General features: G+C 42.4%; 1 non-coding gene across 1 annotated transcript; it reads left to right on the top strand.

The window, feature by feature from the left end:
* The first annotated feature begins 27,698 nt into the window (after positions 1-27,698).
* On the top strand, positions 27,699-27,836 carry LOC114808396. Its single transcript, XR_003756244.1, has one exon. It is a non-coding gene; the product is annotated as a small nucleolar RNA SNORA7 (small nucleolar RNA).
* Positions 27,837-144,179: the final 116,343 nt, after the last annotated feature.

Raw genomic sequence — 144,179 nt, 5'->3', positions numbered from 1 at the left:
CACAGCAGGCAAGTGGCAGAGTCAGGAATAGAACCCAGGTCTCCTAACTCCCAGTGTCATAATAATAATGATGATGGTATTTGTTAAGCACTTACTATGTGAGAATCAGTGTGGCTTACTAGCTTACTAGAGAAGCAGTGTGGCTCAGTGCAAAGAGCCCAGGCTTGAGAGTCAGAGGTCATGGGTTCTGATCCCAACTCTGCCACTTGTCGGCTGTGTGACTTTGGGCAAGTCACTTCACTTCTCTGTGCCTCAGTTACCTTATCTGTAAAATAGGGATTAAGACTGTGAACCCCACATGGGACAACCTGATCACCTTGTATCCTCCCAGAGCTTAGAACAGCACTTAACAAATACCATCATTATTATTATGTGCCAAGCACTGTTTTAAGTGCTGGGGTAGATACAGGGTAATCAGGTTGTCCCACTTTGGACTCACAGTCATAGTTCCCATTTTACAGATGAGGTAACTGAGGCACGGAGAAGTTAAGTGGCTTTCCCAAGGTCACACAGCAGATAGGTGGTGGAGCCGGGATTAGAACCCATGTCCTCTGAGTTCCAAGCCCATGCACTTTCCACTAAGCCATGCTGCTTCTCACACTAGGCCTTGCATCCTCCTAAGTAGCCCTTTTATTTCACGATAGAAGTTACCAATGACAGCATGAATATTTGACCAACAGCACTTAAAATAAATCTGGAAAGAAGCATCTAGGCCTAAACTGGTACCTCTGTAAAAAAGGGTAGATTTTCCCTTACCCCAGTAGTTCTTACTTCCTTTCAAGGGTACTGACTAAACCCTCCTTTCCTCTTCTCCCACTCCCTCTGCATCTCCCTGAGGTTGCTCCTTTTATTCATCCCCTCCATCCAGCCTCATGGCACTTATGTATATATCTGCAATTTATTTAATTATATCAATGTCTGTCTCCCCCTCTAGACTGTAAACTCATTGTAGGCAACTTAGTACAATGCTCTGCACAAAGTAAGCACTGAATAAATATGACTGCCTGACTGACTGACTGACTGACTGACTGGAGTTTTTCTTTGGTCTGTTTCCCCTGAATGATCAAAGCCCCAATTGACGAAGCCCTAGTATTGCTGATGTTTGGCATTTGTTAGGGGCTTACTATGTTTCAAGCATTTTTCTAAGCGCTGGGATAGAAGATACAAGCTAATCAGGTTGGACAGAGTCCCTGTCCCCCATGGGGGCACAATCTTACTCTCTGTTTTACAGATGAGGTAACTGAGGCACAGAGAAGTTAAGTGACTTGTCCAAGATCACACACAGCAGACAAGTGATGAAGCCAGGATTAGAACCCAGGTACTTCTGAATCCCAGGCCTGTGTTCTATCTAGTAGGCCATACTGCTTCCCAGTATTTCATCTTTTTCATCTTGGTGCACCTGGATCCTTACCTTAGAATTTCTGGAAGAAGAGTGAGCTCTGTTGTCCATCGTTCTGATCTCTTGATCCCAACTGTCTGTGAGATGGCTGTGCTTCTCCAAGTAATTAGTCCTCTCCTCCTTTTCTTTAATCCCTCAAATGGAGGGGGCTTTGTTCTAAAAGAATATTTTATGGTAAATTGTTTTCCCCTTGGAAGGGACAGCATGGAGTAAATGGTAGACTTCCTGTGCCCCATTTATGGGCTATTTTATATTGACTGTCACACAGAAGCACAAGAACAAAAAACAAAGAGCAGTAAAATCTCCACCAATACCACCAACCATCACTAGTAATGCAAATAATAATTATAAAAACATCATGAAAAATCTCTGCATCTCTGACTGAAAATAGCAAAAAGGGTGAAGGTGTGAACAAAATAAAACTGATTGTTTTGGTTTTGTTTAGTCCCAATAGACAGTGTCTATGACCTTTACACTAGGAAGAAACTTGGATGTTTCCTTCATGGACAAGAGATGAATACCTCAAAGTACAGCTGCATATGCATCAAACTCTCTACCACAACCCACCTCCCTAACATAACCTGACTGAAGTGAATAAAACATAGTTGTCACGCATCTTGATACTGTTATTAACACTCTAAAACTGAAAACACAATAATTACGAAAGGTATTCAATGATCTTCTAAACAAGTCTTGATTAACAGCTATACAGGGTACAGGGATATTTGGTCAATGAATTAAAACCTCAGTTGACTCACATTGCATGCCAACTGTTCTGAAATCTGTAACATCCCCTTTAATAATGTTCATTCACCATAATCTGGAAATGCTTTTCCTGAAGCACTGACATATTTATTGAAGCAGGTTGAATAAATAATAGCAGCTCTTGAGTATATTTAGAAGCAAATTATCACATAGATTAAAATGGGCCAAATCTCCAAAATACCTCATTTCAGTAAAGCTCAGTGCTTGTCTGTCTACTAAACTATGTAACAGCTCACTGGCTCACATCATTTAGTTATTATTATGAAAGAGAAGCTGCAGTGGCAGATATCTAAAAAAAAATTTTCCAGCCAACAAATCTTTTAAAGTCATGCTTTTCTCTGGAGAAATACCATGAGTCCTCTCAATATGTTAAATATGTGATTTTTTGTTAAAAATCAGCAGCTATTGTAAATCATCACAATTATAGACTTTATTTCTATAAGATTGAGGTCTCTGAAAACACTTTATTTAGAGAAAGTTTGGATGGCAAAGATTACATTAATTCAAAAAGGGAATGGTATAGGAAAGCAGAGGGAAAGAAATATCAGCAGATAGTCACATTAAAAGTAAAACTTGAATTGGCAGTGAACAAAATGCAACCAACCCCAGGTCATAATGACAGAGAAAAAGATGAAAGAATTTGGGCATAAATTGGAAGCAATTTCTTGTCCGACTCAGATATATAAAAGTCCCTCCAAGAAACAATCAAAAAGTACAGACATCTTGAGGATATCAAGAGGTATCTTAACAGAAAACTAGTCAGAGGGTTGGCAGTTGAAATCCTCTTGTAGGCTTGATGGTATCAGTGAAGTTTTTATCTATCTCAAATAGAACTTTGGAAAGCTCACAAAACTTCCTCGTTTTTCTTCATTTCAAACAAGTGGTGTTCATTTGATTTGATTGCTCCATTCCCAGTCCATTCAACCACAGCCATGAAATCCACTATGGATCTTTAGCACATTTTAAATCATTTCATTAAATGTTATCTCAAGCTCTTCCTTCCATTTCAATTTTCCCAGGTGGGAAATTTTTTTGCCCCACTGAAGCCAAGACCTCCTGTTGCTAGCTTTGTTGAAATATTTTTTCATTATTTCCTCGGAACGATTAAATGGGAAAAAACTTGTTCAGAAGGAAAGGTCATGCAAAACTTTCTTCAAGGACTGAAGCTTTTCCTTGTGAATATAGAACAAGAACTGCCTCTTTTTTCCATTTTATTTAGCTATGCAAAGGCTATCTTTCCCCAGTGACCTGACAGACCCAGCCAACACCATCCATAATGAAAATCAATGGTACCAAGTCACTAAACAATTACTCCATCTTCTTTAAAAATGCACAAGTCTTCAAAAAACAAGGATTCAGAGACTGATTAATTTGCCATTTGTCTAGGAGATTGCACAAGTTGCATTATTTAAGAAGTTGCCTTGTCTTTGTGCCCTCAAAAGGTGGGCCAGAGAAAACCTTGAGAGTCACTGGTTCTACTGAAGGACATTTGGGGAAAGCAAGTGAAGTAGCACATGGCCGTAACCTGTCCGTCTACAGTCATCCTAACCTTCATACCTGAGCAAGAGCCTGAGGAAACGACAGTGTAACTGAACCAATAAAATGCCAAACACCTTATGGGGAAACAACAAGTGATTACAGCAAATGCACATGGGCTTCAGTTTCTCACGGAATGTAGTAAGGCCAATCTCAGCAATATTTCAGTTAAACGTCTGCTTCTAATCCATTTGTTCTGCCATAATAAGGGGCATTTCCAAGTAGGACATTTCATGGGGAACCAAGCAAAACTAGGTACATTGAAAATGAATTAATCGGCAGGTAGAAAGCAGAAGTATTAAACCAAGCCTCACCACCCCTCCTTTGTACCCAGTTCTAAAAGTAGGGTTTTTTTTTTTCCTTAAGGATTTCAAAGCATGCACATCAAGATGAAATAAGATACAAGTGATCTGGACTTTGGGACATTCCCCTTGCCCCAGTTATTTCTTTAGCCTTCTTTTCACCATTAACATGATCTTGTTGCATGCTGCAAAGACAGATAATGTAGAAGGAGATGAATTTAATATATATCTTTTGACCAAATATTAACTCACATAATTGTCATCTAGAGTTTCCAGGGCTCAAAGTAGGGACATGAAGTTACCTTTGGAGGTAGTAGCCACTTTTTATTTGTAGGATATTCCTTATCTGTGTTCATTTGATGCATGCAGGAAAGGCATTTTATGGCTAGTGGTAAAGAATACAGGATCCCCACTTAGACTATAAACTCATTGTGGGCAGGGAATGTATTCCAACTTTGTTAAATTGTACTCTCCCAAGAGCTTAGTACAGTGCGCTGCACAGAGTAGGTGCTCAATAAATACAATTGATTGATTGACTGATGGACTGGAGTGGAGAGAGACAGGTGGCAGGGAGGATTGATTGATGGAGGAGGAATGGTGTTTGCTCTCTCCAATGCCAGAAGGAAAAAATCCAGGTAAATTAAAATAAAGTTAAAAGTTTAAAGAACTAAGTTATCTTTCTGTTAACTTCAGAATTTAGACTGGAATATTATAACTGAAGGGAATTTGTAATTTTTAGCAGTGAGCACATAGAAATGTTTCAATGAAACATTTAAAATAAACAGCTGACCACATTCACACCACCATTACAAAAACAAAGCTGTGAAGCAAACCATAAGGGTAGTCCATGATTTTGTATTTTCTTTACTTGAAATAAATGTTGGCGGACTTTATGTGGACTATGGAATAAGGCAAGAGGAAACCTGAGTAACTACTCACAAAATTCAAACAAACAAAAGACATGTGTCAGTTAACCTGGAACTTTTCACAAACATTGACTGAGGGGCTGAAGTGATTGCAGTTGTCATCCAAATTCTTCACTTTGACTTTCAAATCTACACCATTCTCGATCCAGCAAGAAAAGGTATTTGAGAGCCTTATAGTCTCTAGGTTTCTATGGTGATTCCACTGCCAGCTTACTTTGTGAACTCAGAAAGTAGTAATAGTTTTCTGCCTATGGAATGGGAGAGGGAATGATTATGCCTTTAGATGCCCCCAGTACTTAGATTAAGTGAGGAACTCAGAGGCTGATCTTAAAGGTCAATGAGAGGAATTCCATTTTTAATTCTACTTCCCCTCTAATTGTTTAAATTGCTCTAAACGAGATCCTGCTGATATTGCTTATGTCTGCCCATATAGCCTAGCTAGGTATAAAATATTTTAATAATTTCACTATGTGGCTTTTTCAGGTTTTCATGACAAAGTGTCTGTACATAGTACCATCTCAGAATGTTAGAGAAAAAGCCATAAATTGTTATCTGATTGACAAAATATTCCTAATCAATAGTAATCTAATTGAAATGTATTTGTTAAGCCTAGGTGTTGAGTTTCTGTGATGTGCTGGATATTATATCAAGAGGGGAGAAATTGTAGAAAAGGTATAAAATGTAATCACTGGCCACAAGGAGCTTACAATTTAAACTGTAAGACAAGACAACTAGAAAGGTGGAAGAGTTGGGAACAACAATATTTTCACATGATCAGAGTATTAGAGAATTCAACAAGGAGAGTTCTGCCTTAGAGGGTCCTTTCTGGTCACTCTTTCCCTGCTGGCTACCTCAAAATAGCTTACACCATTCTCTAGAGTTTTTCCTTTCAAGTCTAACTACCCTTTAAACTAGAATGTAGAAGAAGCTTCTCTCTTTGCCTGGAGAAAAACTCTCTAGTAGCCAATTATCTCTTTCCTCCCACCCTCTGAAGAAGCAGAAAGCAGGTCCTATATAGTGGGAGAAAGGGAGGATGTGTTTTATTGTGATCAGTGTTTAACTCCTTCAGAAAAGATCAAACTATTATTGTTTTAACATTGTTGTTGTTATTATATGACTATAGACAGGAGATGACAAAAGAAAATAGGCCAGCTAGTACTACAGAATTTGGCAATGGAAATGGTTAGTCTCTCAGAACAGAGAATTGGAAAAGCTTACTATACCAGTAGGGAGAAACAAAAATTGTTTCAGAAATGATTTCTGACCTGAATATCTTGTGTCTTCCCCAGTACTTTGTACAGTGCTTGGCACATAGTGAGTGCTTTAAAAAATACCATAATTGGTATTATTATCATTATTACTTTGAGTAGCAAAAGAGATAGTAGAGCACATGCTGTTGAAGGTTTGGTGTTTGCATCAGCCAAATTTTCATACACTAATAAAATCTAAAGTTACGTCATATAGGATTACCCATAATGGAAAAGTCTAAGCCAAAGCATCAGACAAAGTCAAATTACCTGTGCTGTGCAGCAGCGGCATGGGAAAGAATCAAAGGCAGATGATCAAGTGTTCAAAACGTTGATCAATGACAACGGCAGAGACTCGAGTTTTTTTACTGTGCAGAAGAAGGCAATGGTAAACCACTTCCGAATCTTTACCAAGAAAACTCTATGGATACACATACCAGAATGACTATATTACAGAAGATGGGACGTTCTGGAGAGGGTGTGTCCATGGAGTCACTATGGCTTGGAAACAATTCGACAACATTTGAAGAAAAAGAATCAAATCTCACCATTGGGAGAAGCATCTTCAAATCCCTGACAGAAATATATTCTTGTGAAATGATTTATAAATATATAAAAATGAATATTTAACCCACCTTTCCAGCTTACGTAGAATAGGCTAGAGATAAGCGTACAGTAAAGAAGCATAGTTTATAGTTTAGCAACCTCTCCCCCATTTGCACCCATCCATGAAAAGCAGGTGTCTTCTGGACCACACTGCTACTGGAGGGCAAAGTCATGGTATTCATTGGGATCTTTATCCTCTCCATTATTATATTTAAGAGCATTTTTTAGAAGGCCAATCTGAACTTTCATCCCTCTCACTGACACCCAAGAATCTCAAGTGCTAAAAATTACATTTGGTCAAGCTGAAGAAAATATCTGAAATTAGTGGTATTACTTTTGCTCCACTGGCAGTTTAGTGGGCCAAAACACTGTTTGCCAACATGATGAGAATTAGACTATTGCTATTCAACAAGTGCAGCCTACAGCCTCCATTTGATCATATGCACCCACAGATGCTCCAGCTCTACGCAGATGGAAATCACCTAATAACATTCAATTTTAGTAGCATTGCCACAGGCACTTAAATGTAGTGCTGTCTGTATATCAAAAGGATGATTTCTTTACAATATATATGTTGGAAATTTTAAAATAAGAGCTATCTGTGATCACACATTCCACAAGTAATTCATTTGATTTTCTTTAGGTGCCTGGATAAGAACATAAGAAATGGTATTCCTTGGTCAGGACCAATGATCGATCAAGTCCCTTTGCTTCACAGCCATGTATCTGCAACCATGATGAGAATGTGACCAGATGCTTGTTTTCAAGTTTTTCATCGAAGTACTTTTGTGTATTTCCTGCAAAATAAAACAAATTCATTCTATTTATATTATGATGTCCTATTAGAAGGATATGCAATAGTCCCTTATGGTCTTGTGATTTTTTTCTACATATTTTTTCAATATTTAGTCATACAGTCATCATGGAAAGGTTATAGGGTTTAAAAATTATTAAGCACATGCAATTTTTTTATTTGTTTAGACATTTATAATAACATATTAATTACTTACATTTAGGCGGTGGTTACCAGTGTATAATTTGTAATAAAAGAGGTGCTGGGCCTCTAGCAATTACATAATTTTCCACTTGAAGGTTGTAATGACTTTCAATGTGTAACTGTATTATTGCCATTAGTAGCAAAGACTTCTGCATATATAGTTTTAAGTTCATTTGAAAAAAAAAAAACCTTTGTGTATGTATGACCTTGATGATTAGTTCCTATCCATGAATGTGAGTGTTGCTGAAAAAGCAATGTGTGGCATTCATTCATTCATTCAGTCACATTTATTAAGCATTTACCATATGCAGAACACTGTACTAAGTGCTTGGGAAAGTACAACACAACAATAAACAGTGACATTCCCTGCCCACAATTAGATTATAGTCTGTGGGGGGTCGAGGGGGAGAGACAGACATCAATACAAATAAATAAAATTATAGATATGTACATAAGTGCTGTGGGGCTGGAAGAGGGGAAGAGCAAAGGGAGCAAGTCTGTGAAGCAGAAGGGAGTGGGAGATGAGGAAAAGTGGGGCTTAGTCTGGGAAGGCCTCTTTGAGAAGACTTGCCTTCAATAGGGCTTTGAAGGTGGGGGAGAGTAATTGACTGTCGGATTTGAGGAAGGAGGGCATTCCAGGCCAGAGGCAGGATGTGAGCTAGGGGTCAGTGGTGAGACAGGTGAGATTAAGGTACAGTGAGGTGGTAAGCGCCAGAGGAGTAAAGTGTGCAGGCTGGGTTGTAGAAGGAAAGAAGTGAGGTGAGCTAGGAGGGGGCAAGTGGATAGAGTGTTTCAAAGCCAATGGTGAGGATTTTTTGTTTGATATGGAGGTGGATGGGCATTCACTGGAGTTTTCTGAGGAGGGAGGGTGACGCCGCTCAAGGACTCCGCTACCAAGGATCTCCCCCCTGCCCCCCTGCCCCCACAGACACCCAGCCACCAGCTCCCATTGTGCTCCTGGGGACACTGCGCTCCCCTGCTCGGGCCCGGGGACATTGTGCTCCCCTGCTCGGGCCTGGGGACATTGGGCTCCCCCGCTCGGGCTCAGGGACATTGTGCTCCCCTGCTCGGGCCTGGGGACATTGGGCTCCCCCGGGGACATTGTGCTCCCCTGCTCGGCCCTGGGGACATTGTGCCCCCCGCTCGGGCCCGGGGACATTGCGCTCCCTATCCGCCCTCCCCCCACTCCGCCTGAAGCGGCCATTTTGGGAAGCCCTCACTCCCTCTTCCCCCGTGAGGTGCTTGATCTCCACCTCCCCGGGCGACGATGTCCTTGTTCTCACTGTGTTACCTTACCTTAGCCGCCGCCTACGCCCGCAATCCACCCTGGACATCCTCAGGGCTCCCGCCGCCGCTGCAGAGACATCTGGACGTGAGCCCCGGGACTCTCCTTGCCGCTAGCCTTTTGACTTTGATTTTGATCAGGTCGACCCTTAGTCAAGTCAACCCATGGCTCAGTGGAAAGAGCCTGGGCTTCGGAGTCAGAGGTCATGGGTTTGACTCCCGGATCTGCCACTTGTCAGCTGTGTGACTGTGGGCAAGTCACTTAACTTCTCTGGGCAAGTCACTTAACTTCTCTGGGCTTCAGTTACCTCATCTGTAAAAGGGGATTAAAACTGTGAGCCCCACATGGGACAATCTGATCACCCTGTATCCCCCCAACGCTTAGAACAGTGCTTTGCATATAGTATGTGCTTAACAAATACCATTATTAACCCCCGACCCTGATCATCACCCACTTATTAATACTATTTCATTGTATCATATTGCATCATGTTACTATATTACCGCTTTCGCATGTTATCGTTAATTGTTGTCAGTGCTGTGACTGACCTCTCTGGCTTCACCATGTCCTTCCACCCCCCCCCATCCCATCTGCCCCTCCCAATCCTCTCCTTCCCCTTCCCCTCTCTCACCCAGCCGTTTCCCGCTCTCTCCTCTGCCCCCTCCCCCTCTCCTCTCCCCCACCCTAGAACCCCACTTTACCAGCGCCACCCCTCTTCCCCCTCCCCCTATGCTCCTCTCCACCTAACCCTCTTCCCCACCCATGCTCCATCCCAGTCCTCCTGTCCCACCATCACCCCTCTTTCCCCTCTCCCCGTCCAGGGCCCCACCACCTCGTTCCCATCCAAACCCTCCCCTCTCCTGGCTCTCCCCCCCTCCCCTCCTTGCACCCACAGCTACTTTCAAGTGTGGCCTCTGGAACCCCTGCTCCATTACAGGTAAACTACCTTGCACCCTTGACCTTTTCCTTTCCCGTTCTCTCCTCCTTCTCGCCCTTACAGAAACTTGGCTCACTTCTGAAGACACGGTCTCCGCTGCTGCTCTCTCCAGCGGAGGCCTCTCCTTCTCCCACTCCCCCAGACTCACCGGAAAGGGAGGAGGCGTCGGCTTCCTCCTCTCACCCCGTTGCCACTTCTGCACTATCCCTCCTCCCCCTTCCCTCTCCTTCCCCTCCTTTGAAGCCCATATCATTTGCCTCTATCACCCCCTCCAGATACTTGTAGCCGTCATCTACTGCCCTCCTGGTCCCACAACTGACTTCTTCAACCACCTTGACCCCTTTCTTACCTTCCTTCTCTCTGCCCACTCTGATCCTCGGAGACTTCAACATCCACATGGATGTACCCGGTGACTCCTCTGCTGCCCGCCTGCTATTGCTCCTCGACTCTGCCGACCTCCTGCTCCACCATACCTTGCCCACTCACCGACTCGGTCACACCCTCGATCTCGTCATCGCCTACAGCTGCACTACCTCCTCCCTCACCAACTCTGAAATCCCTCTCTCTGACCATAACCTTCTCACCTGCCTCATCTCGCACACTCCCTCCCCCTGCAAATTTTTGCTACTCCCCCACAGAGACCTCCGCTCTCTTGATCCCATCCATCTCTCCAAAAGCATCTCTCCCTACCTTGCCCGCCTGATCTCTCTTCCCACTCTCGATGATCAGGTCACCGCTCTCAACTCATCTCAACTCTCTCGCCCCCCTCTCCCTCCACTGCTCTTGCTCCACTAACCCACAGCCCTGGGTCATTGCCTCTGTCCACCTCCTACGCTCCTATGCTCGAGCTGCTGAGCGCTGCTGGTGAAGGTCCAAGCACCAAGCCGACGTTATCCATTGCAGATTTATCCTTTCCTGCCTTAACTCTGCCCTCTCCTCTGCCAGGCAAAACTTCTTTTCTTCCCTCATTGACACCTATGCCCGTCATCCCCGCCAGTTGTTCCGGACCTTTATTTCTCTCCTCAGGCCCCCTGTTCCTCCCCCTCTCCCATCGCTCACCCCCAATGATCTGGCCACCTACTTCATCACGAAAATTAACACAATGAGGTCTGAGCTCTCCAAAGTCACCCCTCCCCCTCCTGCCTCCCCTCCCCACCCAACCCTCTCTCCTACTTTCCCATCCTTCCCTGCAGTATCCTCAGAGGAGATCTCCTCCCTCCTCGCAAGTGCTACTCCCTCCACCTGCACCTCGGACCCCATTCCCGCTCACCTTATGAAAACCATTGCCCCTTCCCTCCTCCCCTCCTTAACTTCTATCTTTAACTGCTCACTCTCCACTGGCTTCTTCCCCTCTGCCTTCAAACACGCCCATGTCTCCCCCATCCTAAAAAAACCCTCTCTAGACCCCACTTCCCCTTCCAGTTATCACCCTATCTCCCTACTATCCTTCCCTTCCAAGCTCCTAGAACGAGTCGTCTACACTCGCTGCCTAGAATTCCTTAACTCCCATTCTCTCCTGGACCCCCTCCAATCTGGCTTCTGTCTCTTCCACTCTACTGAGACTGCTCTCTCTAAGGTTACCCATGACCTCCTTCTTGCCAAATCCAATGGCTCCTACTCTATCTTAATCCTCCTTGACCGTTCAGCTGCCTTTGACACTGTCGACCATCCCCTTCTCCTCCACACCTTATTTCACTTTGGCTTCATGGAATCCATCCTCTCCTGGTTCTCCTCTTATCTTTCTGGCCATTCATTCTCGGTCTCCTTCGCAGGCTCCTCCTCCCCCTCTAACTGTTGGGGTTCCTCAAGGGTCAGTTCTTGGCCCTCTTCTGTTCTCCATCTACACTCACTCCCTTGGTGAACTCATTCGCTCTCATGGCTTCAACTATCATCTCTATGCAAATGACACACAAATCTACATCTCTGCCCCTGTCCTCTCCCCTTCCCTTCAGGCTCGTATCTCCTCCTGCCTCCAAGACATCTCTACCTGGATGTCTGCCCGCCACCTAAAACTCAACATGGCCAAAACTGAGCTCCTCATCTTCCCTTCCAAGCCCTGTCCTCTTCCTGACTTCCCTATCACAGTGGATGGCACGACCAACCTTCCCGTCTCTCAAGCCCGCAACCTCGGTGTCATCTTTGACTCGGCTCTTTCATTCACCTCACACATCCAGTCCATCACCAAAACCTGCCAGTCTTACCTTTATAATATCACTAAGATCCACCCTTTCCTCTCCACCCAAACGGCTATCTTACTGGTACAGGCTCTCATAATATCCCGGCTGGACTATTGTGTCAGCCTTCTCTCTGATCTCCCTTCCTCCTCTCTCTCCCTGCTGCAGTCTATTCTTCATTCCATTGCCTGGCTCATCTTCCTGCAGAAACGCTCTGGGCATGTCACTCCCCTTCTTAAAAACCTCCAGTGGTTGCCTATCAACCTCTGCTCAAAACAAAAACTCCTCACTCTAGGCTTCAAGGCTCTCCATCACCTTGCCCCTTCCTACCTCTCCTCCCTTCTCTCTTTTTACTGCCCCCCCCCCCCACGCTCCACTCCTCTGCTGCCCACCTCCTCACCATCCCTCGGTCTCGCCTATCCCACCATCGACCCCTGGGCCATGTCCTCCCGCGGTCCTGGAATGCCCTCCCTCCTCACCTCTGCCAAACTAATTCTCTTCCCCTCTTCAAAACCCTACTTAAAGCTCACCTCCTCCAAGAGGCCTTCCCAGACTGAGCTTCCCCTTTTCCCTCCACTCCCTCTGCTCCCCCTCTAGCCCGCTTCACCTCCCCTCAGCTAAGCCCTCTTTTCCCCCCTTTCCCTCTGCTCCTCCCCCTCTCCCTCCCCCCGCCCCCAGCACCGTGCTCATTCGCTCAATTGTATATATTTTCATTACCCTATTTTGTTAATGAGATGTACATCACCTTGATTTTATTTATTGCTATTGTTTTAATTAGATGTTCATCCCCTTGCTTCTATTTATTGCTATTGTTTTTGTCTGTCTCCCCCGATTACACTGTAAACCCGTCAATGGGCAAGGACTGTCTCTAACTGTTGCTGATTTGTACATTCCAAGCGCTTAGTACAGTGCTCTGCACATAGTAAGCGCTCAATAAATACTATTGAATGAATGAATGAATGAATGAATGAACATGTCCTGAATGTTTTTGTAGAAAAATGATCCAGCAACAGAATGAAGAATGGACTGGAGTGGGGAGAGACAGGAGGCTGGGAGGTCAGCAAAGAGCCTGATGCAGTACTTCAGGTGGGATTTTTGATTGTATTAAAATGGTAGCAGTTTGGATGGAGAGGAAAGGGCAGATTTTAGCAATGTTGTGAAGGTGGGGCTGACAGAATTCAGTGATGGGTTGAATACGTCGGTTGAATGACAGAGAGGAGTCAAAGAGTCTAGGATAAAGCCAAGGTTATGGGCTCGTGAGACAGGAAGGATGGTGCCATCTACAGTGATGGAAAAGTGAGGGGGAGGACAGGGTTTGGGTGGAAAGATAAGAAGCTCTATTTTGGACATGTTAAGTTTGAGGTGATGGGAAGACATCCAAGTAGAGATGTCTTGAGGCAGAAGGAGAAGCAAGGCTGAAGAGAGTGAGCGAGATCTGGGCTGGAGATGTAGATTTGGGTATCATCTGTTTGGAGGTGGTAGTTGAAGTCATGGAAGCGAATGAATTCTCCAAGGGAGTGGGTATAAATGGAGAATAGAAGGGGACTTGGAATTGAACCTTGAGAGACTCCCACAGTTAGGGGGTGGGAGGCAGATGAGAAGCCTATGAAGGAGACTGAAAATGAATGCCAGAGAGGTAAGAGTAGCACCAGGAGAGGACAGGGTCAGTGAAACCAAGGTGGGATAACGTTGCCAGGAGAAGGGGCTAGTCGAAGACAACTGAGAAGTCGAGAAGGATTAGGATGGAGTAGAGGTCACTGGATTTGGCAAGAAGGAGATCATTAGTGACCTTTGAGAGCATGATTTCGGTGGCATGAAGGGGACGGGAGCCTGATTGGAGGGGGTCAAGAAGAGAAATGGAGGAGCAGAATTTGAGACAGCAGGTGTAGACAACTCCCTCAAGAGAGGAATGGTTGGAGGGAGATGGGGAAATAAATGGAGGGAGCCGTGGGGTCAAGGGAGGGTTTTTTTAGCATAGGGGAGACATGGGCTTGTTTAAAGCAGTGGGGAAGAAACCACTGGAGAGCAAACAATTGAAAATGGCTGTTGGGAAGGGAGGAAGGAGGGGGCGAACAAATATTCATTCAATTCATTCAATAGTATTTATTGAGCGCTTACTATGTGCAGAGCACTGTACTAAGCGCTTGGGATGAACAAGTCGGCAACAGATAGAGACAGTCCCTGCCGTTTGACGGGCTTACAGTCTAATCGGGGGAGACGGACAAACAAGAACAATGGCAATAAACAGCGTCAAGGGGAAGAACATCTCGTAAAAACAATGGCAACTAAATAGAATCAAGGCGATGTACAATTCATTAACAAAATAAATAGGGTAACGAAAATATATACAGTTGAGCGGACGAGTACAGTGCTGTGGGGATGGGAAGGGAGAGGTGGAGGAGCAGAGGGAAAAGGGGAAAATGAGGCTTTAGCTGCGAAGAGGTAAAGGGGGGATGGCAGAGGGAGTAGAGGGAGAAGAGGAGCTCAGTCTGGGAACGCCTCTTGGAGGAGGTGATTTTTAAGTAGGGTTTTGAAGAGGGAAAGAGAATCAGTTTGGCGGAGGTGAGGAGGGAGGGCGTTCCAGGACCGCGGAAGGACGTGACCCAGGGGTCGACGGCGGGATAGGCGAGACCGAGGGACGGTGAGGAGGTGGGCGGCAGAGGAGCGGAGCGTGCGGGGTGGGCGGTAGAAAGAGAGAGAAATACAGCCCAACACACTGTCAGCAAATAAGTAGACCCTGGCTGTGCTAATGGCTCTGTTCTACTCAGAGCCTAGAAGCTGAATGTTCCCACCTTGATTACTGCAGCAGCTTCTTTGCTAACTTCCCTGCCTCCTGTCTCTCCTGGTTCCAGTCCAACAATCAATGGTATTTACCGAGCACTTACTGTGTGCAGAGCACTGTACTAAGCACTTGGGAGAGTACACTATAAGAGTTGGTAGACACATTCCCTGCCCACAAGTGCTCACAGTCTAGAGGGAAGGCCAGCACATTCTATGGGTAGATGAACTCACAATGTGGCTGCTTCACTGTACTAAGCGCCAGACCAAATGAAAAGTCTACATACTTGCAGTGTTGTCCACAAATGTGGTGGGAAAATATGCAAAAATATTTGGTTATATTGTTTTAAAAATAAAATCATAATATTGAATAAAGGATTTATGATTCAATAGAATAGGCAATAATAAGCTTAAGGGAATAAAGAAAACACATATATTATAGTGAAAAATATGGGCTTTTTAGTTGATGATATGTAGTAAATATCCTTTGGTTAAAACATCCTAGTGTTTTAGCAAAACATAAAGTAAAAGGGATAATAATAATGATAATAATAATAATAATATTTTTTGCCACTTACTATATGCAAAACATTGCACTAAGCCCTGGAGTAGATACAAGAGAGGTGGGTTGGATACAGGAGCACAGTCTAATGGGGAGGGAGAAAAGGTATCGATACAGACTCAACGCAATAAGAACATGCTGGAAAACTAATCGGGTCTCTCGGTTATCTTTTGGAGGAAGGGAAGGAGACCACTGTTTTTCCTTCTGGAGACCTTCCCTTCTCCCTCTCTCTCCAAAAGCAAAACAACCACAGCTTTATTCTTATACTCTACAATTTGTTGAGATCCTTCACTTGCTAATTATCAAAAGGTTGTTTTTTAAAATGTGAATCTAATTTCTTGTAACCAATATTTACTGTAACTATTGCTTCTTCCTGATCAGACACACATGAATGGGATGTTTCTCAAGAAGAGCAACATGGAGTAAAGAAGCTGCATGGAGTAATGAATAGAGCACAGGCCTCAGAGTCAGAGGGTCATGGGTTCTAATCCCAGTTCTGCTACTTGTCTGCTGTTTGACCTTGGGCAAGTCACTTTACTTCTGTGGGCCTCAGCTACCTCATCTATAAAATGGGGGTTGATACTGGGAGCCCCATGCAGGGCAGGGACTGTGTCCTACCCGATTTGCTTGTATCCACCCCAGCATTAAGTACAGTGCCTGGCACACAGTAAGCGCCTAACAAATACTACAATTATTATTATTATTGTCAATTATAGATTAATTCCCAATTATTGCTATATTACTGGAAAGAGGGCTTTGATTATTAAAGATGGGATTTGATCCCTTTTTTCTACACATCTCTAATTTACCTCTGTCCCACAGATTCCCATTTTTTCACCTCACATCAAAACATCTTTATATCTTTGACAAGCCTCCTAGTCTCCACCCTGTTCTGTTGATCTTCTTACCTTCTGTCAATGATCTGCTGTTTCCTCAAGACTGAGACTTCTTTTTGGTTCTCTCAGGCATTTGGCTCTTCACCCTAATACCACATCTCTTTCCAGCTTTGAGCAAACTATGGATCATGCTGCAGCATACCCAGTGGAGTTTTGAGGTCTCACCAATAATGAGTTGACATTTGCTTTTACCTTCTTCCATACTTCAGGCAAACAGTCTACAACAGCGTCTCTCTTCACTCTCACTTGGTCTAGGGCCATTTTGTCTGTTGCACAGGAAGTCACACCACCTCTTTCTTTCATATTACCTGCATCACCACTTGCATATTCTATATTACCTGCATCTCCTTTCATTTGTTCAGATAATTAAGGGATGGTCACTGAACCTCTATATCATCCAGGATAAGTTCAAATATACTACTGCCAAACACTAAGCTATTTTTTTAGAAGAAAATGATATAATCCTTTCTTTGGTAACTTTTACCAGCTTCAACTAATCTGCCATTGTTTCCATTCAAAGCCTAACAGTTTGAAATATTCAAAATGTTGCTCTTTCTTTAAGTCGATGTTTAATAATTCAGGGACAAAAAAGGGCCTTATTTTTCCTGACTAGAATGAAAAAATGTCCACAGAGATTACTCTGGGTTTGTATCTAGATAATGCTTTAGGATTACAATCTAAATCATACCAGAGTAAGTGCATTAGAATTACTATGATACATCATTCTAATGTGCAGGCCTACTGTATAATGCTACTGTAGGAATAATCCAATAAAATCAGTAGGTCCCAGAACTAAAGCTGATATAACAAGGCCTTGAAGTCTGTAAGAATATTTATCATAAACCTAGATGACTACAATGTGCAGTTTGCTTGCCATGGAAATACATGGCCATTCCAGTGGGGATATGTGGGTAGAGTTTATAGCTGAAAAAGAAAAAACAAATTGCAGTTATATAGTGTTGTGCCTATTGAATATACTGTAAATACACAGGCCAGATGATGTAAAACACTTGTTCTGAAAAAGCAACTAATCTTGACTCAACCAGATTGAACCTCATTAGCTTAATTGGAAATTTGAAACATATGAATCAACATGGCTCAAATCAAATAATACTTGTTTTTCAGACCTTGCTAACAGGTGTGGTGGACTTTGATGTTAATGAGAATGAGGCTAATAACAATGGACGTGGAGGCAAATGTCAAAGGCAGGTGCCAGCATGGACAGAATCAATGCTCCTTGTTTCTCAGTGCTAAGAAATTGCTCAGCAAGGTCATTCAGTAAGGTGTTTTTTTATATTAAGTGCTTACTATGTGCCAAGCACCCTGAGTTGTAGTGTCTAATGATACAATCTAAAGTATATGAGGGAAGCACCAGAAAATCTATCTTAGTAATGGCCACTCAGATGCAAACCCCACATATATGGGGCTCCAGATTAAAAAAAAAATGACACCACTTAAAGAGCTATCATATGCCCAAGTGTGTATGTTAAAATAGGCCTGGGTCTCCCTATTGCATTTACCACTGTTTTTACATCAGTCTCTGGTATCCTTCTTTTGCCTAAGCCTTTGATCAAGCAGAACAAGTCCTTTCTTGATTGGAGCATGGCAGGCTTGTGCATCTGCTACTCTTGTCCCCTAATAGTCCTTGGGTCTGCCATACTGTTTGGGACTATGTTGAAATGAAATAGTAAAAGCTGAAATATTAAAAGCCCCATGAGGGGCTGAGCTGGTACTATGTTGGATGAACTGGAAAGCAATATTAATACAAGAATGCCTTATATCTGCTTAATCATTTTGAAGCTCATTATACAATTTGATTTGCTTGCAAAATATTGTATAGCTTAAAGTCTTAAACGGTTATATGCCTCATATTCTTACGTGTAAGAATTATGAAAACAGAATAAAGGTCATGGTATTGCTCCCTACATGTCTCTCATGATTAAGGTGCCTCTAGCCCGAAGACTCACTACAAGTAGACCTGGCCTCTGGTGGCTAATATATGTGTGAGTTTGATTGCTGTTCTCTGTTTTCATAGATGTTGAGACTAGCAGCATTATCCAATGTCATGGGTGCTAGTATGGCTGAAGTGACCAATATGTGATTGATCTTCATTTGTATTGTTTCATTGAGGTGTTTTCCCCAAACAGGACCTGTATCCATTTTGAGACTTCCTCTTAGTATCCCCATATTCTTAAAAACTGCTGCTCAAGGAAACCTAAAACCTCTTCTCAATACTGCTGGTCATCTGGTTTGTCTGCTGCAATGAGGTCCCAAAAGTCCACATTAATTGAGACACTGCATCACCAAAATTTTAACCCATTTATTCACCTCTCCCTATTTATGAGCCACTATCCAAGCAAGGGCCACTTGCATTTTCTTCTACAGTCTATTCTCCAACTGTTCTCCCCTGCACCTTAAAATGTGAGCCCCATGTGGGACAGGAACTATCTGACTGGATTATTTTGTATCTATCCCAATGCTTGGTACAGTGCTCAGCACATAGTAAGTACTTAAACAACTTCATTATTACTAAAATCTTCATTATTTAGGTCCAGTTCTAACAGCACTTCAGAAGGTAGTAGTATTGGTATTTATTGAATGCAATGTGCCCCATTAAGCAGTTGGAAAGTACAACAGAAGCACAAAAAAGTTCCCAGCCAAAATCAAGCTTACACTATAATGAGGAGCCAAATATAGAAATATTCCCAAATAATAGAAATACATAAATTGGAATGTTCAAATACATACATACATAGGTGAGAAGCAGCGTGGCTTAGTGGAAAGAGCACGGGCTTGGGAGTCAGAGGACATGGGTTCTAATTCCAGCTCTGCCACTTATCTGCTGTGACCTTGGGCAAGTCACTTCATGTCTCTGTGCCTCAGTTCCATCATCTGTAAAATGGGGATGAAGACTGTGAGCCCTAAGTGGGACAACCTGATTACCTTGTATCTACCCCAGTGCTTAGAACAGTGCTCAGCACATAGCACTTAAATGCCATCATTATTATTATTATACATAAACACAGACATACACAACTACAAGAGTCAGATGAAGCATTGATAAGATTTGGGGTGTGGATAATTAATTGTAGATAGCTTGTTGGGAGAGATGGGATTTTAGGAAGGCTTTGAAGGTGAGGAGCACTGAGGCCCGATGAATTTGATGGGGTAGGGTGAGAGTTCCAGGCCTTGGAGAAGACATAAGCAAGGTGTCAGAAGTGGGCAATACAACAGCAAAGTACTGCCAGGAGCAGGGTTTTAGAAGAGCAAATGATCTGAGCAATGAGGCAACAGCTAAGGAGAAGCATAAATAAGGTGGTAGGAGCTGGGGCCAAGCTTTGAAGCCAATGGTTAGCAGCCTTTCTTGATGCAGTGGCAGATGGGCAAAATGTACAGATCATCAGGAGGATGATCCTGGTTGCAGTATGGAGTGTGCACTGATGCAGGGGGAGAGGCTGGAGTCAGAGAGACCAGCATGGTTTAGTGGAAAGAGCACGGGCTTGGGAGCCAGAGGTCGTGGGTTTGAATCCCGGCTCTGCCACTTATCAGCTGTATGACTTTGGGCAAGTCACTTAACTTCTCTGGGCCTCTACCTCATCTGTAAAATGAGGATTAAAACTGTGAGCCCCACGTGGGATAACCTGATAACCTTGTATCTATCCCAGCGCTAAGAACAGTGCTTGGCACATAGTAAGTGCTTAAAAAATACCATCATTATTATTATTAAATGAGGCCCATACAGTAGTACAATCATAAGATGACTATTCCTTGAAACAGAAGATTGGCCACCACTACAGTTCTGCAACTTGGTATGAAGCCAAACTCCAAATGTCAAGCTGTTAGGTCTTTTGTCATTCTGATTCCTAATTTTTCTATTCATATTTTGAGTAATATACTGCCTAGTTAGCCAATTTTGATGACAGCATTTGGTTCTATGTTGCTGATTTTTTTAATGGTATTTGTTAAACACTTACTATGTGCCAAACACTGCACTAAGCACTGTGGTAGATACAAGATAATTTGGTCAGATATAGTCCTTGTCCCACACTGAGGCTCACAGTTTAAGTGGGAGGGAAGATAGGTATTTAATCCCCATTTTACGCAGAAACTGAGACACAAAGAAGGCAAGTTATTTGCCCTAGGTCATACAGCAGGCAAGTGGCAGAACCAAGATTAGAACCCAAGTCACTTGACTCCCAGGCCCCTGCTCTACCCATTAGACATCACTGCTACTTCAGGAGAGAAGCAGAATGGCCTAGGAAATTGAGGACATGCCTGGGACTCAGAAGGACCTGGGTTCTGATCCCGGCTCCTCCACTTGTCGTTTGTGTGACCTTGGGCAAGTCACTTAACTTCTCTATGTTTCAGTTACTGCATCTGTAAAATGGGAATTAAGACTTTGAGATCTATGTGGGACAACCTGATTACCTTGCATCTACCCCAGCGCTTAGAACAGTGCACGGCACATAGAAAGCACTTAATAAAAACCATCATTATTATTATTAGTAGTAGTAAGCACTTAACAAATACCATTAAAAAATAAATAAATAAAGGACAGTCATGTGACTACTTGAGCAGTTTCACCAGCAATGAAGATCTTTAGTTTTGTGTAGGTTTCCAAGGCTGGTCTATAACCTCTACTTTCTTCCATATTTTTGAGAATCCACAGAATTGTACTGAAAGAAAAGGTATTCATCGACAATTGCTTGTCTTATTATGTTTGTGCCTCCAAAGCAGAATTATCAACATCCAAAAGTGCCTGGATGACTGCCTGAAAAACTTGAGTATGCTGATAGTCTATTGAATTTGAAGCATTTCTCTGACTCCAGCTTCCAGATTCCTCATTTCCTCATCATGTATTGTGTCCTAGAAACTATTGAGTAGATCTATATCCAAAGCCTATTCAACTATTTTGAAGATCTCTTGTTCCATCTTCCAGTAGGTGATGTTAGAATAGGTCAAAAATGAAAGGGCCTACCATAGTGGCTTCACTCTTACAATGGTGGGCAAATAGAGCTTTTTAAACTTGACTGACATTGAGGGATAGCATTAAGATCTTGGTTAATGTTTCAAGACAATTCAATCTGCTTACCAATTTCCAGAGCCTATGATGGCTGATGGTGACAAATACATTTATAAGTTAATTGAACACTCAATCAAGATCTTGATGTTCCTCTCTACAATATCCCCATATGAAGGCCCTTAGTCGTGTGGCTAAGATTGTATCTGTTGTTAGTGGTAGCTTTTCCTATAGGCTTCATACCAGAGTGGAAATTTACGCTGGGGAAATATGAGGGCAATTTCAGGAAAAAAATGTAAACTTTCATGTTGATTTTTAGAAACATCCTGTACAAATTTGCATCTAATGAAATTGACATTCTCCAAAATATACAATCTCATTAGAGCACAGTAACTGATGCCTTCACAACATCTTTAGAATCTACCCTTTCCTCTCCACCCCAACACTACTCTACTGATCCAAATACTTATCTTATGTCCCTTTGATTACTGCATCCACCATCTTGCTGACCACCATGCTGTCTCTCCCCTCTAGAGTTCATACTACACTCTGCTGTCTGGATTATTTTTCTGAAAAAAATACTCAGTCCACATCTCCCCTCTCCTCAAAAAAACTCTATCCATCTCTGCATCGAACAGAGAGTCCTCACCATAGATTTTAATCAATCAGTGACATTTATTGAGTGCTTAATGTGGGCAGAGTACCATACTAAGTGCCTGGAAGAGTACACAATACAATAGACTGAGCATGCGAAGTCCCTGCCCACAATGTAAGTTCCTTTTGGGCAGAGATGGTGTCTACCTACTCTATTGTATTGTATTCTCCCAAGTGCTTAATACAGCTCTTTGCATATGGCAAGCACTCAGTAAATATCATTGACTGAGCAACTGAGTGCATTGAAAAGTGACAGCCAAATCATCGAGGCAGCTAAATATCAAGTCTTGAAAAATAAAGAAATGCAAAAGGTGCTCTGTGACAACATGACTGCAGCCCTTTTGGAAAAAGGAATTTCACAAAAAACTAACATTATGAATACCACCACCTTAGACTGTGAGTCCCATATCAGACAGGGATTGTGTCTAATCTATCTTGTATCCACCTGAGGCCTTAGTACGATGCTTAATACATAGTAAGTGCTTAAGAAATTATTATAAATTATGTTATATATTATTAATGATAGTAACTACAAATAGGCACTTCCAGGCAGCCACTAAATGGATAAATATGGCAAGGAGAAACTATCATATTCGATGAATATAACTCAGTTTAAAAAATTACTTACTACAAAGCAAGAAATGGTTAATCAACGCCTTAACAATCCTCACAATTAATTTGAAAAGAAGGTAACCAAAAACCTGCAATGGGACAACCTGATCAAGCTGCAGAATAGGCATGACTGATGGTGGGACACTAAATTTAAAGAAATACAGGGATATGCCAACTGGTGCCAAATTAAAGACTTTTACTCACCATTAAAAAGCATCATGACTCCTTATCATGCTACAAACAAATACAGCTCCATCCACCTCTAAATAAATGTAGGTGGTAAGAATATTATAATTATCCTCTGAACACTCCTACTATCATTGAGGAGACTGTCCTTCAAAGGATCTAAAACCAGGCCAGGCAATAACTGACTCACAATGGAGATTGAGACCAAAGCAGAGCTACGGATATACGATATTTGTAGCATGACAGTTATGGAAAAAGTATAGAGAGAAATGGCATGACCTAATGGAAAGGAGCACATGCTTGGAGTCAGAGGACATGGGTTCCAATCCCAGCTCTGCCACTTGCCTGGTGTGTGACCTTCTTCTCTGGGCCCCAGGTTCCTCATTTGTAAAATGGGGATTAAATACCTGTTATCAATCAATCGATGGCATTTATAGAGTGCTTACTCTGCACAGAGGACTGTACATGGCATTTATAGAGTGCTTACTCTGCACGGAGTACTGTACTAACTGCTTGGGAGAGTATATTACAACAGAGTTGGTTGGGACAATCCACCTACAAAGTCCTACTAAAATTACATCTCATCCAAGAGGCTTTCCCCATTCCTTACTCACCTCTCTTCTGTATCACCTATGCATTTAGATCTGTACACTTTGAGCCTTTGATATCCATCCTACTCTTAGCCCCTCAATGCTTATGTACATATCCTTATACACTCCCCTATCTACAATTTATTTTAATGTCACTTGGTCAAATCATATTTATCAAGCACTTACTGTATACAGAAAACTGTGCTAAGTACTTGGGAGAGTATAATATAACTGTAAACGGACACATTTTCTGCCCACAATGAGCTCTGCCCCTTTCATTCATTCATTCAATAGTATTTATTGAGCGCTTACTATGTGCAGAGCACTGTACTAAGCGCTTGGGATGAACAAGTCGGCAACAGATAGAGACAGTCCCTGCCGTTTGACGGGCTTACAGTCTAATCGGGGGAGACGGACAGACAAGAACAATGGCACTAAACAGCGTCAAGGGGAAGAACATCTCGTAAAAACAATGGCAACTAAATAGAATCAAGGCGATGTACAATTCATTAACAAAATAAATAGGGTAACGAAAATATATACAGTGCCCCTGTAGACTGTAAGCTCCTTGTGGACAGAGAAAGTGTCTACCAACTCTATTGTATTATATTCTCACATGTGTTTAGTACAGTACTCTGCACACAATAAATGTTCCATGAATACAATTAATTAATTGATGTGCAAAGCACTAAAAGAAGGACTGGGGTACATGTAAGAAAATCAGGTCAAACAGTTGTTCTCCTCAGTGAGGTAGAGAGAAGGTAAACAAGTATTGAATCCCCATTGTACAGATGAGAAAACTAAGGCACAAAGTAGTTAAATAACTTTCTCAAGGTCACACACCAGCCCAGTGGCAGAGTTGGGATTAGAAGCCACCTCCTCTGACTTGCACCCTGCATTTACAACCAGGATAAAGGCTAAAACAAATTATATCAAGCCCTAACTTTCAAGCACCTAGGAGAGTGCCTACTTTATTGAGTGTGTCTTCCTTCCTAAGAAATGTCTCTGTTCTTATTCTAAAGGTTTTTTTCCCATCAAACTGGCACATATTTGCATTTACAATTAATGCACACATGCTGCAAATATCGAGTTGAATTAGTTGGTATACCTGCAGGTAATCACAGAAGGCTCTGCTCCCCACCCGACCCCCATTCATCTGCCCTTTCATCGCTCATTACTTAATGGTAAAAACAGATTTATCTGTTGTCTGTCAATTTGTCATCCTGTGCAGCCTGTTGGTGTCAATCAGGGCAAGGGGACAGCTGCTTCATCGGAACAATTTAGCATCTTTCATTAAAAATAGTCATGTGCCCCTTCAAAGTGCTTTTCTTCCACAAAAGGGGTCCTGCAGCTATTGACATCCGGTCTGAGAACGGGCATGAGTCCAGAAAAGAGGAGGGATTCTGTAATGAAACTAGTCCTGGAGTGTGTAGCTAAGTGGCTCTGGAAAGCAGCACTATGGGGCCCTGCACAGCTGTTTGGGGGTGAAATAAGTAAGATATACATGTACAAAAGCACACATACACACAACCGTGCCCCCCCACCCTTTTTTCGTAGTATGGGTGTTTGTTCTCATGCTGTCATTTGTTGAAAACCAATTGTATAGGTTTCAGCTTTTCTTGTATCATTAATTGGAGTGGCTGTAGTCCATTTTAGTGGGGTCCTATGGGGGGAAATTTCCTGCTTCTTATAGAGGTGAGCTGAAATTCAAGCACTCCAAGAATAGAAAATGTTAAAAACAATATCAAAAAAAGTAGTCATTGGTTGTTATAGGTGGATTCTAATATGGCTTTTTTTACTCCTTGCGTAATTAAGAAGCTCCATTTGGAGGGAGAAAACATGAATGTGAGAATGTTTTAATGTGGGGAAAAAATGTGAATGCCAAGAGAAAATATATCCTGGGAGAAAATGAGATGGATAACTTCAGAAATGCCACATTAGGAAATGGGGGCAAAAAAATTCCAAAATATACTAAGGGTTAGAAAGGGTTAGGCACAAGTACAAATTTGAGTAACATTCAGAATTCAAATCAACTCCACACCTAGATCTGATGGCATTCCTGCAGATATTTGAAGTAAGAAAAGGACCTATTCTTCAGGCAAATGTGAATTTTTCCTGAACATATAGACTATGGAGGAAGTACCACTAGATTTCAAAGATGCCATTGTAATCATCACCATCACTTTGTTTTTTTGGATTTTTTATTTTGTTCTGTTCTTTTATGGTATTTGTTAAGTGCTTAATATTTTCCAGGCACTGTTGGAATTGCTGAGATAGATACAGGGTAATCGGGTTGGACATGGAGAAAGAAACAGATTGATTTTTAGAATCAAAATCACCAGCATGGCTTTTGACAAACTGCAGAACAGTGTGGCAACAATGGGACATCAAGCTCCATACTAAGTTGAAAGTCTATCAAGCTAAGAAGCAGCGTGGCTTAGTGGAAAGAGCATGGGCTTGTGATCCAGAGGTCATGGGTTCTAATCTCGACTCTGCCACTTGTCAGCTGTGTGACTTTGGGCAAGTCACTTAACTTCTCTATGCCTCAGTTACCTCATTTGTAAAATGGGAATTAAGATTGTGAGACCCACATGGGACATCCTGATTACCTTGTATCTATCCCAGCACTTAGAACAGTGCTTGGCATATAGTAAGCACTTAACAAATACCATCATCATCATCAATACCCTAAAGGACTATCATATCTGGACATACTTCAGAAGAAGACACATTTAGATTTGGTTTTTTGATGGTATTTATTAAACACTTTATGTGCTAAGAGCTGGGGCAGATATAATGCCAATAATAATAATTATGGAATTTGTTAAGTGCACAGTGTCTGTCCCATGAGGGGCTCACAGTTTCAATCCCCATTTTACAGATGAGGTAATTGAAAGCACAGAGAAGTAAAGTGACTTCTCCAAGGTCACACAGCGGACAAGTGGCAGAGCTGGGATTAGAACCCATGACCTTCTGACTCCTAGACCCGTGGTCTATCCACTAAGCCATGCTGCTTCTCAATGAGAGTAAGATTGGACACAGTGTTTGTCCCACCCTAGGGCTCACAATGTTAGAAAGAGGGAGATCAACTATTTTATTCCCATTTTACAAATGCGGAAATTGAGGCACAGAGCGTTGCAGTTATTTGCCCAAGTTTAAACAGTAGTCAAGTAGTGGCAAAGAAATTAGAACCTATCTTTCCACATTCCATCAGAACCACCTATGAACCATATGAAACATCAAATGGTAGGGCAAGATTACCAGTAATTCAGCCATCCATGATATTAACTGAAAACCTACTGAGTACAGAGCACTGGGAGAGTTACAGAAGTATCAATCAATCAATCAATCGTCTTTTTTGAGTGCTTACTATGTACTAAGCACTTGGGATAGTGCAGTATAACAGACATATTCCCTGTCCACAGTGAACTTACAGTCTAGAGGGGGAGACAGATATTAATGTAAATAAATGAATTAAGGATATGTACATAAATGCTGTGGGGTTGGGTGAAACAGCATGGAGTGGGAAAAGAGGAAATGAGGGGACGACCTCTTGGAGGAAATGTACCTTCAATAAGGCTTTAAAGGTGGGGATAGTTATCATCCGTTAAAGACATGGTCCTTGCCAGTAATCAGTTTGCAGTCTAATTGGGAATTAATAGAAGACATTCAGTTCATCAGCATTAAAACCATGGTCATAGCAACACAGACCTACTGAGTGAGACATGTAAGGAGAATGTACAGCCATAGGATACCAAGCAGCTGTTGTGAGGTAAACTGAAAGGAGCCAAATAGAAGCCAGGAGGGCAGAATAAATGTAAATGTACCCTATGAGAGCACTGTGATGTGTTTCTCAAAAATGGGCAAGTATGAATGGCTTTCTCATGGGGTAGGCTTAATAGCCACACCCACCACAACCACCCATCTTGCTCCAAATGACCATGAACTGTGAACATATAGAAAAGCCCAGCAAAATGATCTTCCCTGGCCTGGGGCTGCATGGGGAGGGGGAGGCCAAAAATGGAATCTGAGGGTTGGTGCCATGTGGAAAGCGATTACAGAGAAAGAGGACCTGAGCTAGGTACAGTACCTAATGTGGGACTGTGGGGAAGCATACACTTACTTGTCCACCCATGATATATGCACATAACACTAGATAGTCACCCTGCTAATTCATCTATCTCATATGGAGCCTTTTTTCTCTTTGTTATTGTACTGCAACATTGCCCCTCTCAGGGTTGCACCTGGAGAGTTTCCAGTGCTCTACCAGTCTTGACTCCAGGAGGGAGAGTCAAGCAGAGGCCTATCCATTCCATTCCTATCTTGGGCAGGAGCTAGTGAGTGGAAGGCAATCTGCTACAAATCAACGCTCACCCGTGCTGGGCAGCAGCAGCATGGGAGAGAGTTGAGGGTGGAGACTCAAGTTGACTGTGAGGAAGGAGGTAATGGTAAAACACTTCCGTATTTTTACCAATAAAACTCTATGGATACACTACCCGAACGATTGCAGATGGAGGTGGGGCATTTTGGGAGAGATGTGTCCAGGGCGTCGCTTTGGGTGACTCGACAACATAAGACAAGTCTGCAACATTGAAGTTCACCAGGAATGGTCCTCTAGTGAGCCAGTGCTGAATTTGGTGCAGCAGTCAATGTTCGGAGCACGTTTTCTACTGCCTTCCTCATTTGGATAAAGCCCTGTGTTTCTAAACTAGGCCTCTCAAAAAACCAGGATGTTACTACCATTACTGACTCATCAGCAGTCAAATGACCAATATCTTATCCTGCCATATCATTGGAGGAGGAGGATTAACAGTAGTAGGAGGAGTAATAGTATGAGGAGGAGGAGGAGTAATTGTCACAGTGGTGGTAGGAGTAGTAGCAAAAGTAGTGTTGGTAGATATCAAGTACTTACTGAGTGTGATGCATTGTATTAAGAACTTGGAAAGGTACAGCCCAAACACAAGACATGTTCCCTGCCCACAAGAAGCTCACAGGTAATCCTCTGTCAGCAGTATAAGTGCTTGAGTTGATATTTTCAATAATGGAGATGCAATACTCCCCTCTCAGGGTTGCACCTTGGGGAGTTTCCAGTACTTTACCAGTCTCGGCTAAGGGTGGGAGAGTCAAGCAGAGACCTATCCATTCCATTCCTAGCTTGGGCAGTGGCTAGCCAGTGGAAGGCAATCTGCTACAAGTCAAAACTCACCCATGCTGGGCAGCAGCAGCACGGGAGAGAGTCGAGGGCGGAGACTCGGGTTTACTGCAAGGAAGGAGGCAGTGGTAAACCACTTCCGGATCTTTACCAAGAGAACTCTATGGATACACTATCGGAATGATTGCAGATGGAAAGCGAGGCGTTCTGAGAGAGATGTGTCCGTGGTGTCACTATGGGTCGGGAACGACTCGATGGCATAAGACAAGACAAGATGCAATACTCTTGTCTGATCCCCCAGTAACAAGCAGCAGTCATTGCGAGACAGCTGGTTGGGTTTAGGGTTTAGGAACTAAAGTGTCTTCTTGTTGGATTATGGGCATCTCTGAGCACCCTTATCTGATAGTCCTCTGCCCAGTTAAAGGAGTTGAAGTTCAGCATGTTCAGGAGCTGTGTCCTCTGATTGGTTCCTGCAAACAGGATATGATTGATTGGAAGATCTTCCAATCTTCTGATACAGTGAAATCACAGTGGAACACAGAGACTGAGGGAGAGAAAATGTTTCTAACACATCAAAATCAGTATCCTTCCCTGTCAGTCAGTCAGTCAGTTGGTCGATTGTATTTATTGATCACTTACTGTGTGCAGAGCACTGTACTAGGCACTTGGGAGAATATAATACACCACTATAACTGATGCATTCCCTGCCCACAACAAAATTACAATCTATAGGGGGAGACAGATGTTAATATCAATAAATAAATTACAGATATGTACATAAGTGCTATGGGGTTGGGAGGGGGGCAAGGAATAAAGCAAGCAAGTCAGGAAGTTTGTGCTAAATAAGAGGGTTCATAGTGATGTAATCCTTCAGGGATCCATTTGTATAATATGCTGAAACCAGTGTTTTGGATCTCCTATGGTCAAAGGAGTGAGCTTCCCAAATCCCTTTAATTATGACATATTTGTATTATCCTGCTATATCCTTCCTTTGGCTTTCACTATTTCACATTTTCATCCATCTCTCCCATTGGAGTGTGTGTTCCCTGAGGGTGGGGAAAATGTGTCATTCTACTGTTGTACTCTCCCAAGAATTTATGACAGTGTTTAGCACTCAGTTCAGCACTCAGCACTCACTGATTGATTGTGTGGCCATCTTAGAAACATGCATTATCAAAATACGTGTTTGTTATTAAGGAATTACTGTTTTAAGGGTAACTTCAGAGAAGGGGGAAATTATCTTTTTCCAATTAAGCCTGAAAATCCTTTGCAAATTGATGAGAAAATGTCACCAAAGAGACCAATGTGTTGCAGACTCTCTGGTGGTGGGATTTTACTTCTTTGTGTCTCTGGCCCAGTTCAAATTAGTAGGTAAACTGTTCTGCAAGATGAATCTAAAGGAAGAAGCCTTCTGGCCAAGCTGTTAATTGCTTTGCTAAATCTGGTCTCAGCAGGAAGCCTCCACATGGTATGGCTGATTGTCTTCCTGTCAACAGTTCAGAAAACCTGACTTTGTGTCTACACTCTCATTTCAATATAACGATGTTTGTAATGTGTTCTTGAAATTGCTGGAGTGAATGTAAGAATGGAGGAAAGATGGCTAAGATACACAACTTTGGGCCACGAAAGTGTAGATGGTTCAAGATTCACAATTCTTGCTTTCTAATTTGAACAACACAGCTGCAGCCTTGTGATTCCCAGGCTTGGTCTTTTATTTCTTGTGCAGCAAGACTTCACTCTTTTCTCCGGGAATGAGGTTAGTCAAAGTGCATTGGGAAAGCCCCTGGGAACCCCAGGAAGGGTAATGCTGCAACATACAATTTTCAGGATAAAGGATAAAAATGATAAAGTATGGGGTTATTTAAGATGCTACAAAATCTGTTGATCATACCTTAGGGGTATGGCAGGGCAAGTTAAATTGACTTATCAATGTTCCAGTTATATTCGAGCATATATTTAGGCAGTAGGGTCTAGTGCTTGAGCACAGGCCTGCTATGTAGGAGCCCTAGAATCTAGTTCTAGCCCTGCCACTGGCCTACCTACTGTGCACCCTTCAGTTAGTTCTTTAACCTCTGTCAAATGGGGATATACTATCTTCCTCTCCTTACCTCAGAGAGCTGCTGAGAGGATAAAGTGGGGAAAATTGCTGTGAATGTGCTTTGGAAAAATTAAATTGTCACAGAAGTTGAGTTATTATCTTTGTTATTATTATCATGATGATTATTATTGTTGTCATTTTCGCAGTTAAGGAGGTCTGAAGGGCAGGAATATTTTTTCACTATTGAGCACCAGAATTATAACTGTAATTTCCTATTAATTACCACTTAATTTGATCATTGCTGAGCTCTAAGATAAGTATATAAATAAACAGGGCATTTTGAATATAAATTCAAATATTAGATGAATAGAAAAGATAGTATTTGGGACAACAAGAGAAATAGGTTCTTGTTAGCTAGGATGTCAGCCTGAAAATTTCCTCTTACACCTTCTGGTCCAGTTTTTCTAATCTAACATATTGGATATCTGGGAGCAAAAAACAAATCCAAAATGTCTTTTGAATGACAATCTGTCTGGCCCCTGACTGTGGAGCTCTGAATTCATGCAGAGTGTCTCATTAAAAGGCTCTAAATTTCAGTTGGCTCTCAGCCCAACATTTGCATGCAAAGGGTTAGAACTGCCCTGCAGAACACGTTCAGAAAAATGAAAGTATCTGAAACAACAACAAAAGGTGATGCCATACTAAGGGTAATGGGCAAACTTAGTATATTCATAGTTCTTTAACAATGTCAATATAGCTGCTTTTGAGTCACATTTCATGCTTTAGAGTTGGAAGGTTTTATTAAAAGATATGCCAGCAAGAAACTTTCGTGACTTCGTCTGTAAACCCCATGTGGGACAGGAACTCTGACTGACCTGATTAACTTGTATCTGCCCCAGCGCATAGAGAAGTGCTTGACACACAGTAAGTGCTTAATAAATACCATAACAAACACCATAATAATAGCAAGAATGCTTCATCATCGTTATTATCATTAGTATTAATTGATAATCTACTGTGTTGCAGAACCTTGTACTCAGTGCTTGGACACATACTATAAAAATAAAAAGCATGATCCCTGCCCTTGAGGGCAGGAGAAGACAAGTTGACACAAATTACAATCATACAGCAGTTACATGAATAAGTCAAAGAGTAAAAGAGCGTAGGCAATTAAATAAACATCTGCTTTCTAAGGGCAGCTTTTAAGGAGGGCTTTGAAGGTAGAGAAGGATGTAATTTGATGGATTCAAGAGATGAAGTAGCTCCATTAAGAAGATAAAATATGTGGAATGGACCCAAAATGGGATGATTGAGAGTGAGATAGAGTAAGATGGTTAGCTTGGGAAGAATGAAAAGTGTGAGCTGGGATGTAGCAGAAGAAGAGAGTGGAGATGGCTGGTAGTGAGCTTTAACAGGAAGGTATCTGAGAAGCAGAAATGATCTGAGCAGCTGTGTGAGGGGTAGACCGAAGAGAGAAGAGGCTTGAAGCAGAGCCATATGGTAGCCAAGGCAGGAGGTGATGACAGCTTAAATCAAGAGTGAAGTAAGTGTGGAGAGGAAGGAGCAGATCGAGGATATTTTTTTGAGAAAACACAGGTAGGATTTAGAGATAGAAAGGAGTCAAAGTGTACTAATGTACAGTTTGAGCATTTCTGGGCTATAGGGAGGAAGGTGGTGATGTCAACAAGTGATGAGGAAAGGTAGGAGGAAGAGGTTTAAAAGGGAAGATGAGGAAATTGAGAAAACTTAGGTGTTGATAGGGTATCCATAGGGAATGGTCAAGGAGGATTAGGACAGGGTCCACGTCATTAGCATTAGTTGGGAGGTCACTGACAACCACGGTGAACCCCATCTCAGAAAAGCCAAGTGGGAAGAAACCAGATTGCAGGGGTTTGAGAGAAGAGTTTGTAAACAAGAAGTGAAGGCAAGGGATTTAATTCAGCCTGCTCTAGGAATTTGGATAGGAATGACAGGAAATGTGTCTACCAACTCTGTACTTGGATTTGCATGCTTTATTCACCCCTCCTATAGCCCCCAAGCACTTTTGTTCATATCCATAATGAATGTATTGATATTGTTTGTCTCCCCCTCTAGACTGTAAGCTCATTGTGGACAGTGAACATGTCTACCAAATCTGTTATACAGTACTCTCCCAATTGCTTAGTACAGTAGTCTGCACACAATAAGTGCTCAATAAATACAATTGATTGATTATATTGTATTCTACCAAAATATCAGTTGAGTGCTTTGCAAATAAATAATCATAATCATAATTATCACAGTTAAGTGCTTACTATGTGCCAGGCACTGTTCTAAGAGCTGGGGTAGATAAAGGATAAGTGGATTGGACACAATCCCTGCCCCAGATAGGGCTCAGAGTATTAAGCCCCACTTTACAGATGAGGGAACTGAGGCACAGAGAATTATAAATATGACCAATTGATTGACTGAACAGGAGCAGAGAGATGCGGAAAAACCCAAAGTTGTGATGAGATCAAGAGATTGCCATGTTTACTTGCATGAATATCTCCACTGTATAATTGTCCCACCCTAATTTTTGATGATGAAGTAAATTTTTATGGTTTGTACCATATGATGATAAAGAGAACTCACAAGGCAGGTGAGGGTAATTAAATAATTAAGAGGCCAGGTTAGGAGCAACAAAAGAGTGTTCTGTGAATACAAATAATACAGGAGTGTGGGGAGTTAATTTACCAAGTGCCTACTGTAGACAACACTTGGGAGATTTCAACAGAAGTAAGAGAAGCAGTCTCAAGTGCCCTCTTAACACCCTCTTCTCTTCCTCCCCTCCTTTATTTTCTTCTTCTCCTTTTTTCTCCTGCTCCACATATTGCTAGACATAATTCCCCATGTAATAATGTAGCAAAAAGTGGGGGATTTATGTTAGTACATACAGTATTTACTTATTATGAGGAGATGAATTTATCTTCAGGGGAGGAGTCAGAGGAGAGTAAGTGGGTGAAGATAGTGATGAGAGAAAAGGAGAGTTTGAGCAAGTATTTTTAAGAGAGGAGAGGGGGTCCCTGACATAGATAGAGATGTTAGTCAGTGGACAACCTCTTTTTACCGAGATAGAAAGAAAGAGAATGAACTGATAGGAGCAGGAGAGTGCTGAGGAGACAATGGAACCTTTGGTGAAATTTTGCATTTGATGGCCTCTATCTTGCCCACAAAGTAGATAGATTGGAAATGGAGGAGGAACTTCAGGAGTATGATCTGGATCCAAAATAGCAGGACTATGGACAAAGGAACCAAAGAGGGAAGCACATTTATGTTACTGAGCAAATCAGTCAGCCAGTCAATCTGCATTTATTGTGTGCAGAGAACTGTACCAAGTGCTTGGGAAAGTAAATGTAAAAATAAACAGACTCATTCCCTGCCCACAACAAGCTTACAGTATGGAGTGGGAAAGAAAGAAAACAAATGAAAGGACAGCAGTTACCTTGGACTGCTAAAGCAAGAAGCCTAATTCCTAGCTTCACCACTCTATGGGTTGGTTATCTTAGGATAGTCAACCATATAAACTAATGTGTCTGGGGCTTAAAAGAAATTAGAATCCATTAGATTAGATTCTATGGATTGGATTAGAATGGATTATATTAAGATGGTAGATTGCAAATTCTTTGAGGACATGGATCATGTCTTTTACCAGTTAACACTGCATAAATACCGTTGATTTTACCTCTACTGTCTCTCTCCCGTGCATTTAGCACAGTGCTCTGTTCACAATAGGAGTCCAAAGACTACAACTCATTAATAGAATGAAAAATGGTTTTGTAAACTATGATTCTCATTTCCTTCATCTTTTTGATTAAAATTTTATGGAAATTTGGCTGGTGAGTGAAGGGGCTTTACCACCCTGTCTATAAAGACAAAGCAATGTAGAGTTTAATAATCCTTTCTGCTGTGCAATAATCAAGCCACTAACCATGTTATTAAAGAGAATACAGACATAATCTAGGTATGTATAAAGGACTACCTTTTCTCTTGTTTTGGTCCCACAGCACTTCCTGTCTCTTTGAAACAAAAAAATTTGGCCCATGCAAGTGGCAAATCTGAATTACAGTACACATTTTTTTCTAAAATGGCATGTTTTGAGGATTTTTTTTGCTCCCATTATTCAAAATAACTGTTTCAACTCTCCACTTCCTTTTCCCACCCAAACAAAGCCAATTTGAATTGCCTTTCATTAATATTTAGGATCAGTAGGAGGAAAAGATGTGTTTGGAAAGAGGTGTCGGGGGGGTAACTATAAAAGAAGCAAAAGTAAATGAGATAAGGAGATTAAGAAACAGTGTGGCCTAGGGGATAGAGCATGGTAGACAGGTTCTCTGCCCTCAATCAGCTTAAATCTGCATTTAGAATGAAGTGCAAAGTCTTTTTAGTTGGAAGAGTTTCCCAGAGAGGTGGAAGCATATTCTACCTGTAGCCAGGGCTCTTGTTGTATCTTTCATCGCAGCTGTATAGAATAAATTGAGCAGGACTGGGCCCATTACACTTCCCTGTTTACTCCATTAGCAGTGGAGAATGGATCAAATAGGGCATCCTCACCTCTGACGCGATGAGGCATGGCATTGTGAAATAGTCTTGGGACCGTGATGAACATTTCAGGGCAACCAAATTTCTAGAGTAATTTCCAAAGTCCAGATCTATCAACAGTAAAAAATTGATTTTGTGAGGTGTATGTCAACTGTGTAGAGGTTTTGATATTGTTCCCTGCACTTTTCCCATACCTGCTGCACAACAAAGGTCATGCTCACTGTGCTATGTTATGGTCTGAAGTTACAGTGTGATTTCAGGAGGGTTTGATCAATGATTTTCTTTAGTTATACTCTGATATATAGTTATATATAATACTCTGATATATATATACTCTGATATATAGTTATATATAATCCAGTTATACTCTGATTAGGATCTCACCAGCAATTGAAAGTAAAGAGAAGTAGCATGGCCTAGCAGAAAGTCAGAAGATATGGGTTCTAATCCTGGCTCTGCCACCTGCCTATGTAACCTTAGGCAAGTCACTTAACTTCTCTGTGCCTCATTTTTCCCATCTGTAAAATGGTGATTCAATCCCCAATCTCCCTCTTACTTACACTGTGAGCCCCAAGTGGGATGGGGACTGTGTCCAACCTGATTATCTTGTATGTACCTCAGCAGTGCTTGGAACATAGCAAGGGTTTAACAAATACCATCATTATTATATATCAACAGCTTTGGCAATCTGAACTTTTGTCTTTATTCTTGAAGATTGTGGCACCTTTGAGATCCTGTGGCATTTCCTCCATATGTTGAAAAAGAGTTGTGAAATTGCTTAAGCAGGATGTCCTGCCACTTTTTTAGATCTCAAAAGTATTACACTGTGTCCAGGTACTTTTCACTCAATAGTATTTATTTAGTGTTTATTCTGTGCAAAGCCATTTCTCATGGCCCTGAATGCTGCAGTGACTTCCCAATAATTAGTACAGGTGTCATGTCAAAATATTGGGAGGTTTCGTATGATTCACCTAGCCATTCTTCAATAGTTGAAAGTGTATTGAAGAAAACCTTGAAATGTTCTTGCCATCTTTCTTAAGACTCCTTCCTCCCCCACTAGACTGTGAGCTCACTATGGGCAGGGAATATGTTTACCAATTCTGTTGTATTGCACTGCCAAGCGCTCAGAATAGTGCTCTCACACAGTAAGTGCTCAATAAATACGATCGAACGAACGAATGAATAAATACGATTGATTGGTTGTGTGTGATGAAACTAGAGCCATCTTCACTCCTCAGAAGTACCAAATTGCAATCAATAATCAATCAATGATCTCTATTAAGTACTTATGGTGTGCACAACACTGGACTCACTCCCTTTACCTCCCCTCCCCGCCCCACAGCACTTGTGTATATATGTACATATCTATAATTCTATTTATTTACATTAAGACCTGTTTACTTGTTCTGATGTGTATATAGATATATATATAATTCTATTTATTTATATTGATGCTATTGATGCCTGTTTACTTGTTTTGATGTCTATCACCCCCTTTCTAGAAGGCGAGCCCATTGTTGGGGAGGGATTGTCTCTGTTGCCAAATTGTACTTTCCAAGCACTTAGTACAGTGCTCTGCACACAGTAAGTGCTCAATAAATATGAATGAATGAATAAGCATTTGGGAGAGCACATTACAATACATTTGGTAGACACATTCCCTGCCCATAAGGAGCTTATGGTCTAGAGGAAATGAACCATATAGCATAAAGAGAGCCATTTAATATCTTTAATAATAATAATAATAATAATGATAATGGTGGTATTTGTTAAGTGTTTACTATGTGCCAAGCACTTTTCTAAGCACTGGGAGAGATACAAGGTAATCAGGTTGTCCCACATGGGGCTCACAGGTCTTAGCATCATGTAGAAGCTTTTGGTTTGATGGTGGTCTGCATATCCCTGGATCTCTTCTGCTTTATAATTCTACAACCTGTTGTACATATTCCTCAATTTGGCTTGCAAGTTGTAACCAAGGTTTCAGAAGCTTCACGGTTGTCTGAGTTCTCTGGTGCCACAAGATGTGCCAAATGAGGTATTAGAGTAAATAGGCCTTTGATCGCTCATCTTTGAAATAAAAGGTCTGTGTATATACAGTCATCCTTAGGATTTATGATCATTTAAATCCACACAAACATTGTATTTATTCATATTTCTGTACTCTTATTACCAGCTGTTTCTTTGATCTTTCTCCTACCATCAATATTTATAAGCCAAATATGTTTGCCCATCTCTTCCTTCAGATTGTACAGTTCTAGTGGGCAGGTACCATGTCCTTTACTTCTATTGGTCTCTACCAATTATTTAGAACAGTGCACACAGAAGACACCCAATAACACTGTCTATTGATTGATATTTGGTTTGATGGCACATTACTGATAAATCCATAGAAATCCCTACTTATTCCTAGATCCTAAATCCCCTTCATCTCTAACTAGAAGCAATCAATAAATCAATCAATGGTATTTATTGAGTACTTACTGTTTGCAGATCACTGTACTAAGTGCTTGGGGGAGTACAGAGTTAGTAGACATGTTCCCTTCCCATAACAAGCTTGCAGCCTATAGGAAGAGGTGATCTTTCTTGTTGGCATAAAGTTTGCTGCTAAAAATCACCATAATTCTAACCAGGATCAATAATGCACTTCTAAGAGTAGCTTACTGGTATAATGGGTACATTGCCTTTGTGAAAGAGTAGGTGGGAAAAAATTCTTAAACTACCAAATGTTTTCTTCAGCTGCACTGCTTAGTCTTTAGTGTCCCTAAATTGTTAAGTGAAAATGAAATATTCACAACTGTGTACAAAATATTATGATTCCACTGAGTGTGAATAAAGTCATTTTAACAATTTAGAAGTTGTAGTTTATAAGCAATTTTAGAATATAACTGTGATTCAAAGAAAGAACAACAAACTATTTATGAGGGAATATTCTATTCATATATTATATTCTCAACTGCCTCTGCCACAAAGTACATAGTATTACATATGACTTAAAATAGTAATATTGAACATTTAAGTTTGAAAAATGTCTTTCTTTTCATATAGATTGGCCTTTTAATTGATTTTTTTCCTTTTCTATGTCAATTTTCCCTGTTAAATTTTCATAAAACAAAATCTCTCTTTTGGTGACTGCTAAATTGAGTCTTTCCAACCCATTTGTATCATATAAAGGGGTGATTTTAAGACTTGTATGTACTTTACAATGTAAACTCTAAATCTGATTTATGGTGAATAGTTAATTTAATGCCTTTTATTGTACCACACAGCTGCCACTAATTTGATAATAAATCTGTAGATTAAAAAAACAGACAATACTTCTAACCACAGCATATTGGGATGTTAAAATTATTTCAAGGAAGATTAATAACATCCACACAATACTTATTCCCTCACTTTGCAGGAAAACACATTATCCATTCCATAATAATTGATTGCTTTTTGTAGGAATGCCCTTGATTTTTGCAGTACTGTATTGGCTTTTGCTGCTAATTTGTAAGATGCTGTTAAGAAAGAATCTCACCTCATCAGATATTCTGTAAGAAACAAAGAATTCCTTACCTGATAAATCATCCATATTCTCAAAGTGACAATTCTCACTTTGAGAACTGAGCTTCACAGCAGCTCAATCAATTTTAGAAACCCCAAAACAAGGACACCATCTGGAATTCAAAATCTAAGGTATTCTTACTTAAACAATGAAGAAAGATTTAACATATCCTGCTTTCTCCTTTCTAGTCATTCTTCCCTTCTTCTGGGCCTCCTCTGGCATATTAGTAATGGAATTCATATAGTTGTTTTTCATACTTGAAGAGGATATCACTGTCAGTGAAATTAATACATAGGTGCATGTGTAACCCACAGTCCCTGTCACGTCACACACACAAAGGCTGAGTGATGATTCATATTATGCACTTACTACTCTTCTAAGCACTGGGATAAACCAATTATATAGAATATGCCTTCCTACTCTGATGTACTGTACTTTCCCAAGCACTTAGCCGGGTGCTCTGAACACATTTTTCGCTGTAGCCCATTATTCGGGTGAAATCTTTCAAGATGATATATCAGGTGGGATTTTAAAATGTCTTCAGCCCAATCTCTCTCTCAATTTGAATTACTAGACCACCCGACCTGGTGAGCAGGAGGAGGAGCCAGGGAAAAGGGAGGTGGGACTTTCTGTGAAATCGCCATCATTATTCTATCATCACAATTCATAACTTATTCTAACTCACTGCTTTAATGATTAAAGTAGTGCACACCCGTATTTATGCTTGTTGCATGTTTTCCTTGTCTTCCCTATTAGACTATAAGCACCTTGAGTTCAAGGACCAAATCTATTATTTAGCTGGAACCCCATGCACCTATTACAATTATTTGACTCCATGGTCACTCACTGAACACTAAACATTAGCACAGACCTTGTTCTTTTAATTTTCTTACTTTGCTGGTTTCTTTGTCTTTGCCATATGGAAGACCAGCAGAACTTTATGCTGTCTGTAGCAGTGTCTCAAACTGTTTTCTTGTGAGGGTCACCTAGGATCACATTGATCTTTAATTTTCCTCAAGACCCTTGGAAGCTGGTCTGGTCTATCCATCTTGCTATCTACCATCTCTAGGGTGCAGAGGAAGAAAGGAGAAAATGCAGAAAAAAGAACTGTGCAGGGGAGGAGGGAGGCAGGGAAGGAATGAGAAAGGCAAAAAGCAGAGAGAGAAACAGAGAGAGAGACAGAAGTCATGGCAGAGGGAAAGGCAATCATTACATAGAAACAAAGAAGCATAGTTAAAATGGGGAGACTGAGAGGAAGCAAATAAAAGGTAGGAGCCAGATAAGAGGGATAGTGTCCTCCTGACCATAAGCCACCCCCTCATTCAATTCTCTCCTACTGTTGTCCTAACTCAGCCCCAAATTCTCACACAGACTTTATCCATTAACTTCTTCCAATCACTGATATTACCAGAACACTTAGTGCAGAGGACTCTATTTAGTGGTTTCTGAGTACAGAGCACTAAACTACTTCTACTACAAGCAAGTATGTTCTATACCTTGGCTTACTAAACTGACTGTTCATGGGTGGGAGGGTGATTCTGAGAAGGGACTGACTACTGCATCACCTTTAGTGCACCCACATCCAGCGTTGGACCATCCACCTCCTCATCGAACAGAAACTCCTTACCTTCAGCTTTAAAGCACTCAAATCACCTTGCCTGGTCCAAAGTTACCTCACTGCTTTCCTAATACAACCTATCCCACACACTTCATTCCTCAAGCACCAACCTACTCATAGTACCTCCATCTCATCTATCTCTCTGAGGACCACTCCTCCATATCATTCCTTGGCCTGAAACTCCTTCCTCCTTCATAGCCAAAAGGCACCACTCTCCCTACATTCAAAGCCTTATTAAAATCACATCTCCTCCAACAGGCCTTCCCCAACTAACCCCTCATTTCCCCTATTCACATTCCTTATGTGTCACTTATGTACTTGGACCTGTAGCCTTTTAAGCACTTGATATTCACCTCAATCTCACCCCGTAGCACTTATGTACATATCCACAGTTTATTCTGATGCCTGTCTTCCCTTCTAGACTATGAGCTCCTATTGGGCAGGGGATGTATCTACCAACTTTTTTATAATGTACTCTCCCAAGTACTGTGTACAGTGCTCTGCACACAGTAAGTGCTCAATAAATACTGTTGACTGATTGATTGATTGCCTTCCCCCACCACCCAGCACTGTACACCCCCAAGCGCTTAGTACCCAGTGCACACAGTAAGCTCTCAGTAAAATACCATTCATGGATTGAAGAGCTTACATTTGGTCAAGATCCTCAAAATTCTGGGAGTTTTCAAGCACTGAACCTGCGTTTCTGATTTAAAACTAAAAGAAGTCTTTCTTTTGAAGAGTGGGTGGGAGTGTAATTGCAAATTTACCATTGCCAGCAGATTCTTTGGCCTGTGGCTGCTCCTAAGGTAAATTAGTCTGGAGTTGAACAGGGTGGTCCCTGTCGTTTCTGATTCCTCAAAAGCCAAAACCCCTTTCTCATGCGATTAGGAAGCTTCTTGTAAATCGTGTGGGCCTCAGGCTGAGATTAATGCTTGTCACTGGCATCCTAAAGCAAACAGGATTACTTGTTGCTTTCCAGTGAGTTTGGCCAGCATGCAGGGAATGCATGGAAGTTTCTCTTCACCAATTAGTCCATCAGCTGATGTCTGGTTGGAAGAAGAGCTGGGCGTGTCCCTCAGTCCAAGGAGGAGTGATTGGCTCCAGATTCTTAAGGAAGGGTTATTGCTTGCTGCTGGGATGCTGCAGCAAACAGGGTTAAGAACCTGTAGCCGAAAATACATAATAGTATAATCAGGACATTTTTCAGTGGGGATTATGTGGAAGATTTGTTTATATGCCCAGTCTTGCTTTGGCTATTGTGTGCAAAATGAGGATATTGTGAGTGTTTGTAACTACTGATGATAAGCATGTGGGAACCCTGGTAACATCTTTTACTACAACGGAGTGAGTTATTTATTTCTTCAGTTTTTTTTATCAACCAATCATATTTATTGAGTACTTACTATGTGCAGGACACTGTACTAAGCTCTTGGGAGAGTACAATGTAAGAGAGTTGGTAGACATGTTCCCTGCTCACAACAAACTTAGTCTACAGCGGGAGACAGAAGCTAGTATAAATAAGTGAATTATGGATACGTACTCAAGTGTTGAAGGGAGGTTTGATTTTTGAGGTTTGTTTGCTGCTAACACACCAAAATACTGTGTTGAATTTGTTCTTTTTAAATTATTAGGGCATTTTGAGTGGTCTTTTCTTTTTGCTCTGTAGGAACACACAAGCATTCAAGTACCTCTGTTAATGGGGGTGGGGGGTTAATCAAATACACACTGGAGGTACTCAATAAAATAATCAAAAACAGGAGAACAAACACCCAAGGTAGGAAAGGATACGCGAAGAGAACAGGGTTTTTGTTAAGTGTCTTTCTACATTTTAGAGTCTTTCCAGTTCCAGTCTTTGGGACCAGCATTGCTAAGGATTATTGACTACCGTCCCATCCGGAGGACAAAGCTTGCATTATGAAGTCATTAACTACAAGTAAACAATCAGTCAATTGTATTTATTGAGCACTTATTGTGTGCAGAGCACTGCAGTATGTGCTGGTGAGACTACAACAGACTGGTCCTTTCCACTGGGAGAGCATAGTTGCAGCTGAGAGGCTAGTCGGGCACATGGTGATTAATAATACTCTCTTATTTGAGAAGATTGTGTCACTAATCAGAAATGGCACCAGACATCATGGGTAGCAAATGCAACAGTGCAGCAAGGGACAATCCTTGCATTTAGATGATTTGGAAGGGATTGTTGATAATAATACTAATACTAATACTAATACTAATATTGATGGCATTTAGGTGCTTACTATGTGCAAAGCACTGTTCTAAGCACTAGGGAGGATACAAGGTGATCAGATTGTCCCACATGGGGCTCACAGTCTTAATGCCCATTTTACCAATGAGGTAACTGAGGCACAGAGAAGTTAAGTGACGTGCCCAGTCACACAGCTGACAAGCAGCGGAGCCAGAATTTGAACCCATGACCTCTAACTCCCCAGCCCGTGTTCTTTCCACTGAGCCATGCTGCTTCATCTCCACTTGCCTGCCAAATTCACACAACACAAACAATTTCACAGATATTAAGATCAATTTTGAAACCCAAGTTAAGGATTTAGCACTAAAGAAGCTCTCTCTGGCCACATGCACACTATCACAGAACTTTTGGAGAAAACATATCAATCAGTCATATTTATTGAGCACTTACTTGTGCAGTGTACTGTATTAAGCTCTTGAAAGAGTACAATATAGTGTTGTTAGACATGTTCCCTACCCAGGAGGAGCTTACAGTCTAGAGGGGGAGATGGACATTAATGTAAATAAATACATTATGGATATGTACATAAGTGCTCTGCTGTGCAATGAGAATATATTGGAGAGAAAACACAATAGTTCTTTTCTTAGTTGAACACTATCGAAGCAGTAGTAGTAGTAGTAGAGAATTCTTCACTCAACTAAGTGCTTGGAAAAGAACAGAAGCATAAGAATTATTTTCTTCCCACAAAGGCCTTACTCTCTTATTGGAATAAACTGAATGTCTACTTGAATATACATAACATATGTGCAGGTGAATAGAATGAGTAGAAATAAATACATAAGTCCTAGAGGCAGCTGATGGGTAGCTAAGATTTGGGGTTCTGAAAATAGGGCAGATAAAGCTTGCTCGAAAAATGCGGATTTTAGGAAGACTTTGAAGGTGAATCTGAGGTTTGGCAGATTTGTGGGAGAAGGGGAGCTGGGGGGACAGAATGAGCAAGAAGTTGGAGGTGGGTGAGGTAGGACTGGGGTACAGATAGGAGGTAGACTTTGACTTCAAGGCTCTCCACCAGCCCTCTCTGCTTAATTCATCAGTTCTCCTCTCCTAATATCCCCTTCATTCTTCTCTCTTCCAAAGAAGTGCGACAGTTTAAGGAGAGCTACATATGTGCAGCTCCTTTGGAAATCAATAATGGTAAGATGTACAGAAGAAGCAGCAAGGACTAAGATCTGGGAGTAAAAGGCCGTGGGTTCTAATCCCAGCTCTGCCATCTGCCTGCTGTGTGACTCTTATCAAGTTCCTTAACTTCTCTGTGCTTCAGTTACATCATCTGGGGATTAAATCCTCTTCCTTCCAATTTAGGTTGTGAGCCCTATGTGGCACAGGGACTGTGTCCAACCTGATTATCTTGCTTGACACCATGCAAGTGCTTAACATATATTAGAAAAAAAATTACAGGTAAGGGTATGGTCATTACATTATTATATAAAGTGAATCTCATGATGGTTTTGTTAGTCATTTATTACCCTACATCAATGATGGGCCAGTTAGGGCCTGTGGGCTGCATTGAATACTATAGAACATTGATTCTGGCCCTCAAAGGTGAGTGAATGAAGTATGTAGCTCAAACACCCTGCTGCAAGAGTCCAGGTCCTAGCTACCCAAACTTAACATGTCCTAAACAGAACTCCATATCTTCTCACTCAAATGCCATCCTCCCCTTGACTTTCCCATTCCTGTAGACAACACCACTATCCTCCTCCCTATCTCTCAAGCCTATACTCTTAGCATTATTCTCAGTTCCACTCAACTATCATCTCTATGTAGATGACACACAGATCTACATCTCTGCCCCTGTCCTCTCCCCCTCCCTTCAGGCTCGTATCTCCTCCTGCCTCCAGGACGTCTCTACCTGGATGTCTGCCCGCCACCTAAAACTCAATATGACCAAAACTGAGCTCCTCATCTTCCCTCCCAAGCCCGGTCCTCTCCCTGATTTCCCTATCACCGTGGATGGTACGACCATCCTTCCCGTCTCTCAGGCCCGCAACCTCGGTGTCATCTTTGACTCGGCTCTCTCGTTCACCCCACACATCCAATCAGTCACCAAAACCTGCCGTTCTCACCTTTATAATATCGCCAAGATCTGCCCTGTCCTCTCCACCCAAATGGTTACCTTACTGCTACAGGCTCTCGTAATATCCCGGCTAAACTACTGTGTCAGCCTTCTCTTTGATCTCCCTTCCTCCTCTCTCTCCCTGCTCCAGTCTATTCTTCACTCCACTGCCTGGCTCATCTTCCTGCAGAAACACTCTGGGCATGTTACTCCCCTTCTTAAAAACCTCCATTGGTTGCCTATCAACCTCCGCACAAAACAAAAACTTCTCACTCTCACTCTAGGCTTCAAGGCTCTCCATCACCTTGCCTCTTCCTACCTCTCCTCCCTTCTCTCTTTCTACTGTCCACCCCACACGCTCCGCTCCTCTGCCGCCCACCTCCTCACCGTCCCCCGTTCTCGCCTATCCCGTCGATGACCCCTGGGCCACGTCCCCCCACGGTCCTGGAATGCCCTCCCTCCTCACCTCCGCCAAACTAATTCTCTTCCCCTCTTCAAAACCCTACTTAAAGCTCACCTCCACCAAGAGGCCTTCCCAGACTGAACTCCCCTTTTCCCTCTGCTCCCTCTACCCCCACCCCCCGCCTCACCTCTCCGCAGTTAAACCCTCTTCTCCCCCCTTTCCCGCTGCTACTCCCCCCTCTCCCGTCCCATCCCCTCAGCACTGTACTCGTCCACTCAACTGTATATATCTTCATTACCCTATTTATTTTGTTAATGAGATGTACATCACCCTGATTCTACTTATTTGCTATTGTTTAATGAGATGTTCTTCCTCTTGATTCTATTTATTGCCATTGTTCTTGTCTGCCTGTCTCCCCCGATTAACTGTAAGCCCGTCAAAGGGCAGGGACTATCTCTATCTGTTATGATTTGTACATTCCAAGCACTTAGTACAGTGCTCTGCACATAGTAAGCGCTTAATAAATATTATTGAATGAATGAATGTCACCAAATCCTGTTGGTTCTACCTTCACAATATCTCTAGAAACCACCCTTTCCTCTACATCCAAACTGCTACTATGCTGCTCTAAGCACTTATATCCCATCTTGACTTCTGCATCATCACCCTCACTGTCCTCCCTGCCTAATGTTTCTCCCCAACTCCCATTCATACTTCACTGTGCAATGTGGATCATTTTTTCTAAATAAACATTAAGTCCATGTCTTCCCACTCCTCAGGAACCCTTAGTGGTTGTCCACCCACATCTACATCAAACAGAAACTCCTTACCATTGGCTTTAAAGCACTCTTAATCAGCCCACCACACTCATATCTTACCTAGGTAATTTCCTACTGGTGCCCAGCTCACACACTTTGCTCCTCTAACACCATCCTACTCACTGTACCACGATATCATCTATCTCACCACTGACCACTTGCCCACATCCTCCCTCTTGCCTGGAATTCCCTCCCATTTCATATTTGACAGGCCACAACTCTCCCCACTTTCAAAACCTTATTAAAATTACATCTCCTCCAAGAGGCCTTCCCTGACTAAACCCTCATTTCCCCTACTCCCTCTCCCTTCTGCATTGCCTATGCACTGGATCTGAACCCTTTAAGCACTTGATATTCACCCCACTCTCAGCCCCTTAGCACTTATGAACATATCTAAAATTTATTTTTATGTTCATCTGCCCCTCTAAACTGTGAGCTCCTTATAGGCAGGGGTTGTGTCTACCAACTCTGTTATAATGCACCCTCCCAAGTGCTTTGTACAGTGCTCTGCACACAGTAAGTGCTCAATAAATAATGTTGATTAACTGATTGAATTCCTTCTCCCCCAACCATCCTGTCACTAACTATTATGGCTTGAAAGTTCTGCTCCATAGAGTTTGAAATCAGGGCAACAGCAAACATTTCCGTTTTCTTTCATAAACAAGTTCTGCTGCAAAAAAAGTGAACGACTGTCCAGTTTTCCACAAAACATAGCGAATTTTCCAGAAGAGGATCATGTAAGTCAAAGAATAGGATCCAGTCACCATTTTACAATGAAACACCCTAAATAAATGAGAAGCAGTGTTATCTAGTGGATAGAGCATAGGACTAGGAGTCAGGAGGTCTGGGGCTCCCACTGGTCTGCTGTGTGACCTTGAGCAAGTCACTTAACTTCTCTATGCCTCAGATACCTCATCTATAAAATGGGTCATGGACTGTGTTCAACCTGATTATTTTGTATCTTCCTCAGCATTTAGTGCAGTTGGATGCATAGTAAGCGCCAAATAAGTACCATTAAAAAATATATGGTGGCCACTTAAAATATGGGTGCTTACTCAACAGGTGAGCCCCACATGGGACAGAAACTGTGTCCAACCTGATCAACTTTTATCTACCACTGTGCTTAGTATAGTGCTTGAAATATTTAAAGTGTTTAACAAATAATATTATTATTATTACTATTAATAATAATGCCAATAATGATAATAATAGCAAAAATCTGTGTTGACTTACAACAATTCTCACTGTATAGCCCAGGTAACTGACTAGCATCATCTTAGTATTATGAATTTCTGTAAGAATGACCCTTGACTTTTTTTATGTTTTTTGTTAAGCACTTAGTATGTGTCCAACAGTGTTCCAAGTGCTGGAGTAGATACAAGTTAATTAGGTTGGACACAGTCCCTGTCCCGCATGGAACTCACAGTCTGAGTAGGAGGGAGAGCAGGAGAACTGAGGCACTTAGAAGTTAAGTGACTTGCCCCACATCATGCACTAAGAATTGGCAGAGGTGGGATTAGAACCCAGCTCCCCTGACTCTCAGGCTTGCGTTTTTTCTTTGCTGTGAGTATAAGAAAGATTTTCCAGTTGCATTCAAGAGAGCAAGAAAGTTAGTTTAGTTAATTATTACAATATATAAGAATGATATATTTGTAATAGTAAGATTTTATGATTTTCCTCTGAAATGTAATTTTCTAACAGCACAGTAGTCCATGGCGTTATTTTAATAATGTTGATTTTTAAGTGAAATTGTGCTGTCCCTGTTTGAGCATGAATTATTAATTTGTGAGCATTTCATGTAATGCTCAATTTCCATAACCAGATGTTGCCCTCAGGCCAAAATATTTGCCTACCCCTGTTTTATAAGATAATACTATACAATAAAGGAATATCCTAAAACTTTTGTGTACACATTTTCAAGGACATTATCTTCAGTTTTTTAGCTTTGAAATAGAATTCTCCTTATAGGCTTTTAACAACAGTCCAGGTGAAAAACGAATAAAAACAAAGTTGAGCCTTTAATGAGAACCTCATTTCAGTAAGAAAAGACATGAACATTAGCAGATTGACAATGTAATGCAAATAGAAAAAAGCATTATTAAAGCAAGAGCTATTTTGTTTACAATCACCTTGGAGGAGGAGATAGGGCTTTTTAAGGCCCTTTTAAGTCATGTGTCTATGTGGACTAAGAGTTCCTGTTGACCAACACAGTAGGAGCTAAATAATCCTTCTACAGGAAAGAGAAATTGGCAGCAGAAGCTGAAAATCCTACTACAAAGGAAGAGAAATTGTCCCTAGAGGAAAAAATAAAAAGCAGTGGTTTGAAAACAAAACAAGGCTTCATGGGGTTTCCCTCCACTTCCCCCTGCCAAGGCTAGCCTAAAGTAGCTTCTGAGAATTTGTGTTGAAATTTAATATCCTAGGCTGATATACCCAATTTCAGGTGCTCTTTCATTTAGCTCTTTGTAATAAACCTTTCACAGAATTTTCTGCCCTGTTGCTATTTTGAGGTTCCATCTTTACCTTTTAACCCTCCAATGTATTTCTTCTAAAAAAAGAAGAAAAAGGAAAAGGGACAGGCAACTGTAAAGTGAGAGCTGAAGCCATCCTAAACAGTCATCAGATTTATACCACATATACATGGTCTTACTTCTGCATTGTCTACCAATCTTTTTGAGATTTATAACTGATATTAATAGCACATAAAAATATCAGAAGCATACATTTCTGTTTTCCATTACCCACTAACCTACCAAGTGCTGACCACTGAGCAACACTTGAAAATTACCCAGATGGCCTCCAGGCTTTAATGTAGATAAATAACACCCCTCATCCCTGGTTATCTTTTAAGACTAGATGGGTTTCCTTGTCTTAGCATGTCATATTTCTGAAAATGCATATAACTACTATTTTAATTTTTATTCTAATAACAGTGTCACATCACTAACTTAAATGTCCACTGACTAGCCCCCTGTTTGAAATTCTTCGCTCTCTGCCTAACATACAATATCACATATAACATGGGTCAGGTTGAGATCATCTAGGTTATTCCTGCAATATGTTAAACTCCCATCAAGTTCTAAATATTTTTCCCCACAGATCTTTACAACTGGCTCTTTAAAGTCTAAGTTGGCTGGCCTTCTGGGCATTTTGTGTGCCATCTGTTCAATCAGAGTGATGCGTGATTGATATGAGGGTGATCAACATATTTGAGGAACATGTGACATATTTGTTTGCTTTACACCCAAAGGCAGAGTGCATTCAATGCGTTGCATAAGTACATAAATCAGTGCATGCTACCAAGAATAAAGATGGTGAGATGGAACAACAGTAGCCCTTTAAATTAGTCTGCAGGCAAACTATTGCATCTGGACAAAAATAATCTAAAACACATATGTTCAAGAAACAGGAGAAGGTGGTTGTTCCCAAGCTGCTCTGAATGGTAATAGTACTCAGAAAATTAGATGAGGATTCAGAAGCAATGAGACTACCCTGGACTATTTGAAGCTGAATAAAACCCAGCAAGATGTTTTGGAAAGTAGAGGTGATAATCTCTCTCATATATCATATATTCTGGTGAAATGCAAAGAAAATACTGTCCTTGCTTTTGCATCAATAAAAACTAGAAAAGATGTACACCAACTAGAGAAAGTGAAATGTACCATTAAAATCAATGAAGAAGTGAAAGAAATACTATTTCTTTAGGACCCAGGATGTGCTCTGGAATGGGAAGAAATGCTGTTAAATGTATCTGGAGGTTTAAAAATGAATTGAATTAAATTGATATGCATTGATTCATTGAGCCCCAACTTTTTCCCTTTTTTAGTTTTATTTGGCTTTAATCGGAGAAATATCCAGAGCCCAAATTTGAATTTAATATGAAGAGACAAGAGGTAAACCAAAGGAGAGGCACAGAATCGATTAGAAATAAATAATTCAATAAATTTAAACAAAATTATAACTAAAATAGTATGCAAATGTGTGTGCTTCCCATGGAGAGACAGAAGTGGTGGATGAAGTGCCATTGATTACCTTTGTCTGGACCTGGTCCTGCCCTTTGTCTTAATAATGAAGCAACGTGGCCTAGTGGAAGGAGCATGGGCCTGGGAGTCAGAGGACCTGGGTTCCAATGGCAGCTCTGCCACTTGCCTGCTGTGTGACCTTGGACAAGTCACTTAACTTCTCTGTGCCCCAGTTTCTTCAATTGTAAAATGGGGATTCAATCCTATGCCCTCCTACTTAGACTGTGAGTATAGTCTGATTAACTTGTATCTAGCCCAGCACTTGGAATAGTACTTGCCACATTGTAAGCACTCAACAAATACCATAATGATGAGGATGATGATGGTCTTGGTTACATGCTTACCGTATGCCAAGCAATGTGATAAGTGCTAGGGTAGATATAACATGATCAGGTCATATACTGTCTCTCTCTGCCCCACTCAGAGCTCACTAAGAGGACCTAAAGAGAAAAAGTGAAAGGAACTCAACCTAAGGCCATGTGGTGGAGAAAATGACAATTAAGGATGAATAATACTATTCATAGGAGCGGCAAGAGGGCCCTGCTGTCTGACCTACATAAAGAATGATGACAGATTGAACCTCTTACCTCACAAGTTGGTATTTTCTGGGGTGACGTAAAGCCAATTCACTGATCAGCACTTTCTAAAGTCCAGGAGTCATCACCACAGATTTTACTGCCTTGTTAAAAACAAAGTTGAATTTAGTGAACCTCACTGTAGTTCTTTGATCAAGAAGCCAGAATTTTCAATAGCAAACCCTCATCTTGTGGACATGATTTTCAATTCAAACTCTGCCCTTGGATATGGCCTTCAGGAAAATCTTAATAGGGCCTGCAATTTTAAATGTCCACAAGAATCATCTGTTGATCGTGTTTATAGCTATCTGTATACTGACAATAAAGGATTTATGAAGGCTCAGAGGCTTACTCAAGTTTAATGATAACATAAAAGAAACTGAAGAGACAGAGCAATCACTCTTCATTTAGACTAAGCAATCAGAGCAATCAGTTTTCAGTTTGACTAATCACCTATCACACTAGTTTTCAAAAACATTTGCAAAACAAGCATTTTAAGGACAGAGAGTATTTTCAGTCTATTTACAGATTCAAAGCAAGATTGTTCAAATATAGTAAAATTAAAAACACACGGAATTAGACTGAAACCAAGTCCAAACACAAAACATTTTTTTGAAAGAACTGAAAAGAATGGATCTGAAAAATAAATTCTAACTTCAATTTGTTGAGGCCTAGGATCAAATTCCCTAAAGCCAAAGCTCATAGGTGTGTGGACCATGATCACAAATATTTCTCCAAAGGTCTCCATAATATATTGATATTTTTATATGGTTATTTTATCAATGCTGGCAGCATACTGTAATTCCTTCCACTGATGACTTCATTAGTCTTTTGCACTGCTGTGGTGGACCCCATCTGCTTATGGAAGAATCCCATCAATAACTCTAAGAATGAACTGATAAAGATTGCAGTAAATTAAACCACACAGCTTCTACTTTACTGAGGTTTTTAACAAAACGTTTTTCAAGGTTGAATAGGAATATGTAAAACAAAGGATAAACTATGTGTAGATATAACTGAACTGCCACTATTTTCATGGATACAATTATCATCTCTGAAACACACCACAGTTCTAATATTTGAAAGCATGTATCACAAGCACAAATATCACAAATAAAGTCTGTTTTCTACCATATTACTTAGACAAACTTGATTTAGTTTCCCAGAACATTTTATGAATAATTTTCTAAATCTACTGTCTTCTCGTTTATGCACAAATGCAAAAGGTAACTCAATGAAAGTTTGTTATTGCACCATTCTTTCTTAAATTTTTTTTTCTTGTCCCTGAAGCATACTGACTATTCCTTTGTAAAGCCGTGAATCATGCAAAAAGCAGCAGTAGATGAGCTAAGTGATATTTCATTAATGCTCTATTCATTAGTTACTGATGGGGGGAATCCTGCACCAAGAAATAGATTTAGACTTCAGATTTGCTTCGCATAGGACAAACATCCTTTCCTAAATGGCAAACAGCTAGCTGCTCAGAGCTTCAAGTAATAATGAAACCTCTGGACAATTATACTCTCCTGTTTTCATAAAGGCAACCTTGGTTTCAAGCTTTGTGCTAAGAAATAAAAGGGAATAAACTTAATCTTTTCTCATTTGTTTCCTTACTAGTATTTTCATATATATCTGTCCTTCAATTTCAGAGATGCAGGTACTAACAGCAGGATTTTATCCATGTACTTCAGTGTGGCTGAAAAGATTAATTCTAAATCTGCAATCTATTCCATATTGTGAGCATGACAAGATAGTTTCATGCTGTGCTGATGCAGGACCTCTCATCGATTTTGAAACTGGATTTTCAATCAATGGCATTTACTGAACCCTCTTACCTTATGGTAGAGCATTGTACTAAGTGCTTGGGAGAGTACAAGACAGTTGGCAAATGTGATCCCTGCTCACAAGGAGTTTATAATCTAGTGATTTTATGCAGGGAAGGCAGAGACAGGGTGAGGAAGGAGTAGGAGCCTGTTGTATTTGTTAGAGTGTCCCTACCATCCTGGTCACATAAACCTGATAATAAACCTTATGCAGCAGACTGGGTAAGAAGGCACTTTCTCTTAATAGGAAGGTGCAAAATGATGACTAGTTATTGTGTCCAACCTAATTCACTTGTATCTACTCCAGTCCTTAGAACAGCATTTGCCATATAATAAGCGCTTAACAAGTACCATTAAAAAAAAAAAAGCTGATGCTCAGCAGATTTGCTGAACACAACCAGTTCCATGCGAAGATGTTTTTTCCGTGTTTTGATGTTTTGGCGTTGCTACCCACCCATTCATTGAAATCTCCAATGTTGTATTTTGCACCAGCTATAATGAGTCTACCCAGATCCTAAGATAATTTTTCTTTCACTTAATTACCATCAGTCATGGTTGGGGAATATGTGTTCAGAGTTTTAGAGGCAGACATAGATTTTCAGTAAAATTGGTATTGATTTGAGTGGCTAGTGATGAATATTTCCTGTTTGAAAATCTAATGCATGAGAAGTGTCACTTTGAAGATGGTGGCTCTAGCTCTGCCTCTGTGAGCTGTTCCTCATAATAATAATAATAATAATTATGGTATTTGCTTAGTGCTTACTATGTTCCAAGCACTGTTCTAAGTGCTAGGGTAGATACAAAGGTATCAGGTGCTCACTTGACCGGTGATCTTGGGCAAGTCAGTGTGGCCTAGTGGAAAGTACACAGGCCTGGGAGTCAGAGGACCTGAGTTCCAAACCCAGGTCTGCCATTTTTTAAAAAAAAAATGGTACTTGTTAAGCACCTGCTACGTACCAGGCACTGTACTAAGCACTTGGGTGGATACAAGATAATCAGGTTGGACACAGTCTCCATCCCACATAGGGCTCACACTCTAAATTGGAGAGAGGAGGATTTAATCCCCATTTTCCAGATGAGGTAACTGAGGCACAGAGAACTCAAGTGACTTGCCCAAAGTCACTCAGCAGACAAATGACAGAGCCAGGGTTAGAAGCCAAGTCCTCTGATTTTCAGGCCCGTGCTCTTTCCTCTACATCATGCTGCTTCCCACACCGTCACTGGTGTGCTGTGGGACCTTGGGCAAATCACTTAACTCAGTTCCTCAGTTTCCTCATCTGTAAAATTGGGATTAAATATCCTGTTCTCCCTTCTATTTATTATGTGAGCTCAATGGAGGACAGGGACTTTGTCCTACCTGATGTTTTTGCATCTGTTCCAGCACTTAGTACAAAGCTTGAAAAATAGTAAATACTTAACAAATACTACTATTATTATTTTCTCTGTGCCTCAGTTTCTTCATCTGGAAAACACCTGCTCTCCACCTTAGACTGTGAGCCACATGTGGGACAGGGAATATGCCCAAGCTAACTGTTTTTTATCTACCCCAGTGCATATAGCACAATTCTTGGCACGTAGTAAGGGCCTAAAAATACCTCTACTGTCATTATTATTATGATGATGGTTATCATTCTGATTTTTGCTTATTGTTTTTATGTTGACTCCATATTGTTACGGACTCCTATAAGCATATTTATAATGGCAGAATGAATAATGGGTTCTCGATGGTGAAGAATCACACACAATTAATTTTCTTGAGCTATTCAATGAAGGAGACAGAAACCTTAGACTGCATCATGGCTGGACCCTGACTAGCATTTGTTTCAACTCTGCATCTCCAATCAATCATTTACTAGTATTTATTGAGCACTTACCTTCTCTTGTACTGCTGTACTAATCACTTGGGAAAGTACAGTATAACAGAGGTGGTAGATATAATCCTTGCCCACAGGGAGCTTACACACTACAGTTAGACCCGTCTACCTGCAGGGCTACTTTCATGGCCTTATACATCACTGCATCTGCTGCATTCACATAGAGGCACTTTAAACTCACACAAAACTGACATCATAAAAATGAACATGAAGCAACTTTTACTACTGAAGTTCAATAAACCTTAAGGCTACTTAAGTCATTTTCATCCCCCCACCTGCCCCCAACACTGCAGCCCTCTAACTAGCATTCCCACTTCCATCTGGGAGTTCCAGTCTTTCAGATCTCATGCCACTCCTCTTGCTGCAACACCTACCTGGGTTCCTGTTCTAATGGTGGTTTTTGTTAATAATTTGCTCTGTGCCAAGCACTCTACTAAGTAGTGGAAGAGGTACAAGATAATCAGGTTGGACACAGTCTCTGCCCCTCATTGGGCTCACAATCTAAGTAGGAGGGAGAACAGGCATGTGATCTCCATTTTACAGATGAGAACACCAAGGCCCAGAGAAGTTAAGTGACTTGCCTTAGGTCACATAGCAAGAAAGTGGCAGAACTGGGATTGAAACCCAGGTCCTCTGTACGTGTACTAGGGCAGGTTACAGTGTGAATACTTGTATGGGCCTCTTTTAGTTGCAGGCATATTATTGGATAGTTTTCTGCTTTGGGTTTCTGCTCTATCAACTTTTACATGATGTCCCAACACATGTATAGGCAGTTCGCATGCTCTCCTTGTTTGTGGACTAATGCTGTTATCCTTATCACTTAGTCATTTTTCTACAAAAACGTTCTGGGCACATCGCCCCGCTCCTCAAAAAACTCCAGTGGTTGCCCATCCACCTCCATATCAAACAAAAATTCCTCTACTTTGGCTTTAAAGCACTCCTTCGCCTTGCCCACTCCTACCTCAGCTTGCTTCTATCATTCTACAACTCAGTCCACACATTTCACTCTTCTAGTGCTTACCTTCTCACTGTGCCTCGATCTCGCCTGTCTCAGCACTGCCCCCTAGCCCACGTCTGGTCTCTGGCCTGGAATGCCCTCTCTCCTCTAATCCAACAGACAACCACTCTCCCCGACTTCAAAGTCTTATTGAAGGCACATCTCCTCCAAAGGGCTTCTCAGACTAAGCCCCACTTTTCCTCATCTCTCACTCCTTTATGCAGTGCCTTGACTTGCTCCCTTTGCTCTCCCCCATCCCAGCCCCAAAGCACTTATGTACATATCTGCAATCTTATTTATTATCCCTTTGCTCTTCCCTTCTTCCAGTCCCAAAGCATTTATGTGCATATCTTTAATTTTATTTATTTGTATTGATGTCTGTCTCCCCCGACTCTAGACTGTGAACTGGTTGTGGGCAGGGAATGTCACTCTTTATTGTTGTATTGTATTTTCCCAAGCACTTAGTACAGTGCCTTGCACACAGTAAGCACTCAATAAATACGATTGAATGAATAAATTAACTTAGAGTTGCACCCTTTAAGCACTTTGATACTCCTCTAGACTGTAAGCTCGATGTAGACAGGCAATGTGTATGTTTATTGTTTTATTGTACTCTCCCAAGCGCTTAGTACAATGCTCTGCACACGGTAAGTGCTCAATAAATACGACTGAATGAATGAATGAATGTTGTTCCACACTGAATAACCTCTATGACTATTTTCATTATATTAGGTAGCTTTTTGGTTAATGTTCTTCAATACTGATGCTCACCAGGCAAGGTCTTCTAATGAGGGTATTCTGAGTGAGGCAAATAATGTTTCATCACCTTTTCTTGGAGTGAGTAGTACATTCTATCCAAAAGTGACTCAAACATCCAGAGTGTCCCCAAATACTGCCACTGCCGATGCCTCTTCAGTGGTTGAAAAAGCAACATCCTGGGTTGCCAACTTGAATACAACTCTTATTTAGGGCAGGGAAGGGATTATGCCACTGTCAATAGGATATGAATTCGATTTGCTTTTCCAGTTGGGAAATGGGATGGCTCACAAATCCCCCAGTGGCCAGGAGCATTGTAAGATGATTTTCCAGCGTCACTCTGTCTACTAAACTGAATATCTCTGTATGGCATTCTCTGCAGTCGATAACTACTTCATATGCCACCAGAGGATGTGCCATGCCCTTCTGTCATAGGAACTATTATCATCTTTGCTTCCTACTGTGGGGATGCTCAGTGTCTAGACTAAGCCCATCACCCTTCGCTACTCACCGTTGCCATGGAAGAGAGACACCCCGGTTGGAGTGCAGCAGAGGCAAAAGCTTCCCCATGGTCCAGAATATTCCCATGATTAGGGCTCCAGGGCCTGGAGGAAGGGGGTGCCTGACCATTAGGGTGGCCTATCACCTACCATCATTAGGAAGAAGGGTCAGCACCCCCAATGAAGCAAAGAGCAGACAGAAGCACCACTTCTGACCATTTAGAATGCTGGAAAGGTTGTGCAGTAGTTACTCTATTGTGCTCTCCCAAGTGCATAGTAAGTGCTCTGCACACAGTAAACTTCAAATAAATACCAATGATCTACTGATTGATTGACTGATTGACCCTCTCTGGAGCAATGAGAAGCCTAAGGACTATTCCCTTCCAGCAATATTGTACTCCTTTCCTTTTGGCTGGATTCACTTTATTATTCTAAACTATGTGTCTTCCTCTTTTTCCCCTGGCTTTGAATTTGTGAGTCTCCTGTGGGACAGGGACTGTGTTTGAATCATTTGTGTTGCATCTCTCCCCAGAGTAAGTTACAGTGCTTGGCGCATTTTCGGTGATCAACAAATGTCATCTGTAAATAAATACAATGAAATATTACAATTGCCCTTGAATTCAAGGTCTCCTACAATGTTATTTTTCTTTTCCTAACATTCAAAACAAACATATTCTGGCAAGGTGATACCTAATAACATTTCTTAAGTGTATCATATTGTCAGCTGTTAGCTGCTTAATTGGATATTTCTAGTCACACAATTCTCTCAGTGCTACCAGTGATGAACCTGATGATACCATGTGAGTTTATCCATTTAAACACTGAGTTTATGTATTTCTTTTACTCTTTTGGTTTTCATCCAAAATGAACTGTGAATGAGTCCTTCCCTGAGGTCTAAGTTTTGAATTGAAACCTTATTTCAGGGAATGGATGTTTTGGCTCATTCGTTTGCTCGGGCTGGTTGTTGTAAATTTTTTTGCATGCTTATTTTAACAAATTGGGAATCAAATTTGGAGGTTTTTCCCTCTAGGTTGCTGGAACGAATAGTACTCTAGTCTTTTTTTTATTTTTTGGTATTTGTTAAGGATTACTGTATACCAAGCACTGTACTAATGGCTAGGGTAGACATAAGACAATTGGGTTAGACACAGTCCTTGTCCCACATAGGGTTCAGAATCTTAATCCTCATTTTACAGATGAGGTGAATGAGGCACAGAAAGGTTGTCACTTGTCCAAGGTCACACAACATATAAGTGGTGGAGCCAGGATTAGAAACCAGGTCATCTGACTCCCAGGCCAGTGCTCTTTCCACTAGGCCATGCTGTTTCTCATAAATTATGAGTCAAGCAAAGATCATTCATTCTTCAGTAGTTTTGGTGAAATGAGTGGATATTTTGAGTGGACACAGGTCATATATTAGACCACCTTTTTTTAAATGGCATTCGTTAAGTATTTACTAACTGTCAAACACTGTTCTGAGCACTTGAGTAGATATAAGTTAATAAGGTAGGACACAGACTTCCCCAAGGTCACACAGCAAGCATTTGGCAGTCAGGATTAAAACCTAGGTCCTCTGATTCCCAGGCCTATGCTCTTTCCACTAGGCCATGCTGCTTCATGTTTTGCACCAGGTCTGGCAATTGTCAAGCATAAAAGCAATATTTTCTATTCTACACTTATGTAAATGCACTTTAAATGTGAAGTTAGGAAGTAGAGAGTGATAAATAACTCTTAAAAATCATTAAATGTGTAAAGGCAGAGGGTCAAACCACTGCTGAAACAAAATGTAGAAGTAGAATTTCAACTGGTATAAAAAAGATTACAGTCCCCAGGGCTTTTTATTTAGAAGCACATGATGCCACTCTGAAGGTTTTGGGTTGTACTACACTTTTGGTGCTTTTGGTAAATTCAGTTAATTTGTATTGAAATTATTTTCATCCTTAAGAGTGTCTGTTGCAATAACAAAATAAATTGTGCTTATTTCCACTCTATAAAAAATCAGGGAGAGTCTTGGAAATATTCTGAGAACCATTATATATGTGTCTTAGTATTCCATTTTGGGTTTCCCAAATCTGATTTAAATTCTGAAAAAATAATAAATAGTATTTCAATTACAAGGCAGGAAGGACTAATGGAAAGAACATGGGACTGGGAGTCAGGAGATAAATATTCTTGACCCAAACTGGCCACTGGTCTCCTGTGTGTCCTTGGGAAAGTCACATATCTTCTCTGAGCCTCCGTTTCCTCAGCTGCAATATGGGGCTGACTACTCCTCTCCCTCCCTCTTAGACTGTGAGTTCCTTGAGGTGAAGGGACAGTGTAAGATCAGCCTATTATTGATCTACCCCAGCATTTAGCACTAAGTAAATGCTTAACAAGTACCATAGTTATTATTAACAAAACCCAATATGTGATCTCATAATACTCATAACATAACATCCTATCCCTCCTTGACCAGACTGTAATCAATCAATCAAGCAATCATATTTATTGAGTGATTACTGTGTGCACAGCACTGTACTAAGTGCTTGGAAGAGTACAACACAATGGTAGAACAAATTCCCTGCCCACAACAAGCTTACAGCCTAGTTAAGTCTATCCCTCTAGTCTGTGAGCTCCTTGTGGGCTGGGAATGTGTCTACCAACTCCATTATATTGTACTCTTCCAAGTGCTTAGGACAGTGTTCTGCACACAGTAAGGGCTCAATATATATGATTGATTGACTACTGCATCAGCCTCCTTGTTGACCTCTTGGCCTCCTATCGCTCTCCATTCCAGGCAAAACTTAACTCTGCTGCCCAGATCATTTTTCTAAAAAATTTTAAGTCCACATCTCCCCTCTCCTCAAGAACCACCAGTAGTTAGTTGCCCATTCACTTCCACACCAACAGAAACTCCTTACCATTGACTTTAAAGCACACAATCACCTTGCCCTCTCCTAATCTTACTTCTATGATTTCCTATTACAATTCAGCACACACATTTTGCCCAGTTAATGCCAACCTACTCAGTGTACCTCAATATTGTCTATCTTGCTGCCGGCCCTCACCCACATCCTTCCTCTGACCTGGATTTCTCTCCCCTTACATATCTGACAGAAAAAGCCATAATAATATCACGTCACTTCCAAGAGGTCTTCCCCCATAAGCTTTCCTTTCCCCTACTCCCTCTCCCTTCTGTATTACTCTTGCATTTGGATTTGTACCGTTTAGTCACCCTACCTTCGGCCCCACAGAACCTATGCACATATCTGTAATTTATTTTAATATCTGTCTCCCCCTCTAGGCTGTAAGCTCCTTGTGGGCAGAGAACATATCTACCAACTCTGTTACAGTGTATTCTCCCAAGCACTTAGAACAGTGCACAAGTAAGTGTTCAATCAATAAGATTGACTGATGATTGAATAATAATCCTCCAGGAACCTTATTCTAAATGGTGAATGTTAAAATGTTGAAGCAGCATGGCTCAGTGGAAAGACCCCGGGCTTGGGAGTCAGAGGTCATGGGTTCTAATTCCTGCTCCACCACTTGTCAGCTGTGTGACTTTGGGCAAGTCACTTAACTTCTCTGAGCCTCAGTTACCTCATCTGTAAAATGGGGATGAAGACTGTGAGCCCCACGTGGGACAACCTGATCACCTTGTATCCCCCCAGCACTTAGAACAGTGTTTTGCACATAGTAAGCACTTAAATGCCATCATTATTATTATTAAAATGTTTTTGCTTGAAACTTTCATTTGTAAAAGCAAGTTTGAAATAAAAGTATGAAGAAAAGAAAGGAAATATTGAGACATGTCATTAGTAATTCTTCTTGAAGCAAGAAATAAAAACCTAATGTAAATAGTTGAATGACAGTTACCTAGCAACTTTCAGAACTGCCAAATGTTTTGGGATATAGGAACTTGAACTTTCCCACAAACTTTTCCATTTACATTTGACATGTACCAAATGTGCAGATGTACATATGCAGAAGGCAACTTCTCTCAAGTTAATAATTTCATTTTAGCACCTTCTTCAAATATATACAAAATTTGTTTACCAAGCCAAACATTGAACCCTGTTTTCAAAAAATCCTAAATGTATTAAAGCAAGATTCCAATGAAAATGCTTCTGTAATGCTAACCCTATCATTGTCTAAAATGAATGAAATTATTTTCATTCCCTTTTCTATCATTTTGCATTGAGAAAAAATGAATTATCTGTTAGTTTACCCTCAAATACCTCTAAGATCTTATTTTTAAGATAGTTGCCATGTTAATCCGGTTGGGCATGCTGATTCCGATTACGCTGCATTTGTTTGCATTCTTAACCTGATTTTTTCATTCCCAAACTACCTGTGTCTCAGCTGCTTTAGGAACATAAAGCTATTTCTGTTGTCATTTCAAATTTTCCTCATCCCTCTTTTCATTCTGATGACAAATAATGAGAAAACTAGTAATAGTGTGGAAACAAATACTTGGCCTCCATTTGGTTTGTGCAAGTGCCTGGTGTAACGCACAAACTTATAAAATGTGATTTTCCATTTTAAACCTGAGAAGACATTACAGTACTCTTTCAGTAGCTGGGTAGGGAGACCTCCCTCCCTCCATTCCTTCTCCTTCTCATATTAATTTATAGGTTGTGGTAGGTGAGAGGGGGTGGGGTGTCAGTGACCTGCTTCTTTGCTTCAACATAACTCTCTGTGATACATAAATGAAAATAATTGCTTACTATGTGTCAAGCTCTGATAAAAGCTTTGGGCTAGATAAAAGTTAAATTATGAAACCAAGAAAGGAGAAGGATAGTTTGGAATCCCTATTTTACCAGTGAGGCAACTAAGGCAATAAGAAGTGCAGTAACTTGCCCAAGGTCACACTGCAGGCAAGTGTCAGAGATGGAATTAGAACCCAGGTCCTTAGAATCCCAGGCCCATGCTCATTCCACTAGGTCATGCTGTTTCACATACCAAAGGTATTTGTACCCGTTTCATTCTTCCAAATGGGCTGCTGTGATGTTGTTATAGAATACTGTGTTTGTTTTGTTCTCCAGGAACTTGCTATTGAGCCATTTTATGGTTTGGGTACTGCTTTTAGTTAAAGTGTACTGTTGCTTAGATTTGAAGTAAATGATCTGATTCTTGGTCCAGCACTCAGCCTCTTGAATGGCTGAAGTGATTTGAAAGTCTTTCAAGTCCTGCTAAAAGATGATGAGGTATTTCTAAAAGGGGAAAAGTAATCCCCAGGCCCAATAGGTTCCAAAAGTAAGTTAAATGTGTTAATTGAAAATATTCTGAGATGCTCAAAAGAAGAGAGGTGGTAACAACATAAGAATAAGAACACATCATCTTTATAATCATGCTATAGAACTGATATTTACTCATTTTTCTGTTAATTTTTCCTTGCTAAAATCTTTTCATTGCTGAAGTAATAACTGTTTACTTTGCAGTTGCTGCCATCTAAAATAACCTCCTTATCTTTACCACTCATCCTTGGCTCTCCATCTGATTTCACATCACAGCTGAAAACATCCAATATCCTTTTTCCTTGCTTTTGTCCCCTAACATCTATCTCTTTTATTGGTCTCATGGCTGTCTTTCAATTCTTCATCATACAGTGTCTTCACACTGTCTCTGACAGTAATTTATACAATACCCTGTCTTGTGCTATTTAACTCTGAGAGTACTTTGCAATACAGTTTATGGGTCAGAGCCTATATTATACTTAGTCATATAAAATTTCCCACAAAAGGAAGAATGGACATTTAAAAGGAAATATATAGAGAGGAATAATCAGGGAATAAATGGAATGGGACCCCAGGGTTCAGATCTCTACTGTGTAATTAATGAAATAAAAACTTATTCATAACATTAGCCTATTCATTTTTCTCCCATCAGTTTCCCTTTGCAAGTGTCACAGAGCTTTGTGTGCAAATTTAAATTTACTAATCTGAACATATTATTTGGCCCTGTTCCTTTCAATTGCAGTTGAAACTTCCTGGTCCTAGATGTAAAGACAAACCACAGACATTTTGTTGTTTACCAGTAGGAGTCAAGACACCAAATATACTGGATAGGAACTGTCACATTGAAACAATTATAATAATAATTTACTGTGTGGGTAGAATATACAAAACACCCATTAAACTGTGAACCTGTCAGAGCTGAGATGAAGAATTGGAGAGCATCTACTTACCATTACAGGTGATTTTCTATTTGCTGCTGTCTCTAGGAACCAAACACATGAATATATCTGGAGAAAAACATTTCAAAAATTATTATTAATCCAGACCATTTAACATCTTTAATGTGATTGCCTTGAACTACTAAGTTGATGAATTGGTTGAATGCTTGAAATTTTTTTAATTACAAAGCATAAGAAATCCAAATTGTTGGGTGTGAAACAGAAAAGAGGAATTAGGGCAAGAACAGATACTTTTCATTCTTCTGAACTGGAAGCACAACATTTAACTCTTGCCTTCTTAAATCTTCTCAGTTCTGAGAACGTATTGCCAAGTTAGTATCTTTCTTGGCACTTAACACATACAGATCATACTGTACAACACAATTTATTTAAGGCACTGCATCAGAATACCTGAACCAAGAAGAAGGTCTATGGGACCCCCTCACATAAAGCAGAAACTCCTGATCATTGGCTTCAAGGCTCTTCACCAGCTTAACCATTTTACATAGTGGGTCTCTTCACCTCTACTCCCAAGCTCACACACTTTGTTCCTCACCAGCTCACCTTCTAACTGCACCACACTGTTGACTCACCCATTTTTGTCTGTTCCTTCAGGCTGTTCTCCCACCACTAGAATTCTGCTCCACACTGGTTCCATATCTGTCACTCCATGGCTCTGCCCATTTTCAAAACTCTCCTAAAATCCCAGCCCTTTCCAGAAGTCTTCCCAATTAATTCATAACTCAGTAGTCATGTCAACCCTTTAGCCACCCATAGCACTATTGAGAAGCAGCGTGGCATAGTGGAAAGAGCCTGGGATTGGGAGTCAGAGGTCGTGGGTTCTAATCCCGACTCTGCCACTTGTCTGCTGTGTGACCTTGGGCAAGTCACTTAACTTCTCTGTGCCTCAGTTACCTCACCTGTAAAAATGGGGATTAAAAAATGTGAGCCCCACGTGGAACAATCTGATTATCCTGTATCTACCCCAGTGCTTAGAACAGTGCTCTGCACATAGTAAGCACTTAACAAACACCATAATTATTATTATTATATTTTACTCCTATCATCAGGTTTGGCACATAAAATAATGATGGTATTTGTTAAGCGCTTACTATGTGCCAAGTACTGTTCTAAATGCTGGGGTAGATACCAGGGAATCAGGTTGTCCCACGTGGGGCTCACAGTCTTAACCCCCATTTTCCAGATGAGGAAACTGAGGCACAGAGAAATGAAGTGGTTTGCCCAAGGTCACACAGCAGACAAGTGGCAGAGCCGAGATTAGAACCCATGTCCTCTGATTCTCAAGCCAGTGCTCTTTCCACTCTCACTCTTCTCACTTAATGACATAATTAATAATGTTTATTAATTAATATTAACAAAAACAATGGTTTCTGGCTCTCAAGAGACTCACAGACACATAGATAAATTTGCTGATAATTGCAAAATTAATCAATCAACTATATTTATTGAGCACTTGCAGTGTGTAGAGCACTGTATTGAGGGCTTGGTTGAGTATAATATAACAGAGTTGGTAGACATGTTCTTTGCCCACAACAAACTTACAGTCTAGAGGGAGAACTGAATGAAAAGTTGAAATTCAACAACCAAAAATATCCCTGGCAATATATTTAAGATGCTGATGGTGAGAAGGATGACAATCAATCAATTCAATATTTATAGAGTGCTTATTGTGTGCAGAGTACTCTACTAAGCATATAGGACAGTACAATACAGCAGAGTTGGCAGACAGTTTCCACCCTTAAGGAGCTTATAGTTTAGAGGGGGAGGCAGAATTAAAATACATTTTGGATATGTACATAAGTGCTATGGTGCTGAGGGTGGGGTGAATATTAAGTGCTTAAAGAAAACAGATTCAAGTGGAGATGATGATGAAGATGATAATGGAATCTCTCATCAAAAACAATGGTCAAGCCTCGGCCTTGTCACTCCTGGTGGTTTCTAGGGAGCACTTGAAGGCTGAAGTCAGCAATGGTTGTTCTGCAATGTTTGAAGTAACCTTTTACCTAAAGTGTTTCTCCTTCACTGGGTCAATGTGTTTGGTTAATGTGTTTGTCTTCAGAGGGCAAATCACATGCCAAGGAGCAACTGAAGCACTGATATACATATCCTTCCATATGGTCCTTCCATCTTTTCTTTTGGCCAACTAGTGAGTGTGCTCCAGTTCTCCTGAGCTCTCCATGACAGATCGTCTTGGAAATACTATTTATTATCCATTCATACTTGATCATCGCCCCATTACAGCTGAGCTCAATCAATCAATCATATTTATTGAGCACTTACTGTGAGCATAGCCCACAGTACGAAGCGCTTGGGAGAGTACGAAATAACAGTTAGTAGATACCTGCCCTGCCCACAACGAGCTTATAGCAATGTGTCCGTTCCTGTAACATTGCAGGACCTCAGTATTTGGGATACAATTTTTCCATTTTGTACTGGCTATCCACCTCAGGCACAGCAGATGGAAGTGGTCAAGTTGTTGTATTTGCCAATGGTATGGTGTCTGTGCCTTACAGCCACGGAACAATGTTGTGATGGAAGTGGCTTGAAAGATGGCGATTTTTGTTTTTAGGCTGACTTCTTTTTCTTTCCAAGGGTGATGTTCCAGCTTTTCCAAATGCTGTGCTGGCCACACTGAGTTGTCATCATCAATATCAGAAAGCAGAGCCATTTTGCAAAAGCACCCTTTTTTGACTTTTTTTTTTAAATGGCTTTAATCTGGGCACCGTTTATGGATACCCTAGGAGAAAGAGCTTTGTTATTGGACCTTGGTTGAAGCATGACTTTGGTCTTTTTCAGATTGTCACCCCAAAGCATTTAGTAGCCCATGAAAAATATTTGGTGAGTGATTGAATGTCTTGAAGACTGTTGGCCATAATCATCCACAAATAGTAGCATAAAGATAAAAGTCTTTGTACAGAGTTGCTGCACATTCAAGAGTTCACTGTATAGATACTGTATGTAGATCCTACATTCTACACCTTTGAATGCTTCCATCAACAAGGCTGTGAAGATTACAGTGAAAAGCAATGGGGCAAAAGCACCATCTAGTTGTTTCTGACAGTGAAAGTTGTCAGGAAGGCATTTGATCCAGAACACAAACTTCAATTTCATCATGGAGCTACCTTATTATGCTAATAAACTCCTCTGGATAGTTAAACTTGTGAAGATTGTCCCACAGGCCATATCAACATTCTGAGTTGATAACCCTTGTAAAGTCAATGAAAAGCATGTACAGGTCCTGGCTCTGCTTTCTGTACTCTCCAAGTGCTTAGTACCATCTTCTGCACACAGTAAGCATTCAATAAATTTCATTGATTGGCTGTATTGTTCCTTCAGCTGTCTAGCAGCAAAGATCACATCATATCAGATCAGATCACACGAGAAGCTGCATGATGTAGTGGATAGAGCATGGGCCTGGGCATCAGAAGGTCATGGGTTCTAATCCCAGCTCCGCCACTTCTTTGCTGTGTGAACTTGGGAAGGCCACTTCACTTTTCTGTGCCTCAGTTACCTTATCTGTAAAATACAGATCGAACCCCACGTGGGACAGGGACTGTGCCCAACCCATTTTGCTTGTATCCACCCAGCACTTAGTACAGTGCCTGGCACATAGTAAGCACTTAACAAATACCATAATAATTAGTAGTAGTAGTTGTACCACACCTATATCAAAAGCCCCACTGGCTGTGAGGAAATACTATTTTTTTCTGTCAGCTGATCATTGAGCGTTGGCTACAACCTTTCTATCAGTGGCCAGGAAAGAGAGCCCACAATGGTTACTGCATGAGGCACAGTTGCCTTCCCCTAATATAGATGGACAACATGAGTATCTGTGAACACCTGCGGCATTCTTTCCAATCTCAGGGGGTGCCCAGCAGACTGGTAAGCTTTCTAGGGAGCTTGTACAAGCCATACTTGTACAACAACCCAGGAATGCTGTATGGACCAATAGCTCTTTTTTTTTTCTGAATTGTATTGGTACCTTCAGTACTTTTGACAAGGTTCGTAGAAATGTGAGATTGTATGAAAATTCTCCAGATCAGTTTTGGCACTATTCCAGTGAATTAATGAATGGGGTAAATGGAAACATTGTTGAGGTGTTCAGCCCTTCCATCAGAGACTGCAGCATGATCGGTGAGCTACATCGATAGTTGTAGTCAGTATTTAGAATGAAATAAGTGCTAATGTACTTTGGTCCATAGCCTTCATGGAGTTGTTATAAAACCTTGCTGTCCGTATGGGCAGCTTTTGCCTGCAGCTCCTTCATCTGGTGTAGTCAGATTTATGCCAGCTGTTTAGTGTGCTTTATGTGCTTAGGCCACCTTTTTCTCTGCTGAATTCCTGTTGTTGATCTATGCTTGATGTTGACTGTGTTTGGTATCCAACAGATGCTTGGCCTCACTCTCATTTTCACTGAAACACTCTCAGTGTTTTCTCTTGACAATGCCAAGAATATCTGCAGCCATGATGTATATGGTGTCCTTGAATACTGACCATGTGGTCTCAAGGTCTATGCAGACAGACTATGAAAATGAGTCAGGATCCTGGTCTTGTCTGTTGGCTAGCTTTCAATGTTTGGTATCTAGAGTCAAAGCTCACACACTGAGCTTCAACTCTCTCTTTCCTACTTAACCTTTCTCTTCTCCCCCTACAACCCAACCCACACACTTCACTCCTTTAATGTCAACCTACTTATTGTACCTTGAATTCATCTCTCTCATCGACTCCTTGCTCACATACTCCCTCCTGCCCAGACCTCGTTCCCCTTTATGTACAACAGACCACCACTCTCCCCATCTTAAAAGCCCTAATAAAATCTAATAATAATAATAATGATGGTGGTATTTGCTAAGCGCTTACTATGTGCAAAGCACTGTTCTAAGCGCTGGGGGGGGATACAAGGTGATCAGGCTTTCTCACGTGGGGCTCACAGTTTTAATCCCCATTTTACAGATGAGGCAACTGAGGCACAGAGAAGTTAAGTGGCTTGCCCAAAGCCACACAGCTAGCAAGCAGCGGAGCCGGGATTAGAACCCATGACCCCTGATTCCCAAGACCGGGATCTTTCCACTGAGCCATGCTGCGTCTCTCTCCTTCAGTAAGCCTTCCCTGAGTAACCTCATCTATTCTTCCTCTGTTCTCTGACACTTGGGTCCCTACCCAATAAGAACTTTGATACTTATCCCACCTCTACCCTCAGGGCACTTATGGGCATATCCTTATATTCTGCTGCTTCCTATAACTGTAATTCACATTAATGCCCATCTTCCCCAGTGGAGTGTAAGCTCCTTGAGGACAGTGATCATGTCTACCAACTCTACTGTACTCTTTTAAGTGCTTAGTACAGTACTCTGCACACAGCAGATGCTCAATAAATACCAATGATTGATTGATTGAGAGGTGGCTTGCAAGGGCAGGAAGCAGCATGGGGATAGAGCACAGGCCTTGGAGTCAGAAGGACCTGAGTTCTAATTCCAGCTCCACCACATGTCTGCTGTGTGACCTTGGGCAAGTCATTTAACTTCTCTGTGCCTCAGTTATTTAATTTGTAAAATGGGAATTAAGGCTGTGAGCTTCAAGTGGGACAGGGACTGTGCCCAATCTGACAACCTTGTATCTACCCCAGCGCTTAGTGCAGTGCCTGGAACATAGTAAGTGTTTAACAAATACCATCAAAAAAAAAGAAGTGTCATGATGGTGCCTACTTAAATCTCATTTTGCTGGCCTCAAGACAAGGCCCAAAACAACAATGATCAAAAAATGACAGTACTCAATAAGAGTAATTACTATGTTCAGAGCACTGTACGAAGCACTTAGAAGAGTACACTACAATAGAGTTAGCAGACATAACTCCTGCCCACAAGGAGCTCACAGTTTAGAGGGCGAAAACATGATTGTGTCATCCTGTCTGTTGTGCTGCCTTACAATGACATAATATATTAGATGTCAGTGATGGGAATGTGGATGCATCCATGGATTGATCTGCTTATTACTTACAAACATATTCAGAAGAAGGGCGCTGTGTGTGGTTACTTTACATCATACCTATCAAAGAATTGTGCCCAGGCCTCAAAATCACAATTAACTCTGGCATTAAAATTGCTTACAATAATACGCTTGTCCTTCCATGAGAATGCCTTAATGACAGGGTCTACGTTCTTATAGAAATGATGTTTTCTGTCATCAGAATGGGTCATACTTGGGCATATGAACTGATGAGAGTAGCATAATGTGATTGTATCACTTTCAGGCCTAGCACTATGAGACAACTGTTGATTCGTCTCAGCCTCTAATGAATGTTTGGAGGAGAGTTGTCTGGCTTGCAAGCAAAATCAGCCCGCCACCACACTCAGAAGCAACATGGCGTATTAGATAGATCACGGATCCGGGAGTCAGAAGGTCAAGGGTTCTAAGCCCGGCTCTGTCACTTGTCTTGTTGGGTGACCTTCAGCAAGTCACTTTACTTCTCTGTGACTCAGTTCCCTCATCTGTAAGGGGATTGAGACTATGAGCCCCACATGGGACAGGGAATGTGTCCAACTGGATTTGCTGGTATCCACCCCAGTGCTTAGTACAGTCGCTGGCACATAGCAAGCACTTAACAAATGCCATCATTCTTATTATTATTGAAGTGGTTTGCCAATCCAGCAAAAAACACCTATCTAGCACCAACTTCCTCCAGGCTAGATCCACTGGGCAGCCTTGCCTCACTCTGAGCTGCTATGTCTCTGTCACATCTGGCCAGTGCTCTGGCTATAATTGCTCTTCACCATTTTGTCTAAGACATTCTGGGAAGCAAGAATCAATAAATCAATCGTATTTATTACGTGCTTACTGTATGTAGAGCACTGCACTAAGTGCTTGGGAGATGGAAATGACAAGGCCTTGGGAGTCAGAGGAGGTGGGTTCAATCCTGCCTCCACTTCTCTGCTGTGTGACCTTGGGCAAGTCACTTAACTTCTCTGTGCCTCAGTTACTTCATCTGTAAAATGGGGATTAAGACTGTGAGCCCCACATGGGACAACCTGATTACCTTGTAACTACCCCAGTGCTTAGAACAGTGCTTAGCACTTAGCAATCGCTTAACAAATACCATTATCATCATCATCATCATCATTGCAATATAAGAGAGTTGGTAGAATCATTGATTTCTTTCTTTTGAACCACTGAGCCTAGTGACCAACTGAATGTGTTTGGTCAACAAGTCTGATTTTTTAGGGGTCATTTTCTTTCCCTTAACTGAGGAGAGCAGCGGTATCCCTGAAAATGATCACTCTCCTGCTACTGCTGGTCTCCAGCTTGCTTTCTTTGCTCCTCTCAAGCTAACCTAAATCTATCTCATTTTTGCAGCTCCTGCCTGCATTTCCTCACCCACGCTGTTTCCCCAGCCTGGGACTCCCTCTGACAGACCACAGCACTCCTCACATTTAATTCCCTTCTATAACAAGTATCCCCAGTACTCTCTAGTAATTTCCAGCACTTAGTATGATGCGCTGAACCCTGTTGATGTATCACCCACAGAATGGCTACTATTACTTTGCTTTTTCAGTGGTACTTGTTAAGTCCTTACTACGGTCCAGGTGCTGGGCTAAGCTAATCAGGTTGGACATGGTCCTTGTCTTATATGGGGCAAAGTTAGAGGGAGGAGGATTTAATTTCCATTTTAAAGATGAGGTTACTGTGGTACAGAGAAGTGAAGTGATTTACCCAAAGTCAAATAGCAGACAAGTGGTGGACCCTGGATTCGAACCCAGGTTCTCTGACTCCCAGGTCAGTGCCCTTTTCACTAGGCCACATGCTACTACTACTGCTCCTATTGCTACCACTACTACTGCTAACCTTCTTGATGTGCCTCAATCTTGCCTATCTCACCACCCATCACTCTCCCACGTCTTGTCTCTGGCCTGGAACGCCCTCCCTCCTCAAATCTGACAGACAATTGCTCTCCCCTGCTTCAAAGTCTTATTGAAGGCACATCTCCTCCAGGAGGCCTTCTCTAAGCCCCCCATTTCCTCTTCTCCCTCACCTCTCTGCATCACCTTGACTTGCTTCCTTTGTTCTCCCCTGACCCCAGACCCACAGTACTTATGTACATATCTGTAATTTATTTATTTATATTAATGTCCCTCTCCCCCCTTCTAGACTGTAAGCTCATTGTGGGCAGGGAACGAGTCTGTTTATTGTTGTATCGTACTCTCCCAATTGCTCAGTACAGTGCTCTGCACACAGTAAGCACTCAGTAAATACAAATGAATGAATGAATGAATTAATACTACTGCTCTGCTGACATGGGCACCAGCATCACTTCTTGTCCACTATGGATAACAATCACTCTGATATCTCTAGCACACAGGTTCACAATTGAAACACTTCAGCAGCATTCTCTGCCTGCCCCTGTCATCATTTACTCTCCTCCCCAGGGCTTTTGGCAAGAGGACTTGAGATCTGAGAACCCATATAAGGCATCAATTATAGTGATGGTGGTTTGCACAGTGCCACCCACACTCTCACTCCCCTTTTAGTTGAGTTTCCACTAGGGAATGAATTGCAACAAGTGAGTGAGACAGATACAGAGGCAAACAAGAATTTTTGAGTTCAAAAAGCCTTTGTGGCCTGAGTGAGCACAGCATAGTGCTAATGCTGGGCCATCACATCCAGATCAATGAGTGCCTAACTGCCTGCAGAGCACTGTAGTGAGCACTTGAGAGAGTACATTCAATAGAGTTAGCAGACATAGACCTTCCCCTCAAGGAGTTGATAATCTAGTGGGGGAGACAAACTAACTTAATGCAATAGGAAGAAGGAAAAGGGATATGTTGAGTAAGTGCTTAGGTAATAGGGTATATAAGATATGTACATAAGTGTTACGGGAGGCCATGAGTAAACCTGCCTGTCATTTTATGCAGAGTTTATTTGCTCTCAAAATTATTCTGTACTTGATTCAAATCTAAATAAATATGAATGCACATTGCTTTAGGTAAAGAAAATTCCAGGATCTATGCACTTCTTTTGGTAGCTGCAGCTAACCTTGGCAAGCTGCCATGTTTTGATCTCATTTTCAGGAATAGCAGCTTTATAATGCAGTATGTTCAGCTGTGGTATGATAGACTCAGCCAATCACTGATGCTGCAGCTTCTTTTCCTGGAAGTTCCATTTTCATAAATAACCCAACAGTTCCACTGACATATACTTGGCTTTTTAGAGATCTCTGAAGTCCCTATAGGAATGGGAATGTCACTCTATTAGATCTCTATTGGTGTACATGACAGGGTGCTACTTGCATAAGGGGCATTTGATTGGATTACGGATGTGCCTGGCAATTGTACCTAATCTACCTCCACCTAGTTGAAGATGTTGATTTACCACCTTCTATTGAACCATGTCCTCTGATTGACATCTGCCAGTCAAATAATTCAATCTGATGCACCCAGTGTGATGAGGAAGTGCTTCAGCCTCACAAGGCTGCATCTTGCGCCCTGTAGGGGAGCAGGGTAGATTCCCACGAGACTCACACAAATGTGCAATCCTCAGAACACTGCACTTTGGCTTCTCGTGGGCGGGCAGCATGGGTGTTGTGTCTGCCACCATAAACTTTGCTGTCCACAGCCACCACCCCTCTGAGAACAGAGAAGATACACAGGGGGCCTTTGGGGTGTCTTGTCACCACTGCTCCTCTGGAGGATGGGGACTGGGAACAACGAGCTGCTGTGAGAGTGGGAGGATCGTGGATCACAGAATGCCTCACCCTCCCTCTTCCCTGGCTTGGCCACTTTGAGAAAATGCCTTGAATGCACTGTGGATATTCCTGCCACAGATTTAATTAAGTGCTTACTGCATGCAGAGCACTATACTAAGAACCGGGAAATAATACACGGACCCAGTCCCTGGGACTCAGGGGGCTCAGGGTCCAAAAATGAAAGATCAGTTTGTCTCTGTATTCTCTGTCTTTGCAGTTTGTCTCTGCAGCATATCCTAAAGGCTGGGCAGAAGGATGTGCAGGTGAAAGACCCAGAAGGTGCCCCAGAAGGTAGGCTCCTCCAATCTAACCGCCCCCAGTTAATGCTATCGGCACAATCATGCTCAGAATCCTGCAGCTCCGGGCCAAGACTCTCATTGAGATTCTCCAGAATCCCCAAAGTAAGAAGCGTAACTGATGAGGCCTATCATGAAAAACATTCTTTCTAAAAAAAGATGCAGTGGAGATATCATCAAGCAGCCACCAGGAAAGAGGAAGATAAATATTTTGAAAATATTAAGTTGTGAGAATCTGCCCAGGTCCACAATTTGCAGGAAAGTTTGCATTTCTCATTAATTCCACCTCACTTTTCTTCCAAGTTCTTTTTCTTTAATTTTCTTTTCTTATTCATTGAAACACCAAAGGGGTTCTCAGCCCAAGAAATAAGATTTCTTAAACATTTCCAGAAAATTTTCCCAGTATGTAATGGGACTTTGAAAATCCCAAGAGGGTTTTTCTTCAGGTGGAGAAATTGGCCAAAGCCTAAAATCATCAGAAATCTGGTGACAGCACCCACCCCCACCCCAAAAAAGTATGGCCACACATGAGCAAAGAAAGAAGGGATGAAAAGGAGGACAGAGAAGAAGTACAGAGGAAAGGAAAAGGTGTAGTGGAAGAGAGGGAGAGAGTATTAAGGACAATTGTAGTGTTCAATCTTCTTTATGGATAATGATAATATTACTAATAATCTTTCTTAAGTGCTTCCTAAATGTTAAAATGGTATTAAGCTCTGGGGTAGATACAAGGTAATCTTGTCAGACATAGTCCCTGTCTGACATGGTGTTCACAGTCTAAATAGGAAGGAACTAAGGCAGAGAAAAGTTAAAAGACTCGCCCAAGGTCATATAGCAAGCACGTGGCAAAGCTGGGATTAAAACTCCAGGCACAGAGAAGTGAAGCGACTTGCCCAAAATCACACAGCAGACAAGTAGCAGAGCCGGGATTAGAATTCAGGTCCTTCTGACTTCTAGATCCATGCTCTAACCACTAGGCCATGCAACCATTCCTTAAGCCACCTCTGAATATGATATTCAGGGTGGTTTAATATGGATGAGGAAGTCTTTTTAACTTTCTTGTGAAAATAAAGAAAACAGAAATAGAAAGAAACAAATATTGAAATATCACTAGACAGACCAGAGCCAGCAGAGGAAAATTGCAGGGGAATTATTTGCTGGTGAGGATGGTTGTTTCTGTTAGCTGGGTAACATCAATAGGCAGTCAGTCTCTTCTACCTCTGGGCGCATTTGGAAGTCCCTCACTATTTTCTGACCGAAAAACATACCTGGGCAACCTCCACGCTAATGTGGAAAGACCTCTCCAAACCTCTCTGAGCCATCCTTCATCGATATCCATACAGCCATGTCCAGTGCTGTAATATCTGCCTTACACATTTGGCCAGCCTATGTAATAATAAATAAATAATGATGGCATTTGTTAAGTGCTTACTATGTGCAAAACACTGTTCTAAGAGCTGGGGAGGATACAAGGTGATCAGGTTGTCCCACGTGGGGCTCACAGTCTTCATCCCCATTTTACAGATGAGGTAACTGAGGCACAGAGAAGTGAAGTGACTTGCCCAAAGTCACACAGCTGACAAGCGGCCAAGCCGGGATTTGAACTCATGAACTCTGACTACCAAGCCCGTGCTCCTTCCACTGACCCCCACTGCTTCTATATGTTGCAAACTGAAGCCACCCAATTCTGGGCAAAGACTGTCACTCAAAAGCCCTGGGGAACTGGAATTCATAAATAGTGATACAGATAGAGAAGCAGCGTGGCACTGTGGATAGAGCATGGGCCTGGGAGTCAGAAAGACCTGGATTCTAATCCCAACTCTGCCACTTGTCTGCTATGTGACCTTGGGTAACTCATTTCACTTCTCAGTTCCCTTATCTGTAAAACATGAGGAATAAGACTGTGAGTGAGCCCCATGTAGGACAGGGAGTGGGTCTAACCTGATTTACATGTATCCATCCCAGTGCTTAGTACAGTGTTTGGCCCATAGTAAGTGCTTAACAAATGCTATTATTAATATTATTATTATGAAGGAGTGGCATAGAAAAAGTTAGACTAATACTAAAATCCAATAACACTGCCCTGACAGGCCACATCTGATCCTTCACCCCACACATCCAATCCGTCACCAACACCTGCCGGTCTCACCTTTACAATATCGCCAAGTTCCGCCCATTCCTCTCCATCCAAACAGCTATAGTGCTGGTACAAGCCCTCATAATATCCCAACTAGATTATTGTGTCAGTCTTCTCTCTGATCTCCCTTCCTCCTGTCTCTCCCCACTCCAGTCTATTCTTTATTCCCCTGCCCGGATCATCTTCCTGCAGAAACGCTCTGGGCATGTCATTCCCCTCCTTAAAAACCTCTAGTGGTTGCCTATCAACCTCCGTATGAAACAAAAACTCCTCACTTTTGGCTTCAAGGCTCTCCATCACCTTGCCCCCTCCTAACTCACCTCCCTTCTCTCTTTCTACTGCCCACCCCGTACACTCTGCTCCTCTGCTGCTCACCTCTTCACTGTCCCCCGTTCAAGCCTATCCCGCTGTCGACCTCTGGCCCATGTCTTACCACTGTCCTGGAATGCCCTCCCTCCTCACCTCCGCCGAACTAACTCTCTTCCCCTCTTCAAAGCCCTAATGAGAGCTCACCTCCTCCAAGAGGCCTTCCCAGATTGAGCCCCGCCTTTTCCCTCTGCTCCCCCTCCACCCTCTGCTCCTCCCCCTTCTCCTTCCCTCAGCTGAGCCCCCTCCCCTCCCCACCGCACCCTCTGCTCTTCCCCCTTCCCTTCCCCTCAGCACTGTGCTCATTTGTATATATTATTTATTACCCTATTTATTTTGTTAATGAGGTGAACATTCCCTTGATTCTATTTATCATGATAACCTTGTCTTGATTTTGTTTTGTTCTGTTTCACTCTGCTGTCTGTCTCCACCGATTAGACTGTGAACCCGTCATTGGGCAGGGATTGTTTCTATCTGTTGCCGAATTGTACATTCCAAGCGTTTAGTACAGTGCTCTGCACATAGTAAGCACTCAATAAATACTATTGAATGAATGAATGAATGAATGAATGAATTCACTGTGGGCAGGGAACGTGTCTGCTAACTCTGTTGTATTGTACTGTCCCAAGGGGTTATCAGAGTGCTCTGCACATAGTAAGTGCTCAATAAATACCTTTGATTGACTGATTGTTTGTCAACATACCTCCTAAGACTCAGAGTCTGGCCTGCAGCTCAGTGTCTCTCTTCGACACAGAAAAGAGTAATTGATGGCCAATTTTTCCTCTGCTTCCTGACTACTGCTGTATAAGTCTTCAAAATCCCTGCCCCGCCACCTGTCAGCTGTGTGACCTTGGGCAAGTCACTTAACTTCTCGGTGCCTCAGTTCTCTTATCTGTAAAATGGGGATTAAGACTGTAAGCCTCTCGTGGGACAACCTGATTAAACTGTATCTACCCCTGTGCTTAGAACAGTGCTCGGCACATTGTAAGCGCTTAACAAATACCATCCTCATCCTTTGTCTTCCTTTCTTCCGGTCAGGGTTGGATACCATATCAGACCTCATCCCCCTACTTGACCTACTACAGGCAGGTTTTTGTCTCCTTCACTCCATTGAAACTGCAGTATCTGAGGTCACCAATTACCTCGCCCTCAATAAATCTAATGGCTTCTCTTCTATCTGGTTTCATGAAGGATTATTGTCATTTTGAACTATGACTCGTTTATCTGACAGAGTCCTCCAAGCTGAGTGAACAAGCTGCCACAGTTTCTCGCCACCTCCTCCATTGTCTAAGTGGTTTAAACTCTATTAGTCACTGACCCAGTGATAAGGGAGCAGAGCTGGGGAAGAGGGAGGTGCCCCTCTACCCCCTCCACTCCGCCCCAGAGTGCCTCTGCTTCCTCCCTCTCCCCCGGAGGGGGAGCGGCCTCTGGGGTCAGGATTTTGGTGAGGAATGCCCTGGCACGACCCCTTGTGAGAAGCTTGGACAGAGCCACCTTAATTTTTTTTTTTTAATGAGAAGCCTGAACCCAGCACTGTGAAGTTCATGAGGTTCTCAGCACTGACTGAGAGAGAGGATGAGGAGGAGATCTGGTCTCTAACCCAATTCAAATTGGGACTCAGGCCATGAGTGGAGGAGGTGGTGGTGCAATTCCATGCCATGTCCCATTCCTAGGTGGGGAACAGACTGTGCATGGGAGCCTGGCCATCTTGGCAGTTGCATAGAGGAGAGGTCTGGGGGAGGAAGTGGGCAGTGGGAGGTGGGGGGGGGTGTGGTCAGGGAGAATGGAGGGGAACAGGGAGGAGTGAGTGGGCCAGTGGGGAGGGAGTGGGGGAGGGAGTGGGGCAGTATGGGGAGAAAGGAGAGGAACAGGGAGGAGGGCACAGATAGGAGGATGAGGCAGTGGAAGGCTGGCTTCTGAAGGGCCACCCTGGCTAGTGACACTGTGTGGTGGGTGATGGGCTGAGAGGAGATGGAAGGGGTAGTCCCAGCCCAGCTCTGCGTCCACCTCTGGTCACTTCGGCTCAATCAATTATCATGTACTTAGTGCACTGTGCTAACCTTTTGGAAGAGCATAATACAACAGAGTTGGCTCCTCCCTCTGAGAAAATGTTCTGCCCTTCTATTTCCACCCATTGGGCCTTTGTGCTTTACTTTCTTACTTTAATCTTGCCAAGACGGCATCTTGAAGTGGACTTGGTTAGCTAGGTCCAGACCAGGTCCAGGTTCAGGTCAGCTGGTTCCAGACTGGTCACCCTAAAAAAGTGCCATTGTTCTCCCGAAAATCTATTAGGGCTAGGGAATAAGTTCCAGAGATGAGCTTCTAAGGGTAATTCCAGATGAGTCCTCCAGGAAATGGCTTTTGACTAACTCTGAGGTTTCTCAGTGCATCCAAACGATGAAATCTCCATTTTTCTATATGTCCTAGGTGTGACTTTTCTTACCTTGGAGAGCTATGTGTTTCAACTAGTGGAAGGAGCATCAGAGAGGGAGATAGGAGATTTGGGTTCCCCTCCCAGCTCTGCCACTCACCTGATTTGTGTCTCTGGGCAAAACAACAGTCTCTATGTGCCTCCATTTCTTTATTTGTAAAACGGAGACAAAAATACCTACCTCCCCTTAGTTCAAAGGGATCTTGTTAGAATAAAATGAGATCACTGAAGTGAAAGAGCAATGGGAAAATATGAGAAAACTAGTTGCTCCTCTGCAAGGACCTGAGCCCGGGCAGGAGCACACAGTTGTAAGATGTTCATCCTGATGCAAAGCTGTACAGATCAATCAGTCAATCAATCATTTTTATTTATTGAATGCTTACAGTGTGCAGGGCACTGTACTAAGCACTTGGGAGAGTAGAACACAACGATATAACAGACACATTCTCTGCCTACAACAAGCTCACAGCCTGAAGGAGGAGACAGATATTAACATAAATAAGTTAAAAATTGTGGTATTTGTTAAGCGCTTACTATGTGCAAAGCCACTGTTCTAAGCGCTGGGGGATACAAGGTGATCAGGTTGTCCCACGTGGGGCTCACAGTTTTTTAATCCCCTGATATATACATAAATTCTGTGGGGTTGAGGGTAGTCGGGGGTTGGGGAGGGTGGTGAATAAATGGAGCAAGTCAAGGCAAGGGACAGAGGGAAGAAATAAAGGCTCATTGTGTTCTCTAAAACCTAATATCCACTAAATAAGAAGATTCTTATATTGTTGAATATGAGACTGTAAGGAAGATCAATCAGTATTATTTATTGAGTGCTTACTATATGCAGAGCACTGCATTAAGTACAATACTACAGAGTGGGTAGACGTGATCCCTGACCTCAGAGAGCATTCTGTCTAGAGGATGTGGATGTCTCAAAATGAAATGAACCAAATTATTTTCCTTTCCCAAACGAATTTCTCTCTCTGTTTCCATTATGATGGTTATATTCCTTTGTACCAGTATCCTTGCTCTGTCTCTTTCTCATATAAATGAAACATGTTTTGGAAAATCAAACTCCTCTAGTGAGTATGAAATAATTGGTTTCTTTATGTCAACCTTTTAAACAAAACAAAAAAAACCACAAAACAAAACAAAAAACATAGGGCACCATGAAATTATCAAGGCAATTGAACCTGCATGTTTCACACTGAGAATTAGCATTGTTAGCCAAAGCTAGGAAGATAAAATCTCCAGCCTTGAGAATTTTTATTGTGAAATGGTTTCCTTATCAGTGAGGTTAATGAAGATGTCAGCAAATGGGATGAGGTTTTGCCAAATGGAATTGCTTTCACCTCCAATCCAACTTGGAAAAGGTGTTAATCAGTACATTAATCTTAGCAGCAGCTGAGAAGGCAGTTTTAGAACTAGCCATTTCTGCTTTTCATTAGGAAAAAACGAAAAGATAATTATTTTCAAAATCCATATTACTGATATTATTGTGACTGCTCTATTTCCTCGAAGAGAAGACTTGTAAAACAAAGGCAAGGATGGATGAATTGTTGTTCAAAGGATGGAGAGGAGAGTTAGCCAGAGACAGTTATGAAGTCTGGTTAAAAGTTAGAACAATGCAGGTACTCTGTGAGCTCACTTACTCATTTGTATCACCTCAATAAATGGGAACCAGGGAATTACTAACTGAACAAAATGCCAAATGATAACTAATTTGCGTATGCATTTTTCAAATTAATTAATTCATTCATTCATTTATTCAATCTCCATGATATGTTAGGTGGACACCACAGCAGCATGAATTTGTGAAACAATTATCTAATAATAATAATAATGTTGGTATTTGTTAAGCACTTACTAGGTGCCGAGCACTGTTCTAAGCGCTGAGGGAGATACAGGGTAATCAGGTTGTCCCACGTGGGGCTCACACACTTTCAATCCCCATTTTACAGATGAGGGAACTAAGGCACAGAGAAGTTAAGTGACTTGCCCACAGTCACACAGCTGACAAGTGGCAGAGCCGGGAGTCAAACTCATGACCTCTGACTCCGAAGCCCAGGCTCTTTCCACTGAGCCACGCTGCTTCTCCCAGAATCTAGGTTAGGGATACTTATGAAAAAGGAATATTTGTAATTACAGGAGGTAAGTCACTGAAAAGTCAATCATGAGAAAACATTCTGGAGAGCATGTTGACAAGATAAATATGATCTGAAACGGGTCTGACCACCATTTTAACAACAGGAACAGAAAGACTAACAGGTCTTTGATAATGATAAATCACACACAGTTGGTCATCTTGAACGATTCACACAGAAAACAAATATGGAAAGCTCAGACTGCTCCACGGTTGGCATTTTGCTTAGCTTGATAGTTTTAGCATCTACAGCTATTGCTCCTCGCAATCTCACTCCTCTCTACTCAGAGAGCCACCCTACTTCCTTAGATAACCTTATACATCACTCTGCACACACTATTTTTATTTGGGTCCTTTAAACATTCAGAACTGACCTAATAAAAATTAACATCAAGCAACCTTCTTAACGTATGTAATAAATCTCAGTGTCTAACATAGGTTGCTTTAATTCTGCCCCCCCCATCCTGTGTGTCCCTAGACTTGGGAGTCAGAGGACCTTGGTTCTCAACCTGGCTCTGTTACTTGTTTGCTGTGTGACCTTGGGCAAGTCATTTAACTTTTCTGTGCCTCATTTCTCTCAGCTGAAAAATGGGGATTCAATACCTATTCTTCCTCCTACTTAGACTGTGAGCCCCAAGTGGGACCTGATTATCTTGCATCTATCCAGAGCTTAGACAGTGATTGGCAAATAGAAAGTGCTTAACAAATACCACAATTATCATTATTATTACTAGGACTCCTTATTTCATTCATTCAATCATATTTATTGAGCGCTTACTGTGTGCAGAACACTGTATTAAGTGCTTGGAATGTACAATTTGGCAACAGAGACTGGTCTCATATATTGCACTCTGAAGGTATGGATGTATTGCCCAGTGAATCTACTATAACTTGTGTTCCCACTTTATGCTACAATGTGGCTATTATTTGGGATCAGGAATGCCAACTTTTCACTTGGGGTGCAGGATTGAAAATGGGGGCAGCTGGTTTGTGTGGGTGGAGACTGGAAGGGGTCAGGCTTCAAAAAGCTAACAGGCTAGAAGCCCTTTTCAGATCTCCATGGAAACTCTCAGGTCTTGTCAGAGCCTCCTCAAATGATTGATCTTCAACATCACCATCATTTATTGAATGCTTACTCTGGGTTGAGCACTCTATTAAGAAACTTGAACATTAAATAATAATAAAAGACATGACCCTTCTCTTGGGGAGCTTTCAATTTCATGGACGAATTGCCAGTTGTACAGTAGGTAACTGAAAGAGAGTATAGATGCACTTGATAGAAACCAAAGTAAGCAATTCTTTTGATAGATAATAACAACAAAAATGAACATTTGTATGAAGGTAGCTTAATGGTATGGCATGAATAGGAACGTGGAAAATCAATCAGGGAATACCTCTTGTGGTGCTTCAAAGGTGGGAAGGGCCATGATTTGGTGGACTTGAGTGGTGATGGATTTTAAGGCTGCAGGAAAGCATGAGAACAGGTGGGAGATGATAGAGTCATGAATAAGGAATAGTTATAAAGTTAGCATGTGAGGAGGGAAGATTGCAAGAGTGAAAGAAGTCTCTCCCCACCCCCCAGACAATAAGATCATTGTGGGCAGGGAATGTGTCTGTATATTGTTGTGTTGTACCCTTCCAAGTACTCAGTACAATGTTCTATATGCAGTAAGCACTCAATAAATACGAATCCTATGAATTGACTCCTTATCATGGCAGAAGAGTTTGCAGATGCTGATGAAGCTTAGAGCTATGCCATATAGGGCTTCTCATAATGGAAAGGTCTAAGCCAAAGTGTCAGACAAAGTCAATTTACTTATGCTGGGTAGCAGCAGCATGGAAAAGAGTCAAAAGACGATGATCAAGTGATCAACATGTTGATCAAAAAGACTCAAGTTTTTACTGCGTGGAAGAAGGCGATGGAAAAACACTTCCGTATCTTTACCAAGAAAACTCTATGGCTACACATACCAGAATGACTGTATGACAGAATATAGGACATTCTGAAGAGGGCATATCCATTGAGTTGCTATGGGTCAGAAACGACTCAACAGCATTTGAAAAAGAAGAAAAAATATGAATGAATAAATGAATGAATGAAAGATAGCAGATAGATAAGAGGGAGACAATAGCATGGTATTAGTTAAGCTCTATGTGCCAGGCACGTTCTTAGCACTGGGGTAGATACAAGCTGATCAGGTCCCACATGGGACTCACAGTATTAACCTCCATTTTACAGATGAGATAAACTGAAGCATGGAGTAGTTATATGACTTGCCTGAGATCATACAGCAGAAAAGTGGCAGAACCTGGATTAGAACCCAGGTATTTCTGACTCCCAGGCCCCTGCTCTATCCACTAAGCAATGCTGCTTCTTGCATTAAATAAGAAGAAATGGGTAGCCATTAGGATCTTTTATCTACCGTGGTAACAAATACCGTGAAAAAATACAATTAAATTAAAATTCCTAAGTGCTATTATCTCCCTCATCTATCTGCTTTCTTCTTGCACTACCCTCCCCTGCTTCCATTCTTCCTTCCTCACAAGTCAACTTTATAACTATACCTTGCTCATGATTCAGTTATTATTATGCTTGTTGATTTAAATGTTAGACCACCAACTTTTCACACAGTGCAGCAAGGGGGGTATATTTAGATTTTTTTGTTACTTCATTTTGATGGATAGGGGTATTTTTCTGAATCACTTGATTCATCATCTAGAAGTTGATCCTTGCTATCGTGGGATGATAGCAGCAAAAGAAAAAAATAGTTCAGATAACTCCTTAAGCCATCCTTCTGTATTTTCAGGTTGTACGTGAATTTCCAGTATGAAAGTATAATGCGTGGTTTTTTTTCTTAAGAATGCTTTAGTCCTTAATATGCCACTCTAATGTAGAGATATGTTTAATATCAATATGAAAAAGTTGTACATCAATGGGCATACACATTTATGAAATGAACGTGAATTTTCATGTGTACAGAATATATCATTTAAGCACTTGATATTCACCCTACCCTCAGCCGCAGAGCACTTTTATACATAACCTTATACCCTGCTATTTCCCCTATATGTAATTTACTTTGTCTCCCCCTCTAGTCTTAAAATTACTTAAACATAATATTGGAATAGAATCTAGTAAAATAATGTAAATAATTTTATGAAATATATTTCAATCTTATATGTATATAAGTGTATATATGTATATAAGTGTATTTTATAGTAAGTGGCATGAGTTGAGGTAAAAGAATGAAGATGAAAGATGAACACATTCTGTCAAAAATATCAGATGACACTGCATTATATGTGGATTATATAGAAGATGTTGATAATTCTTATTCTGATTTCTACAAGAATGGAAAGAGAAGAAAATGCATGCATGTGGAACTTGCCCACTGTAAAAGCAGACATGATGATGACTTTTTGCAAGTATAAGATGCCAATCATTAAAGGAAAGCATAAGCGATCTCTCAAATGTCTCTCTCAAATGTTCATGATCCTGATGATATTGCAGATATTACAAGAAGACAAAATGGTGGAACAAAACACAAATGCCTTGTCCTCCAGCGCTGAGAGGTTCTAAGAATCACATGTAGTATGTGGAAAAATTTGATCTACTGAAAATGAAGTAAGAAACGTCAACCAATCAATGGTATTTATGTAGCGCTTGCTGTGTGCAGAATACAATACAACAGAGGTGGTAGACATTTCCCTGCCCACAGACTGCAACATTAAAAAGATGCCCCATAAGTTGTGCTATTTCATTCACACGTGCTATCTTTTACCATTTCATTCATTACAAAAATAATTGACTCTCCCTAGAATTATCCTGAAAGATTTCCTAGAGAAATTCCAAAGATCCTGGTGATTCCTGCTCTTGTTTCATCAAGAAAAAAAAACAAAACAAGGAAGTAAATCAATCAGTTCCCCTGGTAAAATCAAAATGAAAAAGCCTTATGTTCCAAAAATGAGCACAACTGGTAAGTTCAGCACATCACTCTGAACAGACTTCAACAAAAATGTAAGTGCAGCATAAAAAATAAACTGAGTGAATATTTCTTCTATGCAATGTATGTCTTTGTCTTGATTAATATAAAACATGCTTTCAGGGTTATCACACAGATTGAAGTATGTGGCCTGATCAAACTTATATTCTCCTGCCTGTTTAATCAAATAAAAATTAGGTAAAAAAAATGCTTCTAAATTATTATTTTAGCTGTATTTGTACTTTTTCCATAAATTAAAAGTGCGTGCATCCACATTTTTTTTTCTGAAATGCCTGTGCATGAAAGAGTATCATGTAGGGTTTATAATTATAGAACAGATCACTAAACCATCCATTCTGTATTTTCTCCATTACAAGGGACCATCTTAATAATATGCAACTAATTGATTTATAGAAACAAATGAAATGCTTGTCTTTGTTTTAATTATTTTTTGTGGAAATGCAACAGTACTACAACCTACTTAACTTAGTTTTACTCCTCTCCCCCGAAATTTTCAACAATCCCCAAAATTCACATTGGTTAAACCTTCATTTATCACTGCAGCCTACTTAGGTAGTTATCCCTATCTGCTTTCAGTGCTCCTCAAATCATTATTCATTCATTCATTCATTCATTCATTCAATAGTATTTATTGAGCGTTTACTATGTGCAGAGCACTGTACTAAGCGCTTGGAATGTACAAATCGGTAACAGATACAGTCCCTGCCCTTTGACGGGCTTACAGTCTAATTGGGGTAGACAGACAGACAAGAACAATAGCAATAAATAGAATCAAGGTGATGTACATCTCATTAACAAAATAAATAGGGTAATGAAAATATATACAGTTGAATGGACGAGTACAGTGCTCTATCCACTAAGCCATGCTGCTTCTCTATTTTTCAAAGCCATTCAGTAATGTGATACCATGTTAATTAGCAATTAATTCTCATGTCTTTACCTTCTTTACATTTTTCATGTTCCTAACAGCTGATACCAAACTGACCTGGGAGTCAGAAGGTCAGGGATTCCAATCCCAGCTCCACCACATCTGCTGTGTGTCCTGGAGCAAGTTACTTCACTTCTCTAGGCCTCAGCTACCTCATCAGTAAAATGGGGATTAATCCTCCTGTCTCTCCCCACTCCAGTCCATATTTCACTCTGCTGTCCAGATCATTTTCCTACAGAAACGTTCAGGACATGTCACCCCATTCCTCAAAAAACTCCAGTGGTTGCCCATCCACTTCCGCCACCACTCCACCACCTTGCCCCCTCCTACCTCAACTCACTTCTCTCCTTCTACAACCCAGCCTGCACACTTTGCTCCTCTGGTGCTAATCTTCTCAGAGTGCTTCAAACTCGCCTGTCTCCTTGCTGACCCCTAGTCCATGTCCTGCCTCTGGCCTGGATTTCCCTTCCTCCTCAAATCTGACAATTACTCCCCCCGCACCAAGCCTTATTGAAGGCACATCTCCTCCAAAAGGTCTTCCCAAACTAAGTCCCGCTTTTTCTCATCTCTCACTCCCTTCTGCATTACCCTCACTTGCTCCCTTTGCTCTTCCCCTGTCCCAGTCCCATGGTACTTATATACATACTGGTAATTTTATTTATTTGTATTGATGTCTGTCTCCCCACCTCTAGACTGTAAGCTTACCGTGGGCAGGGAATGTGTCTGTTTACTGTTGTATTGTACTCTCCCAAGTGCTCATTACAGTGCTCTGCACATAGTAAGCACTCAATAAATACAATTGAATGAATGAATGAGTGTGAGCCCCATGTGAGACAGGGACTGTGTCCAATCTGATTAATTTTTATCTACCCTAATGATTAGAATAGTGCTTGATACATAATAAGCACTTAACAAGTATCATAATTATCATTATTAAAATAGGTATGTATACCTGGACCTCATTATTATGAAGCTAATAATGATTCATCATTGTTGTATCTGTGAAGTGCTACCTATGTGCTATATACTGCTAAATGCTGGGGGGAGATACAATACACATCATCAGGAGGACTAATTTTCTGAGACAGACCAGCAGCTAGATGGATAGAAACCATAACAACAATAATGGAAGAACCATTAACAAGGTTATTGGGTTATTGGCAGAAGACAGGATGTTCTGGAGAAAATATGTCCATAGAGTCACTATGGATTGGAAACAACTCAATGGCATTTGATGATAATAATAATAATAGATACAGTACAATCAGATCAGAAAAAGTCCCTGTCCCACATGGGACTCACAGTCTAAGGGGCTGTCGTAGCTCCATCAGAATTGAGAAAGCTTTGTAAAATTTCTTCCTGTGGTGCAGATTCTTTGCCACTTTAGAAGGTTTCTGGAGGCTCTGAAAGCCTTGCTGAGGTCCCAGGAAGTGAATCCACACCCTCAAATGCTAGGGATACTATTCTGGTCTCTCTTCTGATACCTAGTCTACATCACTGTTTCTCTTGGGCAAGATCCTCGCCCTCATCTCTATAATGTCCCAGTTGTACGCATAAAACCCAAAGGATAGGAAATGACTCATTTGCCTCCATCCTTACGTCATGAAATTGTGAAAAGGACACATTTTGATTCTCTCTGGTGTGTTTCCTTCCTAGTCTCCTTGCCCTTGCCTTTCACTCTGAGAAAAAATATTTACAATAGACAAGATGCTTATCAACAATATCTTATAGATCCCCATGATTTTGAACCCTATAACAGATCATGCATATTAAGGTGAAAAATTATATTTGACCAGTGGTGCAATGCAAAAACTGCAAAGATCTGTGCATGTGGTGTCTGCCACAACACTAAGTACTCATTTCTAAAGTATGAAATAAAGTATAATGTAAGGTATGAATAAAGTATAAAGTATGAGAGTATAAGTATATGTTACTCTGAAACAATACTATGGGATTGCTGAAGAGTTCTATGGAATCACACCCAACAAAATCAAATTAGGAAGTCCTTGGGAGCACAGAAAAATAATCAAAATGTGAAGGTATTGCCTTAATTCCAACCTTTAGGGGAGTGCCACATATAACTAATTTTTGGAGACAATCATACTGACAATGAGATCCCATACCGGCATGTAAGTGTGGATGAAAAGAATGATTTGTGACCATTACTTGCTCCTGCATTTTTTGCACATAAAGGTAGATTCCTGATGAGCTAATGGATTGGCTTCTCCCTCTACTCCCTCTACCACCCCCCCTTCACCTCTCCGCAGCTTAACCCTCTTTTCCCCCCATTTCCCTCTGCTCCTCCCCCTCTCCCTTCCCATCCCCTCAGCACTGTATTCGTCTGCTCAACTGTATATATTTTCTTTACCCTATTTATTTTGTTAATGAATTGTACATTGCCTTGATTCTATTTAGTTGCCATTGTTTTTATGAGATGTTCTTCCCCTTGACTCTATTTATTGCCATTGTTCTTGTCTGTCTGTCTCCCCCATTAGACTGTAAGCCCGTCAAACGGCAGGGACTGTCTCTATCTGTTGCCCACTTGTTCATTCCAAGCGCTTAGTACAGTGCTCTGCACATAGTAAGCGCTCAATAAATACTATTGAATGAATTGGAGCCTGTCTCTTGGCATGCCAATCTTTATGAAGCTTTTCATTCCTTTCATTTCCCCATACGACAGGCAAATAGTACAAGAGATCGAGTCCCCTCTCTCCCTCTACATATCCCTCTTGGCCTGGCGTGGCCCTCGTTGGTTCTCTCGCCATCATCCCAGCTCCTCCTCTTCCATCCCTCTTCTGGACATCCCTTCTATGGTTCATATGCTGGGCCACACTCTGTGTCCATTCGAGTCACCTCTTGTCGGGGGCGGGGGGTGTGGGTATGAAGCTATGGATGACCTTTGTCTTATTTTCTCTACTGTGTTTGTGCTAGCTCTCATACCTACTCTTAGTATGGATAGAACCTGCTCTATGTTTCTACCTTATCATATCCCTACCCTTCCACACAAACTTTTAGATTTTCCCATCCTAGCCTAGCTCCCTTATCCTGCTTTGCTATCAAATACCATCATATACCTTCTTCTCCTCAGTTTCTCTTTCCCATCATAGCCTAGTGGTTTATCCCTCCTAACTAGGGACACCTTAATGTTAACTTTTTAATTCCCAAACAGATGGCATTGATGAAATTACTCTAGAAACTGGTTAACTAGGGACAAGTGCTCTGCACACAGTAAGCACTTAATTAATATGATTGAATGAATGAATGAACTTAGTGTTAACTTTTTCATTCTCTTACAGATGGCATTGGTGAAACTACTCGAGAAACCAGTTGTCTTCTATAGTAGGTCCCTTTGAATGGATGGAGTCTCCCATGAGGAATGACAGGTGAGTCTGTCAAAAATACATGCTGGCCTTTTGAATTCTGCTTCTCATTTCTTTTCCTGTTGGCATTTATGGATAGCATCTGCTCTAGGGGGCAGAATTCAGTGAGGTCTTTGTGAAAAACTTTAAGCTTCACAGTGTAGCTTGGTAAATCAATCAGTCAATTGTATTTATTGAGTGCTTACTGTGTGCAGAGCACTGTACTAAGCACTTGGGAGAGTATAAAGTAACAGAGTTGGTAGACACGCTTCCTGCCCACAGTTTGCTTCAGACCTATTTTCACTCTAGAGTCTTACGCTGAATCTGCTAAACAATTAAAAATAATTTGCATATCTTCCTCTGTGTGTGCTTCTAGAACAGAGAGTCATCTGCAGATGTGAAATGGAAGAATTTCCTGGGAGACTGGAAATATATTCTGATTTTACCATTCAGATCTGGTCTGCTGATGGTGTCAAGTGGAACAATTGAAATTGTCTTATCAGGCAACTATCAAGACTGAGATGATGGCAAGAAGACACTATCAAGGCTTGTCAGATGGAATTGATTCCAAGATTAAAAAATGACTTCCAGCAAAGGAAGCAATACATCAGTCACGCATGCAGCTCCTCCTGATGACAGCAGAATGGAAGTTTACCAAAACCCAAAACAGCACATGCGTGGAGATCAAGATCTGTAATATGCATAACAATTTGCATGAAGCCAAAGCTGAAGAGCTCCAGGGTAATGCTCTCATCAAACTTCCCCATAATATGAAACAACTTAAAATTGTTGTCAAAGCCATGAAAAAATAATTACATAACGATCATCCAAACTTAAAAAGAATTAAGGTGGAAACCTGATGCTCAGACCTTCTGCACAAGCTCTTCCGGCTGCACCATGACCCCTCTACACCCAACCTCCAGGTCCTACCACACAAAAGAGTAACTGCCCCATCCCCATGTGAGTGGGGCTCCCAGTGGACTCTACACTAGCCTGGAAAAGACTCAAATACTGGCAGAGAATGACTTTCTCCACTTTCAGCCCATTGAGAGGGCACCAATAGTGGCCACAGCTCTAGTTTTGGTGACTGTAGGTTCTGAGCCATGAGGAACCTGAAACCCTCCTGCTCCTGTTGCATTCATTGTGGTCTCAGTATGTATGTGTATTTTCATTCATTTATTCCACATATCAATTTATTTGTTCAGTTTGTCCTACTTTTGCTATCAGTTATGTCTATGTTTTCCTTTTGTCCCCATTGTCTGTCTACTAAATATTACCCCTTAGATTGTAAACACCGTTAGGAGCAGGGACCACATTTTCTACTATTATTATGTGCTCCCTAATGCCTAGTATAGTGTTGTGCACAGAATAGGTCCTCAGTAAATGCAATAATAATAATGATTTCTTTATAAACCTGAAGAAAATTGTTATATAGTCATCATGTAACCAAAGGTTTTTATCAAGCAATCATTCAACTGTATTAATTGAATGCTTACTGGGTACAGAACACTGTATTAAATGCTTGGGAGTGTACAATATAATAGAGTTCATAGACATGTTCCCACAGTGAGCTTACAGCCTACAGGGGGAGAAAGACATTAATATAAATGAATTACAAATATGTACATAAGTGCTGTGAGGCTGAGGGAGGGGTGAATAAAAGGTGCAAATCCAAGTGCAAGGGTGACACTAATGCTCTCATTAAATTTCACTACTTATGTGGATAAACCCAAGAAGTAGATGATAGAATCAAAAAGGCCAAAATAACCTTGAATAGATTCATGGAGTTTGACAGTAACAGGAAATCAAGCATCATACCAATCTGAAAGGCTATAAAACCGGGGTGGAGTCCAACCTTCTACATGACTATGGATAATGAGCTTACTTCCAGAATGTAAATCCAGCTTCCTGAGCAATTTCACCAACATCAATTTCAAACCATACTCAGCATCAAATGGCTAAACAAGACTAAAAGAAATGAAGTCCTGAGATTCAATCAACTCACCAGCATCGAGACATTGCTCATCTACTTCCTCTTCACTGGATGGATCAAGTGAGAAGAATGACAATACCAGGATTCTATCACAGATGCTGTATGGCTAACTGAAGGAAATACAAACAAGCCAGGAGACATAAGAAACAATTTAAAGACATGGAGAAGTACTCTCTCAAATAATGTGATAGAGCAGTAAACTTTTGTTGACATATCTAAGATCCACCAGGCTGACAAGGAGCAATCATTCATTCATTCATTCAGTTGTATTTATTGAGCACTTACTGTGTGCTGAGCACTGTACTAAGCGCTTGGAAAATACAATTTGGCAACAGTTAGAGACAATCCATACCCAAAAATGGGCTCACAGTCTCAGTACAGATGTTGCTCCTTAAACAAAGGCTTTGTGAACATCACGAAATCCAAAGCAGCTTCAGAAACAGAGATGGATGTGGCAAGTGGAAAATGCATAGGCATAGCAAGGAACTATCTTTAAGGGCAACCAGTCTGCAATAGACTGCCTGTGGTACAAACACACCTACACATGGGGAAAATTTCACTGTCAAAAAATTCATCATCAAAAATGAAGTTAGCTTTCTATATGTTCATGAATTATTATTTTAATTGAACAAGGTGACTATGAGGATTAATTTTAGATGTGTTGTAAATTTTTGTAAAAACACCTTGAGTTCTGTAGAGGGAAGGTGTCATACATGATGAAAGTAAATAAATATCTCTTCTGAGATCAAACAAAGGCAGAGCAGATTTTTTTAGTGTGATCATTGAACAACCTGTCCAGTAAAATGACTGTTTTGTTTTTTAAAGTGATTTACTAAGACTCACACACACATTTGCAAAATGTCTCCTGACTTTATTTTCACCAATTTAATCCTGGTTTTCATGGAAATTAGAGTGTAGCTCATACTTGCAACCTGGACTCTAAATTACCAACTTTGAATTGCTAATTTATAGCTGATCTCTGCAAGGGAAAAATAAACCAAAATCCTCTGAAAATGAGGATTTCATTTGTTTTGGGGGCTTTATGTAACAATTTTCAGGAAGATGCTAACTAATGAAGTACTGATCTGTTTCTATGTGTCAAATGTGTATGAATAGAATTTTCATCTCTTGCTTACCTTCTTCCTCCTCATCTCTTATTTTTCAGTTGGGACATGTAAACACTTCTTTCCTAGTCAAATCACATTGTCTTTTCAACACTCAGTCTTCCTAACTTGCTAGGGGTTTCTGTGGATGGCAGCAATAAGCTCCCCATTTCAGTCAGGAAGAATGAAAAAGTTCTTAGATTTGATGGCAAGTATCTGAGATCTACAAGGAAGAAAGGTTAAAGTTCAGTCATCTTCACAGACTCTTCTATCTGTGGAACACTGAGGAAATGCCATAAATTTCAGGGATGCTACAATTATCCACTGTCTTATACAAGAAAGGGGAAAAAGTCTGTAAAAAACATCATGAGACCTCACTGCTCCACTTTCCTGACAGAGATCTATATGTGGTTGACTAGAAAGGAATTTAGAGCTGCTAAGACTTCGGCTTTTCTAATGGCAGCTGAAATAAAACAATTTAAAAATAATGTAAAATATTTTGGTTTTCCTTTTTCTAAATATTGACCCCATGTATGTTTCACTGAAGTCTGCTGGAGTCCTTGGCAGCTTCCTAAATGAAAAAAATTAACTTTTCAAATGTGAGGACTATAGACTCAAACTTAAGAAAGCCAACCAGAACAAGAAAACAGCCAGAAACACTAATTGAAACTTTTCGTGAGTTATAATCATTTACGTGTCTCTAGAGCACAGTTATCTGCATAAAACACCCTTAGAATTAGTGTCTCAAAAACATTTGGAGATGTTCATAATCTGTTGAGCTGGAAAAATGTCCCAATGGACCAGAAGCATATCTTCAAACATCTTCAAGTACCTTCAAATGCAGCAGAAGTGACTAGGCTGAACAGTACTGGCCTTACCACAGTACTTTGCTTCAATCCAGAAGCATTCCCATCATGCCATTTCCTGAGGATCTACAAAAGAGGATGTGATTTCAGAAGGCCCTTGAATATTGGGAGAGCAGTAGTCTGGGCGTGTAGAAGGAGTTAGGTCCAGACAAAAGGGAAAGGATGACCAAGAAGTCGAGAGTGAGAGAAATGAGAAGGAGGTAAAGTGAATGGATTGACTTGAGAAGATTAAAGCACCCGGGCTTACTTACTGTATGTGGACCACTGCACTAAGCCCTGGGGAGAATATAACAGAGTTGGTAGTGTTGAGGACCGCCTCAAGATGGCGATGGTGAGGCCAGCCTCAAGCCTATGTCATGGAATCTGCGCCATTGCTGTAAAATGCCTGCGCCATTACCTGTGCCATGTGGACTGTAAAATGGCCACGCCACGTGAAACTCCTCCACCATGTGCCACTTCAAACTTCGTGCGCCACTCTCGCACGGACCGATCGGGTGTCACGGGATCATGAAAGTGCTTACTGATTGGTTACTGTTACTATGTGTGCCTAGCCCCGATTGGGTGCCCTGTGTCAGCAGGGGGTTTCGCCGTACCAATAAAGCGGGCAGGGTGGCCCGGGATCGGGGCGCTGCGGTCACTCGTACCCCACTGGGGTGAACGGGCCGCTCGCCACTTTCCTACTGTCCTGTTCTTTGACCCGTTCTCTCGGAGTCTTTCGTCTCTTCATCGACTAAACGAACCCTTTCTAATTTGTCTAATTTTTGTCGATAACAGTTTTGGCGACCACGAAGGGACCCTGTCATGTTGATTGACTGATTCCGCACGAGAGAACGTGGGACGGTGAGTTATCCCCGCTCTGACGAACGCCTACTAGGGAGAAGACTAGTCGACTAAACCCAAACCCCGCTTTTAGGGAAGCCCTGGTAGTCCTTCGGTGGGGAGGCTCCTAAATTTAAATTTTGGTAACGTCGAGGGGTCGAGGACCCGAGTGGACGTTGGGTAACGTCGAGGGGTCGAGGACCCGGGCGGACGTTGGGAAAACTCCTGCGCAGGTGGAGTCGAGGAGGGTCACGGACCCTGGCCGACATGGAATACCGAGAGCCCCAGTGCGGCTGTCCAGTGGGACTGGCCAAGAGTCCTCATCAGTAGGGCTGTTTGGACGAAATGGGGAGTAGTCACCCCGAGCCGGATCGCTGCGTTACCGTGTTTGGGAATCATGGAAGACGGGTTGCCTTCCCCAAAAGAAAAAAGAGAGAGAGAGAAAAAAAAAAGATTTTTTCGATAACAGTTTTGGCGACCACGGAAAAAGAAAAAAAGAGAGAGAGGAAAAAAAAGAAATTTTTTTTAAAAAAGCAGCGACCAAGCAGAAACCAATTTGGTGCTGCCCAGACTGGAAACGTTTAACCGATGAAAAGGGTCTTTACTTTTGGGCAGAGGGGGGTACTTTTGACCCCTCGGCCCTAGAATCGCTTCTTACCTTTCTCTCCCCCCTTCGTAACTTTCCCTGCGCCCGCCGCTGCTCTTCTGGGTCTGCGGGGTCTCCTGTCTCTTGGCCCCTCGGGCCCGAATTTTCCACGTGGAGCATGTTGTGGCGTGGCCTTGTCTCGGTCCTCGGATGGACCCGGTTATCCGTTCGATTAATGACCAGAACGAGTCGGCTGCCGTGTGCTCGCCCCCCTGCTGCTGCCTGCCTCAGCTGCCCCGGCCTTGTCCTGGGAATGGTGGGACTGGCTGCTCAACTCCTGGGGGCATGGACCTCTTCTCTTTTGTCTTTTCTTTTCCTTGCTGTGAAGTCGCAGCCTCTGAACCTGGGAATGGTGGGACCGGCTGCCCAGATCCTGGGGGCATGGACCTCTTATCTTTTGTCTTTCCTTTTCTTTTCTTTACTGTGTAATCGCAGCCTCTGAATTTTGTGGTGAGATTAAGATGGGTCTAAAGAGAACTCATCTGGCATTCCACCTTCCCACAGCGCCCAAAGCTTTTTTTTTGTTTGAAAGATCCACTGTTATAGGGCTATTAATTCAAAATTGTCATTAAAAAATTTTGGAAAAAAAAAGGGCAAAACAAATCACCAGCCTTACAGGGGTTTTGAGGATAAAAGTCCCGTTCAATTTAAGAACTACTCTTTAGTTCTCAGGAAGAATTGGAGGGAAAAAAATATATATTTCTATTAACTAATCTTCTCTGTCTAGGAAAGTGGAAAAACTTCCCTTTTAGAACAGTTCATCTTTCTCGGGAAATGCATTATTGGGAAGATAAGAAAACAGGTATTTGACCTATGAGTAAAAGTTATTTTCCAATGGGTTAAGGTACCAGGCAACCCCTTATGAGGTAGACATTCCTCCTTCCCCTTTCGCCTAACTTGGTGGGTAAATATACTCAAAGGAAAGTGACTTAATTTTTCTATGTAAAATTTGAAATATTCACAAGATTTTAGAACCAAAATTTGTACATGATCCTTGCCTTTTGAATTAAGAGACAGTCAAATGTTGTAAATTTAAGCACAGAATTGTTATTTAATAACAAAGCTAGCAAAATTTAATTTGCATATTTTGTAATTGGTATTCCGATAGTAGTTGACGGCATATAGCCTTGGCTTTGTTTTTTTTTTTCATCCCACTGTTAATATACTTGTAACTATAACTGTAATGCTGAAAGTTTGGTTTTGGTTTTTTTGTAAGTTCAATTCAGGTGCCAAATGAGATTTTATCCTAAACAATGGGAATAAGAAAATTAATAATAAATTATATTATATGTTTCCTGCCCACAATGAGCTTACAGTCTAGAGGGGAAGACAAACATTACCATAAATAAATAAATTACAGATATGTACATATGTGCTGTGGGGTTGAGGGAGGGGTGAATAAAGGGTGTGAGCTGGGAATGCATTTGGAGCATTTTCCACATACTTCAGAAGATGCTGGCATTCCAAGCCTTTTATAGACTATAACATTAAACTTACAAATACCCTATGACCTCCACCTGTTATGTGGTTCTACTGTCTTTTTCTCTTCATTTAGCAAACTGTCTCCTACCTTATTCATCTTTCACGGGAGGAAAAAAAATGGGCCCCATTAAATTCAATCATAATAAATAGTGTCTTCAAACGAATAAGTTAATAGGTAAAATCCACATCAATTCAGCTGAAAACCATGTAAAATTGAAACTACAATGCAGTTTCTTGGTATCTAAGAAATGAAACACCAAAAGTAAATGAACAATTGTGATATCGATTTCTCTTTAAGACATTTTAAAGCAAGAGAAAGTGAAAAGGGCAGTTTACCTTTAAAAGGAGATGAACATGTAGCCATCCTTGCTGTGACTGATTAACAGACTTAGTAAGAAATCTGTGAAATGAGCAACCATATCCGTTTCCATGGTTGCTGTGCTCTTAGCATGGAGCAATGTGATAGCATCATAAATACAGTAATAGGGTTCAGTCTGATTGTCATGAATGCAGCAACTGGTTAATATTAATTGCAAAATGCCAACCATGTGCATACAGTAATCCTGTTGCCACTTTAAATAATACATCCTTAAAAATTAAATGCAAAACTCTTTTTGAGGCTTTAGATAACTGAGTATCTACACCTGTGAGTGTTGGAAATTCATATCAAATGCTGAAGTTGGTGCTAGGAGAATATCTTATATACCTTTAGGCTCGGTAAGTGTTCCTGCTGCCTTCAAGAGACAAAACTACCTTTGAAAAATGTGAGGTCAAATTAGATTGGGAAACAATGCACTATGATGAAGTCAATTCTAGGTTACAGTGCATCTTCATAGGAAGAATGGCCTTTCTTCCACTCTGCCCTTTTAGCATGCTATTTTTGGATGTGAGGAAGTGTAAGTATGTTTCAAAACCTAGAAAGGTGATTGCACATGGTACCTCAGGGTTTGTAAGGACACTTTCAGCTCCAAAGATGCAGGGCAAAATCTTACTTTAAAGAGTGAAGTCAATGCTAACAGAAATTGCTCTATACAGACAAGATCCATGTTTCTGGAGGCATGTCCTGCCAGCAAACCTATCTCAGAGCATGTCTTAGGAATCCTGCAAGCAAATTCATCTGATTGACAGCACAGCCAGGGGAAGGGGAAGGGATGGTCTGAGAAAATGTCCTAGGACCCTCACTCATCAACTGTGGACCAAAGGTAGTTGAGGAGGCCATAATAGTACAGTGCTTCCCCAACCTATAGTAGTCCTCAGAGCCCAGGCAGACTGAGAACAGGCTAAGGGGAGAAGCACAGAGCAGACAGATTCCAAGGGTTATGAGGATCTGGCAAGTAGATGAAATCTTAAAAAAAAAGAAGATCCTGCCAGCAAAACTCAGTGCTAGTCAGTCCTTCTTTGATGAATTGAAACAAAAAAAGAACTAGTATCAAATCCCTCTGTCATTAGCTGACTAATGAGGCAGATTTTGTTAGGGCCATTAAGAAACAAGAAGATTCTGCAATTTTTTTTTTCAAATGATATTAGGCTTGCTCTAAGCATACTCAGCCAATAAATGACTTGGTTAATCTCTTCTACATATCAATCAATCAATCAATGGCATTTTTTGAGCACTTACTATGTGCAGAGCCCTCTACTAAGCACTTGGGAGAGTTCAATACACCAGAATTAGCAGACACGCTCCTTGCCTATAATAAGCTTACAGTCTAGAAGGGGAAAAAATGTTAATATGAATAATGTATAATATATAATTTAAAGATATGTACATGATTGAGCATCTAAGTTTAAGAGTTAACTGGAAAACAAGTGGAGATTAATGCTAACAGCGCAAAATGCTAAGTGAAAGTGATGAATGGATATAATGGAGGTATATGATATGAAAATTCTATTCTATTCTGGGATCCTAACTGTGACACACCAAATGAGCAATTACTTATTGACTGAAATCAGTTTGAAAATATTGTTCCTCATGATCAGGGGGATACTTGGTGTGTTTCTTCACCATCTCACTATTGAAAGGTATTTTGTATGGCATTGTATTGTACTATATTGATACACTATTTTGTGTCATCTCCTTTTAAACAATAGTAAGTCCCTGTACTTCTTGGCAAATATTGGTAGACTGAAAATTTCCAGGAGTAAAATAAATGTTTCAGAGCAGTTCAGAGACCAAACATTTCACAATGATACCTTATAATATCTCTGAGTGTTTATGACAATTACTCAAAATAAATAGCATCGTATTAAAAACTGAACCACAGCTGGAAATTACATAAATTTAATGGACAGGTTGTTGGTATCTCAAATTATATATTACTCCCAACTCCCTAGTGAAACTGCCTTTATGATTTTAATCCATGTACTATTCTCAGCTATTATAAATATATCAAGCAGATTATTATTCATCTGTATGGCACATATAATTATAATTAATTTCCTGAAGCCATGTTTTGCCACTTCTCTTAATATGGAACCTGTGGTTCTGAATAAATCAGTGGGGGGGAACTAAAAAAAGAGAAGTGTAGAATAATGCCCTAAAAGGCAGTAGAAAAAGGACAGCAAGTTTCACACCACAAATGGTGAACACCTAACCTATCAATCAATTGATCAATGGCATTTATTGAAGGCTCAGTCTCTGCAGACCACTGTACTAAGAACTTGACAGAACACAAAAGAGTAAGTCGACAAAATCTGAAGGAGCTTACATTCTAGTAAGGGAGACAGACATTACAATAAATTACAGGTAAGAGAAGCAACCAAGTACAGAATATGTACATAAGTGTCTTGTTGGTGAGAGCAGGGTGTATACCTAAGCACTTAGGGGTGAGACTGATGCTTGGGTAAGGCAGTAGGAAGGGAAAATTGTGTGGGGGGAGGTGAAAGCTTAGTCTGGGAAGGCTTCCTGGAGGAGATATGATTTTAAGAGGGCTTCAAAGATGAAGAGAGTAGTGGTCTGTCAGATAAAAAGAGAGAAGGAGGTCCAGGCAAAAAGGAGGATGTGAGCAAGGGGTTGATGGTAGGAGAAAGAGAAACAGTGAGTAGGTTGATATGGGTATGTGCCGGATAAGAAATTTGGTTGGATTAGGAATTTCTCTGGCTGTCCTCTCAATTCTACGGATCCCTAGGAGAAGTGTTGAATTACCACCCAAAATGGTGCTGCCTCTCCGACAGTCAAATGACAAAATCTGGCGCCCATTTCCTGCACACATCCGTGCAACTGTGATGGGTGTAAGGGTGTGGCCCCACTGAGCCAGGAGCAGTTGCAGTACTCCCTGGCTGAGGTCACCCCTGCCCTGGACCACTGCTCTCTCGGAGAGATTTATTTTTTTTTGGTATTTATTTAAATAAAAAGAAAACAAACTTGCAGCTTCGCATTTCATGTTCTCCACTAACCAGAGCTGAAGTCTGAGGGTCCAGTGAAGTGGTGGGGCCAACCGATGCTTTCCTGCTTTCCCTGTGCTGGTCACCAGTCTGAAGGCTGGGCCGACAAGTGGGCAGACAGATCCATACTCCCTGCCTCTGCCAGAGTGGTCTCTCTGCCCCGTGGACAGGCAGCACAATCCTTCCAAGGGAGCCAAGACAGCAGAGGAAAATACGCACGTGAGTCCCTCGTGGACAGTCCAAGCCCCCAATCTGTGGGCCTACAGTCAGACTGGGTTCCTTCCTCCTGAGTTTAATGGAAACTCCCTCCTAACTCTTCGCTGGCATCAGCCTCAGTTCAGGAGATCAGGTGACCTAGTATTTCAACTATGAGACAATTAATCAGTAACTACTATAAAGCACTTGTTTATTGGATCATCTTGAAGGATTTCCCCTTATTAACATGATGTAGCCCCAAATGTGCCAACATCATAGAACCAGTTGGTATTAGAGGAATGATGTGTGGCTGCTGAGAGGTCTAGGAGAATTTGAATGAAGTAGAGTCCATTGGAATTGACAAGGAGGAGGTCATTGGTGACTTTGGAGAGAGCAGTTTTAGTGGAGTGGAAGGATGGAAGTCAGATTTCAGGGGGTTGAGAGGGGAGGTGAAGAAGTGGAGGCAGAGGGAGTAAACAACTCATTCAGTCAATGGGTTTAACAGCAGTAACAAGACAGAGATTGGGCAATAGCTGGAAGGTGTGAAGGGTTGAGGAGGGCTTTTTTTTGGATTGGAGATACATGAGCAAGTTTGAATATGAAGGGGAAGGAGCCATTGGAGAGTGAACAGTTAAAGATATCAGTTAGGGATGGAAGAAATGTGGGCCCAAGTGTTTTAATAAGTTCTGTGAAGGGATAGGGTTGGAGGTGCAGGTGGAGGGGATAGATTTTGAAAGGAATCAATGGTATTTATTGAATGCTTACTATGTGCAGAGCACTGTACTAAGCGTTTGGGAGAGTACAATACAATAGAATTAGCAGACGTGTCCCCTGCCCATAACAAACTTATAGTCTAGAGGTAGAGACCGACATTAATACAAATAAATAATTTAGAGTATATAATTTAAAGACATGTACATAAGTGCTGTGAGGTTGGGGGTGGGGAGAATATCAAATGTCCAAAGGTCCAAATGTCCATAGATCCAAGTGCATAGATGAAGCAGAAGGGAGAACAAAGCTGGAGCTCTCTTGGGTGATGACTTAGAAGAATGAGAGAGGAGATGTGAGGGTTGGAGGGGTCTGAGACTGGGGGGATAAGGTTTGTATTTGGGGGAGTCCACATCTGATGGTTTCAATTTTGTCGATAAAGTAGACGGTAAGGACACTGGGGTCGAGAAATGGGGTAGGTGTAGGTACTGGGAATTTAAGGAGGAGTTGAAAGTCAGAAACAGTTGGCATGGGGCAAAGGGCATAAGAATCAATAAGGGAGAAGTATTGTCTAATGGAGGAAAGGGCAGAAATAAAGCAGGTGAGAATTGTCTTAAGTGGACAATTTCAGCCTGATGTCTGGATTTCCCCCAGCAGTGCTCCATAGCTCATGCATAGAAGCAGAGGAAGCGTTCTGTGCTGGTGACCCAGGGTTGCAGGTTGGTGGTACAAGATCGACCAACGGACAGGGTTGCAAGGGATTTGAGTTCAGAGGAGAGTTTGGTGGTGTGTGTGGGGATTTGTGTGTCAATCTATTAGATGTATGAGTCCTCCCTCTCCCATTCCCTTGCAGAAATTATTCTTCTAAAGACAATCTAATTACACAATTGTTTTGACAGTTTAATAATATGGAAATAGAAAACATATTGCTGGGTTCAAGTTATATTACAAAAATTTTGATATTTTCATTTCTATACCCCACCCCCATCCCCTTTGAAGTGTAAGCTCCTTGTGGGCAGGGAACATGCCATTTCTTTGATTTATACAAGTCCATATTATAGTACATTGCACCCTGTAGGTGCTCAATAAATACTATAACTCCAAACTTGTCATCAGCTGAAGACAATTTAATTTCATGAAAAATATAATTAAGATGTAACGCTAAGATCCTGAATACCTCATCTCTTTCACTATCTCTCTCTTTCTTTAAAAGGTACAAATTCTAAACCAAAGTAATTAGAGAAAAAGAAACCTGCCTTATCCTAAAATATAGCCAGATAGGTTTTGAATCTTTATTGAAAATACTCTGGAAAGAGGATAGTCTTTGTTCATAAAAAGCAAGTTTCAAAGAATCCCTAATCCTATTCAAGGAAAAAAATATAAGATGGACAGCTGGACTATTACACAATGTAGTTTTCACAACAATTGGAACTTTAATCTCTGAACTATGGCAAAACAGGTAGAATATAATTGTAGCCTCAAGCTAAATCTAGGAAGCCTTTCTGAATAGCCATTTGATTTGGAATAATTTTGGCATAAAACAACTGTTTTCTGCATAGATATTCAAAGAAGAATGATGTCTTGCTAATGTTACTCATGAGTGTTTCATCATTTCTCACATGAAGACCTACTTTTATACATTCTCTTGTCTTTATGGCAATTCTTTCTTTAAAATTACTGAATTGCTATCACTTCCAGTACTGCTAAAATGCTATGGAAAACAAAAACACATTTATTAGGTAGTCTATGATGTGATATGCCTAAAAGAATTTTGAACAAATAAAGAAATGGAAAAATGTTCTTACTTTTTTCTTTATTCCAATTATATTACCTTTAAAATTAATAGGACTAATATCTCAGCAGGTTTATAAGGTTCCAAATATATTAAATAATTTTATTCCTTTTGTGAGATCAGAATGGAATGGGCATTATCATTTCCATTCAACCCAGGAGGTCATATAGCTTATCTAAAAATGACACAGAAAGATTGTTGAATCTCCTGATTCCAAGATCAATACTTTTTACCACTAGACTATCCTGCCTTTTGTGGTAAGGTATTAATAGTAAACTTCTGATTATTAAGGGACTAGAGTCTTAGCACTTCCACCAAAAGGTGAGCCATGGATGGATGAGGAAGTGAACCAGAAGCGATATTATTTCTGGCTGGAATATTTTTGGAGGCCGCATTGCCAAGGAAATTTGAGAGTCAACTGTATTTTCAATGCTCTTTGTGTTTAACGGAATGTTTCTTAGAAGGGGCAAAGAACAAAATGCTGCTCCATGTGGATATAGAAAATTCTAAAAGAAGAATTTTTACTTGCAACTACCAAGAGAAAATATTCCCATTTTACAGGTCTCTATACACAATTAAGTTAAATCAAAAACAAAATACCGGAAGAGATGTATTTGGGAGAGTGAATTGCAGCTGATTCTATCAATGGCATTCCTTTTCCATATAAGTATGAAATCCTGGCCTACAAAGAAGCTTAAGTTTCAAGTGAGTTAAACCCATCTGATGTGGTTATAAAATAAGAAACTACCAAATACAAGTTCCAAATCAAATTTAAATCCTTTTTATGCTACTGAAGACTCTGGAGATTCAAGAAGCAATGTTCTCTTATGACATGTAGTTGAATGAGAGAAATCAATCAATCAATGGTATTTACTGAGGACTTACTGTGTGCAAAGTACTGTAGTAAGCACTTGGGAAACATCTTGGATTTTTTACTACTTGATCCACTTCAAGGTACTACCATATCTGATTTCATCAAGGATGTCTTTGTGTCACAGAATAGAAAGTCAGAATTCGTGTGTTGAGAAAACAAATGTCACAGATACAGAAACAATTTATAGAATATTAGTTGATGAGCTCTGGATTAGATGACCTCTTCATATCTCATCCAGCAATATTATTCTGTGATCAATAAAGTCTTACTTTGAATAGCATTTTTCATACATTTATTATTTCCACTCTGTCGCATTCTCTGGAGTTTGACTAGCCCTATGAATTTTGATAAGAAAAAGTGACAGTACACTCATGATTTTTTTAATATGCAAAGTGGTACACTTACTAATTACTTTTTCACTAGGTGTAACTTATGTCCCCCATAACTGTTGGATGCTGACTACCTGATGAACCACCTCCCAATATCATGTTCGGCAAAGTTACCATAACAATAGAACAAAGCTAATAGTTATTGATGACGTCTGAAGTGGGCAGTTTAGTCAGTGCTTGCTGGAATTTTGAAAAATGAAAATAAGAAATAGATATATTTACAGTTACCAAATATCCTGTCCAATACTTGTTTATTTCATGCAAATATTTATTACTTCTGCAAAGAATGGTCCATGCATTGCTGAAAGAAAAAGACATCATGAACAATGGGGAATGCATTTTTGTTAAACGTTGATTTCTTCAATGATTTGTGTTCATGCATATGCTACTTTTTCATGAAAGGCTATATTTTACACTTTGAGTACAAGAAATGCTAACATGAAGGTAGGGTGAGAGTTTATTTTTAAGAGGGAAAAAGGAAAATGAATGACCTGGATCAACAATTCAGGAATATAAAGCATGGTGAAAATTATGTAGCCACTTACAAGAGTAAAATTCGACGAGGCTGCACTTTATAGGATGGAGAAGGTCAAGATGATTCTTCAGGACAAGGACTGCCCTATTTCTATGTGAATGATAAAGAATTTCATTGATCATATTATTATCTCTGAGGGATATGTGCAGTAGCTGAAAGTCATCTTGTTCACAGAAGGCATAAGGATAATCTTACTCATATATCTTTCTTGCTACTGCTATATTTCCACATTAGGCAGGTGCTGAAAAACCCATCAAACATGGATCAAATTTGTACAGTAGTCAGACTGCATGTATACATGACTCCACAAATGTGTAGAACATTTTGTAAAAGTGGGAAAAAGGCTTAAAATATCCAAACATGGTTAAAAAAAGCTGAATTATTCCTTTAAATAGTTACCCATAGGGGTCCTAAAATAAAGGCTCTGTTCAGAATAGATGGTTTTTGGTCTGTGGTAGCTTATGAAGCCATGAAAAAGGCAAATGTCATGGATTTTTATTCAACAACATTCATTGTTCAGCTAGATCACACCAATGGATAATATCCATTTTCTTTGATTGTAGTTGTGTGTCTAAGTGCCCTAAAAAGATTGTTATTTTAAAAGTCATTTTTAAAAATCACACAACCTTATGATTTGTAAATAAGAAATAGATAATGTTGCTAAATAAAATTCCAAGATTTGGTGATAATTTAAAAAATAACATTTTACAAAAAAGTGAAATGTCTAGAGGAAAATCAGAGATCATTTTGAGTTTACAAGGGACTTTCCTTCATGTAAGAAGAAAATTATATTTATAGTAACACCACTTCAGGCATAGGTACAAAATAGTAATTTCTTAAATAATTTATATTCAGGTATTTGAATATATCTATGTTACCTTGCATCTCTGGCAGACTCTTCTCTGAGACAGCAAGGGGTGTCGAGGTTCAAACAAGCAGAGCTTTATTGCCACATCATAATGAATCCAATGCCAGACTTCATTCAATATCAAAGATTCATTCCTCAGGCAGCTGTCCTGAGGGGTATGTGTCGCAGGTACCCAATACCAAAGTTTCATTCAGTTTCCTCCCCCTATTTGTCCTTCCTGGCCCTACCTGGTCCTGTTCATCTTCTGTAGGCTCCTCCACTGTCATTTCAGCTCCTCCTCCTCCACCCCACCTCTGGACATCCTTCTTATGGTTCATCTGCTGGGCCACATTCTGTGTCCAGTTGAGGTCACCCCTTGCATGTGGAGCTGGGCTGACGTTTGGTCTAATTCTACTACTGAGTTTGCTGTAGCTCATATAACCATCCCCTAATGCACATGGGCTCACTCTGCATTTGTACTTTAGCATATCCCTACCCCTCCACATGTATTTTAGTTTCCCATCCTAGCCTACCACCGTCAACTTGTTTCTTCTATAGCTGTTCTGCTGATTGAGCAGGTGACCTGATCTAGTGAGTTATCTCTCCCAACTAAGGGTGCCTCAGTGTAAACCCTTCTATTCCCCAGTGATCTTCACTCTATCAACAAACACCTTTGCATACTGCTTTAATGTTAATAATTTACAGTTTCTATAGACCACATATATTAGCTAATATTTATTATCCTCACCACAGCATACCTATGGATTGCCTAATTGATCTAAAATCTATACTTACCTATGGGCTACTGAAGCCATGCCATACTGAGCTGGACTGAACAGGTGTGCACAGCATTTCAGCACCATTAAGCAATTTAGTGTTTGGCAGTCACAGACACTACAGACCAGCTGCCTCATAGGCAAAAGAAATATACCAAAAAAAAATGGTTTCTCTGTGGCCACAGGCAAGTAGGGCAACCTGAGGAAATGGTAACGATACTTCTATATTTTTCTGACCCCCTCTACTACTACTGCAAAGCATATAAATCTTTTCACATGAGAAGACATGCCACTGACACAACTATTGAGGAAATCACTGCAGTAGTCTGAACTATGAAAAATTGCAAATTGCCTAAACCTGTTGAGTTTACTGCTGAGATTTGCAAGCATTGAGGAGGTATACTTCACAACAACTTGTTCAATGTTTTCCTTGATATATTGAATGCGGAGATACCATCAGATCTTAAAAAAAGCCATCTTCAAGAAGAAAAGTTTAAGATAAGTCTGTGACAATTATCAGCACATTTTAATAACCTCTTTTGTTGGAGAGCTTCCAGCCATATTCCTTCCAGACCAGGTCATGAGAAAAATCAGTATCAATGACTGCATATTCCCAAAATTATAATCAGGCTTTAGAGAACAATGTGGCAAAGAGGGGGTGATCTTCTCATGTCATCAGAGACAGGTGAAGTATAGTGAGTAGCACTGAAACCACTATGTAATTTTATACACCTTGAAAGATGGAAGCCAGGTTGGAGGGGGTCAAGAAGAGAATTGGAGGAGAGGAACTGGAGGCAGCAGATGCAGACAACCTACTCAAGGAGTTTGGAAAGGAATGGTAGGAGAGGGTTGGGGCAATAACTGGAGGGAGCTATGGTATCAAGGGAGGGTTTTTTTAGGATAGGGGAGATATGAGCATGTTTGAAAGAAGTGGGGAAGAAGCATTTGGAGAGTGAACAGTTGAAGATGGAGGTCAGGGAGGGAAGAAGGGAGGGAACAAGTGCTTGATAAGGTGTGAAGGGATGACATCGGATGTGCAGGTGGCGGAGTTGGATTTTGAGAGAAAGCAGAAGATCTCCTCTTGAGGTACTGTTGGGAAAGAGTTGAAGAAGAGGCAAGAGGAGAGAGTGACTATTCATTCAATAGTATTTATTGAGCGCTTACTATGTGCAGAGCACTGTACTAAGCGCTTGGGATGAACAAGTCGGCAACAGATAGAGACAGTCCCTGCCGTTTGACGGGCTTACAGTCTAATCGGGGGAGACGGACAGACAAGAACAATGGCACTAAACAGCGTCAAGGGGAAGAACATCTCGTAAAAACAATGGCAACTAAATAGAATCAAGGCGATGTACAATTCATTAACAAAATAAATAGGGTAACGAAAATATATACAGTTGAGCGGACGAGTACAGTGCTGTGGGGATGGGAAGGGAGAGGTGGAGGAGCAGAGGGAAAAGGGGAAAATGAGGCTTTAGCTGCGGAGAGGTAAAGGGGGGATGGCAGAGGGAGTAGAGGGGGAAGAGGAGCTCAGTCTGGGAAGGCCTCTTGGAGGAGGTGATTTTTAAGTAAGGTTTTGAAGAGGGAAAGAGAATCAGTTTGGCAGAGGTGAGGAGGGAGGGCGTTCCAGGACCGCGGGAGGACATGACCCAGGGGTCGACGGCGGGATAGGCGAGACCGAGGGACGGCGAGGAGGTGGGCGGCAGAGGAGCGGAGCGTGCGGGGTGGGCGGTAGAAAGAGAGAAGGGAGGAGAGGTAGGAAGGGGCAAGGTGATGGAGAGCCTTGAAGCCTAGAGTGAGGAGTTTTTGTTTTGAGTGGAGGTCGATAGGCAACCACTGGAGTTGTTTAAGAAGGGGAGTGACATGCCCAGATCGTTTCTGCAGGAAGATGAGCCGGGCAGCGGAGTGAAGAATAGACCGGAGCGGGGCGAGAGAGGAGGAAGGGAGGTCAGAGAGAAGGCTGACACAGTAGTCTAGCCGGGATATAACGAGAGCCCGTAATAGTAAGGTAGCCGTTTGGGTGGAGAGGAAAGGGCGGATCTTGGCGATATTGTAGAGGTGAAACCGGCAGGTCTTGGTAACGGATAGGATGTGTGGGGTGAACGAGAGGGACGAGTCAAGGATGACACCGAGATTGCGGGCCTGCGGGACGGGAAGGATGGTCGTGCCATCCACGGTGATGGAGAAGTCTGGGAGCGGACCGGGCTTGGGAGGGAAGATGAGGAGCTCAGTCTTGCTCATGTTGAGTTTTAGGTGGCGGGCCGACATCCAGGTGGAGACGTCCCGGAGGCAGGAGGAGATGCGAGCCTGAAGGGAGGGGGAGAGGACAGGGGCGGAGATGTAGATCTGCGTGTCATCTGCGTAGAGATGGTAGTCAAAGCCGTGAGAGCGGATGAGTTCACCGAGGGAGTGAGTGTAAATGGAGAACAGAAGAGGGCCAAGAACTGACCCTTGAGGAACTCCAACAGTTAAAGGATGGGAGGGGGAGGAGGCTCCAGCGTAGGAGACCGAGAATGATTGGCCAGAGAGGTAAGAGGAGAACCAGGAGAGGACAGAGTCCGTGAAGCCAAGGTGAGATAAGGTATGGAGGAGGAGGGGATGGTCGACAGTGTCAAAGGCAGCAGAGAGGTCAAGGAGGATCAGAATGGAGTAGGAGCCATTGGATTTGGCAAGAAGGAGGTCATGGGTGACCTTAGAGAGAGCAGTCTCGGTAGAGTGGAGGGGACGGAAGCCAGATTGGAGGGGGTCTAGGAGAGAATGGGAGTTAAGGAATTCTAGGCATCGATTGTAGACGACTCGTTCTAAGATTTTGGAAAGGAAGGGTAGTAGGGAGATAGGACGATAACTGGAGGGGGAAGTGGGGTCAAGAGCGGGTTTTTTTAGGATGGGGGAGACGTGGGCATGTTTGAAGGCAGAGGGGAAGGAGCCCTTGGAGATTGAGTGGTTAAAAATAGAAGTTAAGGAAGGTAGGAGGGCAGGGGCGATGGTCTTAAGAAGGTGAGAGGGAATGGGGTCCGAGGCGCAGGTGGAAGGGGTGGCACTTGCAAGGAGGGAGGAGATCTCCTCTGAGGATACTGCAGGGAAGGATGGGAAAGTAGGGGAGGGGGTTGTTGGGGGGGGAGGGGAGAGGCGGAGGGGTGACTTTGGGGAGCTCAGACCTGATCGTGTTGATTTTCGTGAGGAAATAGGTGGCCAGATCATTAGGGGTGAGAGATGGGGGAGGGGGAGGAACAGGGGGCCTAAGGAGAGAGTTAAAGGTCCGGAACAATCGGCGGGGGTGACGGGCATGGGTGTCGATGAGGGAGGAGAAGAAGCTTTGCCTGGCGGAGGAGAGGGCAGAGTTAAGGCAGGAAAGGATAAATTTGAAGTGTGTGAGGTCGGCTCGGTGCTTGGACTTTCGCCAGCAGCGCTCAGCAGCTCGAGCATAGGAGCGTAGGAGGCGGACGGAGGAGGTGATCCAGGGCTGTGGGTTAGTGGAGCGAGAGCGGCGGAGGGAAAGGGGGGCGAGAGAGTCGAGATGAGTAGAGAGGGTGGAGTTGAGAGCGGAGACCTGATCGTCGAGAGTGGGAAGAGAGGACAGGGCGGCAAGGTGAGGAGAGATGCTATTGGAAAGACGGATGGGATCGAGAGAGGACTAGGAGAGAGACTAGAGAGGAGCAGGGGAGAATTTAGGGAATCTTGACTGATAGTTTCAATTTTCTTAATAAAGTAGGTGGCCAGGTCGTTAAAGGCAAGAGGTGGAGAAGGTAGGGGGACAGGGTATTCAAGAAGGAAGTTAAATGTCTAGAATAACTGGTGAGGGCAATGGGCATGTGGTCCACTGGGGGGTTCTTGCTATCCTAAACAACAGCAGCAGGAAAAAGGGAAGGGAAAGGATAAAGCAGAGACTACCAATCCCCTACTTGAGCCAGTCTCTCTGCCTGTTACTCAGAAGCTTGCAATGCAGATAATGCCCACCCCTCTCCTGCCTGCTTTTTGCCTGCCTGCGTGCTGGCTTCCCTTTTTTGTCTGCTTACTAGAGATAGAAATCCTGGAGCCTGCTCACCAATGTTTCGTGCTAGTCTGAGACTGGAACCACCCCTCTAATCTGGATCATAGTTCACAAATTTACAAAACTACTGCCCATGAAGAAATTAGTGTTATGAGCAAGAAATGACCAAAGCTAGTTCCAGTAATCATGTTTCTTTCCTTTGATTTTATTTAATAAGTATGCATTAGACTGCTGATAATTTTTACTGTAATCTGCTGCTTTTTCCTCATTTGGCCTCATACAAATGTATAACCTCATTTGCAGCCTCTCCTTAAGAATGGGCTCGACATGCCTGCTATAAATAATAAATTGCTTTTTAATCCCTTTACTCCATAAAAAGATATGCCTTGTATTTCAAATCAGTTCTCCTATTTGTAATGCAATCTTTCTTGATGCAATTGTCCCACATTTAGTGGAATCATGTTATACGTTCGGGTTTCAAGTGAGGAGGGTAATGGCAAAAGGATTAATTTTTAACAAATCAATCATTGGAATTTATGATAATGTTGTGAAAACTTTTCAGGTACAAGTCTAACTCTTTGTGATAAGTTAGGATGCTCTAATTTCCAAATTGTATCGTTCCAGGACATGGGGTCAAACACTACTTTGGTGTTAAACTCAGGCCTGTTCATATTATCATAATTTCCACATGTGGACTTTCACTGTTGATTCGGAGCTGGGTAGATGAAATGTGATTTGAGTTAAATTTCAGAAAGAAATTCACCTGATTGTTCATCTCACTATGAAGTTAAGAAGTTTGCAGCTACACTGAATATACATCTTGGCCAGAGAAATCTGAACAGATTCAACAAAATGAAAAACTTTAAAAAAAGTATTTGGAAACAATTAGGCTCATATAGCACTAGTAATGTTCTATATTTATCCTTCCTTTTTTGTAGAGTAAGAGACAATCAAATGAAAATAGGATCTTTGTTCTTTAAAAGCCCATCTGCTCTTGATGTTTATATTTCATCTGACAAAAGGGATTACTATAATTTTCATCACAAAAAATGGTCCATGCGCAATGCAAACATGAAAGACTGAGCTCAGTTATTTTCTTTATTTGAGTTTTCTTTCTCTTCTGTAATTATTCGATGTAATGTAGGGTAGTTAGCCTCTATCAGTGAAACACCCTTTCCCACAGAACACCACTGGTTCGATGAATAAGAGTATCAAATAATCCCCTAAGAAAGTTCATATAGAAAAGAGAAAAAGTGAAATCAATCCAACTTTATTGTTGGATCTCTTGTTGTCATATTTTATAACCTCATCCTAAATGTCAGCATTCCCTGAATGAGTCCGTTAATGGACTAGGCATGTGGTTGGTCCTACCTTTTGACCTTGGTTATTTTACAATATAACATTACATTTTCTGTTGTTGATGCTATGTAGGTTTTTTCTCCTCAGTTGGGCTGTTGTTATATTGAGCTGTCTTTTGTTTTCTAACATGACAGTACCAACAGGGAGGACCTATTCATGCATGAGAGTATGGCTGAAGGGACTGATGCATGACTGAGCCTTCCTCATTCTGAGTATGTAAAGATAGTCACTGGCTACACTAGTGCATTTGTCCCTCGTCGGGTTTTTCTCTGTTTGTGAGTTTGACTCTTGATATCCTAATCTTGGTAGAATCTTTGAGGAAAGCAACCTTTCTTCCACAAAGTATCCGATTTCTGTTAATCAGATCATCAGCTTGGCCCTGCAGCTTTGAGTGTCTTCCTACGGTTATTAACTTGTAAACCTCAACTGTGGCATTTTTGTTGTTATCCTTTCCAATTTGTGTAGTGATTCATCTCGACCTTTCTCATTATCTCATTTGGGAATCTGGTTTAGCTATGGTCAATGGAGCCTTCAAAGAACTCTCAACTGGGCCCTGCCTGGAAATTTAAATCCTATTGCATCAGACATAAGATGATCAGTAATTTGGGTCCTAATTGGATAGTAAACAGCTAAACTGCCCCAATTTCAGTCTCATAAAGAAAGAGCTTCTTTGTTTGATAATGGCCAATGAATATTTCACCTGAAGAAGATACCACTGACACCTTCATGGCTGCTGTTGATGTTCCCTTCATTTCTGCTCTTTCCATGTTGCCCTCAGGGACTAAATAAATTGATGGTATTAATTAAGCATTTAAAGTGTGCAGTGCATGGTCCTAAGCCCTTGGGAAAGGACAATACAATATATTTAGTAGACACAATCCCTGCCCATAAACAGATTAGGGTGTAGAGAGGGAGACAGACATTGAAATGAACTACAGGAAGGGGAAATGGGAGAGTATAAAATTATGTAAAGTGCTGTGATTGTGGTAAAATATTTGTGGTATTTGATAGGCGCTTACTATGTGTCAAGCACTGTACTTAGCACTAGGGTAGATACAAGATAATCAGGTCCTACATGAGATTCACAGTCTAAGTAGGAGGGAGAACAGGTATGAAATTCCCAATTTACAGATGAGGAAATTGAGGCAAAGGCAAGTTAAATGACTTGCCCAAGGTCACACAGCAGACAAATTACAGAGCTGGGATTGGAACCCAGGTCCTATGACTCCTAAGCATATGCTCTTTCCAGCAGCCCTTGCTACTTTCCCTGTACATCTAACTCTTATTGAATGCAAACTCTCTGAACTTGGGATGATCATGACAGAAATCCCATAAGGCAGTGGAAATGGCAGAAGTGGCCAAAGGGTAATAGCAGTGGCTGAGCTGATGTTTTTAAGGGCCACAGGAGCTGCATTGCCCACCATACCTCTACTCACTTCTTGCCACTAACTTCTTCTTGATGTGAAGAATCATCTTGATGACAATACATGACTGTGTGTGTTCAGGGAATGTGTCTGCTAATTCTCCTGTATTGTACTCTCTCAAGTGCTTAGTACAGTGCTCTGCACATAGGAGGTGTTCAATAACTATCATTGATTGATTGGCTGATAGTTGTAGCTGTAATAGTACCTAGTAAGTGTTCATGTGTGCAGAGCACTGCTCTAAACTATGGGAAGGAATAAATAGGGGGAATTAGACTTGGTCCCTGGCCCTCAAAGGGCACCATCTAAGAATATAGGTGTGGGGGAAGGAAATGGAGACAGACACGTATGGAAGGATAAAACACTGAAACAGCATAAAACACAAGGACAAATACACAAAATCAAAAACAAAAGTTAGTACAGAGCTGTCACTAGTGGAGTAGAATGTGGGGCTACTCATACCTCAGAGTCTAAGGCAGAGCCATAGCCACAGCAACTACAACAGCCGCCACCAGCTTTCCCAAGGTTTTTTGGAGGCCTCATGTTGTAGGGACTGTTCTCTTTCCCAGCAGAGTGGTGAAGGCAGAACAGGATGGAATCTTTTTGATGGCATGGATGAGAGCTGGTGCTGGCAGCATGGCTGGCTGTCCACTGGGGCTGTCCATTGGGAGGGGACACCAAAAGATCACAGCAGCAGCTTTTATCCCTGCATCCCAGGGTCCAGATCATATTGGGAGTAGGGACCCTTGATGGTGGTAGGGAAGCAGCAGTGTTCCCCATTGCTTCACCCAAACCCTCTCTCACCATCTCTCTCTCTCACTATCTCTGTCTCCCCACCATTTAATGACTGACATTTTATTGCCCCCCCACCTCCCCATGCTTAAATCTGGACTTTTGGCCCTGTTCCCAAACCCCATATGACATTTAGTGCTCCAGAAAGCATAATGATCTTAGGAACATAAGATTCCAACCTACCCATCACCTGGGTAAAAAGAATCCTTAATCTCATCCTCCTGTAGCAAAAGAGATTTAGGCATGAACTCAGGGATGCTGGTAATTCAGGTTCACTAATCCAATTCTGACTTCAACCCAGTCAAATGCAGAGGATCCTAGGGAAACCAAGAGTTTGTGTCTGCTCCTCTCCATGCCTCCCGGATGCTGGAAGTCTTAATGAACTAGACATCATTTCTGAAAGTTTAATGGGAATTCCTGATTTCACAGCTCATGATAGTCACCTGTGTAAAATACACCAGCCAGCAATTGGGTAGCTATCTGGAGACACCACACTACTTATAGCAAATGAATAAGTTCACATTTCACGTAGCTCAAGGTCAACTTCTGATTTGGATCACTTAAACTTAGCATTCATATACTTCAATATTTATATCAAAAGAGAGTATATGAGAATGACCAAGAGAGAATTAGCATAGGGATGAAAAGCAAGACAGGTGAATACTTTCTAAAAATGAACAACCCAATCATTTGGCATAAAATAGAATGAGATCTTTACAAGTAGAAAAATGCAAAGAGGGACTGGGAATGAAGGGACTGAGAATGACGCAAGCTATTCAGAGAAATGCCTCTCCAGGGTGGGACATTAAATCACATACTTTAGAAATAAACCCCAAAGTCACTGGCGCTGGATGTTTTCTTTTTCCTTAGGACCACATTATGACTAAAGTGAATGAAAAGAAGATAATCTGTGTAAAATTTAATTAATGGTTAAGAGAAAATTTAATTTGTCTGATTCTTTTCAGGATCCATATATATGCCATCCTTTTCCCACCTAGAAGTGGCAGGAGGGAGTGCAAACTTCAGTCAATCAATCAATTAATGGTAGTTATTGAGCACTTACTGTATGCAGAGCAATCTTGTGGGAGTCCCCTCCTTGTCTGTAGTTTTTCCTGGGATTTACAGATGTGCCAGTGCACCAGGTATGTTCTGTGGAAACACAGCCATGTTGTTAAATTTCTGGGAAGCACAGCTATCTTATCTAAAACCACTGAGTCCATGGTCAGCCCAGAATAGATGAAACTGGCTGGAATGACTCAGGCTATCAATCAACCAATCAGTCATATTTATTGAGCACTTACTGTGTGCACAGCACCGTACTAAACACTTGGGAGAGTACAATATAACAGAGTTGGCAGATATGTTCCCTGCCCAAAATGAGCTTATAGTCTAGAGAGGAAGGCTATCAAGGTGTTTGGACAGTTCATTAAGACCCTCTAAGAATGCCCTGGAACAGAGGAGCATCCATGCTAGGTCCAACCCTTCTGATCCCCTGAGGACACCTGGTGCGCAGAGCAGCGCTACCCCCCCACCCCCCACCCCTTACCAGACCCCACCCAAAGCTTTCATGAGTCTCTGATAGACTCAGAGTACTCAGGGCTATGAGACAGCCTGTGTGTTTGGTTATTTTCCAGCACATGGTTAAGTTGGGTGGGTGGGATATTATCATCTCTCCTTGATCCTCCTGCTAAAATCCACTTAAAGCTGCAGAAGCAGACACTGTGGTTTTAAATCATCTCTGTTCTCCCTCATTTAGGCCTCGACATACCTATTATTTACGACTTTAGTAACACACAGTAGAATTTAAAGACAGGCAAATTATACCTGTTGAACACCTGGATTCCCTCCCCATTAGAAATAGCTCAGTGACTACTAATATAACTCCCATCTCACTAAAAATATCCCTTTTCAGTAGCTAACTCCATTGTGAAGTTGCTGTTTATGATCAAGGAAAGCTAAATGAGAGCAGAATACAAAATGGTTGCAGTAGTCATCATGCCACTGATGGCTATATTGGGCTAAGGAGAAATCTCACAGGGACAGACAGTCCCTTGTAAATCATTCCATTCCTGTCCTGCAAGAGCAGTAATTATTAGAATCCTCAAAAGCTACTCAAACTCACAAAAGAACCAAAGGGCAGCAGCGACAACAATAATAAAAGCAGTCAGTAAAAGGGTGTGACAGTCATAAACATTAATTTAGCCCACTAGAAGCCCCATTATCACCACCACAATCTTCAAAGTTGGATTACTCTCTGGCAGCTTGAGATTTAATATTGGAATCTTCGGCAACTAAATTGAAGAAATCAGTGCTATCCTCTTCCCAGTGAGGAAATTTATTCAGCGTAATTTAATGTAAAAGACCTTTTATATTTCTGACCACTATGCCCTCCCCACATTAGATTAATAACAGAATAAACTGAAACACTAGGGGAAGTTTTACCATTCAGGCTGCTTTACTGACAGAGGTTTCTGGAGAAAGAAACAGAGTGGCTGATACATGATGCACATCATGTTGATGACATTTTCCAAGCTTTTTCACCAACTCATGCATCACCAGGAATTTGAATTATAGCACATTAGCTCAAAATAATCTTCATATTGATGAGGGCCAGAAATAAGGGAATAATATGAAAGGGAATAAATAATTTGTCACCTTTCCAGTAGTTTGCTGGTTTGAATCAGATAGACCAGAGTAAACAAACTTTGGCAGCATCTTCCATCTCTATTGAATGGCTGGTTGTATTCTGATGCCAGATTTCAAATCCTTCACTACAGCCAGCCATACCTCTTTAAATACTCTTTAAGAGTATTCTTTAAATCTGGACAATCTTTCAGGGCCACTAGACATTTTTGGTAGTTACCAGAATTCAGACCTCCAGATGATACTAAGTGCTTTTGTAGGATCTGGAAAATATTCTCTGGAAGTCTTGATGTGAGAGATTTCTGGAAATAGGAGTACCTTCACTGGGGTGAGGTCAATGTAGGCCACTTGTTAATTTCCCCATCATGCTCCTGGTTTTAGGAGATGCAAGAGATGAAAACATAATGAAGTTCTGGGTTTGAATGTCAGCCAGGCTCCACTGCTAGTACACTAGCAATGCTTAAACAGAAATTGTCAGGGGAGCGGAGGAGCCAGGGCAGTGTAGATGATAATCCAAGTACGTACAGTAATTTTGCCTCAGGTAATTTATACTTTCTATCTACTTATAGATACTTTGGAAAGTGGAGAAATGGCATGACTTTTGGTGATTTTGTTTTTGGGGTTTTTTTGTGGGTTTTCTTTAGTGAGAGCCACTTCTTGAAGACTTTCATTAGTACTAGTCATACTGTTTACTGAGTGACCCTTGAATGCAATGCACTGTTGTAAGCCTTGGGAAAGTAAAACAGAAGCACAAGACATGTACCCTGCACATATGGGTCTTACACTCTAACTGGGGAGAGAGACTTAAAAATATTTACAAAACAGAGTAATCAGAATAATAACTGAGTGCACAATTTATTGCGTACATATACACACACATACAAGCCCCTACACAAGTGAATGTTAAGGATAGGAGCTCTCCAACACAGAGCTCCTTATCTTCCCACCCAAACCTTGTCCCCCCCATCCTCCCACTGACTTTCCCATCACTGTAGATGGCAACACCATCCTTCCTGTCTCACAAGCCCATAACCTTAGCGTGATCCTTCACTCCTCTCTCTCATTCAACCCACTTATTCAATCCATCACTAAATCCTGTCAATTCCACCTTCATAAAATTCATAAAATCCACCCTTTCCTCTCCATCCAAACTGTTACCATGTTAATACAATCACTCATCCTATCCTGCCTGGATTACTGCATCAGACTCCTTGCTGACCTGCCAGACTCCTCTCTCTCCCCACTCCAGTCCACACTTCATTCTGTTGCCTGGTTCATTTTTCTACAAAAATCTTCAGGACATGTTACCCCCACTCCTCAAAAAACTACAGTGGTTGCCCATCCACCTCCACATCAAACAAAAACTCCACCATTAGCTTTAAAGCACTACACCACCTTGCCCCCTCCTACCTCACCTCACTTCCCTCCTTCTACAACCCAGCTCGCACACTTCGTTCTTCTAGTGCTAATCTTCTCACTGTACCTCGATCTCACCTGTCTTGCCACCGACTCCTCACCCATGTCCTACCTCTGGCCTGGAATGCCCTCATTCCTCAAATATGACAATTACTCTCCCCCCCTTCAAAGCCTTATTGAAGGCACATCTCCTCCAAGTGGTCTTCACAGAGTAAGTCCCTCTTTCTCCTCATCTCCCACTCCATTCTGCATCGCCCTGACTTGCTCTATTTGTTCTTCCCCACTCCACAGCACTTATGTACATATCTGTAATTTTATTTATTAGTATTGTTGTCTGTCTCCCGCACTTTGAACTGTAAGCTCATTGTGGGCAGGGAATGTGACTGTTTATTGTTGTACTGTACTTTCCCAAGCACTTAGTACAGTGCTTTGTACACAGTAAGCACTCAATAAATATGACTGAATGACTGACTGAATGAATAAATATATAAGTGCTGATAGTAGCTGTTGGGATGATGTGGCTCAGAGTGTTAGAAAATTGGGAAAAGCTTTTTGGAACAGGCTCAATTTTAGGAGGGCTTTGAATATGGGAAAAGCTATGTTCTATCAGATTTGGTGGGTGGAGAGGAGTGTGCTCCAGACAGGGGGAACAGTGTGAGTGAGCGAGCAGAGGTGGGAGAAGCCCAGTGAGGGCAGGGATTGTCTATCTTTATTGTACTTTCCAAGCTCTTAGTACAGTGTTCTGCACACAGTAAGCACTCAATAAATATGAATGAATGAATGAATGAATGAATGAATGTGTGGTACAGTTAGAAAGTTAGCTTGAGAAGAATGAAGAGAGTATGAACAAAGAGCCGTTCTGCAGGCATCTTCTTCAGCAACATATAGAGGATTGTCGTCCCTGGGGTGCAAAGAGATACAACATACTGGGTTTCCTAAAACAGAAGCCCCACAAAAAAGAGAAAAATGATGGTACTTGTTTAGTGTTTACTATGTGTCAACCACTGTTCTAAGCACTGGGGATGATACGAGCTACTCAGGTTGGACAAAGTCCTTGTCCCTCAGGAGGCTCACAGTCTTCATCCCCATTTTACACATGAGGTAACTGAGGCACAGAGAGGTTAAGTGACTTGCCCAAGGTCACACAGCAGACATGTGGCTGATTCAGGATTAAAACCCAGGTCCTTCTGACTTCCAGGCCCATGCTCTATCTCCTAAGCCAAGCTGCTTCCTGGGAAAGAACCCTTGCTGACAGGAGGCAGTTGTTGACCTCATTAGTTTGTGCTTTGGAAGTTTGGCACCAAAATGGTATCAAGCAAGAATCAAATCAATCTGAAGATCTAGGGAGCAATTTTAATGTCCAACTTTCTTTGCTCCTTACGGGGTCTATGCCCCCTCTATTTTTGGCTTCCAGGGCTAGGCCTAGGGCTGAGGCTGGGCTCCAGTGACCTGCTCTCCTGCTTCACATATTGCTTACTACTACTCTCCATTCATTCTGTCATGGACAGAACACTCCTCCACTCCCTTCCCTGCCTAGCTCCATTGATGACCACTACCCACTGCCTCAGTCTGCATCATTTAACCCAAGCTTTACAGACCGCCTCATGGCACTGAAATAAAAAAACATATGAGAAACAAACACACTTAGTCACAATCAAAGAAACAAATCTTAGTCAGAGATGTTTAAATTCCAAGGGACAGAGGGAATACTGAGGGTGAAGGGAGGATTGCTGAAAAATGAAAAAAATGGCTGCCACACACATGTAAGATTGGAAGGTGGTGGCATGAACTCTGTGCTTGAGTGGTGGTCATCTTGATGAGGCCTCCTGTTTGTAAACCATCCTGCATGACATTTGTGTGCATCAGGGGGTGCATCTGATGCTTACTGTCTGAAGCAGGCCCTGGAATTTTGGGGAGAACCTTGTTAGGTAATTAAGAAATGGTAGTTCAATATTGCAAGCCTGTTTGGATTCAGTGCACCCTAAAGTCTTAATCAATCAATCAGTGAGTGGTATTTATTGAGTGCTTACTGTGTGCAGAGGACTGTACTAAGCAGTTGGGAGAGTACAATCCAATAGGGTAGGTAGACACCATCTCTGACCACAAGGAGCTTCCGATTAGAGAAGGAGATAGACATTAAGATAAATTACACATGGGTATGTACATAAGTGCTGTGGAGTCCAGTAAAGGGTGAATATCCACATGCTTCAGGGGAACAGAACCAAGTGCATAGCTGATGCAGAAGGGAGAACTTAGTCAGGAAAGGCCTCATGGATGAGCTATGATTTTACTATGTCTTCAAAAGTGGGGAGAATGGTGGCCTGTCAGATATGAAGGAAGCACATGGAAGCAGCATGGCCTAGTGGAAACAGCACAGGCCTGGGAGTCAGAGGAGTTGAGTTCTACTCCCAGCTCTGCCACTTGTCTGCAGGGTGACTTTGGGCAAGTCATGTAACTTTTCTGTGTCTCAGTTACCTCATCTGCAAAATGGAGATTGAGACTGTCAGCTCTTTGTGGGACATGGACTGCATCCAATCCGATTATTTTATATATACCCCAGTGCTTAGTACAGTGTTTGGTACATAGTAAGTGCTTAACAACTTTTTTTAATGGTAAATACTATTAACAAAAGGAGCAGGGAGAGGGAGTTCCAAGCCAGAGGGAGGATGTGGGCAAGCGGGTTGGCAGTGAAATAGACAAGACGGGGAGGTGCAGTGAGTAGGTTGGTCTTTTAGGAGTGAAAAGTATGGGTTAAGTTCTAGTATATCAGTGAGCTAAACTAGGAAGGAGAGAGATGATTAAGTGCTTTAAAAACAATGGTAAGAAGTTTCTGCTTGAATCAGTGGTTCATTCAATAGTATTTATTGAGCGCTTACTATGTGCAGAGCACTGTACTAAGCGCTTGGGATGAACAAGTCGGCAACAGATAGAGACAGTCCCTGCCGTTTGACGGGCTTACAGTCTAATCGGGGGAGACGGACAGACAAGAACAATGGCACTAAACAGCGTCAAGGGGAAGAACATCTCGTAAAAACAATGGCAACTAAATAGAATCAAGGCGATGTACAATTCATTAACAAAATAAATAGGGTAACGAAAATATATACAGTTGAGCGGACGAGTACAGTGCTGTGGGGATGGGACGGGAGAGGTGGAGGAGCAGAGGGAAAAGGGGAAAATGAGGGTTTAGCTGCAGAGAGGTAAAGGGGGGATGGCAGAGGGAGTAGAGGGGGAAGAGGAGCTCAGTCTGGGAACGCCTCTTGGAGGAGGTGATTTTTAAGTAGGGTTTTGAAGAGGGAAAGATAATCAGTTTGGCGGAGGTGAGGAGGGAGGGCGTTCCAGGACCGCGGGAGGACGTGACCCAGGGGTCGACGGCGGGATAGGCGAGACCGAGGGACGGCGAGGAGGTGGGCGGCAGAGGAGCGGAGCGTGCGGGGTGGGCGGTAGAAAGAGAGAAGGGAGGAGAGGTAGGAAGGGGCAAGGTGATGGAGAGCCTTGAAGCCTAGAGTGAGGAGTTTTTGTTTGGAGCGGAGGTCAATAGGCAACCACTGGAGTTGTTTAAGAAGGGGAGTGACATGCCCAGATCGTTTCTGCAGGAAGATGAGCCGGGCAGCGGAGTGAAGAATAGACCGGAGCGGGGCGAGAGAGGAGGAAGGGAGGTCAGAGAGAAGGCTGACACAGTAGTCTAGCCGGGATATAACGAGAGCCCATAATAGTAAGGTAGCCGTTTGGGTGGAGAGGAAAGGGCGGATCTTGGCGATATTGTAGAGGTGAAACCGGCAGGTCTCGGTAACGGATAGGATGTGTGGGGTGAACGAGAGGGACGAGTCAAGGATGACACCGAGATTGCGGGCCTGAGAGACGGGAAGGATGGTCGTGCCATCCACGGTGATAGAGAAGTCTGGGAGAGGACCGGGTTTGGGAGGGAAGATGAGGAGCTCAGTCTTGCTCATGTTGAGTTTTAGGCGGCGGGCCGACATCCAGGTGGAGACGTCCTGGAGGCAGGAGGAGATGCGAGCCTGAAGGGAGGGGGAGAGGACAGGGGCGGAGATGTAGATCTGCGTGTCATCTGCGTAGAGATGGTAGTCAAAGCCGTGAGAGCGAATGAGTTCACCGAGGGAGTGAGTGTAAATGGAGAACAGAAGAGGGCCAAGAACTGACCCTTGAGGAACTCCAACAGTAAAAGGATGGGAGGGGGAGGAGGCTCCAGCGAAGGAGACCGAGAATGACCGGCCAGAGAGGTAAGAGGAGAACCAGGAGAGGACAGAGTCCGTGAAGCCAAGGTGAGATAAGGTATGGAGGAGGAGGGGATGGTCGACAGTGTTAAAGGCAGCAGAGAGGTCAAGGAGGATTAGAATGGAGTAGGAGTCATTGGATTTGGCAAGAAGGAGGTCATGGGTGACCTTAGAGAGAGCAGTCTTGGTAGAGTGGAGGGGACAGAAGCCAGATTGGAGGGGGTCTAGGAGAGAATGGGAGTTAAGGAATTCTAAGCATCGATTGTAGACGACTCGCTCTAGGATTTTGGAAAGGAAGGGTAGTAGGGAGATAGGGCGATAACTGGAGGGGGAAGTGGGGTCAAGAGCGGGTTTTTTTAGGATGGGGGAAACGTGGGCATGTTTGAAGGCAGAGGGGAAGGAGCCCTTGGAGATTGAGTGGTTAAAAATAGAAGTTAAGGAAGGTAGGAGGGCAGGGGCGATGGTTTTAAGAAGGTGAGAGGGAATGGGGTCCGAGGCGCAGGTGGAGGGGGTGGCACCTGCGAGGAGGGAGATCTCCTCTGAGGATACTGCAGGGAAGGATGGGAAAGTAGGGGAGGGGGTTGTTGGGGGGGAGGGGAGAGGCGGAGGGGTGACTTTGGGGAGCTCAGACCTGATCGTGCTGATTTTCGTGAGGAAATAGGTGGCCAAATCATTGGGGGTGAGAGATGGGGGAGGGGGAGGAACAGGGGGCCTAAGGAGAGAGTTAAAGGTCCAGAACAATCGGCGGGGGTGATGGGCATGGGTGTCGATGAGGGAGGAGAAGAGGTTTTGCCTGGCGGAGGAGAGGGCAGAGTTAAGGCAGGAAAGGATAAATTTCAAGTGTGTAAGGTCGGCTTGGTGCTTGGACTTTCGCCAGCAGCGCTCAGCAGCTCGAGCATAGGAGCGTAGGAGGCGGACGGAGGAGGTGATCCAGGGCTGTGGGTTAGTGGAGCGAGAGCGGCGGAGGGAAAGGGGGGCGAGAGAGTCGAGATGAGTAGAGAGGGTGGAGTTGAGAGCGGAGACCTGATCGTCGAGAGTGGGAAGAGAGGACAGGGCGGCAAGGTGAGGAGAGATGCTATTGGAAAGACGGATGGGATCGAGAGAGCGGAGGTCTCTGTGGGGCAGTAGCGAAGATTTGCAGGGGGAGGGAGTGTGAGAGATGAGGCAGGTGAGAAGGTTATGGTCAGAGAGAGGGATTTCAGAGTTGGTGAGGGAGGAGACAGTGCAGCGGTAGGAGATGACGAGATCGAGGGTGTGACCGAGTCGGTGAGTGGGCGCGGTATGGTGGAGGAGGAGGTCGGCAGAGTCGAGGAGGGATAGCAGGCGGGCGGCAGAGGAGTCGTCGGGTACATCCGTATGGATGTTGAAGTCTCCAAGGATCAGAGTGGGCAGAGAGAAGGAGAGAAGGAAGGTGAGAAAGGGGTCAAGGTGGTTGAAGAAGTCGGAGGTGGGACCGGGAGGGCGGTAGATGACGGCGACAAGTAACTGGAGTGGGTGGTAGAGGCAAATGATATGGGCTTCGAAGGAGGGGAAGGAGAGGGAGGGGGGAGGAGGGATAGTGCGGAAGCGGCAACGGGGCGAGAGGAGGAAGCCGACGCCTCCTCCCTTACCGGTGAGTCTGGGGGAGTGGGAGAAGGAGAGGCCTCCGCTGGAGAGAGCGGCGGCGGAGACCGTGTCTTCGGGAGAGAGCCACGTTTCCGAAAGGGCGAGGAGGAGGAGAGAGCGGGAGAGGAAAAGGTCATGGATGAAAGGTAGCTTGCCTGTAATAGAGCGGGGGTTCCAGAGGCCACACTTGAAAGTAGCTGTGGGTGCAAGGGGAGGAGGGGGGGGAAGGGCGGGGGGAGGGGAGGGTTTGGATGGGAAGGAGGTGGCGGGGCCCTGGACGGGGAGGGGGGATGAGGGGTGGCGGTGGGACAAGAGGACTGGGATGGGGCATGGGTGGGGAAGAGAGAAGGGGGAAGGGGGTGAAGAGGGGGTTTGGTGGGGGGAAGAGTAGGGGGAGGGGGAAGAGGGGTAGCGCTGGTAAAGTGGGGTTCTAGGGCGGGGGAGGGGAGGGGGGAGGAGACAGAGGAGAGAGCGGGAAAGAGCTGAGCGAGAGAGGGGAAGGGGAAGGGGAAGGGGAGGATAGGAAGGGGCGGGAGGGAGGAGGGGGGGAGGAGGGACATGGCGAGGCCAGAGAGGTGGGAGGCAGCACTGACAACAGTAAACAGTAATAAACGAAATCGGTAATATAGCAACATGATACAGTATGATACAATACAGTAGTGCTAATATAGCAACATGATACAGTATGATACAATATAGTCGTGTTAATAAAAGGGGTGATGATCAGGGTCGGGGGTAGACTCGATTAAGGGGCGACCTGATCAAATTCAAAGTCTGACGACAATAAACAATAAAAAGCGAGATCGCTAATATAGCAACATGCTACAGTAAGGCACACTACAATAGTGTTAATAAGCAGGCGATGACCAGGGTCGGGGGACGAGCCGACCCTACCCGATCAGACTCCAAGTCAAGCGGCCAGCAGCCGAGAGAGTCCCAGAGCTCATGACCAAATAACCCTGTGGCGGCGGGGGGGCCCTGAGGTTGTCCGGGGTGGGTGGCGGCCGTGGGCGGTGGCTAAGGTAAGATAACATGGTGAGAACAAGGACGTCGTCGCCCGGGGCGGGGCGGGAGAGATGAATCACCTCAAGCGGGAAGAGGGAGTGAGGCCTTCCCAAAATGGCCGCCTCAGGCAGAGTGGGGGCTTCCCAAAATGGCCGCCTCGGGCGGAGTGGGGGAGCGGTTGGGGAGCACAATGTCCCCGGGCCCGAGCAGGGGGACACAATGTCCCCCGAGGACACAATGTCCTTGGGGCCGAGAAGGGGAGCACAATGTCCCCAGGATCGAGAAGGGGAGCGCAATGTCCCCGGGCCCGAGCGGGGGGGGGGGGGGGGGGGGTGGGGGGCTGGAAGCTGGTGGCTGGGGGTCTGTGGGGGCGAAGATCCGTAGTGTCGGAGTTCCCGAGCGGGGGTGCGGAGGTCCAGGTTGCGAAAGGCTGAGGCGGGCGCGGGTCCGGACGGTCCGAGGCTCAGCTCCCCGGTGGAGGGGGAGGAAGCGCAGATGAGTCGGCGAGCGGTAGGCGAAGGGGGGCTTGTCGGGAATCGGGGCCGGGTGGGCCGAGGCTGCGCCTCAGGGGAGCAGAGATCCCGGGCCCACGAGGTAATGGCTCCAAGGGTCCGGGCGATGACAAGGCTCAGCTTCCCGGGAGAGGGGGGTGGTCTCGGCGTGGATGAGTCGGCGGTCGGCGGCCAATAAGCCGCTAAAGTCGGCGGTCGGTGGCCAAAAGGCTGCTAAAGAGCTAGGCTGGAAACGGGGGGCAGGCAGCCCAAGGAACCACCGCCTGGGAGGAGAGCTCCCGAGTCCATGTGGTGGTCGATTCAGCCCCAGGGGAGCAGAGATCCCGGGCAGAGGTGGTAGGGGAACTATTGCAGATTTTAGAGGAATGAGGAGATAGGACTGAACATTTTTTAGAAAAAATGATCCCAGCAACAGAGTGAAGTATGGATAGGAGAGGGGAGAAACAGGAGGCAGGGAGGTCAGCAAGGGGGATGATTTGGTAGTCAAGGTGGGATATGTGTGTTTGCATCATTGTGGTAGCAGTTTGGGTGGAGAGGGATGGGTGGATTCTGGGGATGTTGTGAGTAGAATCAATAAGATTTGGGGGCAGATTGAATGTATGGGTTGTATGAGAGTGATGAATTGAGGATAATGCCAAGATTGTGGGCTTGTGAGAAAGGAAGGATAGTGTTGTTGTCTTTCATTTTTGTATGCATGACCAAGTAGCAGAATGTGTGAATACTCATGTCACTTTTTCTTAACATGGGATTTCAAAGGGTAATTTAGGGTAACCAGTCAATGAGTGGTTTGTATTGAGTGCCTACCATGTGCGGCATATGATACTAAGAGGAAAAACTATCCTTATAGTTGACATTAAATTTTAGTTTGGTACCTGAATCATCCAGATTGTTGCCCGATATAGTTCCAGTCTCAAGTATTATGTTACCTTCAGAAGTGAAGAAAGGCACAAGGATTGTAGAAAATACACTCCAATTCTTACTCTAGTAGGTTTTAACATGAACAGTAATTTAAAATGCTATAAAGGGGCATATTTCTTCAGTATTAATCAGAGGAAACAAAAAAAGAAGGATTCCCCCTGCTGAATTTCAAATCTCAAAAATGCAATCCGGGCATTTTATTTATCATAAATCGATGTCCTTAGTAATCAAAATAGGAAAAAGGGAAATTAAGGAAATCTGTCTAAAGTAATAATGGATGAGCAGCCCAAGTATATGAATCAAATCTAAGAGGTTTTATTATTGTGCAAGAATTTTTTCAAGCCTCAATATACTCTTACATAAAAAGAAAGAATGATTGGGAATAATTAAAAATATAATTGAAGGAAATATTCATTTCCCCTATAAATGAAAACTGGTAATGAATGAGTAATGAGTGATCACCATTTATACAATTCATTAGTAATGCAATTTAACAGAGAAGTAGAGTTCAGATTGAAATATGCTGAAATAGAGAAAAAGACATACAGGTATTTTAATTCCTAAGTGAGTACTTTGAAGCAGTGAACAATTTAACTGAGACTAAATTGCTCTTGCAACGTAAAGCTTTAAGGCCAGTTGATACAGTCTAACAACCCTAATGATTCCACAATTGAAATCCATAGGATACACACAAAAGCTTGCAGTCTTCAAAAGAGAGAATCTCTCAAGAAAAAATGTTTGAAAGTTAATGCATAAAACTGCAGCAATGGGGATTGGGTCAGTGCTTTCATGTCAGATTCACCATGAAAGAGGGACAGCTCAGGAGCAGAGGAGGAGCACATGCTCAGGTAAAGGTTTGGGGAGCTGCAGAACACATCACTCACTCCTTATGAATTGCAAGTCTCCTAATCCCAGTTTCTTCCCTCTTCCAATGTGGAACTGTCTCAAAAAGCAGCAGAGGATGACCTTCTCCACCCTACCACAGTGCAACAGATGCCAAGAATCCAACAATGATCATGGCTTCTACCATCAAAGCAATGAACCTTTGGAGCATAGAACAGCAGTCTAAACCTGATGGAATGATTTTGGCCTGAACCTTGGAGGAAGAAACTTCTGCAAAATCCTGAAAACTGGTAAAGCACCTAGGTCTTCGGTCACTTCTGCAGAAATGTACAAGCCAGGATGAGATAAATTTTCCTCAATATATGGAAGAAAACTGAAGAAATGTGGCAAGAGGACAAAGATGCAGCTATAATCCCCATCTTTAAGAGGAATGTGGGGAGAGATGACTTGTGGAATAAGGGAATCTTCCTGCTTTCCACTGATACTGCTCATTCTTTCCCCTTAATCTGAATGCCAAACATTTTACACAGTTTTTTAACTGAAATGATCAAGACCAATTATCAAACCTATTCACAAAAATAGGTTGGATAAAATATAGAACTCAGTATATTTCAATACTATATAAGCACACACAATAGTTGTAAGGAATTCATGAAATAATTAAATTCAGTCCTTAACCTTTTACATAGGTGAATCTTGCCATAAAATGAGGGGGGAAAGAAATGTAAATATCAGACTCAGAATGACTAGAAAAGCCTATGCATATGCTTTTGGAAATATTTTGATGAGCAACATGCTATTCACGAGATTTTGAGATAATAAACAAATCAATCATGGAATATGAAATTCATAGCCATCATCCCATTAGGAGGGAAAGAATCGCTTCACTTATCAATAGTTAACATAAAGTCTAAATTGGCCAAATGATTGCTAATTAACTTTGTGCAGAGAAACTGCAAGGGAGTAGGGTACCTAATAAAGCATACATTATGCTGTTGTGATGCAAGGCCATTTAACTGCATGCCTGTTCAAAACTGTAAACTCCATGATGATGCATAAAATGAAGACTCAGGCTACTAATTTAGGATATGGTTACATTCCCTATGTCCTGAGAAAGGTAATATGCTGAAGATAAATACTTTCTCTTCATGTTTGCCAATAGAGTGAAAGGATTCTAGGTGACTGAGAATTCAGTGAAATTATTTGATAATTTATGCAGCTGTCCTTTATTTTTAAAGATGGTAATATTGAGGTTAGAGTATATATCCATGTGTGTGTGGATGGAAATAGAGATAATAATAATGATAACAATAACAATAATAATAATGGTATTTGTTAAGCACCTACTATGCATCAAGCATTGTTTGAACTGCTGGGGAAGCTACAAGATAATCAGCTCATACACAGTCCCTGTTTCACATGGTTCACAATCTAAGTAGGAGGGATAACAAGCATTAAGTCCCCATTTTACAGCTGAAGGAGCTGAGGCACAAAGACTTGCCCAAAGTTAGGAATGAGGCAAGTGGTGGGGCCGGGATTATAACCCTGGTCCTCTGACTTTGAGGATTATACTCTTTCCACTAAGCCATGCTGCTTGGCCCCATCCCAAAACTGTATGTGATTTGAGCTAGCTTCTTGCTAGACTGAATTTCGCTCAGGGAGAGGAAGTCCATTTTCATTTGCTGCTGCCCACCAGGTTGATGATCTCTCTGCTGCAATGATGGAGTCTTCCTTCAAGAGTGACAGATGAGCCTCAGGCCTGAGACTTCAGAACCAAGAATATGCCCAGAGGAGTTGATTATAATGTTTAGTGGCCCATGTATCACCAGTTATATCCCTCATCCCTGCCAGTAATGTTCCCACTGGAGTGTAGAGTGCAGTGTGTGGTGAACAAATAGAGAGACAAAGTACAGCAACTCCCTCCCGCCCCTCATTAGACAAACCACAGCTCTCCCTATATTCTAATCCCTTCTAAAATATCACCTCTTCCAACAAGCTTTTCTCAATTAATTTCCCAGCATTCTGAGCCACAGTATTCCTTCATCCAACTCTAGTACTTATGAACCTATGTACATCCTCCCTGACACTCATTTACATACATCTGCCTTAAGTATCTATTTTGATCACCCTAGTTGTAAATACTTCTATGTTTGCCTTCCCTGTTAGAATGTTATCTCTTTGTGGCCAAATACAGTGTCACTTTGCAATTCAATAATAAGCACTTAGTAGAGTGCACCACACTAAACAGGGATATTTATTGTTTCCTATGTGCTGAGCAACTATACTAAGTTCTTGGGAAAGTACAGTACAATAGAGTTGGTAGTCAGGATCCCTGCCCACAAGGAGCTTACAGCCTACAGGGTAGGGATTCAATAAATACTATTACTTTATTCTCTTCTATGAATCTATGCCTTATCGTAGCAGGAGAGTTTGTGTACACTGACGAAGCTCAGAGCTATGCTATACAGGGCTACCCATAATGGAAAGATCTAAGCAGCATGGCTTAGAAGAAAGAGTCAAGGATGTGGGTTCTAATCCCGGCTCTGCCATTTGTCTGCTGTGTAACCTTGGGCAAGTCATTTAACTTCTCTGTGCCTCAGTTCCCTCATCTGTAAAATGGGGATTAAAGACTGTGAGCCCCACGAGGGACAATGTGATTACCTTGTAACTACCCCAGGACTTAGAACACTGCTTGGTACTAGTAAGTGCTTAACAAATGCCATTATTATTGTTATTATTATGCCAAAGCATCAAAGTCGATTGACCTGTGCTGGGCAGCAGTGGTATGGGAAAGAGTCAAGAGTCAAGTAATCAAAATGTTGATCAAAGACAACGGCAGAGATACAAGTTTTTCCTGCGCAGAAGAAGGCATTGGTAAACCACTTCCCTATCTTTACCAAGAAAACTCTATGGATACACATACCAGAACAACTTTATCACAGAAGATGGGACGTTCTGAAGAGGGTGTGTTCCTGGATTTGCTAAGGGGTGGAAATGACTTGATGGCATTTGAAGAAAACCACTGCTATTATTATTATTATTAATAATAATATTATTATTATTACAACTACTAATGCTGCTACTTCTGCTACAATTGCTATGACTGCTAGCACCACCGTATAGTATCTCTTTAAATACCCGATTATCATCCATTCTCCTTACATGACCTACCTAGGGACATGATTCTTGTTTCTGTTGTTTCTGTGAGCATCGTCCCATTGCTGATGGTGCTGACTGCATTTCAAGACCTCGTTATTGGTAATCATGTCTTATCATTTGATTTTGAGTACGGTGCATAGATGATGCTGGTGAAACTGCTCAAGAAGCTAGATACAATTTTGATATTAGGTCAAGTTCTTACAGCCACAGGAGACGCTGGTCATCCTACAGTTTTATAAGACCTTCAACCTGGTATGGAACTTGATCAATCAAACAATCAATCAATCAATCCTATTTACTGAATGCTTACTATGTGCACAGTACTGTACTAAGTGCTTGGGAGAATACAATACAACAGAATTACCAGACATGTTCCCTGTCCATAAAGAATTTACAGTCTAGAGGGGGAGACAGACATTAATATGAATAAATAATTTGCAATATATAATTTAAAGATACATACACATCTTTATGTCTGGCTGTCACCAAACTGTTTGTCAGCCTACAAAAAGTCACACTGACCTTTTAAATTAAGTTTTTAACTTTAGCACCTATCCCAGGAGCAAAATTTGGTTACAGCATGGAGGTCTCTGCTGCTGCTGAAAATCTTCATTCATTAGTATGGATCCCCCGATGTAGACTGGTACAAAACTTTGATTTTCTTCTGACTTTCTGTCAGTCTGTAGTACCATGCCAACACTGCAAAGTGATTCACAATCATTGTAGGTCTTCTTGTATGTGTGATTCTTGAACACAATCATCAGTGTGCAGCAGTTCCTGGATGGACATCTCAAAAACATTTCATAATGTTCCCAGTCTGTTGAGTAGGAAAGATACAGATTTACAGGAAAGCTTTAGTATGCAGAACTCTCAGGAAGCCACGATTTCAGCCTTTTGCCTGTTTTCAAATGAGGTATACTGCTGACAAGAATCCAGGTACACAATGAGGCGAAAGGCCACTGCATTACAACCTTGGACTGAATATTTTGGAAGAGATCTAATTAATAATGATGATGGTATTTGTTAAGTGCTTACTATGTGCCAGGCATTGTACTAAGCACTGGTGTGGATACAAGTTAATCAGGTTGTCCCATGTTGGGCTCACAGTCTTAATCCACATTTTACAAATGAGGTAACTGAGGCACAGAGAAGTTAAGTGACTTGGCCAAAGTCACATAGCTGATAAGTGGCAGAGGCGGGATTAGAACCCACGACCTGTGACTCCCAAGCCCATGCTTTTTCCACTAAGCCATGCTGCTCCCACAATTGATACTAATTAATAGTATTTATTGAACACTACTCTGTGCAGAACACTACAATTTAGACAATTTAGTTTGTAGACATGTTCCCTGACTTCAAGAAGCTTATGGTCTACTGAGGGAGACAAATGTGATAATAAATTCCAGGTAGGAGGAAAAAAATGAGTATAAAGATACACACATAAATGCAACAAGTGGGTGAGCGTATCCAAGGGCTTAGCTGACCCAGAAGTCTTGAGGTTGCAGTAGGTAGGGAGAGGAGAGATTAATCAAAGAAGAATGCCTCGAGAAGATATGATTGAAGAAGGGCCTTGAAGTTGTGGAGAGCAGTAGTCAGCTAATATGAAGGGAGAAAGAGTTCCATGTGGGGAGTGAGCAAGAGGTTACGACGGACGAGACTAAAACGGTTCCATGAAGGACTACCGTCATGTTGGACTACAGACATGCTTATCTGACAAAGACCTCCAAGATGAGAGAATAAGCTGATGCAGAGTCTCACCCCCTCATTCACTGCTTAAGTGATCTAAACTTCATCAGTCACCAGCCTAAGGGCAAGGGGGTGTAGCTGGTAAAGACTGAGGTGGGATATAATGGTGAGTCCAGCTTCTACTCATCCTGAGACTTCCTCTCTGACCCCTCCACTGAAACCACACTTCCCAGATGCCCTCCACCTCCCCTCTGTCCCCTGGAGAAGTGTTGGATACAGGGGATGGAGGTTATGGAAGGGAATGCCTGGATGGGCACAACTCCTCTCAAGGAGCTGGGACAGGGTCACTTGGATTTTTCCCCTGCCTCTTCTCTGTCAAGGGTGGTGGTGATGCCTCTCCTCTGACCCACACCAAGGAGCCAGGATGCAGCACTGTGAGTTCTGCTCCTGCTTTCTGTCTCTTGCTTCTCTGGCCCACTGTGACTTCTGCATCACAAGACTGGCAGATGTTCCATTCATTCATTCATTCATTCAATAGTATTTATTGAGCGCTTACTATGTGCAGAGCACTGTACTAAGCGCTTGGGATGAACAAGTCGGCAACAGATAGAGACAGTCCCTGCCGTTTGACGGGCTTACAGTCTAATCGGGGGAGACGGACAGACAAGAACAATGGCACTAAACAGCGTCAAGGGGAAGAACATCTCGTAAAAACAATGGCAACTAAATAGAATCAAGGCGATGTACAATTCATTAACAAAATAAATAGGGTAACGAAAATATATACAGTTGAGCGGACGGGTACAGTGCTGTGGGGATGGGAAGGGAGAGGTGGAGGAGCAGAGGGAAAAGGGGAAAATGAGGCTTTAGCTGCGGAGAGGTAAAGGGGGGATGGCAGAGGGAGTAGAGGGGGAAGAGGAGCTCAGTCTGGGAAGGCCTCTTGGAGGAGGTGATTTTTAAGTAAGGTTTTGAAGAGGGAAAGAGAATCAGTTTGGCGGAGGTGAGGAGGGAGGGCGTTCCAGGACCGCGGGAGGACGTGACCCAGGGGTCGACGGCGGGATAGGCGAGACCGAGGGACGGCGAGGAGGTGGGCGGCAGAGGAGCGGAGCGTGCGGGGTGGGCGGTAGAAAGAGAGAAGGGAGGAGAGGTAGGAAGGGGCAAGGTGATGGAGAGCCTTGAAGCCTAGAGTGAGGAGTTTTTGTTTGGAGCGGAGGTCGATAGGCAACCACTGGAGTTGTTTAAGAAGGGGAGTGACGTGCCCAGATCGTTTCTGCAGGAAGATGAGCCGGGCAGCGGAGTGAAGAATAGACCGGAGCGGGGCGAGAGAGGAGGAAGGGAGGTCAGAGAGAAGGCTGACACAGTAGTCTAGCCGGGATATAACGAGAGCCCGTAATAGTAAGGTAGCCGTTTGGGTGGAGAGGAAAGGGCGGATCTTGGCGATATTGTAGAGGTGAAACCGGCAGGTCTTGGTAACGGATAGGATGTGTGGGGTGAACGAGAGGGACGAGTCAAGGATGACACCGAGATTGCGGGCTTGCGGGACGGGAAGGATGGTCGTGCCATCCACGGTGATGGAGAAGTCTGGGAGCGGACCGGGCTTGGGAGGGAAGATGAGGAGCTCAGTCTTGCTCATGTTGAGTTTTAGGTGGCGGGCCGACATCCAGGTGGAGACGTCCCGGAGGCAGGAGGAGATGCGAGCCTGAAGGGAGGGGGAGAGGACAGGGGCGGAGATGTAGATCTGCGTGTCATCTGCGTAGAGATGGTAGTCAAAGCCGTGAGAGCGGATGAGTTCACCGAGGGAGTGAGTGTAAATGGAGAACAGAAGAGGGCCAAGAACTGACCCTTGAGGAACTCCAACAGTTAAAGGATGGGAGGGGGAGGAGGCTCCAGCGTAGGAGACCGAGAATGATCGGCCAGAGAGGTAAGAGGAGAACCAGGAGAGGACAGAGTCCGTGAAGCCAAGGTGAGATAAGGTATGGAGGAGGAGGGGATGGTCGACAGTGTCAAAGGCAGCAGAGAGGTCAAGGAGGATCAGAATGGAGTAGGAGCCATTGGATTTGGCAAGAAGGAGGTCATGGGTGACCTTAGAGAGAGCAGTCTCGGTAGAGTGGAGGGGACGGAAGCCAGATTGGAGGGGGTCTAGGAGAGAATGGGAGTTAAGGAATTCTAGGCATCGATTGTAGACGACTCGTTCTAAGATTTTGGAAAGGAAGGGTAGTAGGGAGATAGGACGATAACTGGAGGGGGAAGTGGGGTCAAGAGCGGGTTTTTTTAGGATGGGGGAGACGTGGGCGTGTTTGAAGGCAGAGGGGAAGGAGCCCTTGGAGATTGAGTGGTTAAAAATAGAAGTTAAGGAAGGGAGGAGGGCAGGGGCGATGGTTTTAAGAAGGTGAGAGGGAATGGGGTCCGAGGCGCAGGTGGAGGGGGTGGCACTTGCGAGGAGGGAGGAGATCTCCTCTGAGGATACTGCAGGGAAGGATGGGAAAGTAGGGGAGGGGGTTGTTGGGGGGGAGGGGGAGAGGCGGAGGGGTGACTTTGGGGAGCTCAGACCTGATCGTGTTGATTTTCGTGAGGAAATAGGTGGCCAGATCATTAGGGGTGAGAGATGGGGGAGGGGGAGGAACAGGGGGCCTAAGGAGAGAGTTAAAGGTCCGGAACAATCGGCGGGGGTGACGGGCATGGGTGTCGATGAGGGAGGAGAAGAAGCTTTGCCTGGCGGAGGAGAGGGCAGAGTTAAGGCAGGAAAGGATAAATTTGAAGTGTGTGAGGTCGGCTTGGTGCTTGGACTTTCGCCAGCAGCGCTCAGCAGCTCGAGCATAGGAGCGTAGGAGGCGGACGGAGGAGGTGATCCAGGGCTGTGGGTTAGTGGCGCGAGAGCGGCGGAGGGAAAGGGGGGCGAGAGAGTCGAGATGAGTAGAGAGGGTGGAGTTGAGAGCGGAGACCTGATCGTCGAGAGTGGGAAGAGAGGACAGGGCGGCAAGGTGAGGCGAGATGCTATTGGAAAGACGGATCAACCAGATTCTGTCTGCAGGAACCATTCAGGGGACGATCAGATAGAGGACGATCAGATAAGAGGGGTTGGGGATGGCCGTAATCCAATCAAATGTAGTTTAGGCAATTTTCGTTTGAATCATGCATACACAAAAACAAAACACAATGTGTAGGTTGTCTTGAGAGGAATGAGGATTTTGGACTGGTTGTAGTGGGAGGTGAGAGAGAGAGGATAAGTAGGATGGAGAGAGAGCTTAATGAGTGGCTCAAAGTCTATGGTCAGATGTTTCTTTTGCCTTATCTACATTAAAATCCCCCAAAAGGGTCATCCATATTTTATGTGTTCCCACTATGCTCTCAGCCAAGGGGAAATGTAGGTCAGTGTATTTTCTTCATTCTTATTTCTCCTTCTTAATCATTAGTCTCTTCTGTCATTCATCACTGTAATTTTAAAACTATCTCATTAAACTTCTATTTTAATTTTGGAGACACAATGAGAATCCTATCCAACCTTTTCTTCTCCATCCAAAGTACTACTATGTTCATCCAACCACTTATATCCCACCTTGATTACTGCATCAGCTTTCCTACCTCCTGTCTCTTCCCACTGGAGTCCAGACTTCACTCTGCTGCCCAGATCATTTCTCTAAAAACACCCCCAAAATCAGTCCATGTTTCCCCACTCTTCAAGAGCCTACAGGGGTTGCCCATTCACCTCCATATCAAACAAAAACTCCTTACCATAGGCTTTAAAACACAAAATCACCCTGCCCCCTCCCATCTTACCTCACTGAATTCCTACCACAACCCAGCATGCTCACTTCACTCCTCTAAAACTAACCTTGTCCATATTCTGTCATTGGCATTGAACTCCCTCCCCCTTCCTAGCTGACAGACCAACACTTTCCCACACCTTCAAAGCCTTATTAAAATCACTTCTTCTCCCAGCGGTCTTTACCTGATTAAACCCTCACTCCCCTACTCCCTCTCCCTCTGTGTCACCCTTGCAATTGGATTTCTACCCTTTATTCGTCCCATCCTCAGCCCCATGGCACTTATGTATATATCCATAATTTATTTTAATGTCTGCCTCTCCCTCTAGATTATAAGCCCCTCGGGAGCAGGGAACGAGCAACATAGCCTAGTGGAAACAGCACGGGCCTGGGAGTCAGAGGACCTGGGTTCTAATCCTGACTCCACTACTTGTCTGTTGTGTGACTTTGGGCAAGACACTTAACTTCCCTGTGCCTCAGTTTCCTCATCTGTAAAATGGGAATTAAGACTGTGAGCCCTTTGTGGGACAGGGACTTTATCCAGTCTGATTGTCTTGGTGCCTGGCACATAGTAAGCACTTAACAAATACCATAAAACAACTCAGTTATAGTTTACTCTCCCAAGTGCTTAGTTCAATCCTCTGCACTCAGTAATCACTCAATAAAAATGATTAAGTGATTGAAATTCCCATGTCTACCTTCCTTTTTTCCACCTTTGGAACACAATCGAATTTGCTAATGTGAAAGGCCACCCATAGATCCAAGACCACACAGCACTTTGTGAAAATTGGTTTGCATTTTGTTTCCCAGTGATGAATGACTAGATGTAGCAATGACCCACATGATTAGTTACCAATATCTAGTATTCAGGGCAGCTCTTCATTTAGAGGAAATGCTAATGGTCGTTGTTTTATGACTAAAGAAATAATACCAAAGTGAAAATGGGTGAATTCAGCCTAGAGCTCAAAATCACAAACTTATTTCAACACTCAAATATCTCTACTGCCTATCAAATCCATTTCATGATGAGATATGATGAGATATAGCTAATACAGTTATCAAGAGGTATCCTGCTTGCATTAATAAATTTCAAAGTGAGTGTTTGGAAAATACAATATCTATCAGGAAATGTTACCAGTGTCTCATTGTGAGTGCACAATTCATGATAGTCACAACTCTACTGATTGCACTGTCAGATGATGTCTAAAGAGCAAGTGATGGAACTCATTATAATCTATCATTTGTTCAAAACAACTCCTTGAGGTCTGATATAGACGATGAACTTGTATAGTTAGCCCCCTGACTTTCACATACCAAAGCAGATGGAAGCAGAATGAATGGATTATAACCCACACAATTTGAGTGTATTCCAGAAGACCTGGCATCCAATCAACAAGTCTCGCCAAAACTAATTAAAATAAAGAGTGATTTCAGAGGAGCTGAGGTTTTCATTGATTTGGGAGATTTGGGATTTGTTAGGGATAGGAATGGTCACATAAACACCAAAAAAATGCAAACATGAACAGGGTGGAAGAGCATGTTAGATTATTCATCACAATCCCACAGCTCAAGAAAAAGAAAAGCGAATGTTTGTCTTTCAACAATGTGTAGAGAAGTCTACTTTTTGCTGTGAGCTTTCAATTATGACTTTTATCAGTTTCTAGCAGGGCTATGATGAGGAACACAAAATAAAATCTTCTGTTTTTTTACAATCTTAGAAGGGGAGGTCTTAGTAGAAAATTGGATTTTGCTTGAGGGAAGGAAGAATATGAAGAGGAGGAGGAGGGAGTTGCTGGTATCTGATTTTTGTTCCCTTCCAATGCCTGCTACAGGGAAGCCGAAGGTATAGCCTATATATTTATTTTATCAAGTACTTGATGATTTGTTAATGTGTTAATGTTATACCATTCCCACCAAATGACCTCCTTTATAATTCATCACAGAAGATTGTTCCCAACACTGCTCGCAATGATAAAAGTTGTCCATATACAGTGATTTCTTAATGGCTAAACCTGATATCTTTTAAGAAACATGCTAGCATAAAATTTCCAAACCTAAGTGTTCAGCTATACTGAAGAGGGGTTACCAGCTGAAGAGGGGTTACTATTGTGTGGCAGCATAACACTCTATCAACCTGTCCTTACTCTTTTGCAAACCACACTCACCAGCTGCCTAGACAGCTCCACAACTTTCCACAATATGTCTCCTTGTAAATCAGCCCATGAAAATATTGGCAGGTGGTAAATTTAATGACCGAAAGGAAGCAGTCAAGAGAAAGTAATGTGACTTACTCTATGTCACCCAGGGGCATCTAAAAGTGTAATCCAGGACTCCTCATAGCCAACCATGGTTCTAAGTGCCACTCCTACACCATGAACCCTGGGCCATTATAACCACTGGATAAGTAAGGTAAATTCCCAGAACACCTCCCCCACATTCAGAGAACCCTCTTAAAACTGACAATGAGACACACTGTAGTCACTAGGGTGGTCCACTGTGGCCAATCAAACCTTTCACACTTGTGAAAAGCATGGCGAGGTGGATAGAGCACAGGTCTGGAAGTCAGAAGGACCTGGGTTCTAAGTCCAGCTCCACCACTTGTCTGCCGTGTGACCTGTGGCAAGTCACTTCACTTCTCTGGGCCTCACTTACCTCATCTGTAAAATGCGGATTTAAGACTGTGAGCCCTATCCTACTCCTCCTTGACCTCTCAGCTGCCTTTGACACTGTAGACCATCCCCTTCTCCTCCACACCTTATCTCACCTTGGCTTCACGGATTCTGTCCTCTCCTGGTTCTCCTCTTATCTTTCTGGCCTTTCATTATGGATCTCCTTCGCAGGCTCCTCCTCCCCCTCCCATCCTCTAACTGTTGGGATTCCTCAAGGGTCAGTTCTTGGCCCTCTTCTGTTCTCCATCTACACTCACTCCCTCGGTGATCTCATTCGCTCTCACGGCTTCAACTATCATCTCTATGCAGATGACACACAAATCTACATCTCTGTCCCTGTCCTCTCCCCCTCCCTGCAGGCTCGTATCTCCTCTTGCCTCCAGGATGTCTCTACCTGGATGTCTGCCCACCACCTAAAACTCAACATGTCCAAAACTGAGCTCCTTATCTTCCCTCCCAAGCCCTGTCCTCCTCCTGATGTCCCTATCACTGTGGATGGTACGACCATCCTGGCTGTCTCTCAAGCCCTCAACCTTGGTGTCATCTTTGACTCATGTCTCTTGTTCACCCCACACATCCAATCCATCACCGAGACCTGCCGGTCTCACCTTTATAATATCGCCAAGATCCACCCTTTCCTCTCCACCCAAACGGCTATCTTACTGGTACAGGCTCTCATAATATCCCGACTGGATTATTGTGTCAGCCTTCTCTCTGATCTCCCTTCTTCCTGTCTCTCCCAGCTCCAGTCTATTCTTCATTCTGCTGCCCGGCTCATCTTCCTGCAGAAACGCTCTGGTCATGTCACTCCCCTTCTTAAAAACCTCCAGTGGTTGCCCATCAACCTCCGCACGAAACAAAAACTTCTCACTCTAGGCTACAAGGCTCTCCGTCACCTTGCCCCGTCCTACCTCTCCTCCCTTCTCTCTTTCTACTGCCCACCCTGTAGGCTCCGCTCCTCTGCCGCCCACCTCTTCACCTTCCCCGGTTCTCACCTATGCCGCCGTCGACCCCTGGGCCATGTCCTCCTGCTGTCCTGGAATGCCCTCCCTCCTCACCTCTGCCAAACTAACTCTCTTTCCCTCTTCATAGCCCTGCTGAGAGCTCACCTCCTCCAAGAGGCCTTCCCAGGCTGAGCTTTCCCTTTTCCCTCTGCTCCCTAAGCTGCCTCTCTACCCTCCGCTTCACCTCCCCGCAGCTAAGCCCCCCTTTCCCCCCCTTCCCTCTGCTCCTCCCCCTCTCCCTTCCCTTCCCCTCAGCACTGTGCTCATCCACTCATTTGTATATATTTTTATTACCTCACTTATTTTGTTAATGAGATTTACATCCCCTTGATTGTATTTATTGCTATTGTTTTAATGAGATGTACATCCCTTGATTCTATTTATTGCTATTGTTTTTGTCTGTCTGTCTCCCCCGATTAGACTGTAAGCCCATCAATGGGCAGGGACTATCTCTATCTGTTGCCAATTTGTACATTCCAAGCGCTTAGTACAGTGCTCTGCCCATAGTAGCAGCAGCGTGGCGCAGTGGAAAGAGCACGGGCTTTGGAGTCAGGGCTCATGAGTTCGAATCCCAGCTCTGCCACTTGTCAGCTGTGTGACTGTGGGCAAGTCACTTAACTTCTCTGTGCCTCAGTTCCCTCATCTGTAAAATGGGGATTAAGACTGTGAGCCCCACGTGGGACAACCTGATTCCCCTGTGTCTACCCCAGCGCTTAGAACAGTGCTCTGCACATAGTAAGCGCTTAACAAATACCAACATTATTATTATTATAGTAAACACTCAATAAATACCCATGGAATGAATGACTGAATGAATGAACTTGTACCCACATCAGCACTTAGTACAATGCCTGGCACATAGTAAGAGCTTAACAAATACCACAATTATTATTAATTATTATTATTGTGTCTTTAACTCCACTGCAGCTGCAGATCCATAAAGTGGAATGATAGGTATGTGCAGGTCTGCAACAGGGGTGTCATTTGCATTTGGTCAGCTTATGAATTTGTCTGGGGACCTTGTCAATTCTACCAATCCCAAGAAGAAGGGGACACTATGATCCAACATGGTGTCGCCTCGCCCTGACAGTTATATTAGGCAATCCGCTGTTGGTCTGGTGCCCGTCTCCTTTGTAACGCCTCGCTGGGCTAGACAGTAGCTTCAGTACTCTCCAGTTTGGGGATAGCCCCTGCCTTGGACTGCTGCTGGCTCAAGGGGATTCATTTTTTGTCTTTATTTTAAATAAAATGAAACACATGAGACTTCTCATTTTGTTTCCTCCATCCACCCCAGGTCCAGGGTCTGGTGAGTAAGCAAGGGCTGACAGGCTGGGAGACGGACTTCAGGCAGCACAAACTCTCCCAAGTAACTGGGACAGAGTCACTTCAGTTTATGCCACTTTCTTGATTTGAGGAGAGTGAAAAGATCCCCCTCCCCCATTCCTCCCAGAGGGCTTCTATGACCTTGTCCAGTGGTGGAAACCACATGTGTGCAAGTCTCCCTTCAGCTATACAGCCCGATGGTAGTAGGAGCAGCTCTCTGAGATCAGCTGGGTGAGTCCTGGTTGCCAAGGTTCAGACTGGGGTCCTCCTTGTCCTTGCCATGAGGATTAGCCCAGGAAAATGAGCCAGGACAGTGGAGGTAAATGCCTGCATGGTTGGCCTGGGTTCCTACCTCACAAGCTCCAAGGAAAGTCCCTCCACGCTCTTCTCCGATGCTGCCCCCTGCTGGAAAGATCAGGAAACCTAATGATTCAAACTGTGAGATGGATCGATGAGTGACCATTAAAAGGTGTGCATTTGTCATATCATCTTGAAGGATTTTGCCTGAATAACACTTTGGAGCGAAAAATGTGCTAAGCCATCATGGAATCATGTAAACACCCTCTGGTAGCAGGGATAGAAATTTGGCTGGGGGTCTCCCATGGCCCAACTCTCAAGGCCCAACAGGGTCTAAAATCAATCAGTCGATCAGTCTAAAGTGTTTAATGAGTGCTTACTATGGGCAGAGCACTGTACTAAGTAAGCACTTGGGAGAGTACAATAAAGTAGACACGATCCCTACCATTCAGGAGATTAAAACTAACTCAGTGTGTCACTTCCCCATTAAATAGTCTTGGAAACACTTATCAGATAATTGAATACTCATAGATGAACTTCTCAAGACAGTCAAGCTGTTTCAATATTTGATATAACCTAGACTGCTCTGCATACAGTAAATGCTCAATAAATATCATTGATTGACACCTTTGACAGACAGTGCAAATGCACCTTGAAAGGCCTACAAATGCTTATAATAGTTTTGATGTTAACCCTGCATTTCCCCGTATCTGATATGTGGCAAAGATCAGGTCTGCCATGTTCCACTGTGATCTTAAACTGCACTGTGATTCTGGGAGGGCATGCTTTTGTTTTGGCCTTTTAATGGTATTTGTTAAGGACTTATTGTTTGTCAAACACTGTCCCAAGCGCTGGGGTAAAAACAAGTGAATTAGGTTGGACACAGTCTTAATCCCTCATGGAGCTCACAGTCAAAGTAGGAGGGAGAACAGGAGAACTGGGGCATGGAGAAGTAAAGTGACTTGCCCAAGGTCATGCAGCAAGCATTTGGCGGAGCACGGATTAGAACCCAGGTCTTCTGACCCCGAGGCCCATGCTCTTTCCACTGGGTATTATGCTTCTCAATTAATGGCTTTTAGTAATCGGTACAAGAGTATTTTCCATCTCTCTTAAGGTATCTTTTTTTCCCTTTCTCTTCTTCAGAATCTTCAATTTATTAACAAGTACACTTATAGTTAATCATTAACTATAAGTTGCATGCTATCATGAAAGTGTCTGCAAATCTGTTTTAAGATAAATCTCAGTCCCAGACTTGATATATTGTGTTCCTGTGTTTCAAAGACAGGATATATCAGATCACCTATTCAGATTTCTTTTTTAAAGAGGTTGGAGACATGGACACCAATGACAAAGTTGATAGTCAGGATATGAGACAAACCTGGACTAGGGGTATAGATGTTTGGATGTAGAGGAATAATAATAACAATGGTATTTGTTAAGTGTTAGTTCTTGGCACTGCACTAAGAGGAAGGGGCAGATCTGTGATAAATTGTGGAGGGAAAACAGACAGACTGAATGTGAGAGTTGAAAGAAAGAGAGTAGCCAAGGATAATACCAAGTCATTGGCTTCAGAGGTAAGGAAGATGGTGGTGTCAACTGTGGATGAATTGATTTGGGAAGATGGTGAGAAGTTTTGGATATATTGAGCTTAAGTTGCTTGTGGAACATCCATGTGCCAGAGACAAGAAGAAATATGAGACTGCAGAGGTGATAATAGGTCAGGGATTATGGGAGTCACAGAGGTGGTAGCCAAAGCCATAGGAGCAGAAGAGTTCCCCCAAGGGAGTGAAGGACCTACAACAGAGCCTGGAGGGACACCACCTGTTAAGGCAGAAGAGGAACCAACAAAAAAGACTGAGCTGGAGTGACCAAAGAGGTAAGATTTGAGCTAGGAGACAACTGGATCAGTAAACCCAAGGTTAGATTGTGTTTTCAGGGAAAGGGAGTGGTCCCTAGTGTCAAAAAGGGCCAATAGTTTCAAGGAAGGGTAGAATAGAGTCCATTTGATTTGGCGAGGAGGAGGTGATTGCTGTCTTTGGGAAGTGTAGTCTCAGTGGAGTGAAAAGGGTAAAAATCCAATTTGTAGTGCTTTAAGAAAGGAGCCAGAGGAGAAATGGAGTTGGCAAAAAGAAGTTGGAAAAGGAATGGGAGCAGGGGCCTAGGTATAGCTGGAGAGTTCCAGGGGTTCCAAGAAGGCTTTTTACACTACTGGCGAACTTGAGCTTTGTCTCTTCCCCTTTTAAAATGTCAGCTAGCAGAATCTCTCTATTGTTTCTCCCAACCCCCACCCCCTCATTCCTAGCATCTGGAATATCCATGATCTAGGATATATTTCTGGGGATTCAAAAGCTTGAAATGTCACCACATGCTGCTACTAATAATAACACATAATAACTGCTGTGAAAGTTCTTTAGCTGTTAGCTCTATTTTTATTTTATTTTTTTAAACTCATCATTACATACCCATTGCTGAGCCTTGGGTTGCATTAACAAATCAGAAACATATTTCACAGAACAAACAAAAGAGCAACATCCCACGCAACCCTACAGCTCTGTGCTGAAGACTGAAACAGCCTGGTTGGTTCAAACTTCATTATGACAGGAAGCTGGGAGAACCCTGAAATAGAGACTGGAAAGAGCTTCCAGGTTAAAACTCACACCTCCAAAGGAACTGGGGCACTCCTGATACTCATTAGAGTGCTGGCATGACATAGTCAACAATTCTCATTATTCAAAACTGAAATAGGAGCAGCTTTTACTGTGAATAGTGAAGATCCACACTCCAGGGCTAAAGGGAATCTTTTAACCACCCTCACATAGGTGGCTGGCTGATCTTGAACATTTCACCCCCTTTCTGCTTGCCCAGATTTACAAAATAATACAATTGAAAACAAAATCTGCCTGCCCCTTTCCTGGATATTATAAGGGTTCATTAGATACTCACTGTATTTTCTAAGTCAGCCATTAGCATTCAAGAATAGGGAATGCAACCAGTCTGATCTCCACCAGTTTACGCAAGGGACTCTGGGTCCAATTTCTGCATAATTTGTGGATGGGGCTGGGGAATTCGATTTACCTCAGTGTGCCTTCAGACAATCCTGCTTACTGACACATGTGCCTTAAGTCTTTCCATGGAGGAATAGCCTAGAATAAACTCTGTTCAGCTGGGAATAGGGGGCAGCCTTGGATGATCTGGTGGTACCCCTAGAAAATCCAACCTGTCCCAGGATTGTTCCCTATTTCAGAAATATTTGAGAGTAAGGATGAATTGGTTAATATCCAGCTGAGTTTGCGTCAGATTCTCCAGAGGGAATCTTCAGGTCACCTGAGTCTACTCCAAACCCCTAACTGGCACACCAAGGTTTGACTGTCTCAGGTGAGTTTTAGCTTACTTCCCACCAAAAGTTGAGAATGAGAACAAAGGTCTTAAAGTGACAATGCAAGTGAAATAAGAACAACACAATACCTGGCCAATACACCTGTTTCTCCAAGGTCAGGTCCTTCCTAAATAGGTTAGAAAGCTAGGGACTTAAGGGGATGGTAGAGACAAGATGGACTTCTTTGTGACAAATCCTCTTAACCTTTGCTGCACAGAAAACTGCAGGGCAATTTGGGAGAAATGTGGATGAAAAAACAGACCTAATAGTGTCCTCTGAGGCAAAAATATAATGTTTCCAGACAGTTCTTGGAAATTGGAAGTCTGGAGCATTATATTAGATTCAAATAGAAAAATAATACAAATAAACCACCTTGTTCAAGTATCTTATAAAATGAATTGCCATATAACGCATTTGCTAAGAAGCTAGGAGGCTTACAAAGAGGCCTACAAAAAGGAAAGTGTGTAAATAGCATGATTTTAAATATGTTATTTTCTGATCAAATGCATTAAAATTTCAATTCACCTTTCCGACACCGTCAATGTGGACCTGAATGCTGGTGTTTTGTGAAAAATGCCAAGAATACATTAGCTTTAATTTTATTCCTAGGAATATGTGCATATTGGGAGCTATTGACTTGTCCTGAGTTAAATTTTTCCCTTTCCTTTTCTTTACTAGCAAATGCCACTAGGGCCCTATTTCTCAATTGCCAGTGTAAAGAAAATTCACCTGGTTTGCATAGCAGTAACAAATGCTGGGATAACAAAGCAGAAGAAGAAGAGAGGGGACCAGTTATCCTCAGGGCCCTAAGGGTTTTCTCCTGAAAGAGATGGCTCCTAGGCCTCCCAAAATGGACCCACTAGCCAAATGGACCCTTGTGGCTTTGGGCCAGACTGAATGTGGGCAAGACTCAGGTGTAACCTTCTTGAATGGCTTGCACTTTCAGAGTCCTCCTCAGTATTTCACACAGGAAACTAGCTTGATTCTGGAATGGACATCTCTAAGAAAAAAAAAACTGAGTATTCCCCAGACAATAACACAACTCTTGATGATCTGGCTAATTGAGTAGAGGAATAATGGGAAGTAGTGAGGCCTAGTGGAAAGAGCATGAGGCTGGGAGTTGGAGAACCTGGGTTCTAATCCCAGCTCTGCCACTTGCCTGCTTGTGTGACCCTGGGCATCACTTAATTTCTCTGCACCTCAGTTTCCTCAACTATAATAAGAAGATTCAATACCTGTTCTTCCTCCTACTTAGATTGTGAGCTCCATGTGGGATGGTGACTATGTCAAAGCAGAATTGATTCGTATCTTCCCCAGTGCTTAGAAAGTCCCTAACACATAGTTAACACTTAATAAATACTATATAAAAAACAGGATAGCACAGATGACTGACAGAAAATATCAAACGAGGGAGACAACTTGGGCTTTGACTGTGCAGCAAAGCAGGAAGCTGTGGCATCTGTCAGAAAAAAAAGTAAGTGTTGCAGTTGCATGGAAGAAGGTCAGAGGGTAGACTAGGTTCAAAACTACCAAGAATGTAAAAAAAAAAAGGGAAAAAACTACTGTGTCCTATGTGAGTAATGATGAGTTGATTGTATTTTGAAGACTGTAAATGAGAGGGTGGTTACATTCTCCTTATCAGTAAATAGTATGTATTCCATTCCGATCTTTCCCCAAATAAATAAGAGCAGTCTAACAGAGTACGTAAGTCT

Source organism: Ornithorhynchus anatinus, chromosome X5 (genome assembly GCF_004115215.2).
Source record: "Ornithorhynchus anatinus isolate Pmale09 chromosome X5, mOrnAna1.pri.v4, whole genome shotgun sequence".
In the NCBI taxonomy this organism is placed as follows: domain Eukaryota; kingdom Metazoa; phylum Chordata; class Mammalia; order Monotremata; family Ornithorhynchidae; genus Ornithorhynchus; species Ornithorhynchus anatinus.
The sequence above is the reverse complement of the archived record's forward strand: the minus strand, read 5'-3'. Positions and strand labels throughout refer to the sequence as shown.